Here is a 144179-nt window from a genome sequence, read left to right on the forward strand (position 1 = left end):
TATCTCTTGCACACAACTGTAAAAGTAAATAAATAAAAAAACATTAAAAACATCATCAGCGATACTACTGACCCATGCTCATAAATTCACACTTCCAAAAGAACAATTCGCAGCAGAAGAATAACACGGAAACTAAATTCGCGGTAAAAAACTGTAAAAACAGAATTCGTGGAAGAATAAGCTCAAAAATGCTATTTCTGATCCTGGCTAATAATTTGAAATGCCATCAAAGAGAAAAGATGTGATGCTTATAAATTAGCGGTTATGAAATGCAACTTCTTAGCCATTTAATAACATGATCATATTTTGTGTAGCAAAGATCTTGCTATGTAATACCTATGTTAAGATTTACATCCTCAATTCAACAGCTGTGTGTACGACAACTTCTATACTTTGCCAAAACCATCTCGTCGAGATACAACCAACTAAGGTCATGGTCAATTTATTTGAACGACACTAATTTTCTTACCTATATACACTTGGTGTTAACCCTATTCCTGCTGGGCCTTTGAGGGGCTCCTCAATGCTGGGGGGTGGGGCTGATTCTACCCCCCCCCCCCCCCCTCCTGTGTAATTTCTACATTTGTTGTCCGTTGGACCTGAAACTTACCACAGGTGTTGTCCAGGTATTAATCAACAATTTGATGAAAAAAATTGATGACGTCAGCATTTTCGGTGATGAAGTCATCAAATTCGGTGACATTGAGAAAAAAAGCTCCAACTTTGAATTTTGTGAATTGTTGTATAATTGCGATGAATTTAGTAACAATAATAATAGAAACACAAAATAATAATAACAATATAAACTAAAAAGTGACATGTAGCTTTTAAAAACATGTAAAAAAAATTTTTACTAAAAATATTTTTTTCAAAATTTTACCCAACATAAAAAAAGTGTTGTCAAGGCAACACTTCGGTTTTCCCAAATCTTTTTTTAGGAAAATAAAGCTAAATAAAAGTTAGGAAAAGTCACAAAATTTGAAGGTGTCACTATGAACACATAAAAAGCTATGAAAAAAAGTTTTTTTTTTGGGGGGGGGGGGGGGCTGAATCAGCCCCCCCAGCACGAATAGGGTTTAATGGTGGATATGATAAATTCAAGTGAATTATTCTTATCAGATACTTGCAGTGTTTACTCTTGAATTTATCCCGATTCATGACATGTATTTAATAAAAATAAGAATTTATATGGCGTCAGCATCAAAATGAGAAAAATAAAAGAACAGTTTCCATAACAATTTATACGGACTCGTTTGCGTCCGTATAAATTGTCGATTGTTATCTGACAAAAATCTAAATCTAAATAATACGAAGGTAATGGTTTGAAAATTTATACGTTTTGGCATATGAAAAAGTAAAAGTGTCATAAACGAAGACAACTTAGTTAACTAGGTTAGAGTGCAAACAGGTGGGCACAAATAACACATTTCCGTTTTTAAAACTAATACGTTTCCGTTTGAATCCCAGTACTTTCTTTGAAATTCTCTTCAAAACCATAATATAGGATTGTTAACAACGTCAATCAAATATGACAAAAGCATGGAGAGACAACATCTGCCTACAATGCCACAGCTAAAATACATTGAACTACATTCCTAGGTAAAAACTGGTTCAAATAAAAGTAGTTATGGACAGTGTTAATATTTACCACGCGATAATAAAGTTGGAAAAGACCTAGTAATACTGGATTTATCTCAAAGTCTTGTTGGAGTTTATATTTTGCAAGTAATATTTTTATTTCACAGGTAGTAATTATTGTTCAAACATAATGTTATTCTCGCTTGTTGCTTTACTATTTATTTACATTTCCCCTTAAATGTTACACTTCCAGATGAGGACTTGTAAACGCAATAAAAATGTAAAGGATTTTTATCTTGATTATACAAGTAGCTAAAACAATAACGATAAGTGACTTCCCAAAGATCAACAATTCTTGGCCCCTCTTAAACGAGGACTTTTCAAAGCAATAAAGTTGTAAAGGTTTTATATTGATTAAGAAATGTCATAGCTATCTAAATAAAACAATAACGATATAGTGACTGCTCAAAGATCAACAATTCTTGGTCCCTCTTAAACGAGGATTTTTCAAAGCAATGAAGTTGTCAAATCTTGATTAAGAAATGTCGTAGCTATCTAACTAAAACAATAACGATAAGTGACTGCCCAAAGATCAACAATTCTTGGTCCTATAGAGGCAGACAATTTTGCAATAACGGACTGATTATGTCAACTTAAAACATTGCAAATGAGAGTATCATTGTTGTTTGTAATAATTAAGTAAAATGAGTGACGTATTATTTTCCAATTTTAAAAACAATTCGAAGTCCCCCCTCCCTAATCTTCTCTAATTGCTGTGGGCCTGTGGCAGTCATTGAAGTCAAGAATTAATATCCCGTTGGCCGGATACATGTGTTTTGGGCTGTATCTTTATTCTTTTTTCACTAATAAAAGAAACGTAAAAAACAATGGTAGTTAATTAAAATATATATTGTATTAAAAAATTTATAATAAATATTTTAAAACTTCATTGTCTTCTTCTAAATTCTTTCCTTTTGAACTTCTGGATGAATTGTGTTTCTTTACAAGACGAGAACGTCTTCCACGCATGTCTGAAAGAGAACAATGAACGTAAAGTAAAGAAAAACTTATAGCGGATATTGATTTCTCAATTTTTTGGACTTAGATATTGTCGATTAGAATCATTACAAGAAATTTAACCTTTAAAGTTTAAGTTTCAATACAGAAAGGTAATACTCTTACCCCTTCATCTTTTACAAACAACATGGCGGAAACTGGTTCAATATTCTTAACGGTCCATTTCACTTCAGGAAGGCCTGGATTGCTTGCTTGGAAGGCAACAATGATTCTTCCTCCTTCTTTAGGGTTTTCGCGTCCAGTTCTTTTCTCAAGAGTGATAATTGTTTCTAAAAGAGAAACCACGCTTAAATGAACTTTCTGAAGCAAGAGAAACTTTTAACTGAAAATGCAGCTCTGAGAAGTTTAAATGACGATATTTGAAAACCCTTGTCTGTCTTGTTGCTGGTAAAGACTTACTTGCTGTGTTGATATCAGCAAGTTGGCCATCATTATAAACTGCATATTCACTTCCTCTGGCCAATTCTAAGGGATGAGCGTATTGTAGTACGAGTTGCCAACATTTGTCGTCTGGAATAGTTCTGATAATATTGACTGTGATAGTGAATGAACCGCCACCACCGCCGCCAAAGACGTTTACAGTTTGAACAATATCGCTGCAATAGAAAATGTCAATATGTGAGAATAACAACACATTATTAAATTAACATTCCCTCTTGAATGCCAAATGTTTTAAAATTTGCAAAGGGTCATAAATACATCACACATGTGGTATTTTGGCTTCAGTTTTAAAAGATAAAGAATAACCGAGACAACATAGTTTAAATATGTTTTAAATTTCTCGAATTTCACAATTTTTTGCGAAATTAAAAGTCAGTGGAAAACCGTTGTTTACGAAATAAAATGCAAATCTTTTAAAAATGATTTTTTCGCAATAAATATGTTTTCTTTCCGAAATTTTCCTTTCCAATAGAAATCTTTTCGACTTTAGGACGATTCCTGAAGCGCAGTTAAGAAATCATAAATTCGGGGAACAATTGATTTGTAAAGATGTTTTCGCGACCACAACAAATTTGTAGACTGTATTTTGACCTGCTAGATTTAAAAGATATAGCATATAATCAAATATCATTAATTCCTTACCTTTGGAAAGCTCCAGCTCTTGGTGGTCTGGTTGGACACTGATTGCAGAAGGTACCACCACAATCTACACCTTCTTCATCACGATTTTGCTTGTCGTCAAAACATGTGGGTGCAGCAGAAGGAACAGTGTTGAAAACTCTGCAACCAGGTAGTCTAGGTGCAGTAGCACCACCCTAAAAAGTTAATAGGAAATTTAATGGAAGCTTATGTGGTTGATATCAGAAAACCAGATTCGAAAATTAAAAGATTTGATCTTAATGAAGATTTGATTATAAGGATCTTAAAGAATCAACAGCAATATGCAAAAAATTTTATGGCACTTATTTTAAAGAAAATCAAAATAGTAATATTCCCTGCAAAAGTGTGGTTTCGAAGTGCAGACTCAGTGAACATTGCTCTTCTGCACATATTGCTTCAAGGTTTCTTGCATGATTGATAAAGCTTCAAATTTTATTATGGATCTGTTAGCACAATATGTGTCATTTACAAGCAAGACCTTTTGCGATGGGAACAGAGGTTAGCAACTACTTACAATAATGTCTTTCATTGATGGAGCTTCTTCATTACATATGTCCTTGTTGATGGAATTATCACATGTTAACCTTGGATCACATTCTACATTAATAGGAACATCACGCAGATTATCATCAACTGTTCCAATACGGCCATCAAGATGGTAACAAAAGTCTCCTCGACTAGAACCTAAAGAGAATTAACTTAATTTATATTTCTGAACATTTGTTTCACAATTTTATAATGTGCTGCATTTGGTGAAGTTATCTGACAAACTTATACTCTGATCTACACGTGCATTCCTAACTTAGGATTGTATTGTTTTAGTTCTGTTAGCTCATAGACAAATGGATAGAAATTCAACTATTATGGAACTTAGTCATCTTAACACTGAGTTAAGTAAATAGAAATTGACATAGGAAAACTAGAAATACGAGAAAAAATAAAATAGATTCAATATTTCATTGTTAATTTTTCTAAAGACTTACCAACTTTTAGGAAATGCGTCTCTAATGCAGGTCCACCAGTTCTTAAACAAGAATATGTTATTGGATTTCTGTTTGAAACGCAGTTGAAACTAGGATTTCCTCCTGTGATGTACAGCTTTGCACAACTGAAATACGGTTCTCCTCCATTACCAACCAACATCGCAGTTTGCAGCACATAATATCCTTCGGGAAGATTTGTTGGGATACCAATTGTCGTATCAAATCTTTCAACGTCATATTGGTCTAAAAAGTATTGTGCTACCTTTTAGTAAAAACATAATATTAAATACTAAATGCCATGTATAAGTTAATCAAATTTTAATAATTAAGGAAAGAAGGTTTTGAATTTCATCTATCTCTTTTTCTTCTTCTGTATTTATCTTTTTTTGGCTGTTTTTTTAAGTCATTCAATAGAGGTTAGAACTAATTGGTCCACAGATAGTATGACCTTGTAATTGTTAAGTAGATCTTTGGATATTATTTAACACATAATCTAAACTACATATTTATTAGTGCTGGGTGTCGGCTCTGTTTCTAAATATCTAATGCGAATGTTCTTATTTTTATTAAGAGATAAAACGCAGGCACGTATTAGATAAAAAAAAGGTCAGATTACCTTAGATCCGGAAGTGCGTTACCTACCTGATTGAAATTCACATCCTGGTCTACCATCACAGGGGTGTACGCAGTCACCATTTAAGGTTTTATCAGGACGGGTATCATGCCCGTAACATGCAAATTTCATTACGTTTTGCTTAAAGGCTTCAGCATTTGCTTCTTGGGCAAGTGGAACGAGAGAAATCCTAACATAACCACCACCGTGATTATTTGAAGTCCACCCAACCTGTAGAATAAAACGCAATGTTACATCCTTGTTGCACTCGTCAATGCACTTTACAGTCAAAACTAAAGCAAGATGCTCTTTCTATTAACGGCAATAATTTCCTTTCATAGATAGAATAGCATGACTATTTAATACAATCAATTTAAATGTTGTGTTCGTAATGCGTTCTGACTACGTAATAAGTTTACCTTCAATCGATCTCCAGCATGGACTGTTGTTACAATAGCTGGAAAAACAAAGAGATTACACATTAGTTTAAAGTTATGTAACTGTACGTTTGAGACTTATAGGGTTTAACCATTACACAATTATACAGGCAGAGTTGTAACTTAGTTATAGCGAACGCGAAAGGCATGCTTGGATATCTTTTTTGTTCCTGCTTTTAATATAAATGGATGTCATGGTAAAATATTGTATTGATTGTACGTACGTCATCATATTCATAACCAGAGTTCAGCTAAAAGCAATGATTATATGCAGATTTCTTGCGACAGGGCGCAGCTATAACCCCTAGTTTATTTGAAGAGAATATTTTTCTTTTCTTGACAAAACTTGTATGTTTGAAAGATATCATAAAAAAAATTACCATTAGCAACACCGGTTTCACAATGTCTGTTTTGTACTCCACCACGTCCAGGCGTAGCAATAAATGAACTAAAGAGAGAAAATAATTTTTTATAATTTTCACTTAAGTTTTTGTTTGTGAGTTGTGGTTAACAAAGCTTGTGATAAGTACATACGGTGGACAACTCATCCAGGAATGACCAGAAACTAAGGGCAGTACGATCAACCAAATGCCAGTAAACCACATGTTGGAATATGTCTTTCTAAATGCTATAATAAACAATAGAAAAGATATCTATTTTACATTTCAAACATTACTTTTTTAACTTTGTAATCAATTTTTATTAATTTTAAATCCTACTTTCCATATTTTATTTAATTGCATTTAGTATATACTAAATTTTATTGTTTGTAAAAAATGCGGCAGTGTCCTATAATGACTTTTTCCTATTTTTCCTATTTTCTTGTAACTTTTTCCATGCACATTTTGTATTTAAAACAGGTTTTCCTAATTTTTATCAATGCATATGCTGCAAATTCTTCCTTATGAGTGTCTATGTGTTGATTCTTAGTTAATAAGGTTCTCCAGTGGCATCAATTGATGAGCAAAATAAAAACAAAAAAAATATTTTTTTTAGACAGTTTCGTTATCTTGTTTTCTAAGGAACAACAATGTATTACTCATCAGTAAGTTTCTTATCGAAAACTACTAATTGAGTTCTTCATTTAATTCTTCCTAATTAAGTTAATTAGCCTAATTAAATTACTGGTTTTGTTTTACGAAATCTAATTTAATAGACCGATTGTAATCTTCTAATTGCTATAAACAAGAAAATGTCCTCCCATTGTCTTACACTAATTTTGTTTACCCATTTACGATGTAGACAAATATTGTCATAGGGAAGTACCGCTTGACCCTAAAAACATGCACAGCTTAAATGCGGAAAAAGAAGAAAGAAAGATATTCAAAATAGAATATAAAAAGCATTGATCTTCCAACTCTTCAAAGGGTGGTTAATTAGAGCTTTTAAAAACATTTCCTTTCCGTCCTCTGGAAAATCCTTTCAATTGTCAGACGAGAGAATAGTTAATTACACGCAGTCAAAATGAAAATTTAGCTTTGTTTTTAATTTGAACTGAAAATTATATTTTCCGAATGCTTGAACTTTTCTATGTCTTTTTAGTTTTCTTTGTCTCTTCAGTTAGTTATAGCTACCAGGCTAAGTGTTTTAATCTGATAAAAATTGTATTAAAACGACTCCCATGGCAAATTTTCACAAGAAATATAATTGCGTTTGCAATAAAGAAGAAAATATTGATGTCGTCCAAACTTAATATAGATTTGTTTTCGCTCACAGCCTTGCTTTACTCCTTTAACCCTTTAGTGCCTTGGTGAGTACCCCCCACCCACCCACCCCCCCACCCCCCCCCCCCACCCCTGCCTCCATCCCAGTCTCTTACGTTTCTTAAGTAGATCCATTTAAAATTATCAAAACCTACTTTTTAATTTCAGTACCATCAAATAACAGCCTGAGACGACATAGTGATTTGAACACTAAAATTTACTTATTAATAGAGTTATACCTCACAGATCTTTTAAAATTATCTGAAAATCCCAGTTCTTAAACTTTCTGTACTTGTTGCTCTTAGATACGTAAAAACAGATTTTGTCAAATAATGAACTTCATTGACACAATCGTTATTGGTCTGTTTGTTTGATACTTACTTCAAAAATAAAAACTTACCTTTTCAATGTTCGCTATGAATCGCGTTCTTCAAAGTTAACTTTGGAAAATCAGATTGAGCTTTTATAAGGAGTTAACTATACTATTGCCGGGGGCATCGACACCTATAAATGTAAGCGAACAAACCAAAACCACACACTGTCCAACCCCCTGTTTTATTAGTCGGATAATTAAGTGGGAATCATTGTAGATACTTAATCAGGATGGACATGACATCCTTTCCTACGTATGTTCGTAGTCGCTTTCGTTTCCTTTTCCGATTGCGAACGACCTATTGTTAAAATTTGATTTGTAATTTAAAGCAGGGTATAATTATTTGGCAACAATAAACACGGCACGAATCATGCATTAAAACATTCCACGGTTTGTTACCGATTCACCGTTTTTGATATTTGTTTTAATGTGTCAAATGCACTACTCATGTTCTATTCAGGGTGCTTTATTCAGTTAATGTTATAAAGGGAATTAAAAGATAATTATATATATATCCTTTGGTTTTCATTTATCGGTCAATATAATCTGGCAATTTAATTAATTGATATTTGATTCGTAGCAGTGTGTGCTGCCTTACTTTTGCGTCAGAAATTCTAAATAAAGGGGTAGTAAATTTAAAAATGAGGTCATAGGGTAGAAAGGAATTTTAGTCATAAAACAGATATATTTATCAAAATAATAAGTGATATTGTTTTTTTGATAGAAGTAGTCTCTCTAATAATGTCGGTACTTTGTTCAAAATGATAGCCGAATAGCTACGTCGTGCTGAAGGTACGCGACATGACGAATATCGGAATATGTATAAGGGACGAAAATTCGATGACCGAAAAATGTACCACTAGTTTTCAATTAAAGTTGTATGCTAAAGCAGTCGACAACTATTTTTATCCGTACCATGTTTTAAAATGTTCTTTTCTATGAATTAAAAATACGCCAAAAAAGACCACAGAAATAGCTATGAGCAAAAAATAACGTGATTTTAGGCGCAAAATATTTTTTTAACGCAAGAGCTTCTACTACAACATTATAAAATATAATTTCACAGATTAAAAGTTTTAATAATTAGCATTTTTAATTCATTTTTGTAAATATATTAAAAGGGTGGGCTTTTTTTCTTTCTTTTTTTAAACGTATTTTTTAAGTCACAGAAGCATTATTTAAAAATAGATTACAGAAAGAACAAAAAAGCATTCCAAGTATTTTATTTGCGAAACAAACGTTATTAAACTTGATGAAGAAATAATGGCTCCGATAAACTGTAATTGAGATATAAACACAACAGAAGAAAAACACAATGTGATTTTGGTAGCAATAACATACAAAACATTTAAAATTGCAATGTTGTTTTTGTTTTTTTCTGCCAGCAATGACATAGCAAAATTTTAATTTAGCGGAAATTATTTTTTATTTTTTATCTTTTACGCGTCGTTACCGTGACGTGACGGTTTAGATTGGATGGCAAACGGAGAAGAAGTCGTTCACTATATTTGATTTCTCACTATTTCCTGACATCTATCCGATTTTTGATTCATACAGAAAACCCCAAATTTTAATGAGTTATACACCGGAAGAAAGGGAAGTAAATAATTACAATAAAAAGGCTATCAGGTTTGTGCCAGCCTTTCAATGACTATATTACTCAAAATCCATTTTCTCTTCTGATGACGAATTACCTTTAGGGTAATCAAGTAATTATAGGTAGACTACAGTTGATATAAATCATTCATAATATGATCGATTTAGGAAATTGTCAACCTACCTGATACAGTTAAGTTCTTGTAATTTAGAAATGTAGGAGAAGTAGGATTTTTAATTCTGGTATGTGGGTAATCAAATTGAATCGTATAAGCGTTTGACTTTGTAAGATGTTTTTCTGGGTGGCTTCTAATTCTATCAAATTTTTTTGTGAACGAATAAATTCTATTGGATACCCTCGATAAATTCTGATAAGGTTTATTAAGAATGTTTATTTTTGTTTATTTACAGTATTACAAAAACAAAAAACAGAAGACTTGTCAGTACTCCCACATCATAAAAAAAGAATTGTTCAAAATACTTATGTTTGTTTAAAGTCAATTTAACGTGGTTGTAGGTATAACAAATTTTAAAGTTCTGCATAAATTTAAGATGGCCTAAACAGCTCGAACGTTTAGTAAAATTTAAAAAATTAGAAAAATCGAATCAGCTACGTATCAATACTATGAATAATGGTTACTTTTTAATAAATCATCTCCATTTTTTATGAACAAGAAAACATCTGTTTTAGCTTATCTGCATGTATTTTCTTAATAATAAAAGACATTTAAGGCAACTTGTTGAGATGTTGCCATCCTTTAGCCTGTTGATATCAATGACGTTAGTCATCACAATTATTGGATAAAAATAATTGAAAATTCAAAAGGCAGATGTGAGTAGCACCTAATATCTAAGATTTTCGGAAGTCCAATAACTAGTTAACGGAAAACATGGAGTAAAGATCGTAGCTGTAGCTTTATATGCAAAAAAAAGAGGTTCTAAAAAGTTTGGGATATGAAGAAGTCCTGCACTTAGGAACAGTATGGTTAAAAAACTAACACAGGGATGGCTATTGTAGTAGATCAAAAGATATTTTTGAACTTGTCATAAAATGTCTTTGTAAAATATATCACTCTATCTTAACTCTTTTTCCGCTTTTTGATAATTTGATTATTAAAATGTCATCGCTTCAGAAAATATCCTCGACTTGAATTTTTTAGGCCACCTAAACATTTCATTGACTTTTATTTTAATACTGTATAAAACTTGGGACGTGCAGCCGGCAAATAATCCTAGCGATCTCAACGGACAGAATATTTTCTCCTGCATCACGGCTACAAACAATGTTGTTAAGAGGTTCAAGATATAACTGGTACTAATATAACGCTATTGGATAGACATGACATAACGTTCTGGCAAATTGTAAAAAAACATGGCATAGAAGTGTTTATGCGCGAGTTATTGTAAAATTTACGGAAAATTAAGTAGATTAATTGCCCACCATGTCATTAAACTCTTACTTGTTTTGCTGGTGTAGACGGACATTAAAAAATTGAAAATTCCTAGTCATGGATCTCAGTTTTCAGCTCGTCCCATCTCGGAGGAAGAAATAGCGTTTTCTTCCTTCAAGGTCCAATGCAGCTTACTACAAGGCAATGAATTAACTGACAAAAATGTTCATATTTCAAGGTTTTTCTCTGGATAATGATGGATTCTAAAGGTTTTTTTATTGTCAAATTCATACTTTGTGTGGGAAGTTGGATTTTCTTAACTTGGGCAATAGGCCAAATTCGGGGAAAAAGAATACTTAAGACCAAAAGTTAACAAGTTATAAAAGTTACTTTGCTTTTGTAATTTTTTAAAGCATTTGCAGATAATTTTTTCTTCTAGTGATTAGGATAATTTTGCGTCAGAATATTCGCTATAAGCTTCCGGTTGGAATATTCATCCATTTTTTGTTGTTTTTGCTTACTTTAGTGTGACGTTCGTCGGTCCTGTGTTATGAAGCGTGCAGTCATTTAAGACACTTCCCTTATTGGTCATATTATCTTCTTCCCTAAAGTAAGCTTTTCTAATCTAGCTTCTTTTTTAACTAAATTTATCAAGCGTTGTGATCTGTTGTTTAAATTTTGTGCTTGTGTAAGTATACTTAAATTGCACCTAAAAATCCATCATAAATTAATCCTGCTCGGAGTAGTTCTGATACAGTGATGCTGAAATGGCATGCTCTTTACTATGATAAATTTGAAATAAACTTTTGCCAACTAAAAAGCTATTTAAACTATTTTACAATTTTAACTACATTAAAATATATAGAATTTAGGCCATCTATGTTTAAAAGTTCACCCACTGCAAATGTGGTATTTAGGATTTCAATGGCATGTTTTACGTTGGTGTTTTATATGGTCATCTTCTTTGTCAGTAATATCTCGAAACAATGATCAATGCAAGGTGCAAATAAACAGAAGTTTGTTGCTTCTTTATTTCTAAGTATTAGGAACGAGGTTGATACAAAAATAGTATCATCTACTCACTGCTAACCGGCTTATATGGCAGGCAAGTAAGTTAAAAGAATGCTATACGTATCTCTGGCCGTGATGTAGCTTAATGTTGCCGGAGGGGTAAGAGTCAGCCATTAGGATAAAGTCCCCAAGATATTGAAACTTCCTGTTACCTTATTCCATGAAATTAACGAGTCATAAAATTAACGCGGTTTTTCAAAATTCGCGTTAATTTAATGACCGTTAATTAATAGCACTGTTAATTAAAAGACTGTCAATTTCATAACTCGTTAATTAAATTCCTTTTGGTAACTTTTTTATAATATAAAAGCCTAAAAAACCTAAAAATATTTTTTTTAAAAAAATTTTCTACTATTTCCTGTCCATCGGAGAGGAAATAGTAGAAAATAGTACAAATACTATGATCCAAAAATAGTAGAAATACTATGATCCAAGTGGGAAATTAACTAAAAGGCACTTTTTCTTTAAATTTTTAACATTGTCTTTCCAAACAACAAAAAGTTTTATTTCAAATAAAAAATTGCCTTATAATTGTAAAGACCGCTTTACAACCCTGGATTCGACAATTTTTACTTCGTGTGATATCACATATTCTTAATTCGCAATATTTTAATGCATTTTTCAAAACAACCTTGCTCAACCGCGTTAATGAAATGCTTTTCATGATCATGTTTTGGCTAATGTATAAGATTGTGTGTTTAAACAGACAGGATTTCTTGTTTATATATACTAGATGATTATTCGAAAGCATAGAGAAAAAAAATGAGAGGTTCAAGGAGATGTTCCAGCACTGCAACAACAGTGTATTGTATTTTATTTTTAAAAGTTTACAAATATATTGATTCACTACACGTGCAACACATGTTTGGGTAAAAGACATTCGTCGCGTTCTAAGGTGTGAACACACGTGAACGATGTTTTCAAAATGGTTTCTCTATTGCTTGGCAACAAATGATTGGTTCGAGGTATGTTAACACATGCATCCTATCAACACAGTCAGCGAAAATTTTGTTATGTGGCAAAGTATACTGGATGATTATTCGAAAGCATAGAGAAAGAAAATGAGAGGTTCAAGGAGATGTTCCAGCATTTTTACAATTCTTATTTTTATGTTGTTGGGAGGGAAACTGTTGAAAAACTTTTGTGAGTACATTTCTTTACTAGAATTAAAAATTGAGAATATTTCATGGACAGGAAACCTGTGCTGCCATCATTCCTGTCTCCATGTTTGCAATATATTTTTAAAAGCAAAAAATATAACTCTTTATTTAGGACAAATTTGTTTATAGGATATAGCCAAACCTCGAAGAAAGTGTATATAGATTTATTAATGTCAACCTTAAATAACAGTAACTCAAAGTTAATTTATTCCCAGATTTATCGACTTTGCTTTAACTAAATGTGTCTACTTTGCTTTAGTTAATGTACCGGACTGCACGAAACCTGTCTTTTCGTCTGCCTATGCCACCATCCACACACCTATAAGAGAATATTTTTCAACAAATATCACAATGGATAAAGGTATAGAAATATATTTTCTTTGTCTAATCAAATGTCAAAACCTTTTTAAATTTTACTATCTCTAAGCAACCCTCCTAAAGCATATATTTTTCATTACTCTGTTTATAACTTGATTTTGTTTATATTTTCAAAATAGTACATCTGCTAATATATAAGCAATTAACAAAATTTTATATTTTCCGTGTGCTTTTACTGTGTCCAAAATAACAGATGCGTAAAAACCAACCTTATAGCCCGAATCCCTTACTTTATATAACGGAAAAAGGCAAGGGGTCCTAAGAGCGAGGTTGGTAGAAAGAAAAACGTAAATTTAAATGATAATGCATCATAGTTAAATTAGTTTTTCGTTATTTAATTTTAGCTTATCTCTCTATTTGTATACTATGCAAGCCCGATGAATACTTCATCGACGACGTTCGTAATTCTTTATTGTCGGTAGTAAACCAAATCAAAGAGAATACTGTAAAAATCCCATCGTACGTCATAAACATCGGCATCTTAGCAGAAGAAGAAAATACAGTAAGACGAGTATTAGAGAAATTTCAAAGTTTTTCAGAATTCAGAGAATTACCACTAAAATTCATATCTATTTCAAAGAGTTTAGTTAAAGAACGTTTAAAACACGCTGACGTGACACCAAGTTACCGATTAAACCATAATTCTTACATCAAGCGCAGAACTATTTTACATATGGTTCTAGCTAAATTACTTTGGTATAGTTCACAACAAAGTCAATTCACTTTACTGACAGACTCCTCACTAACGTTGAAAGAAAATTCTCTAGAAAACCTCACAAGAAATTTCGACGAGATGAAAAGCGACCCGTTATATTTCTTTATAAACCTATCTCCAATTCCACACACAGGGAAGTTATACCAAAGTAGGCATTTGTTTCTGTATGCACAGTTTTTATTTCACGTAAGTCCATACGCATCTATGGAAACTTGCGTTCGATATTACGAGCATTTTAAGCCGTCTTTGAAACAAACAAAACAAAAGGAATTTTTATTCCATGTTGACAAAAACTCGATGTCCCAGTTGCGCAATCCAAATAATCCGCCAGCAATGATATCATCAAATTTTAAAGCATATCGAGAATATTTTCCGTCTAACCCTTATGAAAGAGGAGAGTTGTTCTGGACGTCAACTCCGAAAAACAATACCAGTTTAACAGTTAAATTTAATCATCCAATCAAAATCAAATCAATTGTTATAGAAACTGGTAAGGATATATATTTCACGGATGATTTCACAAATGCTGTATTAGAAGAAGCGCTCGTGTTGAACCAAAATAACGAATGTAAGGACTTCCGAATAATTTCGGATTTTCGTGCTGGACGGATCAATATCGGGCTGCCATCTTATAGATCAACAACTGCCTGTTTGAGAATTCGGTTAATCGCAGAAGAAAAACACTGGATTGCAATCCATTTATTCCGGGTCACGTCGTATTAATGTTTTCAGTATAATTTTTTAGAAAATTATGCTAACGGTGACAGCGACAAAAGATTTAATGTAGTAGCTAGGCTTTTTTAATGAAAAATTTATTCTTAGCAAGAGGCAGTATGATGAGTTCGTATGTTAGTTGAGTTTAAAGTTTCAAGAAAACTGTAAAAGTGCTAATAATACCAGGCGTCTGTGCGTTTGAAATGGCCGCACTCTATTTTTTTTTTGAAATACCAGAGAATATAGGCGACAGAACGAGTTGGTGTGGTGGAGCTCTTTAAAATTAAAACCTCGAAACCTACCTACTTTTGAGTTTATCTCAAAGAGCTCTGGGGTCGAGAATGCCCGGGGGCTACACTAGCTTCCTTCCTGTATATCTCTCTTTTCTTTATGAACATTAACAGATATTATACATTCATTTTTCTTTAATCAACCTCGTTCCCAGGGCATTTTACCTTGCCACTGCGCAGTAACGGCTCAGTGGGCACAAGACCCTGGGGACGAGGTTGTTTTTTAACAACTTTTTGGTGATTTTTGTAAATGCTTGTAAACACTTACCGTATTTTTTATAAATTTTTAAAGATTTCTACGAAGCGTTTATTAGAGAGGGGCGTTAATAAAGGAAAGGTCTTTCATTTACAAAAAATATTTATTTGATATTTGAGAAATACACCTTTCCCAAGACTTATTCTTTTGATGTGCCGCAACTTTTTCTGTTGACAACAGATTTGAATTCCTTATCAAAAATGTCATAAACAAAGAAAATTTCGAAACAATGCAGCAAGTAAACAACCTGCTATTCTAATTTAAAGATTTGTGGCATGTCCAACCTCTTTTTAAAAACGAGGCGGGACATGGTAACTTGAGCATTAAGAAGACTTTAACTGTGATATATATCTCCTCAAAATAGCACTTTCTGTTGGCGTATCAAGTTAAACTTTTACACATAAATTAAACAAACTATGCTGAATTCAAATATGGTATTCATATTTTACGAGTTTAAAAAAAGTATGACTCATGGTCTCGGGAAAGGTGTATTCTTTATATATCCCCAATAATTTTTACAAACATTCTCCTTCATTAAAGTCAATTAAATTTATTTTAATATATTAGTATCTCCAACGTCGGAAAAACGAGTTGGCTGAAAAAAAAGAAATGAGAATTATTAGCAACAAAGCTTTATTCTTAATAAAACTTTTATTTTAATACACGTCCCTTATTTTTGTATCACAATAGGGTGGTGAGGGGAAGGGGGTGGCGTTTGATAGAGAGGGGCGTATAAAAGAAAGGGGGTGTTTATTGGAGAAAATACGGTATGAATATTCTGCTACCTATGTGTTTATGTAAAATAAAACCTGCCACTTCTATTCATGTCATCTATTGGCTAAAACAATTATCTTTCTGTAAATGGTTATGCTTAATGCTGTTATGTTTATGCTGAAGGGTTATTCGTCTGAGCGACACAATCTCCAATGGAAAAAAGTGGTTTTAGTGGTGAAAAAATAATTTTAAAAATCGTTCGGGAAATGAGTTTACTCCCTGAGTACTTTCTTTTTTTCTCAAAATGGCGGCGATTCACGTAAAGTCACTGGCCAAAATCGTAAAATACGTTATTATACACTTAGGCGCTTTTAAGTAAATTTGTTTACTAGGTTTGAAAAAGTCAAAACATGTCAAACAGGAAACCTCTGCTGTCGCTGCCTTCATGTTTCCAATATATCCTGGAAAAGCAAAAACAATTTGAAGCTTTTCGATTTTTTATTCATTTCACCCTACTTGGTTAAATGCGCAAAAAAGTACCCTGTGTATTCCAAACATATTATGACCATAACTTTTAACAGGCTTGTCCGAATAGAAAACTTGGCGCACTTACAGTACGTCAAAAAAGGAACAAAAAGAAAGCAATAATGTGCTTATGTCAGCACTTTTTCTGTGTCGTCATCGGAAGCTTGAAATTTGTGTAATGTACCACTACCTGCTTAAAATTCAACTACTAACGTTTTAGAGCGAACTCCTACATTCTGTTTAAATTTTCTGATACAAAAATTAAACTTAGTTAACATATTTTACGGTTTTTATATAGTTCGCATGATAAAGGTCAAAAAAGGCCCAAAATTGCCTGAAAATTAAACGATTTCCCAGTAAAATCCAAAAGAATCGAGTAATCGGATTAATCACGTGATCAAATTTCTCAAAAAGTTTTCTCTTGACAAAATCAAGTTGTTTTGTCAGTTTCAAATACACCCTAACGAAATTTATTATAATTTCTAGATTATAAGGATTTCATAGAAATGTTTTGGAGTGGTTTAGAGTAATAGCCAATATGTAAACCTCAATGAGCCATGGGACGTAATAGATAACTATAGATAAATGCAACAACTTAGTAAGTCTCATAACTATGCAGCATAGCAAGAAAGAAGGGTTAATATAAACTCATGTTTATCTGCAAGAAATTAAGTTATGAAGAGAGCTTTTTTATTGGCAACCATAAGATATTTCAAAGTAAGAAAAAATGTTATAGTTTCATGAATGTAGAAAGCCTGATCAGATTTGCTTCAACCTTTCGCACGTGCGCGTAAAAGTGATATATTGTGTCTTTGTTCTTTTTGCTAGACAACTGAGAGTGTGAATTAAAAAGTAACAGGAGAAATAAAACTAAACATTAAAAACCAATACATTTTTTACAGTAATATTTTTTTTTACAAGCAAACATATAAGCGAACGTGCTAACTACTTGCCTAGCAACCCAACCAGATACAAACGAGATAGCTTACTGTCACACCAAGCATTATATAGATCATTATACAGAAAAAATCTGTTTTTGATGATAGCATATCTGGCATTGCAATTTGAAACCATTTCTTTATAAAATTTAAAATGGTTCAAGAAAATGCCAGGTGGTAGATTTTTCTTATATTTTGAAATTGCAGTTGTGTATGTCGGAAATCAGGTCATGAAAAAATTGTGTAAGTAAAGTCTCCACCTTTATTCTTTCATTGTCTGTTCTCTTCACCAATTATGGCATTTGCGTTGAGCGTTGAGAGACATTATCAACCTTCTATTAAGGCCTTATATAGACGAATTGTCGATTAAATTTAAATTTTTGGACATCACGGAAGGTCCAATCAAGGTGAATCATCACCAGTAGAGAATAAGAATACGGATATGCCAGGATAAAGCTTATTCAACATGTTAAGTATTAAAACAGAAGATTTTTTAACAGATCAATGTATCTCCAATTATTATCTCTAAAATTATTCGCATACATAATCATTTACGTCCATTGTGGGCTCAAAGCCATTGAAAAATTGACCAACAGAGGTAGTTTAAAATAAATCTCTTTTTCTTTTCAACTTCAGATGTCTCGCACACAATACGACAGATTCCACCCTTATTGATACATCTATCATTTGAGGAGTTGTTTCCCTTACAAAGCAAGGCGAAAAAAGGTTTGTATACTTTTTCGCGAAAGCATCGCAACATTAACAAACTGATAAGTCAACATTGGGAATGTTTTATTGGTGTCACGTAAATCCGAACAAAATGAATTAGTTTGACTTAGAAATAAAAGCCAGGCGAAGTAACAAAAAGTATTGACTTTAAGACATTTTCAGCGTTTTATTATGCCTGTGTTGCAAGGTATATTCATTTATGAAATGGAATCTAATTCAATGATTCTTTAGATGTAGCAATTTTAGCAACAGGCGCAACAGAGATGGTGTAATGCTAGCGCATTCTATTTGTAAGCATAAGGTTTCGGGATTGAGTCCCACTGTGGCGCCTTTTAAATGCTGTATTGCCAGCTCATTTGAGGTGTGGCCGGCAAGCAAATATAATTAGGTTATACATATCTCTGGAGATAATGTAGCTTAGTAGCCAACCTCTTCACCAGGGTCTTGTGGTCCCTGAACATATGACGGAGTGGTCAAACAAGGTCAAAATGCCCTGGGAACAAGGTTGTTTGTAGCGACCTGCGCAAGGAAAAGACAACCACCAAGATGGAACTTTCCGTCATTACGTACATTAAGTATTGTGTAATTTTCTTTCTTTATGTCTTTGTATGTCATTTTAAAAAAACTCTATTTTTAAGTTTATTTAGCTATTGGCATTCTGTGCTTACCCGATGAATACTATATTCGCAACGTAGAATAATCTCTCATGACGCTCATCAGCCAAGTTGAACAACACACTGAAATAATACTATCCTACGCTGTATATATCGGCGTGGTGTCAAAAAAGGAAACGGATGTTAATCATGTGAGAGAACAGATGTCCGATAAAATAAGAAATTCGAATGTCAAGTTCTTCTCCCTACAAGGTGCTGTGAAGAGTAGTCTGGAATTGTCTGATATTCAAAGACGGTATTTTAAGGAACACAAACCATATCTAAGGAAAAGAACGACTTTCAACATGGCCGCTTCATCTTTACTTTGGTATTGTTCGCATAACAGTAAATATACATTAATAACCGATTTATCGTTACAAGCAAAAGATAAATTCTCTACATTCCTCAATCCAATCTTACAACAAATTCATAAAGAGCCTCGATTTATATTAGTAAAGACATAGGCCGTTTTGCAAAGTCGCTATTTTACCTGAGCCCATATATGACCCTTAAAGGTTTTATTTTCGATTACCCCCGTCAATACACATGAAAATCCACCAGCAAAAGTTTCTACTAACGTGAACATTGTGAGAAATTATAGCCTTGTACAGTTATATAATAACGCTGGATCAATCTATTAAAGTTAAGCAAGTGTTAATTGAGACAGAACTCGACATTTATATGACGGATGTTATAACAAGCGCTGTGTTAGAAGAACCCTTTACCTATAAAAAGGGTAACTGTGTAAAATTTGAATTGTTGTCAGATTTTCACGCCGGAAATTTCGATTTGAGTTTACACCGTAAGCGTTATAGTACCACTTGTTTAAAGATTCGATTGCTACAATATACAAAGACTTGGAACGCAATCCATTTGATCACTAACTCACTAAAAAGTTAAAAAAAGGGAGAAAAAATAATTAACATGGGAGACAATTGTCCAAAAAAACCCAAAACAGACCGTTCTCGATGTGGAAATATTTTGTAATGAAATGCAACTTTCTAAAGTATTTTTATAAATTTATGTGTAATTAGTTTATTCAGTGAGATACGCAACAATTTCGTAGTAATACACCTTTCCCGAATTTCATAAATTATAATAATTATGACGTCATCCAAAATTTTATAATGGTTCTGTGCTCTTCAAATAAGGATATTGAGATAGAATATTAAATTATCATGGCAGAATTGAAGTTTTTAGAGCAATATAATATTCTGGTTAGATTTTATTTAGATTTGAAGAAAATAATTATTTGAAAACGAGGCTATTCTTAGTAAGCTCCGCTATATGAAGGGTTTGACCGTAACTTTCAACTCGCAATTGTGGCACTTAACGAACAGACAAATTTACGAAATTAGGTAATTTGTTCTACCTTTTGCTAAGGAACATAGGGATAAGAATCATTTTTAGTATCGACTTTTTTAATTGAGTTTGGCATAATTAGGAAATTCGGGTAAGGTCTATTCGAACTGCTTTAGGACCAAAACAATTGCTCGAATTAGAGAGAGAGCTTGAGTTATAAAGAAAGTTGTCGTTTTCTTTATTGTTCCCAGTTAGTATTCACATGTCTATACATTTAGTTTTTATTTATGGCCAAGAGGTACAGTAATCGTCTAAATTCAGCTATCAAAGAAGTTTGTCTTTCATTGCCGGTTTTAAAACGTTTTAAAAAAATATTTAGCAGTAAACAAACATAAAGAGAAGGAAAGCATTTGTATGCATACAAGAAGAAGGCTTAATCTTCTTTAAATTCCCTCAGTGTCATTCAGTTGGTCGCATGGCTTTATAACAACCTTATCTTGTCGCTGCATGTATTCATAGTATATTACTGATTGTATTTAAAACTGGCCATGATGCGTTATATAAATAATAACTAGACGGCTGAGGCTTTATGCCAGTCTATGTCTTTTAACCATGCTCGATCTTTATTTTTTCTTGTTTTTGAACCTCTTCACGTCATTATTGATGTTCGGCCCCAGACCATCGGTATAAAACACGTTCCGTAAGAACGATAATTCTTTGACCCAAACGGAAAGTTGACGAGGCCCACTTGACGTTTTACCTTGCGATGATGCTGGACATTTTTTTGCGTGGACTTAACACGTAGGGACCTTGTTTAAAACAGAAGAAATGAACAAGATGAGATTTTCTGGTAATGACACAAATCTTAATTTGAAAACAACGTGGGGAAATTCAATAAAAAATCAGTTTTCAAATTAGTCTAGTGAGTTCTTCCTCACTACTAGCCTCATTTCCATTACCTGACACAAAATATCGTGTGAAAAAACAAACCCGTAACACTGGAGTCTTTAAAATACTTTTTTTGTGTTATTTCATTGTGAAGACAACGTGGAGAAAATCGAAGATGGTTAGGGTATCGTGCGTATTTTTTTTTTTGATTTCTCTAGCGATCTTTTGCCAAGATGGATTTCCATATTGATGTTTGATATTATTGAAGATATTATTTCGGTTTGTCTGTTCAGTATTCATATTACTGTCGAAAGTTTATCATTTCTTGAACATGATAGTTTAGTAGGCGACGTTTCGGGAGATCCTTCATCCATCATCTGGAGAAGGATTGTAAGTCTTTCCAACAGACAACTTACGACAGAAGAAACAAACCTTCTATCAAAAGGAATGAATTTCTGTACGACACCAGCTTCAATCTAAAAGAAAGAAATAGTTGCGAAAGTGGAAGAGCCAAATAAAGATCTACCAAAAGAAGAGGCACACACAGTGAGAGCTAAAGTAAGCCTCACGCTACAAAAAAGCAAAACACCAAAGGACAATTTACAAAAATCTGAAACACTATCATTGAAGAATCTAAAGAAGGACAAAGATATCATAATCCTACCGGCAGACAAGGGAAGAACAACGGTTATCATGAATACACCTGACTACATCAACAAGTGCAACGAACACATCAAAAACGGGTCTAACAAACTTTTCAAGAAAGATCCTACAGAAGTCGTCAAATGAGAAGCGAGGAAAATCTTAATGGAGTTGAAGAGAATACATCAACGATAAGCAGAATTACCGACTGAAACCTTGTGACGGACCACTACCGCGATTATACGGACTACCAAAAATTCATAAACAGGGAAATCCAATTCCACCAATAGTCTCTTGCACTGGAACACCGTTATACAACCTATCAAAATTTGTTGCTTCTATCCTCAGCAAATTTACAGCAAGTGACCACAGCAAAAACTCAAAAGAATTTTTGGAATACATCAAAGAGATAAAGATAGCAGACGACGAATGCATGGTATCATTTGATGTCACATTACTGTACACAAATGTCCCCATAAAAGACACTTTAAACATCATTAAAGACCTTATCGAAAGCGATGCTGCGTTCGGTGAAAAGACGAAGATTCCAGTACCGGATTTTCTGTGTTTGGTCGAACTTGTTTTAACCAAAACATGGTATCTGTTTAATAAGAACTTCTACACTCAAACAAATGGAGTTGCCATGGGAGGCCCTGCATCATCAGTAGTCGCAGAAATATACTTGCAAGACCACGAGACAACAGCATTAGTCACATCAGACAGACGTCCAAAAGTTTGGAAAAGATTTATTGACGACGTATACGCCATAATCAAAAGATCTAATCTAGAAGAGTTCTATGAACACATCAACGGCCTACATCGACATATCAATTTCACTTTTGAGCTTGAACACGATGGAAGTATCGCTTTCCTGGACAGTTTGGTCAAACGCAAGAATGGTTCCATTTCAGTTTCAGTGTATCGTAAACCATCAGAACTCTTGCAAAAAAAGTGTCATATTTTCATTACTGAATCGTGCCAACAGCGTAGTCAGTGACGAGAGGAAAGAAAAAATTCGACGCGTGAGAAATGCATTAATCGCAAATGGATACAGTCATAAAGTCGTCACGCAAGTAGAAAATAAAATGAAGATAACATGCAACGGAGACAGCAAGCAAACATCAGAGGAATTTATCGCATCAGCATTCCTACCCTTCTTACCAGGTACAAGCGAGATCCTTCGATCGAGTTTTAAGGCAACACAAGATCAAATGCATTCTTAACTCTAAAGACACCCTAAGAAGCACTTTGTCTAAACCAAAAAACAAAATAAACCAGGAAGAACAAAGCAGTGTTATTTACGAAAACCCGTGTAAAGATTGTGATGCAGTGTGCAAAACAAAAAGAAAGTTTAAGCAACGAGTACAAGAACATATGTGCGTAGTGAGAAACGGAGATGCGAAGAAAAACGAAATTGCGGACCACAGCTGGTCAAAACGCGTTTACCGAATTTTTAATTTGTGCGCTGGATATACGGAATGTGAGCATTTTAACCGGTTCGTAGCCCCTTTACACATGTGTGTTCGTAGCCCCTTTAACAAATTCTCTTTCGTCTTTTTTACAGGCCGTGCATTTAAAATCTCTTAACAGCATTAAACTCAAACTTTTACACACGCATTTAGATCCCGCTGATATATCTGAGTAAGGAATATACGTTCTTGCTCATTTTAGCAGTGAAGAGCTTTCAACAGAAGGATATACATTAAAACCAGTCGTTTTGACAGAGAGTTCCGGTAGATGTGGAAACTTGTGTTAACAGTACTAAATTCAATGAAATAACACTTGACTGACTGCGAATAAAAGGAGAATCAATAAATTCATGTTACTTTTTCCTCGCATTAACCCAAATCACTTCTGTAATTTAACTGCTGCAGCTAAAATAGTCAACAATTTTTATTTTGTAGAATAATCTCTTGCAAAAGTATCAAAATTAATTCGGCAAGATGCCGTTTCGTATCACCTGGAGAGTAAAACATTTGAATTCTTGTAAGAAAAAATAAAGGAAAATTATCCATGCGCGCTTTTCGGTTTGTCACTGTCGTTCCTATAAATCAAGTTTTCGCGAACACTTATCAGTCAAGTAGTTAACATCAAATAACAAGATAGGCATGATGAGGCATGCCGAGTCGAATTTGTGAATATTAAGTGTGAAATAACTTGGGTAGAAAAAGGGTTGTTAACTTAAAAATTGTTGTGGGGTGCTTTTGCACCAACGGAATAAAATTTAAAGAAAAATATATTGTAATAGCAATACTTGAAGTTTCAGAATTTTGAGGGCGATAAGACTTTGTGCGCAATATAATAAAGTTGGCTAAATAATGAGCAAAAGGTATTTTTTCTTTGAAAAAATGTAAGAGAATTAAAAACCAAATGTCATAAATCTCAATCGCACATTTTCATATTCCATCTCCAAAGTATGAATCGGGTGAAGTCCCTGCATAATACCTGCATAATAAGTCACAGTGCAGTCGAAATTTTTATTTATAATTTACTTACACCCGTGGGTGAGAGTGTTTAACATGCAACGAGAGTTACACGGTGGTAAGAACAAATTTAATTAGGGCGCCGTATCGATCAATATTCGATGTAACCGTCTATACGGATTTTTGGATGGTTACTTACTTTTTTTTTTCAAGAAATATATTTATCTGTTGCCTTAGTGTGAGTGTTAAAACCGTTTCGGTTTCTTGTTTACCATAAAATCACAACGACAGTTCTCTTGTGCCATGTCGTCATGTCGTTATATATCTCTCCTGGGAATTGTCAAATAGCCTCCAGAGTCCCTTCAAAAACCATTAGGTAATAGATTTCTCTTCTGCTAAATATGTATTCCAAAACAAGTGAATTTAAAAAAGTTTATGAAGGAATGAAATTATAAAATGCTCGCGATCCTATTATTTTGGATTGGTAAGTTCTGCACGTTAATATTTTTTAGTTCCCTCAAGTTATATTTTTTGTTTACCCTGAATGACGAAAATCTTTGCCTGAAAAAAAGTTCATTATGAAAATTTAGGAACGATTTCATACAAATGTAATCTAAATACAGAGGGAGACCCAAAACTCAAACAAAAACCGTTTCTCCCCAATGTTCGGACAGGGGATTTAGGCTTTTACTAACGAAGATACGTGGTTTTCACATATTTAACTTGAGGGTAACGTTCGATTTGATATCAATGACGTAGTGCAGTAGTCACTAAAGACTTTAAAACCAGGTGCGTAACGACGGAAACCTTGTTATCTTGAATAGGTTTCGTTGTTCTTAGTTAGCTTGAGTAGTCAAACAATTTGGTATGACGTCACGTTGTCATCGTGACGGTAAAGGTAGTCGAGAAAAAGTTTACGTTTGGCCTGTTTGCGGGTTCTGAAATATACGATACATTTTTCTTTTGTTATTCTAATTGTCCTCCAATGTGCTAACAAACAGTGGTGTCAAAATTTTTTGGCAATACGATATTTTTTTCATTACATTTGGAGAAGGGTCCCACCCTCCTCCCCGGCTTTTCAAAGCCTCCAAAAAGCCCCGCCTGAAGAGGGTTAAACGTAGATCTAGTGACCGTTGCTTCTGGTGTAACGCGATTTTTGTCTTTACTTGATTAGCATAAAGCTAGTGTTTTTGAGTTTAAAAAAGGGAGTGCAAATTTTATCGTTAAAAAAACACCTGTTTCCCAGGACTTTCATGCTTGGTAACTAGAGTGACAAAGGCGTAAACAACTGACGTAATCACAATGTTTATATTTACCATGTAATAGGATAAGATGCAAAATAATTTTATTTACTTAAGGTCATTATTTGAAATCACAAACACAACGTTTCTTTGATGGGAAAACAAAAAGAGATCATAAAATTCTTAGTAAAATATCTTAATAGAGAAAGTCATGGGGTGTGCATGAAAACAGGAACCTTAGACTTTGGACTTGTGTTTTTGTGAAATATTTTGCTTACTTAGCATTTTAATAACAATTTTTGTATTTTCTTACATAATACAAAACCATTGAAAGATTTTTATGCATGTTGACAAAACTCATCTGATTTAATTCATTATCATGGAACGTCACAACCTCTTTCCCACAAGGCCTTCTTTGATCCTAAATTATCAGACAAGGATAATAAACCCAGGGTACAAAGTTAAAAAACGTTGTCCATAGTGGCTTGTCCTTCATTGAATGAAGAAATTTATTTTCCTGAATAACAACAAAGAAAGGATGATATAGGAAAAAACTTCCGCTTCGTAATCGTGCAGCATTTCACAGTTCATGAGATTAATTTCAACTTACCTGTAATTTATGCTAGCTTACAGTGTACTTTCATCAGCATTGTGCAGTCCAACTCACAACCCTGTTCCCGGGGATTTTTGTCTTGTATCGGCGCTGCGTTTATTGGTCTTTCGATACGCATACGATCCTGGTATCGAGGTTGGTCCAACTTCATGTTCTGTTTTTACCTGAACACGTCTCTTTTCATATTGACAAATCAACTAAAACAAAAGTGAAATTCTACATTATCCAGAACATAATGGCTACTATGACGACGTCATATTTTTTAATTTTTTTTTGACATTAATTAAATGGTTTTGAAAGGTTTCTGAAAGAGGTAGCAACAATAAAAGTCTTAAAGAACAATCCAAAGTGGTGGCCATGTAATTACACCTCAAGTACCCCGCATTGAACGTGAAAAACCCAAAACGTTTAACTCATGCTTCCAATCTAACAGTTTATAATATAAAAATTTATCAAAATGTACGGATGGGACTCAATGATGAAAGTATTCTTCTTATTTCAGTAACGCTGACAACCGCTGACATAACAATGTATGGGTTTGGTAACACAAACAGTGATGATTGTGAAAACGCGACCACGGCGGAAATAAAGTCGTCATCAATAAAAAAAGCGACGGCAAAAACAGTGACGGTAAATATTACAATGGAACGCAGCACTGCGACCAAAACACCTACAATTTCAATTAGCACGACAATATTAGAAATTACGATCTCTGAAACGATACCAATCGCCAGAAGTAAGAAGAAGAAAGGCAAGTTTTTCTTTCACGAACCACGGTGTCTCTAAAATACTTTTTTTCTTCACAGAGCAGCGCATCACAACAGTATTCTCGAGCCATTATTTTACTAATTCGTCTCTATAATAATAGTCGTCGTCTGTCTGTTCGTCTGTTTGTTACGGAAACACAAAATGTGATATATAAAGAACTGGCGACCCCCCCGTGGATTTTTTCACGGGTTAACGACTAGTTACCAATATTCCTGGTAAATCAAGTAAGTGTTATTTTATAGTGTCCAAGGCCGTATTCCCCACCATGTCTGATTTACCCAGTTCCACTGTCATTAAACCAATAATCACAACAACGCACAAAACTTCAACCGCTGTACGTGATAGCAATCCCGTCGCTGTTAGTCGCAACTCAGACGTGGGGTTGTATAAAATACATGATGACAGTAATAACATTTGCTTTTGGTTTGAAGCAGCGGTTACCTTAATCATAAAGTACCAAGATAAAGACCAAAATTTTGTGAGTATATACTTTTTAAAAAATACAGTAGATATTCGTCAATCGAAAATGCAACGAATGAGATAGTATGTTCCGAAAATAAACGAATCGTTTTAATTAAGCAGGTGTTAAACCAAAAATTATTATAAAGCAATGGGCAAAAGATTTTGTCTGAAATACCAGATGTTTATAAACAGCATTCGAATTTGCGATTGTGTACTGTAGCCATACTTTATCTTTAGATGTTTGGTCAATTTTTTTTTACAACTGTTGACTTATTTTATTTTAAACAGCAAACACAAAATGAAACAAGTGTTCACCAAAATATATTTTTGGAATTATTTCCAATTTTTGGAATTTTCTTCTGTACAAACATTCTAAACCTGCAGCGCCTTTACTCTTCAAAGAAACAAGGAAATAAGTACATTTTAGTGTTGTTATCAAAACATTTCGATAACAACACAAGCCTTAGTCTTTGTAAAAAATCACTAAGGAGCAATAGCTAGCACACGAAGGAGTAGTCAAAGTGATTGTCACTTCTTCCATGAACATCAACGCTCATGAGTTACAGGTTAGTGGTCATTAATGCTTTTCAGTGCCAGGTGAGAGCCAAGCCTAATGGTGTATACCAAATTATAATGACTTTTACTGCACTTTTGTAAATTTTACTTTGAAAAAAAGGACCATTAAAACCTCATTGTCATTACTACACATTATTGGTAAATTAAAAGTCGATATAAAGTTTTTAATACACCTAGTCCCCAGGGGTTCTTGCTTTCTTGCCATCGAGGCCAGCGGCGATAATGTCAACCGGCAATTAAGCGTTGGAGGCTTTGATAACAGGTAACAAACGTGAGTTAGAGATCAGTGTTAGTCAGAAACGCAGAAACCAAATCGTATGTTCAGAAACGTGTAAATTGGATAAATATTAATTAACACAAACATTATTTGTTATATACTTGTCTCCAGGGTATTGTGGCCCCCGAGTCATTTTAGGCAAAATGTTATGGAAAAATGTATTTGCTTTGAAATATATTTGTTGCTCTACGCAGCCAACGATGTTTAAATCTAATCTTTTTTTTGTTTATTTAAGTTATTTTCTATTGTTATTTGTAAGTCAGACCTGAATAATAGCCTGGTTGCATTCCATCTTTTTTACTTTAGCATGAAGCGATGTTTAATCTTCCGGCAGCCGGTGCTGATATAAATGGCACGTGCTTTTATGACAAACAAAAAGAAGCAACTATAATCATTAACTGGAACAGTCTTTATAAAATCGAATTTGGAGTGAGACAGGATTTGAAAGATTGGTATATTGAGTATATTTCTGTAAAAATTAAAACAAAAGACAAATCAGTTTTTCGTAATCCAAAAAAAGGTAACTGTTGCACTGCACCATTTTTTTCGACTATTACAAATCAGGGAGGAAATAACAAAGTAAAAGAGTTATTTTTAGAACTACATTGTTTATACACTGTTTTTGTATATAATTCCATATTAACAATTCTCGTTTTTATAATTGTGTTGCAGACACACGAACTACGAACTAAGTCCGCAGGAAATTTTTGCCTTTTCTATATACTCACATCAAAAAGAAAAAAATCCTTAAAAACGAGGATGTAAATGCATTATACAAAGGGCTATCGACTAGTCTTCTATAATAAAACCCGTTTTTTGTTCAAACTGTTAGCAGAATCGCTACTTTGTGCCGGGTGTGCACGAAATACGACGTGAACGACGAGTGATAATGTAAGGACCGGAATTTACGACGGACCAACTCATGGAATTTTCAAGGGCTAACGAGTAGTCTCAAAAAGAATGTCTGTGTCTTATTAACCACGGTAGCTGGTCTGCTGTTTTGTGCATGCATAAAATAACAATGCTTTTCATATGTATAACAGCTGAAAATCTGAGGACCGAAATATGTAGGACAGGCAGATTATCCAAGTGCTAACGACTAGTCTCGATTTTGATAATAACCTTTGTCTGTCTGTAAGTAAAATATCGTACTTGTGAGTAGCGACCACAAGTTTTCTTGGTTTTTATGGCCGGTGAATACTAAGTTTTTCCACTGAACCAAAATTAATTAAATCTTTAATTAAATTAGAAGGGAACTTAATCGAATGCGCGGATTAAAATTTATTTTTTCCACTATTTCTTCACTAGTTTCTCTGTCTTAGGTGAACTTCAGGCCACAGCACGTAATGCATGGTTACTTCGCACGCCATTAAATCACTCCTATCTTTGCGAGGAAGAAATGGCAGTAAATATTGGTGACATAAAAATCGTCATACAAGGTGTCAAAATGCAACCATTTCATGTCAAAGATAGCAAGCTTGAAGCAGGTATGTACATCCTATAAAATCGACGGATGTTTTTAGAAGGAGAACTATTATGCTGCACTGCATTTTGTGCTTATTAAAAAATAAAATTTCGGAACATGATTACAAAGTAGTACTCAGTTGCCACGCTGGTAAAACTAGTTAGTCTTTTCTAAATTTTTGTAACCGTTAAGAGATTGCAACTGCAAAATTGTGCATGACTGGCTCAGCCTTTCCCCAGGGTTTTAAAAAAAGAATTAAAGAAAGAGCACTGGTATCGAGTTTATGATCGGATATAAACGATAACGTTGAAGGTTAAGGTTACATTAAAGCTACTTTTCCCTTAAACCTAAGTCCAACCGCTTTCTAAACTCATCGCAGCAGGTGGATTGAACAGACAATCACAGAGGCTAGAAAGCTTCTTATCCTTTTGTAACAAACTACGGTTACTTAATTGAAACACGGACTTGCCCACCCAAATTAGATCCCAATGCGCACCTTGAAATATTGGACTACGTAAGGTAAATAAAATTCGTTTAGCTATTTTTATTTTTAGCACACGTTTGTTCCTCCACAAAAAACAATCGTTCATCCGTGATGCTCTCCGCCATTGTTTGTATTAGTTCAGGTTTCGTTCTTGCGACGTTCCTTACCATCGCTACATTATGTTATTTCGTCAAGCGGAAAAGGACACACAGAGTGTACAAAATGATCACGTGACTTTGTGGTAACGTTGAAAGGTGCACCGGAATTGAGCGAAAATCGGAAAGGTTGTTTATTTGTACTCCATTATAAGTTTTTGTATGTACTGTACACAAGAATATAAATTATGGAAACATACGGTCTGATTCCATTTGTTTTTTTAACTGTTATTAAAAAAAAACTTCTTCTTCTTTAGTTCTTCTTGTTTTAGGGATTGGTAAACGTCAAATGGTAAACCTGAAGGCGTCGAGACTGAGGTTTATTTATAGATAGTCGTATTTCAAATTTTTCTGTAACAATGTTTTAATTAAAAGACAATGAAAACACTAAAGCTTTTTTTCCCTGAAGAAAATTAATGCTTTGTCTGTATCGAAAAGATTTCATAGAAAGGCTTGAAATGTTTGCAATATCGTTCTTGATTCTCTACTTCCAGTTATATTGCATTTAGGGTATTGATTATCGGGTATCAGTTCCATGCTTTTACTTAGGTTATGGAGTCTCGCTTTTCTTTTACGCTCTAATAAAAAAATTTAGTAAACAGCGTTACATTTTATTTTCATTCCTCTTTAAAACTCTGCTCTGGCGTATTTTACCTTATGAACCGTCAATTTAGAGCACAACACGTGCAAAGAGTTGTTAACATTAAGGAGATACAAAAAGTTGCAAAAAAGTTACAGAAAGTTGCAATGAGTTACAAAAAGTTGCAATGAGTTACAAAAAGTTGCAGATAGTCACAAAAAGGTACTGAAAGTTGGAAAAAGTTACAGAAAGTTACAAAAAGTTCCTTAATTTTGTAAAAAGTTGCAGAAAGATGCAGAAAGATGCAGAAAGTTGCAGAGTGTTACAAAAAGTTACTGAAAGATGCAGAAAGTTGCTGAATGTTGCGGAAAGATGCAGAAAGTAGCAGAAAGTTATAGAAGATTACAGAAAGTCCCATAAAGTAACAAGTTATATTTAAAATTGCAGACATGCAGACAGGTTTAGGGTAGATAATTTCCCCCACAGAATGACAACGGAAATTAAAATCTTTGTCATAGCAAACAGATCATCGGCTTGAAAGATCGAACATTGATATAGCTTATAATGCTTATAATTTTGTTTCGTTTTTAGACGTAGAAATATTTATATGCTGTTCTTTAAAGGGTAGATGGCAATGAAACCTATTCTCATCGTATCCTAAAATGTATAAATGAACCGCATTCGGGCTTGAGTGACCTAACGTAAGCGGATAGTTCAATTTGTTCCGCATTTTCTGAGCGTGTACTTTCACATATCTTTTACTTTTTGTACATTATTCTATCACTTTACTATTAACAAACAAAATGCAGATACTTCGATTGACTATTTTCGTCTTCTCATGTTAGATGCATCATCGAGCCACAATGGCGACGCTATATAATGGTAAAATATGGGCGTAATCATGACTTTGTATTAATTCGGTTAATTATTTGTTGTTGCATTTTTGCCCGCCTGGACTGCATATTACTCTCTTAACTAAGCCACAAAATTGTAAACATTTTTTTCTGAATCCGATAACTGGCGGAAAAGATGTGAAAAATGCGAATGACTAAGGGAACAAGAAATGCGAACAAAAAAGTATGCAAGATTTCAAGCGTTTAACACGGGGTGGACAAACGGTAATTTACAAAATCAAAGCAAAAGCAAAGTTTCCGGGGCTATTTACAGGAGGGTGATAGTAAACCTACAGAACAAAGGTCTAGATAGAACCGGGGCTTTTAAATTCAAGCGATTTAATGCTTTAATATTTTTAGGTGCTTTTAATTTTTTATGTATTGAATTGATTTTTGTCAAATTTTAAATCGATTTCTATAGGCAAGTGAAATAACATCTGGGTGGACAAAAAGTGTTACTGTTAGTTAACTAAGTACACATCAACGGCTTCTGTTTTTACATGCTCAATTAGACTTAAAGATACTAGTCGTTAGCCCGTGGGAAAATCCACCGGTTCGCCCTTCCTTTTTATACCGCATTGCGTGCATCTCGCTACTTGCGCAGCTAAGCTACCATTTTGCGTGACGAACAGACGTATACGGGTATTTTAATATATATTTAAGTCGTTAGCCCGTGGAAAAATCCACGGGTTCGCCCGTACTTTAAATTTACCCGTCGCAACAAAGTGGATAAAAATATATCGCATTATGTATTTGTGCGCATTTTAAAAAAATTCGTGATTCTGTTACGCATTTGGTATTTGTGCGCATTTTAAAAAATTTCGTGATTCTGTTACGGGACGCAGCTTTCGCGGACACACAGACAAAATTCGGCTATTATTAAAGAGACTAGTCGTTAACCCGTGGAAAAATCCATGGGGTCGCCGTCCTTTATGTACCGCATTTCGTATGTCTCGCTACTTAAGGTGCCATCTTGCGCAGAGAGACAGACAGACGACGGCTATTATTATAGAGATAGTAGTTGCCCGTGGAAAAATCCACGGGTTCGCCCGTCCTTTATATTTACCCGTCGCAACAAAGCGGATAAAAATATATCGCATTAGATATTCGTGTTTCCGTAACATCTTTTTATACGTACAACTACAGTGTAAAATATGGTCTTAAAACGAACTTTTTCTACTTAGCACGCTTAAAGTTTTCTGCAAAATGTGATGTCATTGTTTACATATATTGGGCCCAGTCCAAAATGAAGAAATAACGCCTGTTTGTCTTTTTTGAGAGAAAAAAATTGAAGTTGCGGAGTATAGTACAACAATTAGCGAGGGGAAACATTTGTGTACAAGAGGCGTATAATGAATTTTAACTCAATAAAAGGCATTCTTGTCCCCAGATCTCTTTGAGATAAACTTCAAAAATTTATCTAAAAAAAGCACTGGGATCGAGGATGATCGAGGCCACAAAATCGGCCTGCTACAGAAAATAACGTACTGCTACACATCGCTACGAAAAATTACGCTTTACTAATTGTACTACAAGATGAGCCTCCATTGATGAGCCTCACTACAATGTGCTTTATGGAGAATAGCACATCATTATCTCCACAAGGCTTGGGAACGTACATAGGTCTAACGCATGGGGTTGAATGCTATATCTCCTTCATATTCAGGAAGTAATACGTGGACGACTTACCCAATGTCTGTTGTCGAGTGTAGCTTGGGAACGTACTTAGGTCTAACGCATGGGGTTGAATACTATATCTCCTTCATATTCAGGAAGTAATACGTGGACGACTTACCTGTTTTTCGGTTTCGTCCGGTTTCGGAGGACCTTTGCATTGTGTAGGAGAGTGTTATTAACTAAATCACATGTTTCATAATATTGCATCATCCCGAGCCAATCAAATTGCATATGTCGCAATTATTCATTAGGGTCATGTGATTGTTTTTTCTGGAACTTAGGGCCAGCATTGCGATAGCGAAGACACACTGGAACATTGAGGGAAAACTACCTAATCTTGACTTCATTTGATTATATTTTTACTAAAACACAACACTGGTACTTTGAATAAATCAGAATGAAGATATACTTTTTACTCATTTTAAATGTTGTTGGGGGTAAGTTTATATTCTAACATCTTTGACTGCTAGCTAGCTGTAGGGATGAAGGAAAAGTGAAACGATTTTCGGATCCGGGTTAACAACATAATTATATTTGTGAAGAAAAACTTTATAAGATAGGAAAATTGGAAGACCATATGATTTTTTAAACAGGTTTTATTATAATTTAAAGTTCTTCAATTTTTTAAGAGTTAGGCCGTAGCTAAATGTTTAACTGCAATGAAACATTTTCGCTGCAGTTAATTTGTGTGGTCATGTCTTCACAGAACCAGAGATGCCAACCCCACCGATATGCTTGATATGCGGGTGTAACGCTTAGAATTGAGAAAAATTACGAATTTGAGACTTCTAGATTTGCGGAAAATACCTTTCCCCAGGCGTATTTCTCAAAATCTTGCAGTCACACATTTCGTGAATTTGGTAAGTCTTCCATCCATTGATGTAAGGTCAATACAGATGAAGCAAAGTCAGTTTGACAATCTGCGCAAGAAGAGGGGTGAGAACGGAAACACTAACACCCTCACAAGTTTTTTAGGACCAGCTTTTTTGCGTGTTGAAAAGCTAAGGCTGACCTAATACAATTTTTCTTTTTTATTATAATAAATTAGTAGGAAAATCTTGACTAAGGGGATAGAATAAACAAATGTTGAACCGGAAACTCAATATGAAACCGTATATACATGAAATATTATTTCCAAGTATAGAAATATAAACATTGTTCATCTACTTTTTGATGGATGTTGCAACTTGTATTGATATGCAGCACTTTTTGCAGCTGTGAGAACATCGTTAGGAATCTCATTTCTTTTATATATATTTAATGATAATAGAAACCATGCTATCTCGAGTAGCGAAAAAGACCAAACAAATTACCTTTGTTTTAAACAAAGTTCAATAAATGTTAATTTCTTCATTGTTCTTTATCACTAATAGCCACCATTGAAATATTTCGTAATCTGTTTTCAATTTTGTGGGCGCAATGAAATTATTCTTCTATTCGAAACAGTTTGAAACTTCCTCAAGTTGCAAAGCAACTAAGCAATGAAATATATTTCTGCGTTATAAATGACTTTAAACTTTCTAATCGTAACTTTAAACATATATTATTCTGAATGCATGTGAAATTGCTGGATGCGGGTGATTCTATCCATAATTTTTCAGTCAGGTGGAGGATACTGTGATTTCGGGTGTCACCCACTTGATGCGGGTAAGTTCACATATCGGCAAAACATCAAACGTTTGGCTTCTAGTAAAAGAAGTTGTACCTAGTGTATAAACTTAAAAATAGCATGTTTCCATATATACGCAATTTTCATATGTCAGCATTGTATTTCAAGCCTTGCGAATTACAACACAACATGAGGTCTGAGGGTGTAAGATTTAATACTGGTGCTTAAATGTAAACAAAGATGTGCCAAGATACAAGGGTGCTGATAAGCTGCATACGCCGTGAAAAGTGTGGGCATTTTCAGGCGAGTTCAGCGTTTTAAAAAAATCAAATGTTTTTCTGAAAAAACCTGCATAGACCCAAACAATGCCCGAAAAAGAAAAGAAAAACAGACACTAATGATTCAAAAAACTATAAAAATTAAAATAAACTTACTATGTGGTAGCGAAGTTCTTAAAAGAACTGTTTTTGATAGTTTATATTAAGATTTACTTGATAAATAACTTTATATAAACTTAACTAACTCATTTATCTTTAAGCGCCTTCTTCCAACTATCGTCCGCATGGTATGTTACAAGGATTTGCATTTCGGGAATGTTCTGGGCAAGTTCGGGAGAGTGCGGGTGGTTTCGGATGACAACTGCCAATTTAATTCGTAAAGTCGCCCAAACTCGCCCTTACAAATGGGGGACGTTTGTGGCTTATCGGCACTCTCTTGCCAAGATAAGCAATAAATCTCTCAAAAGAGCCTCTTCTTTTTAGTACTTCTTCCTGAGAACGGAGGGTCCAAAGTCCAACTTGCACCACTTGCAAGTTAAATATGACTGTGTTAATTCTGAAAAGGTATACTTTATTCTATGAAATTAACAGCTCAAGAAATTAACACAAACTAATTAACGGTCAAGAAATTAACGCGTTTAAAAAACCCATTTAATTAACGCGGTTGAGCAAAGTTGATTTCAAAAATGCATTTATATAATTAACACGAATTTGGGAGTATGCAATATCACATGAAGTACAAACTACTGTAAGAGTCAAATCCACAGTAGTAAAGCGGTCTTCTTTATTACAAGGTAATTTGGAAATGGAAATAAAAGTTTTCGTTGTTTGGAAAGACAATAGCAAAAATTTCAGAATTTAAAGAATCTGAGAAGAGCTAGCTAACTGTCATCAAGAGCTATTTAGATTGCTATGCAGCACAAAAAACTCTGAAAAAAACAAGGGGAGAAAGACCTCCCTCCCAAAAAAAACAAATGTCTGCATATATTAGGGTGAGTGTTGGTAACGTTTTTCAGTTGACTTTTTTAACGTATAGCTACTGTCATTATTGCACTTTTATCCAAACTACTTGAAGCAATCATAAGCGATAAAGGTGTGCATACATTTGACAAGTTCTTTGGCCTGTTAGAAGATCGCATATGTCAGCTTTGTAACATGTATCTTAAATTGCGAAACATATGAATCACCCTCTTTGAGCCAGTTTGGATGCTTGGTATTTGTAAGACACCTACATTTCCAGGCGAGTGTCGATCACTTAACTGGTAAAATCCTTACGACCAGGACAGTGTCTAGCATAAAACTGCTAATTCACATAACATTTATGTAAAATTTGTTAATTTGTTGCGTATCTGACCAACACTACTTTCTTTGACTGCCGTTAAGTTTTAGCTGTTTCATAAATATCCGAACTTATCTGAACCTAGACATGCTTGATTTTACTGAACCAATCCTAAATTGCTCCTAATACACATTCCTGAATACACAATTTCAGTGTGTCAGTGTTCTTGTTGCATAATTTTAATTGACGAAATCTCTCTGTCATGAGCCAGTTTTGGGATAAACGCACATTTTTATAATGATTCACTGACTTAACAACTAGTAGCTATCTGAGATTCTCTTAATATGCCTTTAAACATTATGACATATTTTCTTGTATAAGCAGCACAACAGGTTTTTTTTCAAGCCAGAATAGCAACAACTTCTCAATACACGTGCATGAAAAAAACGCTCTGTGGACCCAGCACTGTACAGTAGTCATTTGTTATTACCCTCACCTCCCACCTACCATAGGCATTGAAATAAAATGGCACACTCATTGGTTACAGTCAAACCTGCTTTCCTGTTCACCTTGATAGGACAGTCACCTATTTACCACAGCCACTATTTATTCCTCTGTATTTTTATTAAAATGGTTCTGTGGTCAGCAGTCAATCATAAAAGATTAGGAACTACATTCAGGAAAAAGTAAATAACCTTAAATTTATGTTCATTAAAATTTTTAATATAATTAACAAAAAAATAGATTAGCTATATCACTTGCTGTATATTAACGAAAATGGCAAGGCTACTAGTCTGTACAATATTTTTAAAATTTTCTTGGTTTGTAGCAGCCATAATTTTCTCCCAGTCCAGCAAGGTAACATCAGATAGTGGGATCTTTATTACTTTTGTATTTAAATGCATTTGGCGGTCACCTTGTAATAAGATTTATATTTGTTTTTTAAAATGACAATTTTTAGATTAATTATGTGTAATTAAATTACTAGTTCTTAAATCAAAATCTTAAAAGAAAAATTTGACTTTAGTTCCCATGCGCTGTAATGGTGGTTAATTGTTTCAGCAAAGCATTTGCCATAAAAAATTGGTGGAAATCAATCTTCCAAATTCTACTGCGGAAGTAGCCAATCATTCAGCAAGACTTGATTTATTCTTTAATTATTATGTTACTCAATATTGTAGAATTGAGTTTCAATGGCCTTAAAATGCATTATGACAGTTTTCAAACTATTGTTAGGTACAGTACTTGTGAAAACAGTCAGATTTGTTTACTTCTGAGTATATTGCAATCAATTAGGAATCTTAGGTGCATTTGGACATGGTAATTGGTAAATATTTTGCAAGGATGTCTTGGATAAAAAAAAATTTCCCTATTAAGTTATTGTATTGAAAGCATATGGGACAGCAAATTACCACAATTTCCAACATAAAAATTTAGTGTATTATATATGTACAAATGCTCTTAAATGTAACTACAGTCAATTGATTGGGGAAGGCAATTTGGTCATGGTTTTAAGCATGTTTTCTCTTTTATTTGCACATGTTTTTTAAAGATTTTGCGCTTATTGTTTATTTTCTTTTTTTCAGCTCTTGCAGGTAACAAAAACAGTACTACTTCAATGCCGACTCCAACACCCACTTCATCAACTGTGCATCCAACACCCACTTCATCAAACCCGACACCCACTTCAGGGCCAAATTCAACAACACATACTAGCAAAATTTTCCATTCAACTTCTTTAATAACTTCACCATCAACATTAACAATGCCGTCATCAGTTTCCATTCATGCAAGCTCACATTATACCTCAGCTTTGCCAACTTCAAGTGCTGCTCCAACCCACCAACCTACTACAACTCCTAAACCAGACTCGCATGTGAATTTAACTCTTGCTGATAATGGCACTGATTGCTTAAAAGTTGAAGGTGATATTTGGATCGTTGTTGAGTATATGGAAGTGAAGACTAAGGTATGAATTTTTCATATGTTTCAGATGTCTTAAAAGTTTGACAGTTAAATGTTTCAATTTTTAGTTAAATGTTTTCATACCATTCTTTAGGTGTCACAGAAGTTCAATTTAAATAATGTTAACGTACCAAAGATTACCGGAAAGTGCTCTAAAAATTTATTCAATGAAACCCAATCTGCATTTATTAACGCAGTCTGGAAAGGCAACCTTGGTGCTGGAAATGCCTCACATCCATCAATGACATTGATGCTTAAATTTTCCGGTGGCAGCTCTTGGCATATGAGCCAGGTGGAAGTGACCATCAATAATCCAAATAAAACGTATTTAAACACTAGTATAAGTAAGTAATATTTAGTTTTAGTTTTTCCTTTTTTTGGGGCTCCTTTTTGTCATGGGGTGTAGTAAGCACTTCCTTTAAAAATTTTACGTTAGATACCGAACTTTAGAAAGGTTACATTTTAAATCAAAAGCTTTTCTAAAATTAACTGTTGTTTAACATAAAAATAAAATTTTCACGATACTGGGTGCTGCATGTTAACATGTTCCTTCATTTTTGGCAGGCTTTTCGTATAAAATTGTTGTATTTCATATTCTGTCGTCAACCATTTTTGCAAATTTCAATGAAGGGCTACATCCTTTACTATCTTACTTTATGCCTTATAATATATTTCCAGTATTCTCGTATTTGTGTTCAGCATTTGTTTAGAAGTTTCTTTGTTTTGTTGACATTGCAGCGATTATTCCTTTCCCTTCCTACAGTGGCTCTATGACACAATGGTACTTAAACTGATAGATTAGCTATAAACTCTTACAAAAAATCTCTATAAAGCGAAGAGTCGTAGAGTGACCATTGAATAGGACAGACAATTTGTTTTGCACGAAATAAAATTTCTCACTATTAACGCACCCTAAGGCGGACATAAAATAGAATGGGAACAAAAAAAATATTCAATATTTTTTTTTACATTTTTCTATTTCAGACAATTTACAACGTATAATCAATTACTTTTTTATATTATTGAAAATCTTGACCTGGAAATACGAAAACAGTCGTCAATCAAAAAAATTCTTCGTAAATCTTTTATAGTTTGTTTTCTGTTATAAAAATGCTAAATGTCCAAATAGTCTCTAATTTACAATCCTTGTAAAGTGAAGCTTTGTCCAATAATATTCTGCCTAAAGTTATGTTTGACAAAATCTTTACAAGTGCACGTCTTTATTTAGCGGACAATTTCTTTTGCATTGATAGTGCCCACTGTAATACTAATGTTTGTGGCGACGAGGTTCGGGGAAGCCCTATTTTTGTCTTTTATATGATGTATCAAAATTAAGTTTTACTCTAAAAAAACCCCAAAGGAGGATTAGTTAAATCTTGGTAATTATGCCCAAAACTTATTTTAGCGATTTAGTGGTAAAAAAATATGTTTTTTTGTGAGATTTACTTTTATCAATTTGATATCACGCTAACATTTTTTTTATCTTTCTTGTAATTCAAAATTTTGTTTTTCGGCATTATTGTTGCGAATCGGGTTCCTAAAACATTTTTTGCAGGACTTCTCTTTACAAATAGATTTTCCTAAATTCAGCAAACAATAAGTCCTGCAAAAATTATCCCATAAGATTCAATCTAGTATTAATCCTGTTATGTCAATGTAGAAACATTCTACTGTGCACGTATTGTATGCAAAACATGTTTTGTTATAGATTCCCTCAAAGGATCTGTAAATCTTAACTTGAACAAAAACGATCCGTATTTTCAAGCTGAGAAAGATAAAGCGTACTCTTGTTCAACCGACAAAATGATTAAATTAAACGGGACACACTCATACAACATTACTGTTGATTTCAAGAAGGTGACGATTCAACCATTCCCTGGAAACGTATCAAGTACGTGGTTTAACTGCTTTTTCTTTAGAAGAAAATATTACCTTAACGCCATTTGAATTCAATTTGTTCAATAAACGTGAAAAAATGCCTGTAAGTTAACACGTCGGTATTCGCTTTGACTAAAATGAATTAGAAAGCCTTATCGCAAAATATTTCTTCAGGAAACACTTGTAAAACTTTTTTCAGACGAAAATTCACTCGGACAGTATGAGATTGCATTTTTTTTTTTTTTTTTTTTTAAATTATCCTTTTTTTGTCGGTGGGTTATTAATTACTATTTGTATTTCTGCGTCAGTAAATGATTTTTTATGACTTTTTAACAAAAATTAAGGACAAAATTCATTCTCGCGAAGTTTGATATCAACGACGCTTTTAAATTTGAAATTATGTAGTTGTGCTTGCCATTTATATTTAAATTATGCGAACACTGATTGGACATTTTACGTACTTGAAGGGGATTAATTCTCGCGGATTTCGCGAGCTTCTGTCAATTCTTGCGAAATAGTAGGCTTTAAATATCATGCATTTTTTACGATTTTATGTGAGCGAAACTAATTGTAGTAACATGAAGAGATTGTAATAGTTGTAACAATATATATGTAAACAAACCATTCCGTTTTTGCGAAGAACAATATTGTTGGGCAATAGCCTTGAAGATTGAGTTCTTACCACCTAAGAAAAATTGATTTTTGCGAGTAATTTTATCGGAAAAGAAATTGAAAGAAGAATTGCGAAGGAAGCCAGTACTAATGCTTTTCGAAAACTAAACTTTGCGAAAAGGTTTGCCTCAATTTTATACCGAAAGTGACTAACTCCTGAAAATGTATTAAAAAAGGTCTAAACGAAATATTGTTTAGGTACATTGTTATTTATTTATTAATATTTTACAGCTCAAGTGTGCTCTGCTAAAACAAAAGAACCGGAACCGAACAGTATTGTCCCCATTGCTGTTGGATGCGCGTTGGCTGGTCTCATTGTCATCGTGTTAATTGCGTATTTGATTGGTCGAAGAAAAGGTAGCAATCGTGGATACCAGCAAGTGTAAAAACTTACTACTACAGGAAACTCTTTGAAGTGTTACGTAAACTGGCTTATCAAGGGGAAAAAAGGACCAAAAATATATGAGCCCTTTTTGTATAAAAAAAATAACCATGGGAAATATTTTTATTATCGATAAGTTTTTGACACTGACGAGGTCTTTTGGCAAATTCTTTTTCAAAAATTCTTGGAAAACGCTTTTTTGGTAATTTGACGATTCTTTCCAGGTAATTATAAGCCATTTATGTTTTGTTGTTTTGTATCATAAAGTTAATTTTTTTTTCTTTTTTTTAATGTAATTTTATAGAATTCTAGAGTTGTTCAGACGAATATGTAAGTTTCTGTGTTGTGACCACACTAAAAAACTGTTTGATATAAACTGGTGTAACCATCGACTGACTGAGACCTTACGGTTTCGTTTAAGCTTGTTGTCGGTACGAAAATCTTGTACGTAAATAAAGGGTTTGCTCTCTATCTTTTTGTTGTGCCAGTTTATATAAACAGCTACTTAATATTAATCGTCACTGTTTTTTCACGTGATAAAAAAATATTTGAAAAATTACCACCTTTTTATGTATTTGTACCGCTTCTCGCGTTACTAACATCGTAATAATAGCGCTGACCTTACTGTTATCCAGCATCCTAGATACACGCATTGTATCTCCTTTGGGCAGCTGATGAAAGACCACCGCAAAGCGTACACAAACCAATGTATTCTTGGGATCCAGTTCATTATATTTTCACATTACCAAAAAAATATGGGTGGCAATATTTTTTGTCCCATGGGACCAAATTAGATGACGTCAACACTTTTACAGTCGGCAAAAAAATAATTTCACATTTGTGTCATGTTATGTGGTTGGAAAGAGAAGATCGAAAGATATTACTTAACCTGCTCAATAGCGAAGTTTTTTTGTTGAATTTTAGTATGGTATTGGGTCACCCTAATGTCTTTCTGTTTGATCAAAATTTATTGTTCAAATCACTAAAATTGATAATTTACAGACCAGTAATTTACAGACCTAAGCACGTTTTCAGTTGTTTACTTTGGTTTTGAAAAGCAAGTAGCGGATTTCACTTAAACATTTTGTATGTATTAGTATCAGTATGATAACAAGTTTTGTTTTATAATTGTTTGATTTCATAGACATAGAATTCGAATGTTCTATTTCTAGAAAACATTATTGTTCAATTTCATACATAGACTGATTAATTTCGAAGTGTTACTGAAGTGTAATGTGAAGTTTATAGTATAGACAAACTTGCACAATAATTAAATGAATATGTTCTGCCCAATCTTGGAACGCGCCCCGTCTTAAGACTGGCCAGGCCAATTTTCCGACAGTGACAAATGGGTGGCCAGTCTTAAGACTGGACTGCCCAATCTATGGACGTACATGCCCAATCTTAGAACAATTGTGGAAGACAAACAGAACAATAAAATTTTTAGAATTTGCCTCTTAATAGGAACTTTAAATTGAAACTTTTCTGGGAAAATCAAAAGCCAAAAATTTATATATACCATGTATTTTATGTATAAAAAATTGAAACTACTCAACCATTTTAGCATAGTCTATAAAGTTTTTCTTCTATAGACTATGATATTACATCTAGCTAACTAATAATATGGTTGAATACGATTTTTCTGATACTTCATATATATAAACATTTTATTTTTAAAATTTAGCCACTACTACAAGCTGTATATAAATGCTAAATGTATAACACATGCTCTACCAGCTACCTAGCTACGATTTTCACTCTACTGTGTCCAAAAACAGGCCGGGTCAATTCAACAGTACCCAAAATATGATGTTTCAATGTGCCTAAGAATGTTTGTTGGGAGTCGCAAAAAACAGAGCTCGTGTGGTGCATCCCTACCTTAAAATCTAAACGGCGCCAAAGATGGGCCTAACATGGTCTTTTGCCCAATCTTGTGACGCCCTGCCCAGTCTTAAGACTGGGCAATTTTATGTCCAAAGATTGGGCAGCGTCCTAAGACTGGGCAGAACAAATAGACCGAATTAAAATGGATGTTAACTGCGTAAAAACAATAAATGTGCTGGATTTTGGGAAATGTATAGTGTGCCAGAAAGATACATCAAAAAGGTACCGCCTTACTTAAACATTTTTCCCATTCCTGTTCTGAGAGTTTTGAGAGAAAGATTTTTGTTTGATATTTTGACCAAGATGTGTAATTTTATGTGTGATGTTCGAGTTGCAAGGGAAGAATTCTTAAACAGAATGTTCTGACAAAGTTGAATGCAAGGAGCAACAAAAAACAGTTTATTGAACTTTGTGAAATAATTGGGATTTTTGAAAAGTTTTCTCAATTAGACAAGGCTATTGATCATCAATCTCTGTTTTTGCGAAATTTCATGAAAATGTATGAATCACTTTTAATGCTTGTTCGTGTTATGCGACAAGGACTTTGGGAATTACATCTTGTCGCTTTGAGTGGTTTAGTGAAATATTTTTTCGCCCACAATCAAGTTAATTACGCACGATTAACACCTTTGCATCTGGCAGACATGAAGAACTTAGAAAAAACGGACATGAAGACCTGGTCCTACTTGAAAGAGAATTTCGCAATTGCCAAAACCAATATACCATTCATTGCCATTGGGTCCGATCACGAAATGGAGCAGGAGAATAAAGTAATAAAGGTCACTGGAGGCATTAAAGGACTGTTACAACAACCATCTACATTGAACAGATTTTGCTTGTTTCTCCTATACTTGCATCATTATCGAAAGAGTTTTGTGATTTACAAAATGTCAATGTTGATCAAAAAAAGCAACACTACGAATTGAGTAGCTCAACATGTAGCAGGGTAGCTTCTAACGTCAATGAATTGCTTTGTACCATGGATGACTTCGATGTCAACTTCCGACAATCCGATTGTGTATTTAATGTTGTTTCAAAAGCTGTTCTTCACAATTCACAAATACTTCAACCTGCTGATATTGGCTCAAAATGTTATGAAGAATTTGTCACGGAGAGGATAAAAGAAAAAAATCGATATGGGTACCGTGAAAATTGTAACTTTCAAAGATCTTGTAAATCTATGAAAAAGAAAAAAGGGGATAAAGTTATACAACTCAAAGAGGAAAAAACGCAACTATTAAGATTTTTAATTACTGCACGGAAACGTCCGAGTTGGATTTGGAGCACTGTGTTGGCAACTTTGAGTTTTCTGTTGTACCAAAGGCCTTGTTCAGTGCTGATGGAATTCCATTGGCTTATTTAGACAAATCAAAATTGCTTCACAGCATAGAGAAATCAGCCAGCAATGGACAAACGACCAATTCTTTATCTGGAGAAGTCGAAGCAAACAAAGTAATCGCTATAGTTGAAATGGCTGTTGTGAACCAAACCAGGGTGTGATTAAACTGGGCGTTTCAACAAAAAATCGAATTTTGCTTGGCTGACGATTTTTATACAGGCAGATAATGAGGTGGTTCTGGCATTATCAACACTTCCTAATCTGAAAATACTAGAAAGCTTACGTTTCGTGGTTTCAATGTAAAGGGGAATACATGTCCTGCAGACGTGGTTTCGCTATCTCAATTGCGTTGGCATTTAGTCTCCAAATTCCAGTGTGATGCTGACATGTTGCCACCAACATTAGCTGCATTGAAGTAAAAAATATTCTGGTGTCACTTCATATCAATGATTTTACGAAGATCGCATATCCTCATTCAACAACTTCCGAATGCAGTCAATTATGGTTGGGAAACAGATGAGTTCGGTAACTTATCCCCCATAATCCCTGATGAGCTTCCTGCACCGTTGGCATTCACCGAATTCAGTTCTTGTAACTGCAAAACAAGTTACATATCCAAACGATGTAAATGCCGTAAAAATGGTTTTTCGTGACTGACATGTGTAAATGTACGACGTGTCAAAACAGCGGTGGTGCAAGCAATGAATCCGAGTCAGACGAATATAGTACTAGTGACGATGAGTGACTGAAACATTGTACAAGCAGTCGTTTTTGACATTATTTATAGCAATTTTTTTAACTTTGAAATTGCCTGAAAGAAAAAAGTAAACAACTAAAAACGTGCTTTGGTCTGTAAATTACTAGTCTGTAGATTATCCCTTGAAGTGATTTGAAAAATAAATTTCAATCAAAGAGAAAGACATTAGGGTGATCCAATACCATACTAAAATTCAACAAAAAAACTTTGCTATTGAGCAGGTTAGCCATTTTTGTGCTGGGTCAGTAAATTACTGGTCTGTAATTTGTACAAAGTTTGCCTTTTTCCCAACCATATATAATATGAAATTTAAATGTGAAATTATTTTTTTGATGACTGTGAAAGTGATGATGTCATCTAATTTAGTCCCATGGGAAAAAAATTTTTGTCACTTGTTTTTTTTTTTTTTTTTTGGTAATTTGGGACCTAAGGAACAACTTTAAATCAAAAAATCACTTTTACACACATGTGCACACAAAATTACATGTTGGCCCTTTTGTGACGTTTTCGAAACAAACACGAAATTTGTCATAGCGTGGTTTTGTGAACTGCATATTATATGCCCTGTAATTTTCTACACATGCGCAATAGCTGTTACATGCGTAATAACTTCAGTACAGATATAATCGTTAATGAAGTTATATTTGGGTAAATTTGACCGAAATAAGTAAAACTGGAGATCAAAATGAAATCATCATTTAGCCCCCGAAGTTTCTCATGTCAAGTTCAATACATAAAAGCACATAATAAACATTCGAAGATATCTGGGGTTTTCGAAAAGTATATTCACGTTATATATAACTAAAAACTGTTAACTTTTATTCAGAATTTTTTGTCACATCTTCATACAATGAACTAACCAAATCGTCTGTAGTAACCTTACTTCCAAGCATATCTTCGACCATCTCTAGTGGAGGTTTTCCGCCGCCATGTCGTAACATCGCGTTACGGTACCGCTCTCCGGTAGTACGCGATAAAGGATCTGTCTCGAAACAGCTATACCACACACGGGACGCGACAGCTTTTGACCATACATATGCGTAATACTTGGCAGCGTAACTGTGGAAATGACTGAAGCGAAGATGCCAAGAAGTACCTGTACATATAAACACAGTATATAATGAACGAAATGAATTATAAAAAACATTCTTTTTATTCAAATACTTAGCTTAAGATCAATGTTACTCAAGTTCCTTATTTTACAGGCTCAATTGTTGTTTACTTGTTGCTTACCGTAAATCTCCAAATAAACGCTCGGAGCGTTTATTTAATTTTCCGAGTTTTGAGGGGGGGGGGGGGCGTTTATTAGAGGGAGGCGTTTAAAAGAGGGAGGCGTTTATTTAATTTCAGTTATAATAATAGCCGTCGTCTGTCTATCTGTGTGTCCGCGAAAGCCGTGTCCCGTAGCGGAAACACGAAATATTTAAAATGCGCATCAATACCAAATGCGATATATTTCTGCCCACTTTGTTGCAACGGGTTAATTTAAAGGACGAGCGACCCCGTGGATTTTTCTACGGGTTAACGACTAGTTTCAGTTATAATTCTTTTACACAACAGTTAAAAAATCATTTTCTTCTTCATCACCTTCATCTAGAAGATTACCAGGATCATTCGCATCTTCGATGTCAGAATCAGTAGGTTCGAATGGGTTAATTTCATTAGCATCGGTATTATTTACCACCTAAGTTTTGTCTTCCAAAACTGATGCGCCGGCAGAACAAGGTTGGGTACTTTTGAAGCAATGAATCTTGTTGTCTTCACTCCCGTCGTTTTTTAGATTTAGGGCACAACCTTTAATAAATGAATCAATGATGAGATCTTTTTTATCATTTCCCAAGAACGTAAAATTCATTCTACAACTGTGCATCGCGGGGGTTGTTTCATGTTTCCTCCTACCGCATATTGGTGGACACCATTAGCCAACCGCTGGGTCTTTTTGGGGCATTGTTGTTCGCCGTCTGTAAAAGAAGGTATGTAAAAGTTGATACAAAAAAAAACAAGCTTAAAATTTTTTGGGTAAGGGACATATTAACAGTATAACGTGAAAAACACTGTATTTTTACATGAGTACAAAGGTATTAGTGAGCAGCAAACCCGTTCTAAATTAACGATTTGGTTCAAAGTAGAGCTCACCTGCATGAGAGATGATTTCTTTTCATAAATTTCTGCAACCACCCGCGACTTGCAATAGATGAATCTTTTAATTCGTTATTTTCTCAACATGTCTCGTCAAACATAGACTTTGCTTTAAACATGATGAGTTTACGAGAAACACAAAGCATATTACCACGCCGTTCTAGTATCCAATTTAGAATATCATCCTCCGGTTGTTGGTCAGTTAACTTTCTACCACCACCCTCGAGCCTCTGACGTTTGTCTTTCATAACTACAATTTTTTCCTTCTTTTGACGCCATTCTCGTACTCTTTTTACCTCAATCTTGAATTTACAATGCAGCACTTCTGTTTGAATTTATTCTGCAAACGTTCCATAGAATATGTATTACGTTTCTGTCCCTTCTGAGATGTTCCTTGTGAAGCCATCTTTGAGAAAGAAAGTTTCGAATGTTTAACGGGTTTAATGTTTACAACATTCGAATGTTTTGAAAATAAATCATTGAACTTTTTATTTACCAGTAAACGTGAAGACTTTGATTTTAACATGGCTAGAGTAGAGTCTTGGTAAATATCAGCTTCTTCACAGGGTAAAATACAGAAGTTTAATACGTGGGCATCATGTTTACAAAGCCAACTGGACTCCCGTTTTAAATGAGAAACTGATTGCTAAATCGGACAGTAGAGATGAAGCCTTGGAAAATGATAAGTTTGCAATAGTAATTTTTAAAGAAAAGAATGGGGAAACAGAACCGGTTGGGCATGCCCCAATAGAATTATCAAGTCTCCTTCATGATTTTTTGAACGCTGACCCAAACAGCTTTATAAATGTGACAGTGGTGAGTAAACGTAAGCGCGAAATTGGTTTGGTCGTTCCTGGTAAATTTGATTGTTTCACCAATTTCAAACGGATTTCATGTGTATTGGACGAGCAGCTACATCAACGAAAGGACACTTAAAAAACCTTGGAACTTATTCACCAAAAAAAGTCTTTATACCGGAAGTTTCCTGTACTTTCTTTAAAAAAAAATTTATCACTAATTGGTTTCTCTTCCTTCTCTTGTATCATCTATAAGCTATAAGCATAATAGGGGTTGACCCGTTTGCCAGTAGGGATTTATTAATGGGTTTATTAAAAGTGCTTCTATTAAACACCCCTCTCGAGGGGGGCGTTTAATAGAGAGGGCGTTTATAAAATATTTTGGATTTTAAGGGGGGCGTTTAATAGAGGAAGGCGTTTAAAAGATGGGGGCGTTTATTTGGAGATTTACGGTATTGACTATCTACTTGGAAAAAACAAATTTACATTAGGAACGAAAATTTTCTAATCTTTTTGTCCGAAAATTTTTCCGTCCGAAATTTGTGTCTGCCGAAAGTTTTATTGTCCGAAAATTTTGTGTTTTTTATTTTTTTTTTCAAAAGTGGCAGTGCATAGAAATTATATATAGGGTCATCAGAAAATCAATAAAAAATGCAGTTTTTAAACTTATTATTTTCGTTATTTTCACATATGGCTGAGGGTCATTTATAAGTTTGATCCTTAGGACCCTTTTTTAGATCTTGATTGAATATATGTAAACTATGAATGCTTCTAGCCTTTTTTGTATCATTTCCCGTAATCATTACTTTGAAATATTGTTAACATTTGTTCAAAATACTTACCTATACATTTTTGGACTTATAAATCTTGTCCGAAAATTTTTCCGCTGAAATAAAAAATGGTGTCCGAAAGTTTTTCAGCCGAAACATTTTCCGCAGAAAATTTTAGTTCTTAATGTACGTGTTGACTTTCTAAGTCAGTCTAGTACACTAATCACACTGTACCTTCTTTAACCACGCTTGTGCATCTTATAAGATGACTAACAGATTTATCCTTGTTGTTTCGCCTAAATGTTACTGCGTTTTTTAAAGGATTTCAGCCCGATAAAGATGTTACTTATAAAAGGAAAAACGTGTAATAAATATAAAAAAACTAGGGAAAATTTTAGGATTTAATAGTTGTTGACGAAATTCTTTAGCGTCCTAGTTAATGTTTTAAAATTGTGAGAGTACGAGAAAAACCATTTTTTGTGAAGTCTTTTTAAAACATACGTACGCAGTAGCTGGAGATTCTGAACAATTATTACAAAGTCATCGTATACTTCTAACAACACATATGACAATCCACACATATGTTTCTATAAAACCGTCTTATATGACGCTCGGAAGCTAATAATCTTAATATGGCGGCAAAACAAATTTAAAAATTGCAGTACTAACCTGGAACATGTGTTATCGGTGAGTATTGTTGATGAAGATCATTCAAAACTTCAGTTGTAGATTTACCCAGTGGATGAACGCCATGAAACCTTTGATCAACAATAGAATAGAACGTTTGTACTTGTAGGTCTATAGCTGAAAACTGTTTCTTCGAAGATATCAAACCTATGAGAAATAGGATTAAGTAAATTACAAATTTACAGACAAAAGCAACGTTTAACTTGACAATTTTTATGTCCTCGATGTTTTAGTCATTGCACGGTATTAGGGAAATTGTTATTTTATAAAAGACTTCTATGAACAGGCTAATGTTTCAGGTATAACTTAATCTCGTTTTTTCACTTTTTAAGTACACCCAAAACAACTAATTTTTTAACTTACTGTACTATATTTATTAAAGCAAGTTGCTTAAAATGTTAAAAAATGAGTTACCACTCTTATTTTGAGCCTAAACTGACAAACACGTTAAAAACATGAATTAATATTTCGATTTCGCGAGAACTTACTTTCGCGAAAAATGATGAAAATCCTTAAAAACAAAAGATTTTAAGGATTGTCATAGCATTCTTAACATTTTGAGCATTTCACAATTGTAGCAGAAATTTGGCAGAAATTAATTTTCGCAAAAATCTATTCCCTGAAAATAGGCATGATTATTTCTAACTGGAAAAAGAAATCACCGTTCATGAGATCTTCCGGCAATGACTGTCCAGTTTTGTAGTGTTTAGCATATAAGCGAATAATCCTAGGATCCATCGCAAAATATTCCATTAGGATAGATGGTACCTCGGCAAAATCAGTAGGGCAACGTGTTCCCGTTACATGCTGATATCTAAATAAATCAAAACAAATTGTTGATCACTTGGCGATAGTCTATTGGCTGGTTAAGCAACAGGGTGTCTCGCAGAGATAATATTATTGCCAAACGTATTCGCATGAAAAACATCTGAAAAAAATGCGTCGTTCGTTTGGTTCAAAGCAGGTTAGTAGGGAAATACCATCTGCTTATAAAGGATACTATTGATAAGGCATGTTATTTAATGTTTTCACCAGTGTATTATCGTTTATGGTAAAATCAATTTTCAATGGAAATTATACTGACAATGTGATACCAGAGCGGGTTCCTTAAGCATCCATCTTCCTCTTAAGCAGCCGAATTAGTGTACTTTGCGCATTGGAGCTTTGTTGGCTTTGGAGTAGCGTCCTACAGCTTGTCGGTTCTGGATTTTGTCGATCTTTACATGAACCCGGTAGGAAATTTATCAGAAATAAGAACATAGTTTCGTTTCACACCCGAAATGAAAATTCATGCAGAGACTGCCTTAGTGAATGCAAAAACTGCAGCATATTGTATGTTACCTAACATCATCTAGCTGTTACTTTTTTGTGCCTGTGTTTAGTTATCCCATGCTTTGTTTTTATCTTTAAAAATCCACGCCAGTTGATTGGTTAAAAACCTCATTCCATTCACGCGGCGAACAAGGTGAGACACAACAAACAAAAAGTTTATGTTTTCGACAAAAGTTTTCGTGAATTATTTTTACCTATGCTTTTAGTAATAGAATCACACCTTCAGGCAATCAATTATTTGGGTAACTTAAAATGTTTACACGCTAAAACGACCTTCACAAGAAGGCAAACAACATAGCTGCATCAATGTTGACATTTTGTCGCACAAATATTTTTCACACGAACTTTCATTCATCTTGACGTTTTTGTTGTTGCTCGAGGACATTATTTTGACATAGTTAATTTTAAATGTATGAGCATTTGAATGTTGTCAATGTTTGTTATTTTTACAAAACTTGTTTAGCGCACAGTTGATTGCTCGGTTAAAACATCATGAATCAATGAACCAGTCCAGGTTTCAATGCAGTAAAGTGTGGAACTTAGGCATGGCTTCTGAATATATAGTAACAGATAGAGAGAAAGACATTTATTGTTTCGTTTCTTCCTAATACTGAATCGCCTCTTTTAATCTGAAAATACTCTTTTTGGCTGATTTACACTTACAAGAGAGTACTAAGATTAAAAAACACGGTTAGAGAAATCTTAACAAGCAAATCCGATTGCCATATTAAACATGAGCTCTTGACAAACATTAAATGATTACTAAAGTCATTACGTCTACGTGCAAAAAGCAAAGATTTGCTATACAGCACTTATATCGGTGGTATGAGTTTAAATGATTACATACTGATTTTAGTGGTATGACTTTAAAGATTTATTACTGATATCAGTGGTATGACTTTTAAGATTTGATGCTGAATCAGTGGTAGGAGTTTTAAGATTTGATGCTGATATCAGTGGTATGAGTTTAAAGATTTGATGCTGATATCAGTGGTATGAGTTTAAAGATTTGATGCTGATATCAGTGGTATGACTTTTAAGATTTGATGCTGATATCAGTGGTATGAGTTTAAAGATTTGATGCTGATATCAGTGGTATGAGTTTTAAGATTTGATGCTGATATCAGTGGTATGAGTTTTGAGGTTTGATGCTGATATCAGTGGTACGAGTTTTAAAATTTGATGCTGATATCAGTGGTATGACTTTTAAGATTTGATGCTGATATCAGTGGTATGAGTTTAAAGATTTGATGCTGATATCAGTGGTATGACTTTTAAGATTTGATGCTGATATCAGTGGTATGAGTTTTGAGGTTTGATGCTGATATCAGTGGTACGAGTTTTAAAATTTGATGCTGATATCAGTGGTATGACTTTAAAGATTTGATGCTGATATCAGTGATGTGATTTTAATGATGTGATGCTGATATCAGTGGTATGAGTTTAAAAATTTGATGCTGATATCAGTGGTATGAGTTTTGAGGTTTGATGCTAATATCAGTGGTATGAGTTTTAAGATTTGATGCTGATATCAGTGGTATGACTTTAAAGATTTGATGCTGATATCAGTGATGTGATTTTAATGATGTGATGCTGATATCAGTGGTATGAGTTTAAAAATTTGATGCTGATATCAGTGGTATGAGTTTTGAGGTTTGATGCTGATATCAGTGGTATGAGTTTAATGATTTGATGCTGATATCAGTGGTATGAGTTTAAAAATTTGATGCTGATATCAGTGATGTGATTTTAATGATTTAATGCTGATATCAGTGGTATGACTTTAAAGATTTATTACTGATATCAGTGGTATGACTTTTAAGATTTATTACTGATATCAGTGGTATGACTTTTAAGATTTGATGCTGAATCAGTGGTAGGAGTTTTAAGATTTGATGCTAATATCAGTGGTATGACTTTAAAGATTTGATGCTGATATCAGTGGTATGAGTTTAAAAATTTGATGCTGATATCAGTGGTATGAGTTTTGAGGTTTGATGCTGATATCAGTGGTACGAGTTTTAAAATTTGATGCTGATATCAGTGGTATGACTTTAAAGATTTGATGCTGATATCAGTGATGTGATTTTAATGATGTGATGCTGATATCAGTGGTATGAGTTTAAAAATTTGATGCTGATATCAGTGGTATGAGTTTTGAGGTTTGATGCTAATATCAGTGGTATGAGTTTTAAGATTTGATGCTGATATCAGTGGTATGACTTTAAAGATTTGATGCTGATATCAGTGATGTGATTTTAATGATGTGATGCTGATATCAGTGGTATGAGTTTAAAAATTTGATGCTGATATCAGTGGTATGAGTTTTGAGGTTTGATGCTGATATCAGTGGTATGAGTTTAATGATTTGATGCTGATATCAGTGGTATGAGTTTAAAAATTTGATGCTGATATCAGTGGTATGAGTTTTGAGGTTTGATGCTGATATCAGTGGTATGAGTTTAAAGATTTGATGCTGATATCAGTGGTATGAGTTTTAAGATTTGATGCTGATATCAGTGGTACGAGTTTAAAAATTTGATGCTGATATCAGTGGTATGAGTTTTGAGAGTTGATGCTGATATCAGTGGTATGAGTTTTAAGAGTTGATGCTAATATCAGTGGTATGAGTTTAAAGATTTGATGCTGATATCAGTGGTATGACTTTAAAGAGTTGATGCTGATATCAGTGGTATGACTTTTAAGATTTGATGCTGATATCAGTGATGTGAGTTTTAAGAGTTGATGCTGATATCAGTGGTAGGAGTTTTAAGATTTAATGCTGATATCAGTGGTATGAGTTTAATGATTTGATTCTGATATCAGTGGTACGAGTTTTAAGATTTGATGCTGATATCAGTGGTACGAGTTTTAAGATTTGATGCTGATATCAGTGGTATGAGTTTAATGATTTGATGCTGATATCAGTGGTATGAGTTTTAAGAGTTGATGCTAATATCAGTGGTATGAATTTTAAGAGTTGATGCTAATATCAGTGGTATGAGTTTTAAGAGTTGATGCTAATATCAGTGGTATGAGTTTAAAGATTTGATGCTGATATCAGTGGTATGAGTTTTAAGAGTTGATGCTAATATCAGTGGTATGAGTTTAAAGATTTGATGCTGATATCAGTGGTATGAGTTTTGAGGTTTGATGCTGATATCAGTGGTATGAGTTTAAAAATTTGATGCTGATATCAGTGGTATGAGTTTTGAGAGTTGATGCTGATATCAGTGGTATGAGTTTTAAGAGTTGATGCTAATATCAGTGGTATGAGTTTAAAGATTTGATGCTGATATCAGTGGTATGAGTTTAATGATTTGATTCTGATATCAGTGGTACGAGTTTTAAGATTTGATGCTGAAATCAGTGGTATGAGTTTTAGGAGTTGATGCTGATATCAGTGGTATGAGTTTAATGATTTGATGCTGATATCAGTGGTATGACTTTAAAGATTTAATGCTGATATCAGTGGTATGAGTTTAATGATTTGATTCTGATATCAGTGGTACGAGTTTTAAGATTTGATGCTGATATTAGTGGTATGAGTTTAATGATTTGATGCTGATATCAGTGGTATGAGTTTTAAGAGTTGATGCTAATATCAGTGGTATGAATTTTAAGAGTTGATGCTAATATCAGTGGTATGAGTTTTAAGAGTTGATGCTAATATCAGTGGTATGAGTTTAAAGATTTGATGCTGATATCAGTGGTATGACTTTAAAGATTTGATGCTGATATCAGTGGTATGAGTTTAATGATTTGATGCTGATATCAGTGGTATGAGTTTTAAGAGTTGATGCTGATATCAGTGATGTGAGTTTTAAGAGTTGATGCTGATATCAGTGGTATGACTTTAAAGATTTAATGCTGATATCAGTGGTATGAGTTTAAAAATTTAATGCTGATATCAGTGGTATGAGTTTAAAGATTTGATGCTGATATCAGTGGTGCTAGTTTAATGATTTGATGCTGATATCAGTGGTATGAGTTTTAAGATTTAATGCTGATATCAGTGGTACGAGTTTTAAGATTTGATGCTGATATCAGTGGTATGAGTTTAAAGATTTAATGCCGATATCAGTGGTGCGAGTTTTAAGATTTAATGCTGATATCAATGATGTGATTTTAATGATTTAATGCTGATATCAGTGGTATGACTTTAAAGATTTAATGCTGATATCAGTGGTATGAGTTTAAAGATTTGATGCTGATATCAGTGGTATGACTTTAGATTTAATGCTGATATCAGTGGTATGAGTTTAAAAATTTAATGCTGATATCAGTGGTATGAGTTTAATGATTTGATGCTGATATCAGTGGTACGAGTTTAATGATTTGATGCTGATATCAGTGGTATGAGTTTAAAAATTTGATGCTGATATCAGTGGTATGAGTTTTGAGAGTTGATGATAATATTAGTGGTATGAGTTTTGAGAGTTGATGCTAATATCAGTGGTATAAGTTTAAAAATTTGATGCTGATATCAGTGGTATGAATTTTAAGATTTGATGCTGATATCAGTGGTATGAGTTTTGAGAGTTGATGCTGATATCAGTGGTATGAGTTTAAAGATTTGATGCTGATATCAGTGGTATGAGTTTAAAAATTTCATGCTGATATCAGTGATGTGAGTTTTAAGATTTGATGCTGATATCAGTGGTATGAGTTTTAAGATTTGATGCTGATATCAGTGGTATGAGTTTTAAGATTTGATGCTGATATCAGTGGTATGAGTTTTAAGATTTGATGCTAATATCAGTGGTATGAGTTTTAAGAGTTGATGCTAATATCAGTGGTATGAGTTTAATGATTTGATGCTGATATCAGTGGTATGAGTTTTGAGAGTTGATGCTGATATCAGTGGTATGAGTTTAAAGATTCGATGCTGATATCAGTGGTACGAGTTTTAAGATTTAATGCTGATATCAGTGGTATCAATACATTATCAGAAATTTGAGCGAATTTCGCAAATTGATATTTCATTCTTGAAATTTTTCATTGGCTCATTTGCGAAATTAATTCTGCTGAAAAAACCCATCTTAAGCTTGATGTCAGATATTTACTAATTTCCCAAAGTTTATTTAAATTTATCTTATTTGTTTTCGTTTTTAGAGTTTTAACTTTGCGTTTGTTACGGAAAGGCGTTTGAGCAAAACTAAATTTCAACGAAAAATCTAACCTCGATTGATCCACAAAAGTAAAACCCCACAAATTACTTAAGGTTTCTCGAATGCCGTAATTCGCAGAAACATTCTGGCATTAAGGAGATTTAAAGAGTGGATGCTGATATCGTTAGCACAATATTAACGATTTAGGCCTGGTATCAGTGGATAACGTTTTAAGATTTGACGCTAATTTGTGGAAGGACTCTTTAAATCCACTCCAACAAAACTACAGACAATTTAATCTAGACATAGCATTTTCTGTTTCATTGCAAAGTAAAACTACGTTATAAATACCTTGCTCTACCAAGCATTGAATGCATGGCATGTCCCATTTCGTGGAATAAATTTTCAACCATTCCTTGAGACAGCAATGACGGAGTATCGAAAGCAGGTGGTGAAAAGTTACACATCAAACTCACAACAGGTAACTGGTAAGAGCCATCTGGTAGTAATTTACCTCCTGAAAATACAATTTTAATTGTTCCCTTACATACATTTTATATGATGCATAAATACAAGCTCAAGGGTAACCAATTTGTACAGAACTGTTTACAATTTCTTTTGACTTTTTCATTGCCAAAACAGCTACTAAGAGTGGTGCATTTATATCTCCAATTGCATTCAACTGCGCGAACTGTCTAATACAACAACATTTTTGTACTGGCACTATCAGAAAGGATAGCGCACAAAAATATTTAGGCAGGGAAAAAACCCTGTAATCTTCTGTCTGAAGGCTTAAAGGTAAAAAAATCAATGAAAATAAGTTACTTTAGCGTGTTTCTGCACACAACAATGCTACATAAACATATCATAAATAACAATAAAAGATAGTTAAAACATACCACGAATTGTAAAGTGGCAATCTTGAGGCAATTTTCCAGGGCGTTGAAAAAAATCACAGTAGATATATCCCAAAACACCTTCATTTTCATGTTTAACCTCAAGCTTTTGTACATCTGGTGACCAAACCTCTCCAGCGCTAGCTTCAACAGCATTTAAAGTAACTCCATATAAAGAATTAAAAATGATATTTAGTCCTTCCATACACGCACCAACAGAAAAATATTCACTAATTTTCTTAGAATTTATATTGTATGTATGTGAAGTTATTAAGCCAGTGTACAGTTTTAAGTCCCACGGATTTACATTCCTTTCATCCAGAGAATGATAGGTCTTTTTGTAATGCCTTATAACGTCCAGTTCCTTTTGTAAAGGTCTTTCCAGCATTTCTAAAGTACTTTCTAAAAACGTGTTAACATTTTCTGGACATGAAGCCATGGTCCCCTTTAGAGTTCGATGAGCAAAGGAGTTAAATCCAAGTATAGATGCTAACCGGTGTCGTATATGTAATAAGTTCTCGAATAAGTTTAATTGCTCATTACAAGGAGACATGTAGGCTGTGTAACAAAATTCACGAAGACTTGCTTCATTTGAATCACTATACATACCGTCAACAATAATAGAATTGTTCTGAATAGCATAAGGAATCTTTAGGTCACGTGGCCATTCACTGATCGGAAACATTCTTGGAAGAGTCGTATTTTGAGTAAACTGTGCACCGATTATTAAAATGGCTTCATGCAACTCAACTGCCATTTTGCGTTTTTGCTCATCCAGATGAATTCCACTCTGTTCAAAATCAAACAAAAACAAATCTGCAACAATTTTGGAAACTGAATCCATACTGTTAGCATTGTGCAAAGACGCATTTTTCAATGCTTTATATAACTCGTAATGAGTATTTAGTTTCTCTACGAACCCCCCAATTTCAAAGGATGCACTTTCTGCTGCTTTCGCAAAATCTTCATCCGGGTGTGCTAACCGCACAAATTCAGCTAAATCGGCAACTTTGCATAATTCATTCGATAAAGTATCAAATACTGTCACAGTATCTGCGGAGGGTGAAATCTGTATAGCTTCCGTCACTAAGTCATTAGCAGAGACTAAAACTTTCTCCTTCAAGTTATAAAAACCTTCACTAGTTTTCAATTCAGGTATACCAAACAATCCAGTATTATTTTTTTGACTTGTAGCATTTAAAGTCACAGGACTATCAAATGCTCCAGCTAATGGCGAAAGTGTATTGACGCTAACATTAATAGTTTTACATATACTACTTGTCACTGGTTTAAAATGCTTTGATTGACGTAACACATTAGTCAACAATTTACTCATATCTAAAGAATATTCAACATTTTAACATTGTTTAAACTTATCGCATAGCTATGGAAACCAACAATAACCTATAACGCAACTAAAAATAACCTCATTTAAAGTGTGTCATTTTAACAAAAAAAAGGATAATTTAATAAATGTATGCACCTAGTTCTAAAAAAGGAGAACCTCTTTGTACAAGTTGTTTGAAGACCTTTCACGAGTACGGAAATAGCTTCTTAAAATATTTAAAAAGACTTGATAACCAAATTTTTAAGCTCTATAACTTAAGTCCAATATCAATTTATACCTTAGGTCCCCTTTTAACACTTTTCTAGTGTGCACAAAACTATCCTGCAACTAAAACAGATTTCACTCGCTTATCCAGAATGATTGGACCATTAGTATTTACAGTATTTACCCAACAAGAGCTTTCCTTGAAAACATATTTTCAAAAAATGGGAGTTCATTCGATAAAAAATAATAATACAGACAAAGTTTATAGGATTATTTTTAATTTGTAAATAGTAAGAATCTTTTTTAGAGAAAATTATATCAAAGCGCCTATATATTCTCTTTTTTTCTTCTTAAACTTGCATAAAAGTGTGTTTAAGTTAAACTTGTCTGTGGTTACTGCGAATAAAAGAATTAATGAGAGCCTGGCTTGAAATAGAACCCAACCGCAAACTCCCTCTACTAAATAACCACCCCAGATTCCCATTTCAGTAAATACAACATCACAGTATGATATAAACAACTCTACTCTCTTTAAATACAATAACACAGTAGCGTATTGTAGAAAAATCATTTTAAAATTAAATGAAACGGAAATTAAATTTCTAATTTATCGATTTTTTAGATACAAAAAACACTCACTAGAGATTCTCACCAAAATCAAAATGCAAAATAAAATAAGCAAATTTATAACAGTAATATTAATTATATACATATACAAGTTATGTATCAAAAGCTATATTCAAATACTAAAAGGCGAATTTTTACTTGCATATTTTTTGTTCGGAAGTCGACAGGATTGAAACAAAAATTTAATGTATCAAGTAATGTATCAAAAGCTATATTCAAATACTAAAAGGCGAATTTTTACTTGCATATTTTTTGTTCGGAAATCGACAGGATTGAAACAAAAATTTCTCTGAATATGCGACAAGACAATTTCTAACTACGTGACTCAGAAATTTTTCCAAACATGTTTGATTCATTCTGAGTGAAAGATGAATTAAATTTAACTTTTCCTAATGATTTAAGAAGCAAATCAGAAAAAAAAAACCATCAAGTTCTTTCAAAATCGCATTTTAATATATCTGTTCCAAGGGAATAGTGGAAATTGAAATTAATACTTTTCATTCCGTTCCAATCCATTCTGCGGCAAAAAAATATGCAAGTGGAAATTCGGCTTAACGATAAATTCTTATAGGAAAATTTTCAGTTACTAAATGGTCGTCTTTGAACACAATAACAACATTGACCTCGAACTCTACAAGAAAAAGGAGAAAAAGTTAAACCTTAATATGCATTCAATGCACAAATTAAATTTTGTTATCACACACTCTTTTTTATAAGCAACCCTATGTTTTGGGCCAAGCCTCAAGTGGTCTTGCCTCTCAACTTGCTTAGCTGTATTCTTAATACTTATTTTCTTTTTTTGACACAGTCCAACTGGTAAGGTTAATAAAAAAAAGTTACTTAATTTTTTGCTCAATTTGACATATTTTCCTTAGCGACTGAGTTGCTATTAAAAAAATGTATTTAAAGTATATTGATATTCAGGTAAGTTTTACAAGTTATTATTCTTTCAAATGTGGTTTTTATAAGGGAACTTCATCGTATTTCATGGTTAAAAAAATAAAGGTACAAAATTTGGAAAAATGATGGTAATTGATATGAATGCCGAAATCAAGAATACTTGAAAAATTGAATCCTTAATATCTTTTAATAAAAAAAGGTATTTTATGCTACAACAATGATAAAAACATGTATAGGTTGAAACCTTTTCCTTTATTTCTTACTGATGTTTCGTATTGTTGTGTTGTTAAGGGAATTGTGAAGCGTATCCCAAGGTAAGAAATTATTTTGAGTTGAGGATAAAAACTAAAAAAATATGCGGGATGATTAAATTTAGCTATATCTTAAGTAAATCGAGAGGACATACATTTTTGTAGATAAATGGTCCGAAAATTTGGAAGATATTTTTCCACATGACCACATTTTTTTCCAGATAATGAACGTCTCAAATTTTTGTGAATTTATTTTTCAGAAATTTGTCTTCATTTCGGTAGTAATTCTCGCAAATAGATGATAAATTCTTCGCAGAAATCAATTTCCGCAAATGAGAAAAAAATAACTTCTTACGAAATCACAGGAATTACGGAATTAATTATATTTGACCTTGTTTCATACTTAAAATTTGTGAATGGTTGACTTCAGTATATTTCATGAGAAGAAATTTCTGCTAATCGGGTCGAACAATCAAATATTTCATGGATTTGCAAAAAAATTTTCCTTTAACTATATTTTATCCTTTAAAGAATATCTTGTGGAAGGACTGTTGATTATTAGTCCTATTTTTGCAGGCTTGTGGAAAACTTTCCAGGCCTTATGACATTTGGCCGAAAAATGCTATTTTAAAAATGTAGAAAATCATCTCCAAAATTTTAAAAATGAATGTATCATATAGATCTCCCTAAATACAATAAAACCAAATAATACCAGATATAAGTAATTACACAAGTAAAAAGGTCCAAAATATCAATTATAATAATGCAAGCATTTGCACATTGTAACATTCTGTGCACCTTATTTTGGACTGGCCACTAGTGAGAGCTCAAACACGACGTTAATGCAAGATTATTACACAATCTGGGATTTTCCAGGCTATTCTTTTTCTTGTGACATTGGCCTTAATCAATATTTGGAGGAAGTTTAGAATATTTTAGTAAGGTTTACATACTCAAAAAACAAATATTGCACATAAGGGTAACTTATAACATACATAACTTGTAAGAACAACAAACCTATTTTAAAATTTGGCGTTTCCAATGTTGGACATGTAAATAGCCGTGGAAAAATCATATACAATGGAATTGTCATCCTTCTGCATACATCACCATCAGCAATCTAAATCACGATTTTATGGATTACTGGATTTTAAGTTAAAAATTACCAACTGTTTGTAATGCAAATATGGAAATATTTGATACACTTAAAACTTCAAATTTGATGAAATTTGGTACAGAAGTTAGATTTAAGGACACCATGATGTGTACCAACTTATAACTCCCCCTGTTACAAAGATACAGAAACTAGTCCCTTTTACAAGATAATTTTTCAGCTAAGCACCATTTTATGTGGTTGGGTACAAACTCATAATGGGTACAAACTCATAATACAGCTGTAAGTGCCAGGTACTGTTCTTGCATATGACTTTCTTTTAAAGACTTCAGGTGGCTTCGAGTTTTCACAAGTAGTAAATAAAGATGTTACTCCTCAAATTCTATTTTAGCAAAATTCAACATTGCTCTTAGTTTAAAATTTGGTTGTTTGTTAGTGTCTGCCTTTGGCAACTTCAATTATTCATTCAACACCATCACATGGAAATTTATCATGACTTCTGATTCCAAAATCCTCAAAGTTGTGACAAAAGTTAAGAAAGTTATTTTAATTTTTTTCCTGTGTGAAACAACTGTCTGTAAAAAAATAAATACAAGGTTTGCAATTAAAAAACTATTTACAAAATGAGTGATTTTTTTATTACATTGTACATAAACTCAACGTCTTGGACTTGGACTGGAATGTAGCACAAAGTATGGTATTTTTTGAGTTTTGTTTATATTAAAGAACAATTGAAAAGTGTTCCAGTTGAATCCTTGAAGCTCGTCTTGTTCAATAAAAACCCATAATTTTCTGCCAAGTCACGTAAAATAATTACTTTATCATTTCTTAAATCAAGTTTTAGTTGCTTTTAGTAATGGACTTGTGACTTTGAAATATATTGATATACAGTTTGTCAATTTGTTCAAAAAAAATTCAATAAAATAATTTTTTTTCTTTTTAAAAAAAGTTAGACTGATCACCCTCAAAATTAGTAAACTACCAAATTTCATTTAGGTTGGATAAATATCTTTAACTATTGAAAGAAAAAGAAGTGTCTTTACCTGTGGCGCTGAAAAAAAATTTGTATAAGGAACTGGACCTAGCGTCATTTCTTCAAAATCATGAGGAATTGAGCTAAGCTTCTGTACCAATTTTTTTTAAAATTTGAAGATAGTGGTTTTCAGACCACATATGGAATGACCCATATATCTTTTATGCAGAAAATATACACACACCTGTAAATTTTGAATTTCAGTAGCTAAAAAGAAGAAATACATTATTGTAATATAGGATGCAAGCAACAAGTAAAAAGTTCAGAATAAAAATAACCAAAATAAGTACCTACCATCTTTCGCATAGCCCTCTGCACAACCTACAAGAATTAAAAATCAATGAAATCAGTAAAAAGGCGCAGCAACACATATAGCAAAAATCAAACATTGTCCTTACAGCTTAGTTCTCACTATGGGTGAACATGGGTTAATTTCTGAGTATAATTCAATATACTCAAAATATAATGTATATAGATCAACTCAAGTAAGAATGCAAAACTAAAACAGATCTCACAAAGTTATCTCAGACTAATTTACATTAACCTAATTTAATCTATCGATTCTAAGCTCATGGTTTAACAGAACTTTGGAGAAACATCCAAGAGCAACAACACTCACTTGATGTATATCCTATCATGAAAATGTAATGAAGATTGTTACTATTTAAGCAAAAAACGAGTTAGTTAGGTTTCGTAATTTTGGTTAGCCCACTATAACAAAGCACAAACCTTAGCAGACATTTTTTACAATATGAATTAATAATAAATCGAATTTGATATACACACAATCCTTCATCAAGTGTGACAACTGTGCAAAGACTATAAAACAAAACATTCTCTGCACTAAACCCATAAAATGTGGTATGTATCTTGAACTAAAAAGTAGTCCATCCCAAATCATGGTCAATATTCTAAATCAAGACAACAAATATAGAAACACTCACCGCATGTTTCTACCCGTACCAACTGCATTTCAATTGATTTGATAGGCACATCAGAATGGTCAACCACAAGTTCACCAGTAATTGGTTTTGCTATATTACAAACTGCCGTATCTAGATGCCCCTTGACCAGAAAACGGGGGACATGTGTGCTTTTTTTTGTTGAACTGATTGAGTCTGGTGATATTTTAAAAGGGATTTGCTTTTCTGATTCCACTTCATTTTGTTGCTAAAATAACATCAATACAAGCAAATTGTAAAAAGATAAAGAAAGAAGTCTTGAGCTTAAATTGTGTTCCTTATAGTTTGAATGTAAACGTGGAACTCAAAGGGGTACCAGGATTGCCTACATGACATTGTTGGTGAGAATGTTCTGTTTGGTAAATTACTAACTTGTGATGAATTATGGTGGCTTTTGTTCCAGATTAGTAGCAACCATAATTTGACATCTTTAGGGATGCACATAAAAAAAGTCAAAAATGTTATGCCATGTCATTGTTGTGAAATATAACAATGTTTTTTTTTAAAAAAAGTGTTTTTTTATTAGTTTTCCTTTAAGGGCATTAAAATACAAGAACTTAAATGCTGTTGGTGACATAAAAAAATTCAGTTTGGTTTATAAAAGTGTCTTTAGGAAAACCAAGAAATCAATGAATAATGTCTCAGCCCGTGGATGCTAATTTTGTAGTCAAGAAAAGAAGTCTAAACAGTTTCATAAAGCTGCCAAAAAATTGAATTAAGAATTAGTCACCGATTTCTAAATCCTTGATTTCTCCATAATAACAAAGTTTATTTGCATTTTGCTAAGAAAGCTTGTATTAAAAAACCTGGTCGGTTTAATATTTTTGCAAAACAAAACTAACTTGTTTGAATAATAATCAAAAGGTGAATGCTTTTCTAATGGATCACAAATCATTGATAGTTCATGTGGATAGCTTATGCACAACAAAAAAAAACTATACACAATATGTTTAGACTGAAGTTGTTTTTCTCAAATAATAAAAAACTATAGGCTTGCTAAAAAGTAAAAATGCTTAAGTAAAGAAAGCAACACACTAAAAAGGTTTAAGCTGTGTGTGGAGGCCCACAAGAGCAATTACATATCCTAAAACGAGAACTCAGTTTGTCTATTTTTAAAAATATTTTATATATACTATAAAGGCTCCACAAGATGAAAAACTATAATTTCATATTTTTTCTACTTTGGTGGGTTACGTATAGTAGTTCTCCAATATCCTTTCCTGTTGAAATTATTTGAAGGCTCACATTTTATGCATTATCATCTTATATAATAAGACAAAGTGTGTGTGACAGTCATAGTTGGATGTGTTCATTTTCCTTTGATTTTGTCGAAATATTCGATAAAGTCGCGGAAAAAGTATGTCTTATTTGTTAACTGCCTAGGCGTTACCGTATGATGTCAATGCATTTAAACTGACATCATCAAAAAACCTTTAAACCTTAATATCTCTGTTGTTTATCAAACTGTTTGTAAAAATACATAGGTATGCAAATTTTCAGAAAAAAAATGGCTATCTCCTTAACCACTAATCAAAGCAACCCTATACATAATTTTGATCAGTGTTTTAAGTTTCACATAATACATGTAACAGCAAAAATAATTTTGTAAAAATAATCGCATCAACGTGACATTACTAATTTTATCAAAATTCAAATGACAGATCTTTGTTATCTCATTTTTGCCTAAGTGCATTTTTCTACAGGCCTTATCGACTACCTTATGTTATAACACAAAACAGGACACACTTACTGGATTTTCAATGATAAATTCGCAAGATTTTTGCAGATCTTTATTCAACAATGATCTTTTCATTTCACATTTTAGCAAATACTAAAAAATCATAAAAATAACTAAAATAATGGAACTTGACAAAGATAATAAATAAATGAATTTCTGAAAGATAAAAATAATCTAACAAATTTGTGAGTATGAAACATACCTGAATATTAATAAAAACTCCATGATAACTTTCAAACAATTTCTTATTTTTCAAACACTTCAGTGTTAATTCAAATGGAATTTCTGTGCGACCACTGCAAGAAAAATTTCACCATAGTTATTTAGGTCAGGAAAAAAAACCCTCATTGCAGTAATCTAACCTCAGTAGTGTTACTTGAAAAGCAAGTAACACTAAAAAAAGGTTTTCTTTCTACCATTCAGTGGATCCAGGTCAATTTGGAGATTGCTATATTGATTTTGGGGATAATTAATTCTTGGGTCCAAAATGGACATAGATCTAAAATGTTTAAAAAATGCTCATTTTTTTTAGGATATTTTCAGGCTTCTAGCTATATAAAGAGTATACATTTATAAAGAAACATTACATATAATAAAACATGGATAAAATTATGCATATTTTAATTCATGTACCCTGCATTTTTTTTAATCATCCCCATTATATTACTGTTAAAAAAACATTCTAGAAAGTTCATTTACTATAAAAAATATTTCTACCATTTTGTGTTCACATAAAAGCAAAAGAATGAAAAACATTGTTCCCTAATATCGCAATGTAACAAAACTAAGACAAAACTCATAAAAGGCCTATCAAATCTATAATATATTATAAATTTATTCCAACAGAAAAAAATACATACCTTGGAAGCTTTCCAGGCTTGGCAACTTCAAGTGAACTACTTAGCAGTGTTATCGGCTTTACTGAATTGTAAAAAGCTTCAAACAAACCAACACTTTTAGCACTAAGTTGCATGTTTACAGTCCCTTCAATTATTAGCGTAATGCCATTATGTACAACTTCTCCTCTTCCATCAACCACTATTGTTCCAGATATTTTTTCCTGTTAAAACAGAAAAGCGTATTAAGCTTGCAAAACACTTTAGTAGGTGTCCAAACAAGCTTCAAAAAAAAATTTGCCTTAAGACATATGGAAATGATATGGACTCCTAAATTGCTAAGTCCACATAAATTTCCAGTTAAAAACGTATATAATAAACAAGAAAAAATGGCTTTTGCTTATAATAACACTAATAATAACATGATTTTCCATAAGCTTTCGATTGTAGTAATAATTAACTTTGGGTAATTATTTTGAAAGGATTGCAAATTTTTTGGTTAATTTAACAATAAGCTTCTTTCAACAAAATATCCTGTTTTAACAATTCCTTTTTAAACTTTTTCAGTGCTACAGCTTGTAAAATTATGCAGAAAGAAATGACGTAATAATTAAAGAGTTAATAGCAACAAAAATGGCACATAAATTTTACAACAATCTTTATAGTACAGCACTGTGCGAGCTTTAACTTCTGATAACATAGTACTGCACTGTGCGAGCTTTAACTTCTGATAGCATTTTCCTTTTTCTTTAAAAATTTTAGACATGTTTTAAAAATCATGCAGCTGTGATATGGTATATTTTTACTTTAAATATTTTAATCCAACAGCGTTTTATGCAGCAGAGGATGTTTCCCAATGATCTTTTAAAATATACAAAAGCCTATTGTTTGAAAAATATGAATAGACAAAAAATCCCAATTCTTGCAATATTACATTTTAATTAGCATATTTTTGTCAACAACAAGCAGAAGAACATAAATAACCATAATGAAGGAGGGTGTTACAACATTAATAATCTTTCTTGTTCTTCACTTGTATGTAACACTTTAGCGAAAAATAATCTCACCCTTAATTTTTGTTTATAAATCACATATAAAAATCATTTTGCAGGAACGATATTGAAATTTATGTGTGCAATTAAGACCTGAAAACTGCATGCCTGATTCGGTTTTAAGCGTGTAAGTGTGATCGCACCCGCTGGAATGACAAGGCTGACACAATATATAATATATAAAAACATACATTTTCGTGATAGATTTTGTTGACTTTCTTCAGTCTAATGTCGATTGATGCCATTTATCTAAAAAAAAATTTAAATATATTTAACAAAGATTTTTATTATAATTCCAATCTCAGGCAAATTCCAATCTCAGGCAAAAAACAGGATCAGTCGATTATATTTCACCAACCACATGGTCAGAGGTTAAAATATCTATACCACGTTTCTCTATATATACTTTGTGTGTGTCAAAATTGTTGTTTTTACAGTGCAATTCATTACTTTATGCTAATAGGCCCACATACAGTACTGTGAAAAGGTTTGTTCAATCGTGTTTGTGTAAGCGTGGCGTACACAAGTCATGATAAAATCGTGGTCTTAAGTATAACACACCACGCTAACATTATTATCTCCACAAAGGATCATGTGCCATATTTCTCTGACATCCATTTCATTTGATATCTCCATTTTCTGACAATTATTTCTCCATCCATTCTCAGTAGCCTATAGACAATGCTAAAATGGAGAGGCGCTTTTAACAGGCGTTTTAGGCGCTTTTTACAGTTTACCTTGAGATGGTTTTCCTTACTTTTTATATATCAGCTTTGCATGTTAAGCCTCCTAAACCTTGTTTTGTAGCCAAATTATATAATGTTCCAAAACATTCCAAATCCAAGGTGTACTGAAAATTCTTGAATTACAACACGACACAAGGTCAGGGGTTTAGGATTCAATACTGGTACCCAAATGTAAACAAAAGACATGCCAAGATAGGCGGTAAATCTCTTAAAGGGGCTCTTCTTTTTGGTATACTTCTTGTATGCTTTGTTACCAAGAACAGCTGCGTTAATTCTGAAATAGCGTATTATTTAATTTTAGTTTTTAGAACTTTAATATCTATACTCCTTCATCAAACACATCTTGTTGTTTTGCCAATTTTTTTCCAACAAAAGAAATATGTTTAAGGAAACGTTTAACCAAAAATAATAAAAAATGCGCTAATTTTGTAATCACAAAAATAGTTACGCGGTTAAGCAAAAGTTGAAAGTTTTATGTAATTTATAACAAAAATTGGGTAATTTCGCTAAAATAGTTGTATGTAATACAAGTAAAAAACAAGACATATTATTATATTTGTTATGATTATTATATATGTTTAAAATTACACTCGCTAAAATATAATAATGCAAGACTTTTAGTTGATACGATTTAGGAAAAATAATAAAAACAAGGTAGAATACCCTTGTCGTAACACCCTTCTCTGTTATGAATTTTAAATAATCTTAATGCCGCAAAAGACTTTAGATTTTGTCAACTAAACTATAGTCGGTAAAAATATTTTTCACTTCTTTTTATCAAAATAACTTTTTTTCTGTTTTTGTTTATTATCGTAAGTGGGAGAAGAATAACTAGCTGTATATATTTCGAAACACGGCAAGCATAACTTGCTGTATAAATTTCACAATAACACAAGAATAATTCTTGCTGTATAACTTTTAAAACAACACAAGAATAGTTCTAGCGGTATAACTTTTAAAACAGCACAAGAATAATTCTTGCTGTATAACTTTCAAAACAACACAAGAATAATTCTTGCTGTATAACTTTCAAAACAAGTTTTGGAGCTTTCAAATATTTTTATCTTTTCACCCTGACAGCCAGTTACATTTTTTTTAGTTAGACAAATATTTTTCCTTTGCAACAAAAATATATTAACTGCATGCGTGATGCTAAAATACATCAAATATATGCTTGTCTTAAAACCCTTCTCCGTTCTTATTCTTTTCTTCATTTTTCTTGTTGTTCTGACCATACATTCTCAATAAAATAATTTTTATTTTGCCAACTGACCAACCATATAAGCTATTATCGATTACGCCCGTAGAACAACAAATTACGTTGGATTCACCTAATACCTTTTTGATGCTGCTTGATTTAAAAAGGATTAAAATCTATTATGTAGCTAGTTTTATGACAACTAATTAAAACAACAAATGTTAATTTTTTTTTTGCCACCAGTTCTTAATTTAATTGATAAACTAATCCAGTCTGTTCTACAATAAAAGTGATTTATTGTGGATGCCACGATGTAATTCTTGTTTGTGTATTTTTGTTTGTGTAGTCCACGAAACATGATCAAGTCAAAGATTTAATTTACAATTGAACACGAGAAGAACAGTACACTTCGTTTCTTAGAAGCACTAGTGTCTCACAATGGTGGTAACTTATCAGTATCAGTATACCGCAAACCAATTCATACTGATCAATATCTCAACTACACATCTAATCACCAAATGTCTTGCAAAGAAAGTGTAGTGTCCTCATTACTGGACAGAGCAGTCAATGTAGTCAGTGGAGAGAATGACCGAAAGAAAGAGTTATCTCATATAAACAACGCCTTACTTGCAAATGGGTACTCGAGACAGACCATTAAAAAGGTTGAGAGGAAAATCAGGAACAGGACTGATAAGAGCAGTGACGGAGAAGATGCGGAAAATGAACCAGTAGCCACTGTGTGTATGCCATATATACCAGGGACAAGTAATATACTTCGTCGGGTAATGAAAGATCATAAAATAAAGCCAGTGTTTCAATCTAAAAACACACTACGTAGTATACTGTCACATCCGAAAAACAAAATATGTCTAGAGAGTCAATGTAATATTGTCTATGAAATCCCGTGTAAGGATTGTGATGCTGTTTGTGTCGGTGAAACAAAACGAATGTTTGAACTATGTGTGGAAGAGCACAAAAGAGCTGTACGCAACGCAGATACAGATACAGACATAGCTGGAAGAATGATATAGACTGGGACAATAAAAAGATCATAGACTGAGAGTCTGGTTGGACAGCAAGAAAAGTAAAAGAAACCATAAATAGTATAGACAGAAATACTTATATCAATAGTATTTCCTATCAACTTCCAGAAATATGGTTACCCGCACTTCAGAAAGTGAACATTTAGGAAAAAGTGCAAAAAATGGTTCGGAACAAACGTAACAAAAAGCGAACTTTTACAAAAAGGAAAAATTTTAATCAATTTATTGCTTCCATCTGGGTCCGTGAAAAAGTTAATTACCTTAATTGCTGTGATTTGATTGGCTTTTTTTTCGATTGATTGGTTTTTTAGACAGTGGTTCGATTCCCCTTGGCGGCGATTCAACATGAGCAAGTGAATGTTACCATAGCCCTGGGTATAGTAAAGCGCCGATCCTAATTGATTCTGCGCTAATTCAAAATGAGCATTAAATACTCCAGGACTCCTCATCTCAGCCATGGCCCCTCCTGGATATAATAGACAGGGTACAACTTTCGATATTGTGAGGCTAGCCATGTAACTATATATATATCTAGAAACAATAGATAAAGATATATATAATTGGAACGTTCTTATTTGTCATCCTTGACACAATTTTGTGGAAACAAACCTATGTAAGGCTTTGTCAAGCATCAAAAAATAGAAGACAGAATTTTAGTCAAAAGACATTCGAGACAAAACTTCCTGTATATTTCTTCTCACAGAAACATCGTGGTAGATTTTATGTAGATTTCTTCTCACAGAAACATCAGGGTAAATAAAGCTTTTAAACGACAGAAATAATTACATTAATTCGAACATATGACTTCACAATAAAAATAAGTACGAGAAGTTTGATTGATGATGACATTGTTTTTATTTTATTTTAACCGATATTTCGTCTTATTACTACAAGACATTATCAACGTAAATTGTTACGAATATATGTTATAGGTGTCTTCATTAGACACAGTGTCGGCTATTTGAATGTTGACATTTTGCCGTGTGTTATTAATTACATTGGATACAACTGCTTCTGGATAACCATTGATTTTTATAAACACATTTTTAATTGATTTAGTTCGTATTTCAGATCTTGTGATGAAGAGAATATATTAAATGCTCTCAACACCAACGATATAACTGTTCCAACTTTCCATGGGCGTGGTGCAAACGAATACCAGTGCATGTATATGTCAGTGTTCGTGCCTTTTCGATAAATGGATGTGTTAAATGAACCATCATTCATACGTTTCACTTTCACATGAAGAAAGGCTATGTAATTGTCGTTTTCAACTTCATATGTAAACTGGACATTCGAATGGTAACTATTAAGTGTCACCAGCACATTGATTATCTGGTTTTCCTTAACAAAACATATAGTGTCATCTACATATCGCTTCCAAACTTTTACTGAATTTTCTAGTTTTGGGACTATTTCATTCTCCCACTCAACCATGAAGATATTTTCTAGGACTAGTCCTAGAGGCGAGCCCATTGCTACACCATCAACCTGAATATACAGTTGGTTGTTAAAACTGAAATGTACATGTTTTGTCGCTTAATTTTTGCTTCTATAACTTTTTCAACATATATCTTTTTCAATATTATGTCTATCGTTTGTTCCAAAGGGACGTTGATGAATAAACTAGTGACGTCAAAAGATACTAGTTTGTAGTTATGAGGTATCTTCTCTCCTTTCAATGATGATATGAAATCTAAAGAGCTTTCAGTAGTATATGTTGACTTTGTCAGTGGTGTTAACAATTTCGCAAGGTACTTTGATGTGTTATAAGTAGCGGAATGATAGATCACTAAAAGCGCGATAAGAACTCTCACATCCTAAAACATTTAGTCACTGAGAATCACCCACTTGCTGAACAAAAGAACTTCAGTATTTTAATAGATAATGTTCACCACTTTAAAAGAAAAAAATAGCTGAGGCCATGTATATTCTTGATAACAGTCCCACGCTTAATGTACAGGAATTGTCTGTTCCATTAAAATTGTTTTAAGATAAATATTATTTATAGTCAACAAGGGGATGAGTGCATTTGTGCTCCGCGCAGTGGACGTTACCCTTACCAACGGTATATAATTTAAATACCCTTGTGTTCGCCGTTATGTGTTATATGTTTTGTTAAGTATTGTTTTATACATCCTCTGTGTATTATGTAGTTGTTGAAAATTATATTTAAAAAACTTGTAAGATAATTGTAATATTTTACGTTGATAATGTCTTGTAGAAATAATTATATTTTAACAAAGTTGAAATTATAATTTTGATAGAAAAAAATTTAGGTAACGTTTTAAAGAGCGTTGACAAAAGAACCTTTTTTAGATCGCGTTAAAAACAGAGAATGGCGATAGAACAGGTTTGTTTAGATCGCTTTTTAAAAGTTTAAAAACGAAAAGTGGCGATAGAAATACTTTTTTTGATCATGTTTTAAAAATTTAAGAACAAAGAACGGCGATAGAAAAGCTTCGTTAGATCGCATAGCTAAAAGCGACGATAGAAATGCTTTTTAGATCGCATCGCAAAAACAAAATGTTGTCACAAAATTAAAATGTCAAGTTAGATTTTTAGATTTTTTTTTGTATATATTGAAATTTTATTTGTATTTGAAATCTTGTCGTGAAGGAAAAAGTCCCGAACGTAGAATTTTTTCGTTTACATTGTTTTTTATAAGAAGAATTTTTGAAAGTTTTGGATGTTAAAAAATATGTTTCCATGATAAAGAAATATTAGTAAAAAAGTTTTAAAAAGTAGCAGCATTAATTTTTTTAAAATATTTAGACCATTGGATTTGTTGTTTTCAAAAAAAAGCTTGTGTTTTTAAATTATATCAAGATTAAAATAGTGTTACTTTAATTTAGTTTTGTTATTAAAAAAAAAATCAATGTCCTTCGCGTCTAATTTATTGTGTTGTTGAATCTATTAATTTTGCAAGTTGAGCGTATGCGTACCCTTACATCTGGTCTGTACTGTATATAAACTATTATTGAATGTAGGTTGATGCCTTCTGATTTATTCGAATAATTCGAATTCTGATTTATTCGAATTCGTTTAAAGTCCTAAGAATGCCTTTATTTCATTCTTGCGGTCAGGTTTGGGTCATAATACTGGTTGAACCAATCACAGGCCAGTATTTAGATTAAGCAGCCATTATGAAATGATAGACAAATGCCGTAATCATAATGTTTTTGGGGTGAAACCTTCATAAATACAATACTGGATTTTTCGTGGAATACACCTTTACGATAATTCAGGAAAACTAACACTCCATCGCAGCTTATTTAGCGATCGGAGGAGGTAAACATCACACTTTTATAAGAGTTTATTAATGAGATAACTTTTCTTGCCATGCTTTGTTTTAAATGATAGGTACACATGAATTGTATCTTATTATTATTAACGTTTCCTGAAAATTTGAAAGAATTGATACGACAGAAGTTAACAAATTAGAGAAAACACGCTTTCGTCTCTAACAAACTCTCATAAAAACACAATTTTTACCTCCTTTTTTTCCGATATTGTAAAACGATGAAGAGCAGTAGAAACGCATGTACAATTGGATTATCGTAAAGATGTATTCTTATTTTTTTTAGTCAAATTATTAATGTTATAGATATTGCTTAATCTTTGCCATTTTGCAACATTTTACCGTTGTTTTGCTTGTAAATTCTGTTTAAGGTTACTGTAAAGGAAACAATTTTTTTTCTAGGTTTTTTGCAAAAAATTCATGACATATAGAAAAAAAAATTCTCTTTCCAATGACATATTTTATAGTCTATAAAAATATTTGGAACATCCCTTTTTTCTGGAAAAAGCCTTTTTAGAGCTGTTATATTCTTCACACCTTTGAAAAAATATGTGCAAAATGAGTTGAGCATATTTTTTGTAAACATTATGCATAATATGGAACTCCCGTATAAAAATATGCATAATAATATTTTTTAGATAGTTTACTTTCACTATCGAATTAAAAAAATCAAAGTTAAGGAATATGCATATGAGCTCTCTCTTGTAAACCTGACTTCTGTCTATTAATAATTCTCAACTACGAAAATCTTTAAAAACAAATATCTCGTTAGTAAATTTTCGCATACATGCCTTTAAGTTTGTGGTCTCTTTTTTCAAAAGCTTCCTATTGGCTCATTGAAATTTTTGGTAATGAAAAGCTGAAAAAATTATGCACAAAAGGTTCCCGGATTTTTTTGTATAAATTACTGATTAGCGAATTATGACGACAGAAAGAAAAAAATATGCATTTTTTGAATGATTATATATAATTACAAATAATTTCATAACGATGTTATTAGAAGAAAAAAATCCGGGAACCTTTTTGAATTTAATTTATGCTGAATATAATGGTGCGAAAACGAGAAGTCTGCGACCACGCGTTCGGAAAAAGAAGCCATTTGAAAACGTATGGTGAAAAAAAATTGGTGTGTGTTTATTTCATTATACTTTCTTTTTGGAAAATTACCATCTCACGAAAATAGCACCATCAAAAAAGTCTTTCATCAAGCATTCAGAAACAAAAAAACATAAAAAAAAATATAAAAGTATTGATAATTTATATAAGGGTTTTTCTAGACTACTCATCAAGTGAGTTTTTTCCTTTACAGTAACCTTAATTAAATTCTACTGTGAAGGTTTGAATGTGAAAATTCCACTTGTACCCTCATTGGAGAGCAACAAAGGAGAACATTCCAACCACAAGAATGTGAAGAAATGGACTAGCACCCCTATTTTTTTTACCTTCCATGCAGATGCTAAAGCCAGAAATACATAAATGAATGTGGTATTCAGAAAGTTATAGCTAGCTAGAGCTACCAGGTACTACCTGATTAACTTAGCTAGCTAGCTAGCTAGCTAGCTACCTAGCTATTTTCGTGAATTTCACATTAAAAAAATCAGCTACATTCTTACTTCTAAAAACCAATAATTAAAAATAAAACTGATGGTACATACTTTAATTAGAATTGATTCAGTTTCGGATTTCTCGTTGACCTAAATCGCCAGATTTACCTTGGTAGATTTAACGGATGACCTAAAGTAAACATTTGGCTAGGAAGACATATTGCTATGACGTAATTGCCAAAGCTTCGCTCGCCTTGCCGCGCTCCGTGTGTAGAAACGGCAAAAAATACGATGAGCGATTTTGGCTGAATGGCCAGATTATGCAAATACGTTAATTTTTGCGACCAACAATGGCGGAACTTTAGCAGCCAAATTTTTTATGTTCCAGCAATGGGTTCCAGCAGCAGAAAACGTACCCACCATAGTCACAAGATTTGGGATGGAACTGAAGTGCTTCTCTTTCATCAAGCCAAGTATATTATGTAAAGTTACGGGTCATAAATTAATTAGATCAGATTAGCTTATAATATAGACCAAAAGCTTTTATGATTGGTATAATTGTTCAGATCTTGCTTCAAGGATATTCTGGGATCTTGAAATTTGTGATAACTTTTTTAGAAAAAAAGATTTTGTTTACAAAAAGGTTTCAGATAGTTTACAAGAACTTACGAACAATCTGTTTTGTAAAAGAGCAGATTTGTTAAAGAATACTTTAGGGAAATCAATTTTCACGAGAATAAATTTTTTGCAGACTTAGAAAGTTTAAAATACCTTAATTTGGATACATTAACAAGGATGGTTATATGTACTAAAAGGGATATAAGCTAAATGTGATCAGCAAAGTGGACTGTAAAAAGTACTTCTCTTTCAAAACCATAAATAATTGCTATGGTTGTAAAGCAAAAACAAAAATAACAACATGATATGTATAGAAGTATATTTCGTTTGTTTCATGTTAACTACACCTTAAGTTTGAGGGAAGGGGAAGGATGTCAGGCTTAGTATCAGGCCCAAACCAGCCCCAAACCAGATGTTTCAAACCTTACCCTTAAGACTTATCTCGTGGAAACGCGTGCGTCTCTCATTGAACGCTAACCCAACCTGGGTGTCTCTCGTAGAAACGCAACCCTCTCAGCGAATCTTGTGGAAACGCCAACATTTCGATGAGTCTCGTGGAATTATCTACATGTCAGCAAATCTCGTGGAAATGCTTAAATCCTAGCGAATCTCGTGAAGTGACCTACATCTCAGCAAATCTCGCGGAAAGGTCTACAAACTGCTATTGCGCAACTCAGTCGTTAGGGAAACACAAACGCATCTTCATCCCATTTAACTCACAAAGGAAGCCCGATATACCACAATTTATCCCAAACTTGATTTTAAAAAGAGACAATTTCCATAGTCATTCACTCACATATGATAATGCACAACTAACACAAATAGTAACTACAGTCATATAATAAAACATCAATTAATATGGATTTACTTTTAAGAACTATTAACCACTTATCGAATGTTTCTTCTTTTCGACAAAGCAATGGGCTGGAAATGGCACTCTCATGTCATTAAACTATAACTATGCAAATTATATTTTGTATGGGCTGGTGTCTCACGACTCTTGGCACATCATGTTAAAACACCAGTGTTAGCAGAATTTTTGAAAGAAGAATATATCTCCAGTAACAATTGCTAGTCCAATTTACTTACTCCTAATAATGGTGAAGTCTGGAATACTCCAAAACACTGATGCGGATGTCCTGTAAATTTTGTAGCTATGTCTATATTAAAATGGAGACCACTTTTGATACTTATTTTACAAACTCGGAAAATAATCTTTCTATTCACCTTTAAAAAGAACAAAAAAGGGCCAAATTAACTGCCTCCGCATGTAAGGTGTTGTGGAAATGCATTGATAGCTTTGAGATTCCACTGAAGTTCTTATTTTGCTTCTCCAATAACTTATATATTCCTGATTTTTAACGTCACTTTCGTAGCTTGACATTGTGGATGAGAGTATTATCAATACTCAACTTCACTCCAACTAAAAGACAGTGTGACATCTATGCACAAAAAGGTTGATTCTCTCCTTAACCTTATTGGAGACAAAATCTATAGTCATTTGAAAAGTGAGTTCAAAAGAGAACTTAGAAAACTAGCCTTATTCTTGGGGCTGCCAATGGATAAGAGAAGAGTGAACCAAGATCAATCTTGTTCCCAGTCCTTGATGTCTCTTTTTTATATCAGGAAGGCGAGTCACGTCCCGAAAAGAAGCAAGATGCCCTGGAGACGAGGTTGTTCCAGGATATAATTTAACAAGATATAAAAAGGGGAATGACAAATCGTTGGAAATGCAAAAATGTTGCAGCTCACAACCTTGAGTCCAGCGCTTTTTTTTCTCTTTTTGGTGTAAGAGACAGCAAGAAATATTTCTTTCTCGCTTTTCCTTAAATCAAGAAGAAAAAAGCCCTGGGATCGAGGTTGGCCGCTCATTAAACTTGCAGATCGCAAGAATAGATTCCTTGAAACTTTCTTCACAGTTAAACTAGTTAACTAAGCTATCTTCGAGGTTAATAAAATGAGTTTCTTTTCCGATTTTCCGGTGGTAAAAAATTATGTTGAGTGTCCTTGCTACTGCACAGTGGGTGTATATTAGCCCTCAAACCCGAAAAAGAAAAAAAAGGGACAAATACGAGCAAAAAACTAGGAAACAGGATTACCACCTTCAAAAACAATTTTTTATTAAATTTTCATACCCCAACAAACTGCATTTGTTTGACTTTTAAATGGTTTTTTTTTATTTCATAAAAATAAAGATTTCTCAGAGAATTTCGCGATTACAACGATCATACTCAAAGATCTTACAGTGTCCTTAATACCACAAAAAAAAAAAAAAAAATTAGAAAAAAATTAGAAAAAATCAGCCAACTTTTTATTCACCGACATCTGGAACCACCCAATTTGTCGCTCCGAAATATTTTGGGATTAATATATCACAAAGATTGTATTTTTTTCCATTTAAGGAAATCAGCTGAAAGTAAGAACATGCTAACCTAATTCGATTGCATTTGGTAGTTTGTTATTAAACAGTTGATATCAACAAAATCCCAGTATGTACCTGTTCAGGATAAAATTACACAGTGAAAAAAAGATTTAAGCTTTGTTTTCATTTCATAAAAATCTACAAAATCCTAAAAAACAACAACTCTGAACTAAATACGCCTTAAAAATGTTAAAGTTATATATGCATTTACACGTAGTTTTAAATTAAAACCTGGTTTCTTATTTTGACAGACTTTTTCTTTTAAAACTATTAGAGTTTGAATCCTATTGAAAATTCTTTTCAGCGAGAGCATTTACAATTTATAAATTTACTTTTTTAAATTTTTTCAACATTTCAGGAGTATAGAAAATAAAAGCATTCACACAATCTCAGCCTAAGATTTATTAAAACTAGATCACGCATAAGGCATGTATTACACTTTCTTAAAATTATTTTAAACTCATAAGCAGTGTGGTCAGTAATTTTTATTTCGTATTATTCTAACAATAAAACAACATATCTATTGCTTACCTTGAGGACAAAAATAGTTGCTGACAAAATTTAGTACGAAATATCTGATTTTGCGATATTCATTTTATTATTTTTTTTCAACATTTTTCGACTTGTTTTTCTCAATAACATTTGCACTTTTGTATGAAATTTCTTATTTTTTGAAGTTTCTTATTCTGCTTAACTAAAATGAACTACAGTAAACATTGAAATTTGCTCATAAATTGTGACACATCTTGTGACATTAATTATTGCATTTTGCCATGTTTTCAATTATTTTGCAATAGTTTACATAAAGGTAAATTGCATTTGGCAACAAAAAATTATTGCTTTTTTGAGAAAAAAAACGCAATAATTTATGTCCATAATAATTTATGCCACAACAATTTATGACTGCAATAATGTCCTTAAGGTACATTCTGAAATCTGACACTGATATCTATAATACAATCCTTACCATATGTTTTCTGAGCTAAACATGTTAGTTGCAAGAAGCAACAACCTACAACTAGTTTTTATAAATATAATCCAATAAAAATTGTGTATGTGAATATTTGGATAAATAAAAAATTTATATATAATTTTAATGTCGTTTTTCCTCAGCCCACTTACTCTGAACTAAATCCTGAATAATTTGCTTGCAACGTTTTGGCCAAATTGGATGCAATTCAAGACTTTTTCTTTCTGCAATTTCTGTTGCAGCGTTTACTGGGGTAATTCCTTTTTCTTGTACATTCTTTAAAACATCTTGTGTTGTATTCCAAATCGAATCTTTCCAGTCTTTACTAAAATGTTGAAACATTGCAGGGTCGTGTTTTAATCGACCATAACCTTCATTAGCACAATTAACAATACCCATTCGGTTGCATAAAAAATCTACTATATATGTAATACCGCGGTCAGCTAATAACTCATTATCACTGGTTTTACCCAGCTGATTATTTGCTGCACCACAAATAATGTTAGACTTGATCAATGGAATTGTTTTTTCATTTAGTACATTTCCAAGTGCATTCGGTGATAAAATATCACATGGAATTTCAAGTGTGACTGTCTCACCCTTTGGAACATGCTCTAAATGCAAGCGACCTAAATTTTTTTCTGCAAACATTTTTTCTGTTAACTCAAGTTGTTGCTCATTGCAATCACTAGCATGAATGTGATCAACATTTTTATCTAAAAGTGAGTCAATGATCACACGGGCCACATTTCCACTTCCTTGTGAAACTATGCGTCTCCCCTCAATATTGCCATGTCCAAAGAAATCTAAAGTTGCCTCCATTGCACAAACAATCCCTTTTCCAGTTGCAATAGATGGATTACCAGAGCCACCTTTACATTCAGAGATACAGGTTATAAAACGGGTGCGCTCATTTACAGCATCAAGATCAGATACAGCCACACCAGCATCTTCAGCACCTATATAACAACCATTTAAAGAAGACAGGAAATCTCCATAATCAAGAAACATGTTTTTACGAAAAGCTGGATTAGAAACTTTTTCATGACCGGGTGAGGCAATAATACCTTTGCCGCCACCTGCCCAAAGACCAGCCAATGCAGATTTTACACCCATTCCATATGAAAGACGAAGTCCATCCCTGATGTAATCTTCCATTGTTTCATATTCCCAAAGACGAATTCCACCACATGCCTGGCCTCGATTTGTTCTCCACACAAATGCTCCTAACAGGGCACTACTTCGTTTTCCAATCTCCAAAAACAAACCCTCATGATTTCGATAATCATGTTTGTCGTTTAAACAAAATTCAGTGAGCTCGTTGAAGGTTGTTTCATCATTTGAGCTGATGGGTTGCATAGAGGTCTCATCATGAACAATAAAGCATCTGTGGAGTTTATTTCGCTTCATATACTTTACAAAGTCACACGGCTTCATAGACATTATTGATAAAGAACGATACTGCATACCTGATACCCTATGTCGTCCAATGAATTTAGTTAATCGAAAGACAGAGGTCATTTTCTCCTTCAGGATTCTCACGTTTGCACAGGTCCAAATAATTTGTTTGTCTGACTGAATGTTCGGTGCCTTTGCGTCTTTCCCACCATAACAAACGGCCTGGGAATTACCCCTTACAGGTCGTGATTTTGTAAATACAAAAACAAGACGAAACGATGGCCCCCATTGCTCACTTCTCTTTTAATTTAAGGAAACTTCTTTTCTCTGATTAAAACAATTCTGTACTGTATTTTAAAAATTCTCTTCAGTGTTTTGACACTTGTCTTCTGCACTTAGCACTTCTCTGCATGTAGACAGAAACTTCACAATTAAATTAAAAACTCTGGTCCGCACTTTTGCTCCCATAAGTGTGCTCATTTTTCTTCCATACCTCTTGTGGAGATAGTTGTGTAGAATGTGTGTGGAGTAAATTATTTATACATCCTCGTCCCCAGGGTTTTTTGTCTTTTTGATATGACAATGCTCGTTTTCATATAACCATATGAGAAGAGTCTTTACATCCTTGCATCGGGGGTATAGAGTATACCCCCGACGCAAGGAACTCCTGGAGGGTTGCGAACAACTATCAATATTTAATTTAAATTTCTCATTTCCTTTCTCACTTTCCTAAAAAAGAAAATCGCTTAAGCCTGGTTCACATCTATGACTATACTGTAAGCAAGTGCAGAAGCAAGTGAAGTAAGCATATGCGGATTAGGTCTGAAATGGAGTGTTAAGCAAAACGTTTAGCGAGCCGTGCGCGTAAAAGTAAGATTTTAAAAAAGAAAGAAGAACAAAGAAAGGACGAAAATTATTTCTTGAGGAATAAAATATTTTGTTTTCCCGTGAATATCCCGAAAAATTTTTATTATGTTATAAATCGTTCTTCACAAGTTATATACCATATATTATTAAATGTCCAAAAATCCTGCAGCTATTAAAACCATCTCTATATAGAAAGTCTAAATCAGCTCACCAGGCTGGACCCTAAACTCTATGAAGCATGTTGATTTTGAACTGAATTTTCAATACAATCTTTAAACCTCGAGGCTTTTTTCTATCAGAGTGTTTATAGTTACAGCTCCCAACTTTTTATATTCGATACACATCATGCTGAATTTACAGTTAATTAACCTTTTCTAACTTTTTATTTAGAAATACTTGTTACTTGACTCAAATTCCAAAGCTGTCAGAATAAAGGTGTCGCAGCAAAAAAAAAGTTTAACGTGCATGCCCATATACTTAACGTAGGCAGCTGGAACCAAGAACGACCTAATGGGAAGCAACTTAAAACACTCCAGTGCTGATTCCTTTATCTTATTATTAATCTTAATAAGCAACGTATCTTGCACGTTTTTCAGTTAATGCTACAGGCGCTGACACAGTCTCGGAACTTTTAGCCGGTGTATTTGTGAACCATCTCTTTGCTTCATTATATAAACTAAATAGCAGCAGTCGTTATTTAAATCCTTCTCTTTACCCAAACTCGTGTCAAACATTTAGCTAATCCGTCCATCCCTTTGGACATGTTAGCCTTCCGCTCGCATGTGTTTCCTATTCTTAAAATTTAGTCTTGTTATTGTACTGCTCTTATATTCATTATTTTTTCTACATCTTTTTCTATATAAGGTATCTTATAATCAAATTTCTACCATCCACGATTTCTTTAGTTAATTCCTGCTGTAAACTTTGCCTGTATGTACTTCATAAGCATAACGATATCACACTCGATATGCTCTTTCACAACTATCGCCTTATCCCAATTTAATGTATGTCGAATTCTAGCTGAACAAACTGGAATATGTGTCCAAAGGAAAAACAAAGCACAACGTTGTGCACTCACTTAAACTTTTGAGACTTTCTGTGCACATTATAATAAAAGTGCTAACATAAAACTTTCTTAAGTTACATTAGAGAAGGAGGCTTTGCAAGGACTGCAAGAAAGAAAACAAATGTAAGTCCTAACGATGGGGTAAATAATCTTAGTTACCTTTTTCCAAGAGCTTTTTATCATGACAAGGACTAGAATTGCGTTAGCATCGGAATAGTTATTGATAACGCTACTTGTTGTAATAAAATTACTTTGAGATTTATTTTGCACACAATCAAATACACCTTTCCCGAATTAGTTTTTTTTGATGTACCGCTGCTATTTTTTAACTTTTTCAAAGAAAATGAATGTGATTTCTGACATCCTCACATGAAACTTGATAAAATGTGAAATCTTCAGATTCGTACAGTAAAAAACAACCTGTTAAAACAGTTTTTTTTAATTTTGTACTAATTAAACTTACAATTTAAAGATTAAGAAGACTTTAACCGTAACATTAATACCACCAAAACAGCATTTTCACTAAGTTACAAATTTAAACACACACTAATTTAATGATGCTGAATGTGATCTTAAAGTCAAAACATAAAAATTCTTAAGTTATTTAAAACATGCAATTCGGGAAAGGTGTATTTGCATAAGTTTTTTCCTTTCCATCTGAAACACATAAAATTATAGAAAATAACTATTATGTATTCCTATTTTTAAACATGACAAAAATGTTTTCTTTTTTGGCTATCACCCTTTTCTTCTCTTTTGTTTCAGGTAGTACAAACAGCAACGTAACACATACCATTCCTAATACTCCAAATGCAATAAATGGCAATCGATGGTTAACTGGTTTTAAGCCTTTTAACACCCAAGGTGATGCAGCGGCGCCAAACCTTTGCAGTACTTGTAAATAACCCATTCCTTTTCCTCGGACAGCAGTATCAAATATTTCCACCGACCAAGTATAACAAGATACATAACTAATCATGATAAACAGCTTTCCAAAAAAGCCGCACGCCACTTTTGCAGTTCTTGTAGAACTTATACCTGTATCTTCTACAAAGGCAATACCAAAGCAAGCTATACAAGATACTAGCATTGCCAAAATAACAGTTTTTTTTCTTCCAAAAGTATTGCAGCTGTATATTGAAATTATAGTGCCTGGTAGATCCGCTGCTACTAGTATCACAAAATTCACATAAACAGATCCACCTAAGTCGTCCGCCGCAAAGGAAATGCCATAAAAAATCAAACCGTTGACGAACCAAGCATAACCTTGAATGACAGAATTCAGTGCCAACTTCGGACTGCTAAAAAGATTTTTATAGCTAGATTTTAATTCGTCTGCTTCACTGTTCATTACAATAAATGTATTATTAGGAATTCTGGTTCTGTTCCATTTTGCAACATTTTGAAATGATTTCTTTATTTCTTCCTTTTTTCCATTAAGTTTAAGCCAACGAAGAGATTCGGGAATGAATTTAAAGAAAATAAAAGTAAATACATATGGAGCAGTGCATACAATGAATAAAGTCCTCCAATTCCTTGTAAAGTTTGCTTTTATTGCAAGCGCTGCGAGGGAAATTGAATAAAAAACCCAAATGATAGTACCAGCAAAGGCACGGTATTTATCACCGACGAATTCAGAGAGAAGAATAAATTCTTGCAATGTAGTACCTGTGCCAAAAAATCCAACAATAAACCTTGCTAGAATTATCAAATAAACGTTTGGAAGAAAGGCTGTTATTAACCCAACGATAAGTATGATCGCCACAGACGGTAAAAGAACCTTTCGTCGTCCGAATTTATCAGTTACCCATCCTAACACAACAGCACCAAATGCCCAACTTATAAAGGATATTGAAGACGCTAAATGAATTTGCCATTCGCTGTTGCAATAATTATCAAATTCAGTAACGATTGAAAATTGATTGTTCTCGGTGTATGTCCATGAATCTCGTGGCATAGGGCATCGTGATTTATCTTCATACGTCATAACATCGTTTGAGGTACAAATCGTATTGTTAGCTACACACTTCCAACTGGGGATTAATGTTCCAAAATACATAATCAACTCTTGATATGATTGGGGTATCACCATAATACAAAATATCACATCCAGTAGCCGTTGGTACTTTCCAAATTCGCCAACATGTTTTAACATTTCTCGCTCAGTGATATATTTTGTCGACATTTTTCTTTATACCTTCGTCCGCACTAGAAATAATATGCTCCAACAGAACAATAGGGCTATAGCTATACAGAATCTTACGAAGGCCTTTTTAAAATGCCACAACTTTTTTTATATCAATATTTACAATTCATTTTAGCTGGGTCATAATACATCTGACCATGTTGAATTCATAATAGCTATTATTTGAAAACACACATAAGCTCACAAGCTAGCAACATAAAAATAACCTATCAATAAAAACAGGCAAAATATTTTAAATGTATAAAAAGAGACAAGTCGTTTTAAATTATTCTTTTATTTATTACAGCTATAAATGCTAATTAAGTGCAGGATAATTACGATCAAGAACACCCAGAGTAAGAATGTGCAAGCAGCCAGCTTTTATTCAATAGTCGGATGGAGGTATAACTTTTATACCTCCGTATTAGCAGTTATCATTCCTTTTTAAACTTTACTAGGTTATCCCTAATTTCTGATCAACACGAGTTAAATGTTTGATGTATGCTTGTGATTTACCCACCGACCGCTATACTCATTAGTACTCAATTACTTGTGAATATTTCCCCAATACCAGATAAGGGCGCTTTAAAAATACGCCCGTTTACACTTGTACAATTGATTGCCTTTCGTTACCTTAATGTAAATCTCTTAATAAAAGTATTCGACTGTAAAATGTTGAGAAATATAGCACTATGGATACACAAAACAAACTAGACTCTACACACACAAGCAAAAAAAGGGTAGAAAATTAGTCTCCATAGCTGTGTTATTGACACTCCTGTATCTCAGCAGTGGCAGTATTGCCTAGCTTTTAGTCTTAATTGCTCCTTGGAGGGGTTCCTTGTCCATCTAATTGCTCTTATTCGTTCTACGTTTATATTTATACTTCCTATTGTTACTTTAATACTTTCTCACGTAAGAAAATGTGTTACGTACACAATAAAACAGTGCTGTAGTTATGTTTCATAAAAAGTTTTCGCTCCATTAAATATTTCCAACACATTGAAAATGATTATTAAGCCATTGAAGTATTGAAGCACTAAAAAGGATTATTTAATGGGAAACATATCTGCTAAACTATTTAATATTTAAACGTTTAATGAATTTTATGTGTTTTCCTTTTAAATTCTTTCGTGCTGGTTGCAATACACAATAGAAACACATAATAAAGAAGAATATGCGATGCATTTCGTGCAAAAATGCGACAGGAGACTGACCTGTTACGTTATATTATTTTACACATTTTCGTAATATCTTTTCAGATGGCGCATGGCTTTGATGGTTTTTGATTTGAATCATTTTTGCATAGTCACCTCACGTTGGGCGAAAGCCCTCTATAGCCAAACTGGAGCGCCTTAATGAGATATTTTTTCGAAAAGAATAACGTGAAGGAAAGATTAACAATTGCAGCTCATAAAATAAAAATAAAAAAATATTTAGATAAAAACAATAAAGCTTCTCATGCTGCTGCTTGCTTAATGATGTCAGAACGATGACCATTCTATATACTTTATCAAAGATAATGTAAAAATAAAAAGACAATAACGTTGACGTTGTGTTGCAGGCCCCGACATTTAATCGACATTTTTCGTCCTAAAACTAAAAGGAAATTGTTATTGCTCCCAATTCCTTGCTTTTTTGGCTTGTCTACCGTGATATCAGTCGCACTTTGGCGCAGCTAAAGTATGGAATTTGGACCCTTTTAAAACAAAAAATAATTAATGACGCGCAGATAAATCTCACCGAAGTTGTCTAGATTTACAGAAGCAGAAAAACAGACATTAGAGGACGACTTTGTGGGAAAAAAGCTTCTTCTATTGTTATTATTTTGTGCTGGCCGTACTATTTGATAGGTTCGCTAAACGTCAACGAACATATCAAACGCGGTCGTCAATTTTGTTTTCTTTCCGATTCAATATGTCTACGAAAATCGGAATTGTTTTGTGCGTCTTTCTAACGGTATATGTGAAATTAAAACTCTATAGTATGAAAAATGGAAGTTCTTTTGTTCGAAATATACGATTAAAGAATAAAAAAAAAGTTACTGACTACTGAAGAACATTCATTCTCTTCCTGTGTCACCTATAAGTGCAGTTTTTAAAATAAAACTTTTTATTTTTACTTCTGTTGATCTTAGGGAAAAAACAAATATTGCTTTGTATTGCTGTGTGGTCTTATATGGTGGTTAAATTAGCAAAGAAATGTCCAGATATTTACTGAAGATGTTAATGCTGAGAGATGTGGAAAATAGTTGTGGTTCTACCACCATGGTGAAAACGACTTTAGTATATATACCTATAGCAACCTTAGCCATCTGGACACAAAAGATAATGTATAATGCAGTTGACGATATCTTTTCCTGGAAGATTTTGTTTTATTAAAAGTTATTTAATCATTTATAGACATTATCGCAGGTGCATAGTATCAAGATTGATTTTTCATTTTAAAAGTTTGGTCTAAAAATCATATCTTAATAAGTTACGAAATGATTTTGCCAAAAAATAAAACCAGGTTGGTGCTGTTTAGTTAAGACGAATAGTACTAAATATTTTTGACTGATGGTATGTGATAAATCATGCTAGTTCTTGTAGCTTGTTGCGACTTTGTTTTTATTTGGCAATTATTGACTATAAAGTTAGTCAATCCGGCTATTATTTTCAACTAATAACTTCCAACTAACTAGCCTATAAATGTGTTAAGACCCTACTTGGGTTTTAAAGTTTTCAAGGTTTAATTGCGCATGTCCAGCTGATGAACGCTGGGAGCTGCGAGTAGAAACGTTTTTATGGAAAGCGAACCTAATATTCTCTATACCCAGTACAGATTTTTACCCATTGTCAATACAAATGTTTAGTCAAGTAAGAAGGTTTGTGGAGAAAGTATATCTTGCATGTAACGATTGCAAAATACAAATGCCTTGCTGTTAATTCAATTATTTTTCATTTCCCTAACACGTAATTCTGTGTCGTTGTCTGACTGAAAATTAATGACTTCATTTTTGGAAGACCAACTAACAAGTGTTATGTTTGTAGATTCAGTAATGACAACCTTCCGGCTAAAAAATTGTTTCTAGTAACAAAATTCCATTACAAATGAAAGAGTGCACCTACACAGCTAAAGACGTTATTGGCGATTTGGACGATAGGGAGGGTATGGAGATTATACGAATCTATAATGTATATGATATGTTACACTACGAAGTAATTCACGTCGAGAACCGCGAAGGCCCCGTAATTCGTGAAAAAAAAGCCAAGCTAACGTCAACAACTCTTAGCACATTTCAAAAGTCTGCACTCTACCAAATTACCAAAGAGCCTAAGTTCACTTCTGAACATTGACAAGTGAACTTTGACACGTTTAAAATGCATGAATACGTCATGGTGTAGATACATGAGTTAATGCCTGGTCTGCTCGTACCGCTAAGCGCAGTGTTAAAGCAGGTTTAGATTTCATTGGTCTCATTGTGTAGTTTTGTTTTACGCCTTAGTTTGAACTGTTTAAATAAAGAAAATGCAAACATCTATTCGCTGTAAATGGACTTTAATACGATTTACGACAAAGAGTGAGTGTAAACAGTTGGGACTGTTGCTAACCTACAACTTCGGACGGTAGAAAGAAGGACGAAATTTTCAAGTTCGTAATAAGAAGCAATTTGGAAAGTCGTCTCTGTGTCAAAAAACGATAATAAGTTTTGCTGACATCAGCACGACCTTGTTTTCTAGTTAGAATCTTTCAAGCCGTGGGGGAGCGGATTGCTGTAGTACTAATAGACGTCGTAAAGTAGTACTGTTCTGCCCAGATTGCGAAAACGGCCTGTTTACAACCGGGACAGGCGGATTATGTACGCATGGTTCAATTATGTCTTCTTTGCACTGGTTATGCCGTGGACCGGATTATGAACGCTTATATAAATGGCTGACCAGGCAGGCTGTGATTGGCACTTTCTTCGAACTTTTGTGAATTAAACATTCTCCAGAAGGTAGAACACCCCTTAAAACTAAACATGGCGAAAGAAAAAAGTCTAGACGTAATTTTTAGAGTATAAAGTGCTCTTGTAGTAAATACATTGAAGTAAATAAATTTTACGGAACCTAAATTATTGTTTTTGTGGTAGTTAAGTTTGATGAAAAGTTATTAAACTTGCGAATCCCAAAATTTAGTATTTGCCACGAAATTTCGTTTTATTTGAGAACAACAACAACTTTGCCACCCTGCTTGTCAAAAGTGATGACGAATGATATAAAAGCAGGCGGCCCCGATTATACTTGTTCTATAAGTCTCGAACAATATTTGACTGTCATACATAAGCTGGCCTTCCCCGATTATGTGCGTTCTATATAATAAGTGAGAAATAATATTAGACTGTCGTATATAAACTGGTCTGCCCTGATTATGTTCCAAATAATATTTTTTGAGTAATAAGCAGGCCCATCCTAAATATGTTGCCCTGATTATGTATTTTCTCCCCTGTTCTTAACCGGGGCAAGCTGCCGTACTTAATCAGGGCAGCGTTTATTATCCGGGCAGAACAGTACAGTTAGGCCGTACACATTGGGACGAAACATTAAAAAAGCCACTTTGACCCACAGCAAATATATGTCATGACTTAAGGCCGCAAACGCATTTTCAAAATGGCAGAATAGTTTTTAGCGGCGGGAGTTTCGGGAGTTAACGTGGAGGTAGCTATCATACCTTCTCACATTTTTTGTTTTTTGTTATGTAATTATTGCATATACAGTGGACTCTCTCTATCTCGGCTACTCTCTATCTCGAATTTCTTTCTATCTCGAACAAAAGTCTCAATCATTTGGACATTTCTCTAGCTAGCTAGACCCTCCAACTCGTGAGATAGATAACATGGTTAGATAACATGGTTAGCCTCACTAATGTCGAGGGATAAACCCTGACTATTTTTTCCAGGAGGGGCCATGGCTTAGATGGAGAATCCCAGAGTATTTAATGCTCATTTTGAGCTATGCAGACCCAATTGTATTAGGGCCCGTGCTTTATACTAGACAACTCCCAGCAACATCCAACAGCCCAGCAACATCCAACGGCCCACACAGTGTGCCATCTCCCCAACTTCCCTCACATGGGTTGGATTAACCAGGGGCTATTGTAACATTTACTCACCCGTGTTGGCCGTCAAGAGGAATCGAACCCCAGTCTCCCGCACAGAGTACGACAGCTATAACCACTAATTTATGGTGCCACAATTTTGTAAAATGAAAATTCGAATGCACCTAAAACATTTGAAATTTGGACTCCAAACAAGGAAAACAGAAGGCTTTGTTTTGCTCAATTGTTAAAGTTTTAACTATCAAAAGGACACTTGAAAACAAAAGGGGGTGCCGATAAGCCACAAACGCCCGCATATATTCGGGCGACTTTTCAAATAAAATTGGCGGTTGTCCCTTGAAACCACCCGGACTTTCCCGAACATTCAAGAAATGCAATTCCTTGTAACAAACCATGCGGATGATAATTGGGAAGAAGGCGCTTGAAGAGAAAGGAATAAAATTTATATAGAAGTTATTTATAAAGTAAACTTTATCAAAAACCATCAAAAACAGTTCTTTTAAGAACTTCGCTACCACATAGTAAGTTTATCTTAATTTTTATAGTGTGTTTGAATTATATTAGTGTCTTTTTTTTATTTCGGGCATTGTTTGGGCCTAGGCGGTTTTTTTCGGGCGAATACTTGAATTTTTTTCAAAACACTGAACTCGCCCGGAAACGCCCGCACTTTTTACGGCGTAACTGGCTCAAAAGTGCAACATATTAATTTCTAAAAATTAAAACATAGCTAAGCATGTCTTGTCCCACACGAAGTCGCTCCTTATACAAAGTCGTGCAAAAATATTTGTCTTGCTTTAGACGCCAACTTTGAAAGTTTTTGCCCTATGTGGTGCATGCATGAAAAATCACAGTACTGATTGAAAAAAGGAGAGGATTCTTTAAGTGTTTTATTGGCAAAAAATAAAGAAATTGTTTAGGACAAAATAAAGTGAAACTTTTTACCATAAGTATAAGAAAACCACTGTAATGCAAAAAATGCCTTTTGGTCAGCTTTGTGCTATTAAACCTAATTAGGCCCAGTCACGAAGTCGTCTATATTAAAATGCCCTTCTTTGGGTGGTTGCTATTCCTGCCCGAAGTTGGTCAAGAATCGTCAATATTACAATGCTACTCTATTCTGGGCATGCTTTTGCTGAAATAGGTGTAGATTAAACGTTTAAATTTTGGTTAAATATGTGTTCATAAGAGCGAATTTTCGTTAAATTAAGGCATAAAAATAGTAAAGTAGTTTAATAAAGTTATTTTAAGACGCAAGGAAAGCAGTTTTAACTGATAAAAGAATGTGTTTTACGTTGCATAGTTTTGCCCACTTTGCATAGTTTTGCCCTACTTGGGTTATGATTTGAAAACGCTGGATTTGAACAGCCTGACACAAGAAGAAAGCATAAAGATATGCTTTAAAAAAATAATTATGAATTGAAAAAGAAAAAAAACATTTTTTTGCTTTGTCAACAAAAATTTCAATTTTTATGAGAATTTTATTTTTTGGTCTGTTGTGATTTAAGATCGCTAGCTAGAGAGACTCCACTTGTGTAGCTATAGCTAGCTAACTTGTTTTTTTTTTACATATTCAAACTATGCATGTTTGAACTTTAATTTAACTTTAGCTTTGTTATCAATGTCACCCATATAATGATTTGAGAAAAAACACAGATATTTCAGAACCAAACTGTCACAGAAGAAGCTTCAATTAAACAAGTATATATATATACTACAAGTGCATGAATTAAAGTATATAAAGCTAAATTAGCAAAAATAAACTAAGTTAAAAACAAAGATTTGGTGAAAATTTTCAAATCCTTTAAGAAGAGTTGATTAAGGAATGGAGTGTTTTTCTCAAATCATAATGACTATCTTTAATCATAGAAACATTTGCTATGACATTTGCTGTCCAGAATAAATCCGATTGTGATTTTCAAAAAATATATACAAATTCTTGACAAGTTTTTAAGCTCCTTTATATAAAATCAGCTTGTTTTAAAGTGTCAGGTAAACCTTAAAGAACTGTTTTTTAGCATATAAGTACTGACTAAATTTTATGGGGTACATTAGTGTTTAAAATGCTAATTTTGGCACTGTATCAAATACATATATGTTGTGTATTTATTTTTTACTCAGGAAAATAATTCAAAGCACATTCCACTGAAGAGAACACCATCCACCAAAGAAAACACAGCAATGACTCGGTAAGCCCCAGTTTTGTTTTACCTCCCTCAATCCTAAATAATATACCGACCTTATTATAGGAAATTAACGAGGCACAAAATTGAGAAGACACAAAATTGACAACCACGAAAATAACTTTAAGGAATTTAACACGAATGCCTATGGCAAAATGTATTGTAAATATTCAGCTGACCCACTTGTTATTGAACCAAACTTTCTCTCTCAGTGGTGGCAGAACAGAACTTGGAGCAGTCACACCACACAACATCAAACAGCTGAAGAAGTTGAATTCAGTAGTTTTTCCAGTTTCGTATAATGACAAGGTATGGAATATGCACACTGTAGCATATTGTTTTCTGAGATTCCAGTTTTGCAATAGTTTTTTATACTGATACTTCTGATAAAAATTATAGTAAAAGAATTCTCGTGTATATTGTGTAATTTAAACTTAATGAATTTATACAGCGCACTTAGTTGGACAGGTAGAATGAGTTACGCAGTCAAGTACGATTAACTTAACATGTTTGTTATTATAACTTCACCATGTTCCTAGTTTAAATATCTTACAATAAAAAACAAATAACCATGTTGTAAAAAAATTATCTTTAAGTAATAAATTTTGCACTGGTGAATAATTTATTATTAAGTCGATCTACTGCTGAATTGTCAGATTATTTGTGTTATTTAAACTTATTTCTAATGAAGCCAATATTTTTCTTTTAGTTTTATAAGGATATATTAGATGTTGGAGAGCTGGCCAAATTAGGTAAGTTATAAGTACTTTGCAGATAATTTTTATGACTGGAAAGGCGGAGGTTGCCCTTACCGATGTTCATTGTTTTTTTCTAAAATGGTATGTCATGGTTTAATACGTGCATTATAACAGCTTATTTAATGTACACTACTACCTACCACATTTTGTTTTGTTTTCAGAATTTACTTTTTTAATCATTGCCTTTAGCATAGTTTTTGGCATGCAGGAAATTTGGAGGCTGGGATCGAAGGGCCGTTAGAGCAGGAACCCAGGCTAAATTTTTTTTATATAATAGTTGATGGAGAACAAGACTGTGCTATGTCCATTTTTGTGAAAATTAAGATTTTAGTGGGAAAATTTCTCTGCATTGAAAACTGTACTCTGAACAATGCTATGTCCACAATAGGCTATTAAACATTGCTAAATGCCTTTATAACTGGTCTTACTTACTATAACTACATATAACTGTATGGTAAATTTCTGGATACCAAAACAGTCCTAGGTCCAAGTAGTTGGACATAGACAGTTTACTAGCTCAGACTAGAGTCAATACTTCCGGCAAACAAAAAAATCCTAATAATAAACATGGCTTTATATTGTTAAAATTATGAGGAAGTTGACAAACACCTGAAAACACAATAAAAGTGATAACTGGAGTCAGTGAAATTGCTATATTGAAGTTACCTAACAAATAGAAACTATTTCTGTGGCTAAACAAAATATTCAATGTGATTTTTCTCAGTTTTGTATTTGCGGACATAGCATAGTCTTGTTCTCCAGTGACGATATAACGAAGACCAGAATTCTGCAAACATTAACATGGCAAAGAGATAAACATGCAAGGCTCCTGAAAATTAGTACTCATTTCCTTCTGTACTTTTGTGTAGACAACAAGTGCTGACTTTTTTTTGCCTGTTAAACATGACCATGAGCGAGAATAAGAAAAAGATCCGCTTGAATTTTCTCTATCCAGGAATAATAAAATGGAGTATCCTTTTGATTTTCCAGTGGTAAGAAAAGTTTTGCTGGATCTCCCACTAGAAAAACGCTGCTCGAACCATTTAAGGTTTGAACCAAAGTTGCCACATAAATATTAAATACATTTTAAAAAAGCCTGGGTGATTTATTCATATCCATATATCTGTATATACGAAATACACGAGCTACTATACGAACTTATTATCCGTACAGGCAATACATAGTCCAATTGGAACACCTGCTTTTACCTTTCCCAAGTTTAACCTGCTTCTCAGGTCCCGGTTCCCACCCTCTAGTGGCTTCCACAATACTTATAAATTTTTTCAGCATTTTCTTTAATCCTCCTAATCCTAGTTTCCAACAAAATGAAAGGTTGCACAAAGCAGGCACAAAGTTCTATGTTTGTCTACGTTGCCATTAAGAACACACACAGGTTCATAGGGAGAAAATAATTGGAGAGGTGGAGAATAAGGTGGATATCATTTTATATTAAGGTGTAAATTGCCGATGCACCTAGTGATTTGATTAAATTTGATGTTATCAGCTATTTTGCTAAAAGTTTCTCCTGCGTACCTGATTTACTTCATTGGAGTTTATTTCACAATTCTGAAACACCTGTGCATATCTTTTGTGCCTTTACTAAGCTTTTTAAGTGTACCAGTCATGAAAATTTATTCCTTGATTTCGCCATACACCAATTAAAAGATTTTTCTCAACACACGTAAATCTAATAAATTCATTTGCGTGGTAAGTATGGTGTAAACCTCACCGAAGGAGTATGTATGTCTTGATTTGTATGATTTATGAGTAAATTCTACACTCCCTGTAGCACAATTACTCATATTTTTGCTTTTGTGTAGCTCAGCTGGTGTTTGAAATTACCCTTTTTTGTTACAGCGTTCTACAATGACATAGTTGTTGGAGCAGTTTGCTGTCGTGTGGACAAATCTGACAACTCACGGAGGTTGTATATTATGACATTGGGTTGTCTGGCACCTTACAGAAGGTTAGGTATAGGTGAGTAGTTTGTCTTGTTGCTAAAGATGGTTAGAGAGTGAAACTGGTACATTATCGTCATAGAAGCAGGTACAGTTGAATGATGATAATGAAACTTTTTATCAGAATTTTCTCACAACCGATTTAAACTAAAATAAAACTTGAGAATTAAAATAAAAATATGGCTGTTGAAATGTGAACTTTTTCCGTTATATTTTTCCTCTATTGAAAGTTGGATATAATCGTGATATTTGAAGGTCGAGCATTTTCGAACTTAATCTATCCCAATTTTTTTTTCACTCTGTTTTTCTTTAAACTCGAACCTCCTTTTATTGTTATGTACATAGTTGTTTAGTCATCAGAATCATGGAAACAGGGATTATCATATATTAAAAAAGAAATAGAAATCAGGGCAAATTTAGATTCGTTTCTTTTTTTATTGTGTTTTTGCGGTTGGCCAGTCTGTTTACGTACCCTCTCCCTCCTAAAAACGTTTTTATGGAAGAACCTTTTTTTTAAAATCAACTTAATTCTTAATTTCAGCGTTAGCGTAAAATTTTATTACCGTAAAATTTCGATTTCAGCCGCAAAGTTGCAAGACATATTTAAATTTTACTACATTTCAGCTTTTCAATTCCTTTTTTTGCGACTTTAATGCTATACCTTATAAAAAACGACTGTATTTGTTGAAGAACTGTTTTCCAGGTTGTTTGTTACGTTACATAGATTTACATCCAGATTGCTGAACTTTTCCCAGTTTGGTTGCTGAAAAAATTGTGTTGTCTTAGTAACGTCATGACAATGCATTAAGGGTTAATATTATGTGAGCAAGTTTCCCTTAACTGCTCAGATTTCGCTGAAACTATTTCGGCAAACTCAAAAGGATTAGTCGTGTAAAAGCTGATGCACCCGCATTTAAGAAAAATTGACAAAAATCTGCTGAGAATGTTATATGTAGCCCGGTGCTCCGGCCTTTTTTGTTCTTATATCATACGTCAGCAAATAACAGCCGACGTAAAAAACCTGCTTCGTTAAAGCGTTACGATTTGTGTATATGTAGAGTGAAGACGTAAATCGACTGTCACTACTGAAGTCATTTTTGCTGCATTGTGTTCATACGTTGTTTAGGTACAATAATGTTAGAACATGTTTTAAAGATATGCGAAGATGATGGGAAATTTGATAGCGTTTATTTGTAAGTAGCCATGTTTACTTTAATGACCAGTTGATCAAAATTTAAAATTGTAGCAGACTCTGAATGAAATTTAAATTTAAATTTAAAAAAAAAAACCCTGAAAAGTTTGTAATGTCTATTTTGCCAAAACTATTGAAATGGACTATTTGTACTTGCACTTTTAGGCTGCGCAAACATTCATTTGTCAATCAAACAAAAGCCTTAAAAGTCACATATTACTTAGTAAATGACCCCAACTTTGATCCAATAAACTTTAGTCTGTAGAAAGCAGACTGATATAATGGCAAATGTTATAAGCATAATGAGCCACTGCAGTCTCAAAGTCTGAAGTTTAAATAAAACCAATTTATGTAACTGTAGATTTCCTGAACTATTTTGTACAGGTCCGGTGTTGCTCAGATATGCAATTCAACCCCTCTGACCACTGAACTGTTAACCATAAGAATATGCACCCGTTTTAGAAAAAACACTCTAGCCAAAAAATAATTTCTTTTCAACATTTTATTTGCACTTGATGGCCAAGGTAAAGACCTAGATAGTCCGTGTTTTGGTACAGTTCGGGTAGCCCAATTCATCCTCTTTCTTAAACATCGGCAGCACTTTTAATAACGACCCAGTCTTTTGTGATTTCTAGTGCTCTAACTGTGGTTTTTTTGCTTAGTTTTTAAACGTAGACCCACGTGGTCCGTTATCTAATGGTTTAACATCCTGCCAACTTTTTTGAGTCCGATTAAAAACCCAAGCTGTTTGTCTACTATTAGAACAGTTAACTGTAACGTTTAATTATTCTATAGACATGTGCAAGTAAGCAACGAAGGTGCAATTGGCTTCTATAGAAACTTTGGATTTGAAATAATCGAGACAAAAACACAATATTATAAAAGAATCGAACCGGCTGATGCATACGTGTTACAAAAGACTCTTCGTCCCAGTTCTAAGAAGTAATTCCGACATTTTAGTAATTCGTTAACGACATTCGTTATCGCATAATCAAACTCGATATATTAATGAAAGCCGTAAATCCTCGTAATCTTTTTGCCTGAATGCGTAGTTGAAGACCACAACACAGAAACGTGTATATGTGAAGATGTTGATTATGCAAAAAATATTGTTTTTTTAAGAATGCTAGATGCAATGTTGTTTTCTTTCTGTTTAATTTCACCATAGTCTTCTATAGAGTCGAGAGTTTTCAATTCCACATGTCTGATATTTTGTCGTTTGATTTGTAGTTAAGCTCATTCCAGCAGCTGATCCTTTTCTTGGTGTTGTTTGCGTGTTTTGAATCATAGAAAAAACACAGTTGTAATTTTGATGAAATAGAAAAAATATTTTGTAAATCGTTTTGATGTTATGGTTGTCACATGCTTATGAGAAACTTTTTAGCGCCTGCGCATTAACGCAGTGATCTTATTTCTGCAGAGACCTAGGGTCTTATACGCCCAGTGGAGTTCTTACGTCCTTAAATGTTGGTCTAACTTAAAAATGTCATATAAATTTCGAGGAAGCATTTTTGCTAGGGAGAAAGTGGCTGTTATATAGAAAAGTTATGACGATAACGTCTGACGGATTATGCCTGTTGACAACCTCGTTTTCAGGTCTATGTGTTTCTTTGAAGCACTGCTCTTTCTGACATCGTGTAAACTGCTGGCGTGGAGGGCGAAATTTTGTTTTTTATTTGTTATTGGGATAGTTGTTGAATATTTACCAGGTTTAGCTGTACTGTAAACAAAGAGGCCTAGAAACAGGTTAGGTGTTGATAGCTAGTTACAAATCCAGCTTCTTTATTCATTACGTTTTCATTTTATTTTGAACTTCTTAATTTTTATAATGACTAAACGGTAGTTTTAATTTCATCACCATCGCTAAAGTGCATAAAGATCACGAGATTTTTTGTTAGCGGCCGTGTCCTTGGACAAAATCTCGACTTTTGTCCAAGTGCGTACCCCGTAACAAGAAACCTGTGAGCTGCTACCGTTGAAATGGAAATGAGCCTTAAGGTTTATCTTAGCTATACTCGTACAATGAGGTTGACTATAGTTTTCATTAAATTTCAAGAAATAGATAGCATTGTTTCAAAATTTTTGTTTAAGGTGGTAAAATTAAAGCAGTAAAACAAACGTGGCAACCTCGTTCCTAGGACACTCTTTTTCAAAGAAACAATGAAATTGTTGGGTTTTTTTTGCATGTTTATTTCTTTTGATTGTATGCTTAAATGTTCTAAATCGCAAACAGGAAATGTAGCACAAAAGAAATGGCAGTGACCTTTCTTGACCCCACAGCCAGTCTAATGTCTCTATCGCGGCGACATGTTCCGCCTCAACGACGGCGACCTTTAGATAACTGTATTTATAAATGCCGTGTGAAGTCCTATTGCCATGTTATCTTATCATCTTAGGTTTCCATTAGGTAGAGATTTGAACAAATGCAGTATATCTTTAGATTAGACAGAGAATAGATCCCGGACAATCTGATTTTCAGTCTCTAATCTGAATTAAGCCAACTCATTAAACAGAGGGAATTATAAATTTTTAACACCTAAAAGAGAGCAAAGCTTTTAGATAGTCGAATGTGACCATAAAAGGTAATATCACTTAAAAATCACATGTTTTCTTCTCAAGGTTATCTATAGTATATAGATCTCCACCGATATCTGATTTTTCTTTTAAGATAACACCTTATCTATCCGAAAAGACCTCCTCTTGTTTATAGGAAAATAATTGTAATAATCATGGTCTTAAAATCTGATATTACTAGTCGTTAGACCGTGGAAAATCCACGGGTTCGCCCGTCCTTTTTATACCGCATTGCGTGCTTCTCGCTATTGCGCAGCTAAGCTACCATTTTGCGTGACAGACAGACAGACGTATACGGGCATTATAATATAGATAATTCTTTATTTTTTTACATATTACTTTGTTCTTGCTGTTTTTGTTGATGTTGATGTTGTTGTGCTGTTGTTGTTGTTGCCTGGACGTGTTTGTTATTGTTATTGTTACTTTTCTAGAGGTAGTTGTGGTAGCGAAGGTGGGCTGTTCCATTACGGAGCTTAAACATTGCGGTCAGGATGCAAAAAGTGAGAAGTATCAAGTGATACCCGATATCTTTTAGGTACATCTGCAAACTTCAATTCCTCGTTTGAACAAAATAAGTCCTTGGCGTATACTTATGATTAAAAGAGAGGGAAAAGGAATCAAGAATTCCATCACCTAAGGAATGTTTATCTAAATAATGGGTACTTTTTACATAAAGGTGGTTTATTGACAGAAGTCTCTAATTAACATATAATTACACAATTACAGCGGAAATTGTAGTATTTCAATCTCTAATTCCTTGTTTTTTTTATGAAAATTTTTTTTTATCTAAAATGAAATTTTGTGGTAAAGGACAACAATAGAAAAGTGTCTGGGAAAATCCAACGTCGGTTGACAGTTTTAAGTGGACTCGGATACAATTAGTAAAAAGGTAGCATATTTATTTAACCAACTAAAAATTAGTGTTTCCTGCTAATTTACAAAAAAAAGAGACTAATTGTTGCCTAGCGTCGTGATTGGATCGAGCCGTCCCTAATAAGCAATACAAAATGTATTAATGGCCGTTATAAATTAAATGACGTTACGGAATGATTTGTTTAAAATTGATTAGTTACGATGGAGCTGCATGTGTGAATAGCGAAATGTTTTGCTAGGATGGAGTAATATATGTCTACCTTGATTTACTTATTTATCTAACTATTTTCATGTGTATTTGTCAACCTTGTCTCCAGGACATCTTTTATCTTTTCTGATGTGTTCGTATAATACAAGATGCTCTGGAGAAAAGGTTGGTATATTTGTGATAATGTTAGATTTCAAACAAAATTTGTTGGTCTAGTACGCAGGAGAGAGGGGTGAAAATACGGAATTGGTGAGATTAGGACTGTGCATTGGTTGAATATTAAAAGATAGATAAAAAATAGATCACTTTCAGTTTAAATTAGATACGCCATCTTTAAAATATAAGAACGAAGAAAAAACATATGGGCCGACATATATACAAGAAAGCGTGATGGCTTTAAGAAATGTGTCAACATTTAACAGAATTCGAGTACTATAAAACTACCTTTTTGGTTGTTTCAAGAGCTAAAGGAAAAAACAGCGTGATGTTAACCTCGTCCCCAGGCCTTTTTTGCTTTTTAACCGGGTAACAGGTATCCATGCCTATGAAGTAAGAATAAAAAATGTGAGGATTTGGGTATCGTACTATATTTTTTTTTTGACTCACTTTAAAATTAAGATAGAAAGTCTACCAGACCACATCCTTATTTTCAGGTTCTTTTGCCTTCTTGATAAGAGATGACGGAGTAAAAACGCAAAAAAACCTGGGGACGGGGGTGTACTAGACACTTTCCATGTGGAAATATAAACAACAGACCCCAGAAGTCAAATAAATACACTAAAAAACGAATTATCCGCTTGGTAAAACCATTTTTCTTAAAAAAAGGAATATAACTCCAAAATTTAATTCCTATGCCTTTAGGATCTTGTGCTACAAAAAAATCTGTATGAATTTCAATAAAAGTCATTTTACACAAATATAGTCCTGTTTTACCTACAAGAATGCGCACATGTTTAAAAAAATCCGCGGACTTTTATAAACATTGACAATTGCATGCGATTCTTATTTTATATATATTTTTCGCGTTATAATATTTTGTTTTCTGAAATATTTAAAAATTGACGTTTTATTTTCTTTCATTTCCTAATTCTACTAGTAGCTAATATTCTCTGAACTATTAATGTTATAATAAAGCTTAAATTCGACGGAGTTTTCTGCTATACGTGGGACTTAAAGAGTGAATCATATTTTGCGATGTTAAAACAGTAGCTTTAGGTGAATATTGTCATAAACAAAACAGATCAAGCACCAGAAATATGGAGTTTATAACATATACATTTTGTTAGTATTTTTGTTAGATCATTTCAGTGAATTAACAAAAATCTGACAAAAACAAACAAACACTTGAATGCGTACAAAGTTGATTTTTGTCTGATTAAATTTTCAGCAAGAGTAATTTGCACGCTTGTTAAAACAGTTTCTAAGAGTGTTTTACCCAGGGATTTATTTGTTTTGTAGACAGGTTGACTTAATATCAAAAGATTCATTCTCGTCTCCAGAACTCTTTAAGACAAACCTTAAGGTTTATCTCAAAGATTTCTGGGAACGATAATGCAAAAGATAGAAAAAAACAACCTTTTTCACAGAAGACAAACAGTGTCAAAAAACGATTATGGAAAAATAAACAGTTCGATACCAACGCCCAAATCAGCCTTAATCCAACAAAAGTTAAAGAAAGATCTGGTAACAAAACTTATACGTTAATACATGTGAAGTAACATATATTTAAAAAAATGAAATAGACAAAATAAATAAATAAATAAATCGATTAAAAAAGATCAATATAAGGATTATGTGAATGGACAAAAAAAGTTGCGAGGATGACACATTTGTTTATCGAACCTAGACTCCTTTTGCACAGTATTTTTACTAGATATTTTAATCATAAGAAAGAAGTTATATTAAAGCTTATAATCCATAACAACAAGTGGAAAAAGCTATCATTTGTGTACACTGGAGAAACATATGTTCCCACAAATTTCCGAAGAATGTTTGATAGCCATAAACGACTATTTTGCGGTAACCATAGTGGCCATTAAAATCATTGCATGCTTCAACGTAACGTATTGTTAACCGCAAGCGTCGGTGGATAAATCTAACGTTCTACAATAAATGTGTCATTCCATATTCATTGACGTCATTCAAGTGGTTTGTCACCACAGCCTTCTTCTAGCTTTGCTTTTTTTCTAAGGCGATAGAAGAACAATGCAAGAGGTGTTTAGATATATTGTAAAAGAAACAAGATTTTGCCTCGATGACTTTTTTGCCTCGATAGCCTTTTTTTACCCGTTCTTTAATTATTTATTTCGACCCGTGCACTAATTAAGACTAAGAATAATTACTATCCAATTTAAAACTTGGAACAAACAAAACTGTGTGCTGCATCATTAAATAAAAACGAGTTTTTTTTAATTACACTTCGCAAAGCCAAAAATTAATTAATTGCTAACCTGTTTCATACTGGCGGTAAAATAAAGTTCATTGACTTACACATAATTCAGACAAAACTGTCCAAATTTTTGTTGCACCCTTTTTTTTACAAGAATGTGCTTTATAAGAATATCATGCAGGTGAAAAACAATAGGTCTATTGTTTAGAAGTTTAGAGAAATAAGGATAATGACCAATCTAGATAGAATTTTAATATTCCTAAAAGAAAAAGCGTGTATCGTTATTTACAACCGAGAATAAAACTGCACCTACTCGCAAGACAAATACAAATAGATATAGTGGAGCTTTCGTGGTTCTGCAATCCTGCAACTGGGGGAAACAGGCAACTGAAATCTATTTTTAAAATGTTTCTGTGATCCAATTATTGTTGAACCTTTTGTCGAACAATTTAAATTTCTTTCTCCTGTGCAAATTGAAGTTATAACGGTATATTATTAGCTTCCTAATTTGGAAGACCAACGTTCTAGTTACCTATCAGGTATTTAAGAATACGTTAAATTTCTGTCCAGTGGAGATATAATTATCAATATCTTTGCGTAAAATAGTTTTTTTTTACAGAACCCTTTTTTAAAAAAATTATCACAATAATGTAGTTATAAAAAAGAGCGCGAAAAGATATATTTTATACGATTTTTGTCTGGTCCTATTATTTTGTCGTAGCTACCTCAACTCTGACAAATAAATATTGAGATAGGAAGGTTTAGAAAACACAAAACTTTGCACTGTAGATCAAACAGAAATAATCTTATAACTTAGACAAACAAGTTTGTTGTTTATTTAACGCTTTTTCCACTTCTGAACTTGTCAGAGAGATAAGCTTCTAGTTTTCCCACAATATTTCAAAATATCACATGAGTTGGTCAATAACAACTTTCGATCTAATCTATTAACCATAAACACAACAATAACTTTTCTTTTTCTTGAAAAAAACTGGAACTTAAGTGTTTAAAAAACATCCCTTCATGCTAAGATTTTTTTTGTTTGTTTTTTCGTTTTTTTCAATTTGGAAACAAGTGAAATGCATTTTAGATATGATGTTATCGAGACACAGCCGTAAAGTTGTGGCCTCAATATGTCATGTCTCAGAAATACTAAATTATGAAATTGTTTGAATGTTTCTTAGAGGAAATGTATTTTATAGAAATCCGGTATCAGGGTAAAGTTAATAAAGGGTATTCTGAGGATAAGTCTTCTTTTAATTTTTGTCCCAGTAGGAGGTAAAATTTATACATAAAGGTTTTTTTGTATACAATGTTCAATGGTTTATTAAAGTATGTGGCGCAACGAAGTGTAACATTTATTAAAAGTCATCTTTGGAATTGGTGTTTTAAAGTTATTGCTCAGCACCTTTTTCCCCTAAGTAATACCTAAACGAGTGGTTGAATTATTTTTGCAACTTTTTGTTGTTTTGGCGCCTCTTAGAGACAAATTATTTGCTAAAAAACATTTCTGCTGTGTCATGAAAAAACAACAGATCAAATTTCTAATTTAGCAAGTTTTGACAAAACTTGTTATAATTAAGTTCGCGCGAATTTACGTCTGAAAGCGTTCTTGCTGTTTTCATTTCACCCCGTTATATTGTACTTCAGTCGCGTTTACTTGCTAACTCGATATGCTACCTCAAATATCTAATGAGTAAAATCTATGTTTATCAATAGCTTGTGATGTTAAAGAACAAACCGTGTTGACCTTTATAATAAATATAACCTGTACTCAGTCTCCCTGAGTATAAGATAATAAAGCATGCACGGGGGTGTTGCGATAATTTTTAGTGTGTTCGCTGCTCAACTTTTTGCATATTTAATCGGAAAATATTTATTTAATCATATATTAATTTTTTTTTCATGTAAGAAGAACTATCACTAAGAATGAAAGCGTATTTATTATTAAATTTTTTACCTTACTAAAGATAAATAATTTATTTTAATATTCAACGTACAAACCCCCTGAAATGCATAAACTAGACAGTTAGCAAATATGTCAATTTCTTTTATTATGGAGGGTTTTTATTGTATTGTTATGTTTTGTTAATATCAACATAAGTTGAAAACACACCCGATCAAGAAACCGTTATTAAAATCAACCAACACTAATATTGAACATCAGTTCAAAAAATAATCTCGTCGGAAGAACACACGTTCTACACGGATTCCGATTCAACTTCGAATCATTATCGGAACTTCGAGAGAAACAGTTCACAAGCAAAGATAGAAAGACTAAAGCCATCATCACAAGGGCAGCGAGGGCAAAACCAAAGGTGTTTTTATAAAAACCAGGGACAAAATCCTTGGCCGTACGAAATAAAACAGAGGACTTCTTAAATGCAAGGATAGGTCGAAAATTACCAGCTTGGAATATAGTGCAGCAAGCTAAAATTTTTGGTAAGTTTTTTGTTGTTCAATATTTAGTTATTTATTTCTATTTTTTTTCAACTCTTAATTTTGCTTATTTGTGTGAATGCAGTTGTGTTTTAAATTTCTTATATTTACTTTATTTACTTTTTACGTTTCTCTATTTTTTTATTTCTTCATTCTTTCTTTCTTTCTTTCTTTCTTTCTTATTTTTATCTATCTTTAAGTCAGTGCCTTAGAAGGAACCAAAAACCCTTCTTAGTTGTGTTGATTTTGCATAATATTTTTCAATTTAAACTTTCCTTTATCAGGATTTTTATTTATTTTTTTCTTATTTATTTGAATTTTTTTTATTGTTGCTGATTTATTTATTTATATATTTATTTATTTACATCATTTTTTGCCTTCCTTGACAATCAAAGATAAAATTGCTGACAAATAAGAATTGTTATTGACATTTTTTACATAATGGCACCACAATAAAAAATGTTTTTAACTTAAGCAAAAAAAAAAAAAAATAGTTTGATTTAATTAGAAAAAGGTCTGTTCTCGGGTTTATTGTCAATGACTAATGAACAGTGAACGAACAATGAATGCCGGAAAGTCCCCTGCTGTGATATTTCTTTCTCGACGATTAAAAAATTAACAAGCAACAATCAGAAAAAAAAAAAGAAATGGACCAGGAATTTAACTCGATTATTTTCAAATTTAAAAGAGCAAGAGCATGTCTAAAAAAATACGGTTACGTCAACTTGCCTTGTTTATTCATTATACTCTTCATATGTAACGGTGCTTGACTTGTTTATTCAACTCTTCAAATAACATTTAAAACGTCATTACTCCAACTTATACAATTAAATTTGGTTTTCCCACTCGAGTTGTGTTTCGTAATAAAAATAAATATTAACCGCTGGCTAAAGCAGTTTTAAAGGAAAGTTTGGGAATCTTATAAAGAGGCTGTTTTTGTGTGGTGGGCTTATTTTTTCATGAAAATACTTGAAATTGACACTTCTTTTATCCGCTGACCGCAAGGTATTGAATCAATGAAAGTACCATGTCATGTTATGGCTATTTTTAAATGTTTTTTCCTCTCACAACTTAGAGTTTGTTATTCTTTTGAAAATAATCCATTTAATTCCTCACTATCGTAAAAACAAAGTCAATTTCGCCGTTTGGATAAAAATAGCAATTACCTAAGTAAAATATTTTTTAGACAAACAAAAAAAATATAGGCAATAAATAGTGTTTGTTTTCTTTATTTAGATTCAACAAAATAGACTGCAAAACAAGAAAGTAACCAAAATGGCATTTAGCAGACAATTGATGGACGACTTTCCAGCATTATCGCACATCCCAAAACTCCCAAATTTTCCATTCTATGACAAACTCTCATCTTCAGCATACGTACCACCACCACCACACGTTCCTTTACCCGGCATGTCGGTATTTTCAAACAAACGTCGTCACAGCGAAGTCGACTTGTCCATGCCGCCGGTAAAATTTCAGAAAATATCGCCACCAATTTCACCCATTGCGCCATTACCTTCATCTCATGATTGTTCGGTGGATTGTCGTTACTGCTCAAGCCTGACTAATTTGGATATCGCGGCTTTCTATTGGTCCATGTTAGCAATGCGTGATTATCCACAAATCAAAGCGCACTCTGAAGGTCGAATGGATTTAAAAATCCCTACTCCTCCTTCACCTACAGCTAGCATCGACTTTTCTAAGCCACCCAGTCCGTCCGGGAGTTTGTCTAGCATGGATTCTGAGCCACTGTCACCCACTTCCTCGGTGACAAGTGAAGGCTCAAGCAATAATTTGGGTACAAGATACAAATGTCAAGTATGCCAGAAGTCGTATTCTCACCCACGACTCTTAAATCGTCACTTGCAGTCTCACACGCCATATAAAAAACACCATTGCCCTCGCTGCCGAAAAGGATTTAACGACGCTTTTGACTTAAAGCGTCACATTAGAACACACACCGGCATCAAACCATTTCAATGCCACTTGTGCGACAAATCGTTCACGCAGGTAGGAAGTTACTTACTTTCTTTATAAAATTTTTTGTACTCAAAAAAATGTTGAAGTGATTCACAAAGTATAAATAAACACTGTTTGTACGGAAAATACGATTCAGAAACTCCACTAATAATATCTTTTAATACCGTTGCATAAATATTTACATCCGGAAAAATAAAATTTATTTTTACTATGAGTCACGGGAAAAATGGATTGTTTTTTTTTTGACAAACACTACATTAGCTTATAACCTTTTTTAAAAAAATTTCCTTCGTTTTCTATTTCAGAGATGCTCTCTAGAAGCTCACTTAACTCGCGTACACAACGTTTCGCATAAGTTCGGCTTCCGTGAACGTCGACCAAAGCTTTTCGTCTGCGAAGACTGTGGTGTCACTTTCCCTGACAATAATACATTCCGTCAGCACGAGAAGGATTTAAAGTGCGTCAAAAAGTAAAATACTACGGTATCGAACATAAGTGTTAAATGTCTTATATGTTTGTGTTAAATCCGGTTACTTAGCTACATAGCCTGAAAAGAAGGGTACCGGATGCGTTTGTGTGGGTATTTTCCAACGTGTTCGTGTTTCGTGATTGTCACTGTATGTCTGTGATAAATTGGAAAATACTGTGATTGTAGATCCCATACTCCCAATGTAAATATACCCTTATACCTTTACTAGTTTATAGTTAAAAGTTTATATACATATGACAAATGTGGAACAAGCACCTAGGTTGAGTACTGTATTTTATGACTTATATTAAGTCTTGTAATAGTAACTCAACTAATTTGCCTTTTCGGGCAAGCTCTATTGTAATTTGGTAGTTTTTAAGAATACTTTGTTTTGCCAGCCAACACGGATATTGCTTCATTAAATTGTTGAGACCTTAAAACAATATCCAAGCTGGCAATCATGACAAAATATTTTTTCATTACATATATACTAAAGTAGTATTTTGATTGGTATTTTAAAATTTTAGTGTTATTGGGTTATTTCGGTATGGAATGATTCTCACCGTTAGTTCGGCCTGTTTAGGAGGTAACTCATTAAATTGGTATAAAAGTCACAAAATGACGTTGTCAAGATATTGACTGTGCAATAAATCGTCACTATCTTCTGATCTTGACAGTGGATCAGGGAAAAAACATCAATAGCATTGTAAACAACGCCTTAACTCTCCTTCGTAGAATTTCAGTAATTAATTTAACACATTACACACTGTTTAATTAATTGGAAAAATTCGTACGATGGAGAGCAATGCTTATTAATAATAGGGTAGCCTTGAGTAACTTTCAAATTCCCCGCAGTCATTTTTAGTTAAATCGGTTTGTGGACAGGGTTTTATCTTTTTAATTTTCACAAAACAACGGTTTCTCTGTCAATCTTTCCATCTGAAGGATTAAAATGGTACCATTTAATTTCGTTGACAAAAATTTATCTCCATAACAACGCAAACAAGGCGATCTAACGGTGGTTACACGAATAATCTTATCTAACCGTATTGTTCTTTTAATAATATTTTCTATTTTCCAAAGTCATTAAATCTTTTGTACAAACATTTTAATTCTGTTTAAAGCCTATTTGCGATTCGCTTTAACCCATGAGCAAAACTTCCAACGGTTCTCTTTAATCAGAAAAGCAAATTATTGACTTAATGAGGCAAAATAAGACAAATCTTTTGATCAACAGATGTATGATTATACTTAAAGGATTAACATCCCCATACATGCTTATAGTATGTCTTTTCTTGTTAACACCAGAAAGAAAGAACGCACCTTTGAGTCACCAGACATGAAAGAAACGCGCTTGCTTTTGTGACGTAGTGTTGTTGTTTTTTCACTTCAAGCTCATTGATTCTTTATATCGTTGATTTTTTTGTCGTTTATATATAAATTAAAAAGTATTTTAACAAAATGTGGAAACATTCTTTATAGCAGTTCATTTTTATACTCTATGTTAGAGGACAGTTTGGACTTTGTAGTTTTGTAATTTTTTATATAAAATATGTAATTATATATATGAAAGGTGTACACACAGAGAAGTTGCTACAACTTTGCAAACACAGGAACACTTTTGGCAATGACGAACATGACTCGTACTGACATAGCTGTAAATACCGTCAGAATAAATAAATAAGTAAATTAAAAAATAAAAACAAATTCGTGACAATTTTACACACGGTACACGTCACAGATAGTCACGCCTTAGCTTTTGTTTTTAACAATGTCCAGTTCAATGTCCAGCCTTGTTTTTTCAATTTGACGCAGACTATTTCCAAAATACAAACAATTCTATTTACTTTTAACAACTAACTCACTGAACAAATAACAAAAAAAACGACGACGACAACAACAATGACGATGACACGTCGGCGACGACAGCAATGACATTGACGACGGCAACGACAATGTCATTAACGACAACTATTTTACTACCGTTTGCAACATCTCTCTGTGTGTTTATTTTAATGGTGATTTTAATATCATTTTTATGGTAAAGTTTAGCAGGTTAGTTTATCAGTAACATATATGAACGGGTTTATATAAATATAAAAAAAAAATACCAAAAAAATGATAAATTTTTAAAAAAAATGTTTGAAAAAAAAAGTTTGTAGTAATTAATAACATTTTTGTAACTTTTTATATCGTAAAACATGTATACTCTGTAAAACTGGTGTTTTATTTCGTTTTCCTGTAAGAACATGGACGTATCTCCTAGCGACCACGTCAGCAATTTTCATGACATTAAGATGGTAGTGTTATCAGAATTTTAATGATTAATAAAAAAAATTGTCAGTCACGAAAAAAGAAGCCAGTTTGTTCAGAACTAACAGCTAAACATGTTTTTTCTTTTTCTTATATTTTTGTTAGCTTTTTGGTTCTTTAGATTTCTTTGTAGATTAATGATTATTCTAGAAAATTAAGTATTTTATGCCTAAGCAAAAACAACTGGGTTTGAAAATTATTTTGTTGCCTGCCTTCTTATCTTTGACAACGTCAGCAATGTCCGTAATGGTAGCGTTTTCGGAATCCTTATTGGTTGTTAAAGAGTTGTCTGTTTGCAATTCTTCGAGTTTGACTCGTCCAAGAATCCAAAGCTGCCAAAATATAAATATTACGACCAGAAAAAAATATAATACGCCTCTACATTACTGTAAGCTGCGGTTAAGAACGTCTTATTGAAAAGACGCCTTTATTGCTTCAAAACCTATTGAAGACATCTCTGCTTTTTTCAGAAGTGGTAAAAATTGAACAATATCTTCAACAATGAATTACTACTTGATGCTTCATAAAGCTATGAATTACAAAATTTTAACGCTCATATTCACTCTATATAAGCTGTTTAATTAAGTGAGTATGCGTAAATATGCTTTCAGCTTCTTCGAGGATTCTGTCTATATAAAGAAGCATTTCAACCCTTCTCCTTAACGATAGTGGCAAGTTTTTGTCTTAGTTCATATTCTGTAGTTGTAAGTTGTTCTAAAATCTCCCTGAAAAATTCGTTGATAGTCGAACTGGTCGCTGATAAGAAGCCAGGCAAAGAAAATGTCAAACCCAGTTGTTTTTAGCTCACTAGTATATTTTTCTATTCTAGAATGATCATTCAACTACGAAGAAAATCTTAAGAATTATATTGCTAACAAAAGTTGAAGATAAAGAAAAAAATGTTAAGTTTCTGGGTCTGGAAAAAGTGATTTCTTAATTGTGTAACTAAAATTTCTTATGCAACAGGGAACACGAAGTAACTTTTTTTAGGCGATTGTAACAAAATTACGTTAATTACTATAGCTTAAAATCGTAAACCTGTGTCGCCAATGTTAGCTTTTGTTAATTTTGTTGGCAGTAACAAGATCAAAAATTAAATCCAATTGATTTTGTATCTTGTTATTGGTAACAAAAAAATGTTACTTCTTGAAAAAAAGAATTAGTTATAAAAAATATATACGTGGCGCCATCCTCAACAAAAACTCTGAGTCAACATTTTTGCATTCCACCAATCAGAATAAAATAATTATGACGCATGGTTTTTCCTTATTGTGATGGGAATGTTACTTATTGCACAGATTCGTGGCGACATAATAAATTTACAGGCGATTCTAACAATTCGGATTTGCTATAATCGCTTAAAAATATTGACTCATACCCCAGTGGCTTTATAAACTTCATCAGAAATTGAGCAAAATTTTTTATTCAAACAAAGGTGGCTTTGGCCAACCCGAAAATTAGATCATATGTTGTTTATTTAAGTTGGTCCTAACAACTGAATCCTGAGAAAAATTGGTTATTGTCTCTTATTTCACAGACAAAGAAAAGAGGCAATATGTCTCCGACTTGCTTTATAGGACTTGGTTAATTAACTTGGTTAATTCAATATTACATGCATCAATATGATGCAAAAAATGTCATAACTTGATAGCATCAATGGCTGTCTCCTGTAAAGCCAAAATGTCAGAACAACATAATTACATTTAATTCTGCAATAAATCATCAATTACCGAAATTTTTGAAAGATAAATAATCTATGGTTGGTACTATTAAAAACAGGCATGGCAACATATGTGAAATTGTTTAGCAAGAAAACCAAAATTCTTGACTCCCTAGCTAAACGCTAAGCGTAGTTAAGATAATGAGCCGACGAAACTATGTAAGAAAAACATATCCTGTTTGGTTGAATCAACTTCCTGTTCTTGAAAAACATTACAAGCCTTTACTAATACACGTTTGAGGAAACAGTGTCATTGATAGTAATATCAACATCAATACCTTTGTCAGTCAAAAAATTCCCTAGTCTTGATTTCATGTTGTAAATATTTGCTCAGAATTACTCAAACATTAAAAACAAAGCACTATTGTTATAAATAAAACAATATCATAATCTGTGGATTGATCCGAAGCAGTAGGAGGCAATGATTAGATCCTTTATGGGTATTGTTTCCCATGGCAGTAGCTAAAATAATGGGTAGATACACAACAAAAGAGTTCTGTCAGATAACATGAAGTCGTGACATACGTGCTTTATTAAGCATTGAGAAACAAAAAAGAGATAAAACATGTGATACCATTAAGTTTATTGTAGCTGAAATGCAAACAGGGGGTCTAGCAGGTCTTGAAAACGTTGAAAACTTCTGAATTTAAACAAGCGCCTTTAAATACCTGGAAGTATATAATTTTAAAAAACCCTGACATCCTTTGTAATGCAATATAAAGTTAAAATAATTAAGTCATGATACTATGGTTTTTTTTGCTAAGACTTTTTAAGGAGTAAAAATTCTAATTCAAACAAGAAACATAAAAGTCACGATATTACTCTATAAATAATATTTCAATAAATTTTCTGTTACAAAAAATCTAATTGGATATGTATCATGATATCCAGCAACTGAAAATATGTATTGTAGTTAAATATCTTCCAACCGAGAGCATTGCTGAGAAATAAACTAAAAAGTTCGTTTCGTGAGTTTCACAGGATATTTGTTTTGTTGGAATTTGTTGGTGTATTTTAAACTCATGTCTTATTTGCTTGTAATTCTTTTGTTGCCATGACAAATTAAAAACACACTGCTAAAGCATTTACAAACAGTCGGAACACCACAAAATCGCCGCCACGTGCAATAAGAATGCCATTTCCAGCTAGACATGGCTGGTTTAGACATAACATTTTAATACCATTTTAATTGTGTCTGTTACGTTTTCGTTTTATTGAAATTGGTTTTAATAACTGGTATAATTAGTTTGAAATTGGTCTCGAATTGGTGTATTAAAGATTAAGGTTCCAGGGAGGTCTACACAAGAACACTTAAGTAAAACAACCAAAACAACCAAAGCGAGCACATGTAAGGAAAATATAATATGAAAAGATTAGCTATAAAAATAGCTTAAAATATTACAAGCAAAATTGCTTAAGTTCGGTGGAAGTTAATGACACGACAAAAAAAAACAGTAAACTTTTTACACAACGCATTAGTTAAATATTTTCTCTTTCATCCCGTCCCGCTTTCCTGATTGAACTCAAAATATACATATTAATAGACCACTTGACTCTGATCCCTTTAAGCTGTTTTGAAGGAAGTCTTCAACTTAACACACTTTAAAATGTTCAGGTACTTCTGAAAACTTATTTATTATGCCTGAAGTGGTCTTTACAAAAATATTTTTTATGACACCCGTGAAAAGAGATTATTTACATTTTCCCATCTTTATTAAACAAATCCGTATCACAAACCCGTTTTTCCTAAGGGCAAGAGGCAGGGAGGGGCATAGGGACGGGCATTGTAAGGGGTATTTGGAGCAACATTGGGAGGGGCATGGGGGATCTATTCCGTATTAGCAAATAATTGGAGGTGTGGTGTCTCCTAATCCTCTAGCCCCTAGGTTTGTACTGCCCTGGTAACAAATAAAAACAAAGTAATAATGATGTTAAAACGAATTGTATGCAGGGAGAAAAAAATATTGATTCTCCCCAAGAATGATATCAGATGATAGAAAGAGTAATAATTGCGCTTGTATAAATGGGTATCATTTACGCGGATGAATTTTTGACGAATGGTACCAACGTGACTTCTCTACACTTTTAAGAATTAGTACACACCACACACACACACACACACACAACAAAAGCAGTTATGTAACCGTCGACCACAAATTTCTGTCTGCGTGTTGTGCTTGCCGCAGATTATCGTAAGTGTCTTTCAGTTATTTTAGGAAAATGATTTTACTTTCTGATCGGAGACAGATTACTGAGCAAAATAGTGGAAAGTCCTTATAATTTTTAGTTTTAACAAACTTTTAAATACGTTTTTAAGTGGTATAAGAATTCTTTAAAGGCACAATACTAGAAAAAATAAGAATAAAAACCAGCCTGGTTAGAAATTTGATATTCTTATATAAAAAAAATTAAATCGTTTTTTGCCATAATTTATTTATGGTTCTTAAGTTTCTGTATGGAATATAAATTTTTTTTCACAATTTTAGCCTTGACAAGAGCTTTAAGGAAAACAGTTATTATTAAGGTGATCAAACTATCCCGTTAGACATGTTCGAAATAATGAAACAGTTTATAAAGAACATGTGTAGCAGTTTTTAGCAACGTATTTGCAGATAGTAAAACAAAAAAATAGCATAGGTGAATATTTATCATAGCACATCCGTATTTCATTCTTAACAGAGAATGCTTCACACCGATCATACCTCTGATCATGACGGGCGAGTAAAATGCGTGTAAGTCATATTGTAGAAGAACTGCTTTGTTCATCACTAACATACTGCCTGCCAGTTAGCAAGATTCGATCCGCAGTCCCCAGAACTGGGAGCCGCAGAAAAGTTAGCATTGGCCACAACATCATGGCTACTTTGCGTTTAAATCTTAGAATATATTTCTTCTTTAATATTTTTGACTAAGTACTGCGCCATTTTTTATGAAGAATTTATAGAATTAAAGAAGTATGTAATCGTTTCTTGTTAAGGTTTTGTAAGAACCAACAGCATTACACTTAAGCAGATTAACTAAGAATTACAATGATCTATTGTGATGAGGTGAGATTTTTCCATGCTCATTGTGCCCACTTAACCGTAATGGATAGTTGTTGACATATTTTGCATACTCGACGTCAATATTTTGTAAAATGCTCCGTAATGATCCAACCTAACGGTTCTTGTGAAGAATTTTTTTAACTATTAAATATCGTTCCAGCTAATTCATTTTTTCTTTTTTGCTGTCATTTGATTTGTGACTTCCTCTGTTGTAATATTATTTGTTGACATAAGATGTACCTGGGAAAATAGAATGTACGTACCGTTTCTTTTTCAGTAGTTCAGCTGCCCACAAAGCCGTTAAGGCTTTTCATCTTAGATTTAAATACCTTATTTTTTTGGCTAAAATGCTTATTCTAGGATAATTATTTACTTACAAAAGAATCTGAAGAACAATAAAAAATAAAAACGAAAAAAAATGTTGGTCTATTTAATTTGTAACCAAATCTACTTTAAAGTTTAAAGAATGGTAGTTAAGGTGCATGTTGAACCTCAAAAGAAGGTCCTGTAGCATCCCTACATGCGAATGAAACGCATGTAGAGAAGAGGAAAAAAAAGATTTAACGGCCGTTTATTGAGAACAACATTCAGATAAATCTACTGATTTTTTTAAATGGCAAATTTTTGGCGATATGCTGAGCATTTATTTATCGGTTAAGAAATAGTCTTTACTTGATTGCTTAAGACCAAGACGTGTTCGTGTTTATTGCCACCTACTTTTGCTACCGCAAAATGATTTCCAACTAATGAAGTCCTCTACCCTCCTACCCTCCTACACGGATTCATCGAATAATATAATAAGCATGCTTCCTTTGTCGTTGTTATTTTTGTACAAACACAACTGGCCGATTTTGTGTTAAAAATGCACGAAATATTTTCGGCTAAAACAGTAAATGCGATATATTATTCTCTAGAGTAATGGTCACATGTTGTCCCTACAGAGCAAATTCAATACCTAATGCTAACAGTGACGACAACCGAATTCCGGTGAATTTTGAACGGGCTAACGGCTAGTCCATTATGTTTTTCACCAAAATAATGTTGTTTGTGTGTCGTAATGAGAAAACGTATAAATTACGTGTTGCTGTCATGATAATCATATTGACTTTGCAGACATTGTGACATCAATCAGAGTCAAAATGAGACAGCAGTAAAGTGTTTAATCTGTTTCCTGTATGCGCAGCATTAATTGAAAAAACATTTTGAAATACAGTATTTTCCCTTATCAACGGACACTCCAAAATGGCGGACATCTTTGGTTAACGGAAATACTTCATTGCAACCGTTAAATTCTGGTTAAACTTCGGTTCAAAGTCTCTAGAACACTTTTTAAAAAAGCGGACAAGGAATGCCATTTTTGTTGACGTTAGATTAATTGCAAAGACGGTGGTTGACATATTGAGTTTGCACAGATGGCTTAACCTTTCTTTGACTTCCTTTAATATTATGTTGTTTACTCGAAACATCCGCTGACCGAGTCTTGATTTTTTGAAAACAATTCTTTACATATTTCAGTTGAGTAATGCCACTTTTTGTGGCAAGAGTAGTAGTAGGGAGTGATTATAGGTACATTTCTTTCCTCATACACCTTTTAATCACAAAATCCCCGCTTCCACCACCACCTCATCCCAAAAGAGAATAAAACGAAATCATATACTGATATCAACACATAGTAATAATAATAATATGCCAATAACCAACACATACTCATATTAATGCAAATAATCATATATAATATGACATCATCAACGCATGCGCAATAGCATACAGAATATGAGTAAGGGAAATTCCCTAATTATTCAATCCTTGACCAAATTAAAAAAAAAAATGCTGGTTAGAATGCAATCAGTAAAATATATAATACCGTGTCGGCACCAGTAGCGGCAACTCGCGAAGCTCTCACTAAACAACTAAGGAGTGTGCGGGATATCGTTAGTTACTACTACAACAAGGCCAGGGATCATTTTTCAGGATCACCAACTCTCCACGATGAGGTTCAACGTGTCACCATAGATGAGGAATATCAGGGAATTGCCGATCTTAAACATATGTTCGGGAAAGAATCGAAACAAGCCCCGAATCCTGATGTAATCGAGGACATTCAGAACATTTTTGATGATGACGCGGAAATGTTTGAAGAGGGAAACCGCATCAAGACATGGCGGTTTAATAATAACATTAACCAGCCATTGACGGACGCTATCATGCGAAAAATCACCCCGCATGTATACATGCGCGTGAAGGTGATATACTCATTTGGCTGCGATATTTACCGAGGCGGTGGAGATGTTGCGAATTATCACAAAACCAAGAGCTCCAGGTCACTCTCAAGCATGGCTGAAATGCTTTCATCGATGAATGTGAGATGAAACGCCTTGATCTGGAAGATTCCGAATTTTGGGTCAAGGCCTATTTACCACCAGACAGAACTATTGAAACACCAGGAGCATATGAAGGTAAAATAATATTCAAGCACGTGCAGATCAAGATAATCTCTACGAGGGAACCCCTACTTGGGATGTAAACCTTTACCAGATGTGTTGCGGGTCAAGAGATGCATTTATAGTTTTGACAAGATAGATGAAATAACGGACAGCCTATGTTTCTGGAGATGCTTGGCCGTTAATTACCGCGAGGATCGAAAGCAACGCAAAAAAACATATTACGCAAAAGGCCCTCAAATTAGCTCGTCAATACTACGAGGAACCCAAGTTAAAGAGGGAAGAGGTACGTGCCACGAGGCTCGTGGACTTAGAGGGCATTGCCAAAAAATTCAAAATTAACATCAGGGTATTTGAGCCGAAGACAAACACCGATAAGGCCCCATGGCGACTCGTATATGGACGAAGACAGTAAAAAAAGGGGCTAGACATGATTAATATTGGTATGCTGGAAGGTCATTGTTTTTATGTCAAGAAGATGGAGGTCCTAACGCAGCATTGGGAATGCGAGGTTTGTACACAAAGATTCAACAGATCGGAGAACCTCACACGACACAAACAAAATGAATGTGAAGGTATTAAGACCAAGATCATTTGCAGAGGTGAAAAGATCGAGCGGATGCAGAGTAGCTCCGAGAGGGTATTCTATCACGATAACGGTTTCAGTTACGCAGCATGCCAATGGATTGAAGCCATGTCAGAGCAAACAGGCCGACATATACATCATGCTCTTTGTGGGCATGGGGGAGAGCGTGTGATACGCGACGGTATTAAAGAGGTCTATAAAGTAGATGGGTATGATACTCATACAAAGACAGTATACAAATATCACGGCTGTAAATGGCATGGATGCCCATGCCAACCACAGCGAACCAACGCCGATAAAAATAATTTCAATGGTACCAAATTTAAAGAAGACCACATCTAAAAAGTGGGGTACAATCTTGTCACTGCATGGGAGTGTGAAAATCCTCCCAAGGCTAAGAGGCCTTTTAAGAAAGAATTTAAAGCATATCCCCACTTCATTGTATTTGATTTCGAGGCCCTCCTGGCACCATTGCATCAGCAGCAAACGTCTGGCTTAACATATATTTCGGAGCATATCCACGTCAGCGTAGCAATACACGATAGCCTACAAGAACATCCCACGTTCATCATGAACGAAGACCCACATGTGTTGGTGCGGAAATTCGTTGAGCAATTGGAACAGAGACAGATCAGAATTGTCCAAGAAGTTGCAAATATGTATCCCAAGCCAGATGATTTCGATATGTTTCGGAGCAAACTCAAAAGGCTTGGCACGAATGGATAAATCAAGTGACGGTGATCGGTTTCAACAGCAGTAAATATGACATCAACCTCATAAAGCGGTATTTTGTCGAACGAATTGCGGACGATGATGATGATCAAAGTTTAAATTCATAGACAGTAAAAATTTTCTAGCACCAGGCCTGAGTTATGAAAAATTTTAAAAAATTAGTGTTCCCATACGAGTGGCTATCGAGTTGTGAAAAGTTGAACCATGTAGGCCCAGTCGATCATGATGCATTTTATAGCACCCTCAGTGATCAAAACACACTCTCACCAGAGGGTTACCAAACTTTCAGGGATGAATTTTATAAGAGAGGCTGTACCACGATGCTGGATTGGCTAGCCGAATATAATATGGCCGATGTAATACCATTTGTCGAGGCCGTCGACAAGACCCGCAACACTTACCACGAGGATGATATTGACATTCTCAAGGATGCCGTGAGCATTCCGGGTGCATCTATGCGATATGTACTTAACATATCCTTGCGGGTGAACCTAGAGATAGAGCTTTATGTACCGGGTGAGCCCTGTAAGCATAAATGTGAGGCTCTTTGTACCAAGGCCTTATGCAAAGCATGCAAGCAGGTTCAAAAAGATTGTACAATATGTACGAAGAACGAGGCATATGAGCTCCTCCAAACGGGCATGGTAGGTGGCCCCGCGATAGTATTTTGCAGATATCATGAGAAGGATGTAACAGGTATCAGATCGCACATTTATACCGAGCCAAATAAGTGCAAGACTATACTCGAGTATGACGCCAATATGCTCTACCCGAGCACCCTACTCCAAGATTTCCCTTGTGGGAAAGAGAAGCTGATAAAGATGTCAGACCCTGCTGGAGGATTAGATGTTCTGGTGCAGAGCCTTCTAGATGGATCAATATTTGGTTTTTGCCAGGTTGATATAGAAGTCCCTACTGAGCTGTACGACAAGTTCAGGGAAATGTCATCACTATTTGTTGTTAAAGAGATCCCTGACAATCAAATCCCCCAACATATGCACGATTATATGACCAAGACCGGGCGAAAACGTATCCCGGGTACCAGGAAGCTGTTGGCAGTGATGAGAGCTTCTAAGATTTTGCTTTGTACGGACCTGCTTAAATGGTACCTGGAGCATGGATTAAAAATTACGGCTTGTTATCAAATGCTTAAATACTCACGGGGTAAACCATTCGCATGGTTCCCGGAAGAGATCGCGGATGCGCGGCGCCAAGCAGATAAAGACCCTGACAAACGCACTGCGGGCGATACGGCCAAACTTAAAGGTAACAGCTTCTACGGAAGAATGATCGAGGATATGGCGAGGCATGCTAATACCACATTTACGAAGGATGAGAAGGCAATAGATGCTGCAATGAGGAGCCCTTACTTGGAGGATTTGGAAGAAATCGGAGATGCGTATGAATTAAGGAGGAGTAAACAGAGGGTTTCGATAAATAGGGCATATCAATGTGGAATCCTAGTGTATCAATTGGCAAAATTGCGGATGCTTGAATTCTATTATGATTTTCACGACAAGTACGTAGATCGACGAAATTTTGAATATATTTACATGGATACGGACTCCGCGTATTTCGCGATCTCTGGAAGTAACCTACGTGATGTTGTTCGCTCTGAACTACTCGAGCAGTACGATGAGGATGTGGGTCATTGGCTAGTCACCGATAAATATTCAAGTAGAACCGGAGGGTTATTTAAAGGTTCGAGAATGATTGCTTTAACAGCCAAGTGTTATTTTGTCGAAGGTAAAAATGGCACTAAGTTCTCGTGTTAGGGCATGTCGAAAAGGCAAAATGAATTGACATGGTGTAGGTATATGGGAGTATTTAGGGGAGAGCTGGACACTGCTAAAAATGTAGGCTTCTGGGTATATAACTAGGGGATTGTGACATACCAGCAAAACAAGCTGGGGCTATCGGCGTTTTACGATAAAAAGGTAGTGCTCGAGGATCGTATACATACAAAGCCTTTAGAGTAGGTCGCATATATAATAGGTCGAATATATAATAGCGATTCGGTTTGACGGTGATGATGAGTGCGTGATTACGTTATGTCAGTACGTGGATTGGAGCGGCAGTCAGCTACTGTCCTCCATCAGATTTGTATGTATTGCGGCGGGGAAGTGATTTTATAAGCCCTGTGGCTTATAAAGAAATGAGTGAGGAACAATCAAAAGAAGAAAGGGTAATAAAAGAACCAGTGAAGCATCCGAGTAGAGTATCCCAAGGTCACAAGTTGGCCGCACTGATGAAGAAGAGCAAGGAAGACATGAAACAACAACAGGGTGTTGTTGTTACTCCAGTCAAAACCTCTTCCGGGGTGAGTTCTGCACAGTCAGGCAGTGGATATATATATCCCGCGGGGGTATTATTACCCTCGCCTGTATTGGAGGTGCCATATATTTTTTTCTGTAGGGGACCCGTCGGTACCCAGCAGCCTGCTGCAGTGGCTCAGCAAAAATCTCAAACACAGCCAGATATTTTTCGTATGAAATAGTATAATATAAATGAGCAGCAAAGAATATCAGAAGGAAGTTGTTGATAGTCTTTGGGAGTCCGTGAGATTAGTATCATATACCATCGTAATAGTCATCCTTCCAAAGCGAGGATCTCACCAAGTACGCCGTGTTCCATCGATTTGTTGGGCATAGGATCACGATATTATGAAAGTGGCCCCTGTACTCGCTCTCGAGAAGGTCGAGCACACGCTTGGTTTTTCCACAGCTTGTGGGGCCTGTAAATATAGCTGTATGGGGTTCTATAACTATCATGTTTGTTGTATACCTATGGGCATACAGCAAAACCTTTAAAAGAGGAGACAGAAAAAGCAGTTGTTCATGTGGTACCCGCACGAAAGGAGTGACATGAAATTGGTGGATGAAGAAACCAACATAATTAACGACTGGGAGCCTATAAAGAATCAGTTGAAAAAATCCAAACATGCCTGTTTGTATATTAGGCTGGACCATCCCAGAGCCTGGAGTATATTAGAATAAATAAATATGTCATGCATACATCAATTAGAAAAGCAACTGGATGCCTGCCACCAAGAAATGGATAGGATACCACATTTGGAGCGGAGCCTAGAGGCCCTCCAGGAGGAGCTTTGTGATGTCCTGGAGAGAGAAAGAATCCATAGAAACACCATGTACTTTTTCGGATTCATGTCTGTCCTAATGATCACCTTGGTTGGGGTAATGTAAATCAAATAAAATGTCACTTACCTTATTTAACATATTGCCTACCATTGAGATATTGGTAAACAATCAGGGCCAACCAATGTTTAAACGTGCTGATCTGGGAAGATTTCTGGGTCTTGTTGATATAAAGGCGACATACAGAGACGTAAAAACCACACCTCGTCATGAGATAACAGTGGGTGCGTTAAACGCACCGTCCAAGGAAGTAACCGGAGACGATGCTTTCGTGACCCTGGATGGTGCATTAGAGATTGTACATAGATCTCGAAAACCAAGGGCTATTGAGGTCATGAAATGGCTAACAAAAAGAGGTGTGGAAAAATTACAAAATGAAATCGAAGAACATCGTCAAGCCATGGCAATGCTCACTGATGACCTGAAGAAGCGAGAACACCAGCTCTATCTAAGGATATTAGAAATTGTAGGAATCCGTCAGAGATATGTACCACATGCCTATGATGTGGGCAGGGATAATGTAATTATGATTTTTCGCAAACATACTAACCCCGAGGATGATAAATACCACTATCTTACTTATTATTGCGCCCGTGTTCAAAGACGTGGTATTTTAAAGAAAGGGAGATGGCTCAGGCTTTAATCTGAACAGGCTTTAGTCTGAACCGATCGTTGTTAATGACAACGCAAATAGTATGCATGCTTTTAATCAATTTAAAGAGGAAGGACATATGCAGCGCTATATGTGCCACTTCCGGCTTATTGACCTTACCCGAGACGGCTCATACGACCTGGGTGATCCAGCATTAGAAAATTAGAGACACGTGGTTTTGTGTGTTAATATTAACACACAAAAATCGAGAAATTTACCATTGTTTTACATGCTCGGGAGGTACCTCTACATCCTCGAGTATAAGCATGAGCTCCTCTGACACGAAACTACGCGAGGGCCCATCTACCAAATAGTATAATAACCTCGTACCAGCTACGATACGGTCGAGTCTGTACGTCTTTTTGCTCCAAAAGGCATCCGCTGCGCGTCTTCGAGCATTACCGTGCCCTTCTCTCGGCTCCAGGAGGTAGAGGTAAAGGCCATCGTCGGGTAGAGGCTTTTCCTCAGGATATTCCTCGCTTTTCGCAAGCGGTACTTCATCGAGTTTAATGGCCTTTGAAGGTTTTATATCTATCATAGCCGTCTTACTATTGTTCATGCTTTTCACGATATTGTACAAGTGCTTGACCCATGTGGTACTAATGGTATCAGATGCAAGCTACTGGCATCTTGGGGTTTAAAGAGTCTCTCGGCGAGTACCTTGTTGTAGCTTTCAACAAAAGCCGTGAAAGTATGGTGATACTTAGTAGTAGCACGCTTGATCTCAACACCTTTGCTTTCCAACAACTTTGTCACGTCCGATTTAAACTCACTACCATTATCACATTGGAAGATAATCGGATATCGGAGAGGGTTGGCTTTGTAAATATCGCGGAGCATGTCGGCAACTTCACTAGCCTTTTTCGTTCTCAGGGGTCTTGTCTCCTTGTACCTCGAGGCAACGTCAATACCCGTGGGGATATATTTGTACGTACTGCCATACAATTTATCATGCGGCATGTACAAGAGATTGAACTGATGCATTTCGTTTGGTTTCGTTATGGTGAAATGTGGGTAATTGATCTTTTTCGGACCTCGAATATGCCTGAGCCACAGGAGTTGACGAGATAGCCAATGTATGACTTTCTTTTTGGAAAGACCAGATGTTTCAGCGAGTAATTTGATGGCTTTTCGTCCAATCCAGAGATGTTCTGGTTGGTAATATATATGACTTAGCTTTTCAGTCTCATCGGTTGTAACAATATGCTTCATGTTTATTATACATATCAAAAACGTTAATCATTACATGTATTTGTAAGCAGCAAAACCAAAAAGTGTCAATGAACCGAGAATAAATGTGAGCTCACCGTCTTGTTGTCTTTTGCTCGGAGTGTAAAAATCGGATAATTTTGGAGCTCTTTCAACTGTTGCGATGAAATAATTTCTCATACCTTCGTCCAATTCCTTCAGGCTCTGCCCTGCAGCACGCTGTTCATCACGCCTCCTGTTGTATTCTTCAATTTTTGCTTGACGATCCCTTACCCATTGCGCTTGGGCAGCTTGAAGCTTTTTAATCGCTACATCATGATGTTTTCTTTCCTCTTCCCCGTGCCCACTGAGTTTGCTGAACAAAACATTTGACCCACTGAAAGCCAGAGCACTGATCAGTGCACCTCCAGCAAGAACTGCTATAGTTGCCATTTATTTTGTAGACCCAAGGCTTACAAAAACAAATTTTGCTGCACTAATATTCGACACTATGGAATCGACCCTCGAGGATATTCAATTGCGTGTCTTGGATAAGAAAGACGTAGCACCTAATATCTCCATTGCCATCCGCTTTTTTCGTCATATGCAGGGTTGTACCGTCCGATTATATCTGCAGGGGGCGCCCACTACCATGTAGGTCTCGATCAGGTGTTGCCCTGAAATCAATGAATAGCGCATAGCGCTCGGTGAAAAATTGACCTATGGTCACTTCACTATTATGGAACCCAAATAATTCAACGATCTGCTGCAAATGATCCCGAGGGAGCATAGCATGTGAATAAGCTCATTGGGCTCACCTTCCACCGTGATAGAGATCCTCTTGATCTTCTGGTTGTAAAAGCGCTCATTGACACCCGCATAAGCCTTGGATACTCCAGGATCGACGAATAATAGTAATATACCCACCAAGGATTCAGCAGGTGTATCGACTTGGAGATTATAGGATGTATCACATCTTCTTCATTCTTCATAGTCACAAACTTCGACCTTTCGTATGGTAGGGCGAGGCGGCTATATCGCGACATCATAGCGCTCGCCAAATCCTCATTTACTAATTTTTCAAACTCGAGCGAAATGTTAGAGATTTTGTAAGAAGAATCTGCAGCATTGGCTGCTGTGGATCCAGACGCTGGTGTACCGGCATCCTTGATGACCTGATCATATGGTGCAAAATGCAAGACAAATGTCAATCTATCGTGGAGTCCATGTTGATAAAAAGGGAGATCCCTCGTCAATTCGAACATTTTCCCGAGGGCGATACAAAAGGTGTTTCCATAGGCTGCCGCTATAGCCTTCTCTTCCTCGGTTCCAACATGGTCGGACGCTTTTACCTACAACGCACGGATTGTTCCATCATTTGGATTTATGCCCTCCAGGATCAGGTTATTTTCCCGATTGAATTTTGATATCCATAGATCACGATAGACACTGAATACATTATAATCCGCAATATGCTGCACCTCATTCCCATTCAAAGTAATACGTAGGTCACGCACCAGGGCCTTCCCAATATTACTAACGATTGTACGCTTGGTGTTAGTGCCGATCAATTCGATATCAAACAGGAGCCTGATACTCCCAGGAAATATAACATCATCCCGACCCATGTTTGGGATCTCCACATAGAGATCCTCATTCTGACCAATCGTGGACGGTACGTAGCTCACTTTAACCCGCTGCCTCCTGCCTTTGACAGCGAGCATAGTCTTGACTTCCTGATGGGGGTTTAGTCTTCCGAAAGTACTCATTCATTTAGGTGGGCTGGTGGTTGAAATAAATGCCAATTAATCCAACATTCGAGGGGATGACTTTACAGAGGAGGAAGAAATAATTACAGAAGATGATGATGAATTTACCGAGGAGCATAATCTGGGTATTCCAAAAGAGCAGCAGCCAGGTAGGGTTCCGGGTGATGCCATAGAAGCTCATCGGGAAGAAATCAAAAAATCAAAAGTCGACGATCTGTACATACTATTAAGCGAGGAGCTGGGTCAGCCTAATGCGAGGCATTATGACAAATTTGAAGTGGAAGGGAACCGGCTTCTTTATGCTGAAATAAAATTAACGAAGGGAGATGGTGAGTTAAGGGCACCAGAAGCGATAAAAAGAGCCTTGGGTGCTGGTAGATTGCGAGCTATGGTTTCGATGAATACACCACGCCAAACAAGGGTAGTAGGAAGATGGCGCAGGAACTCCTGAATAATATTGATACCATCGAGGACAACCCCGGTGACATCGAGATGCTGTCATTGCTGGAGAATGTTCTCGATGATACAAAGCGCCTGCTGGAGGATACTTCCTTTACCGAAGCCTTCGAAGAACGTGAAAGAAGGGGGCTTAATCGTGAGCTTCAGACTTTACGTGGTAACCTGAAGAATTTAAAGGGAAAAATGATCTTTTATGACTCTCAAATCTCTGAGAGAGAAGCGAAGGTGAAGAGGCTCGAGGCGAAGAAAGGTATACTTGGAGTATCTGAAAAAAATTTGGGACAGGGATCTTGTGAATGCTAAGGATGACCTGGAGAGACTACGCGATCAGAGGGATATTGCCAAGGAAGCCCATGGTTTACTATCTTCCAAGATCCACAACCAACTAAAAAATATCAAGATACTTTGATGAAGATCGGTGGTTATGATACATCCCTACGGGAGAAACTGAACATTTTATTTAGGGAACAAGGTATAACGATTGCTAGTATCGTATCGGCTGTGGGCCATCCATCGTGGTTGCTGTTACAGGTGGTGGTGCACCAGGAGGAAGTGCTGGAGGAGGTGGTGGTAGCAAAGGGTTTGTTCAAAAGCAGCTGGAGAGACTAGGACGGTTCCTCAAATATTTGACAGCCAAAGTAGGTGCCGCTCTTCCCGGAATCATCGGTAGTATCGTATCATTCTTTTTTAGGGTCACTGCAAGAGTCGTGGAGGTTATAGCCAGACACCTTTATTTGGCCATCGCAGGTGCTTTAGGTATCGTTGTGGCCTATGTAGGTAACAGGAAGAATAAGAATCGATGAAAGCGGTGAACGTTATGATAAACCAGGTGGATTACCAGACAACTATGACATCTATTTCTTCAGCCATATAATGGCAATTATCAATGCTACCCCCGCAGTTATAACGATAGCCTTTGTTTTCTCATTAGCAGCAGCCTCCGAGGAGGCTGGTGGGGGATGATGCCCTGATCGTTCAACCTGACGTTGATGCTTCCTTGTGACAGCCGCATGCGGAGCATTAATCTGCGGGTTAACACCGATATTGAAGTATTCTTGACTGATCAGAATTTTTATGTTGAAATTGGCGACATTTCCTATCCTCAAGTTCATATCTGAGGGAATCATGTAGACTCCGTGAGCTACCAAGAAATAGACCTTGGACCTCGCGTATCTGAGTACATTCTCAAACTCCGCAATCTCTCGACCTGTATTTGTAGGTCTAATTACCAGCTGCTCAAAGGTCGTCAAGTAGAGTCGTTGGGCATCGATAGAACTGCCTTGATTACCAATAATTCCTGATCGCGCATTGGCTTGGCTCTCCAGAATCAAATACGCGTAATATCGTACACTTTGGGAAAGTTTCTCTATGCCTATACGGGTAAGTCCTTGAGATGTTTCAATTACCCACCTACTCCATGACCCTTCATCAGAATAACTAGGGCCGCTGCCGGGGAAGTCTTTGCGAGTAGCCTGCCAGCACTAAAGATTGTCTCGTTGCTCCATTCATGCTCGCTACTACTAACCCCGAATTCACGAGCCAGCTGCTGGAATTTTTCCATGTTAAAAGGATTGTTGATGGAATTAAAGCGGGAGGAGCCGGGTAGGGAGATTTCAAGCTCCTCTAAAAATTTTCGAATTTGAAAATACACATGGAATCGATAGACAGCACGCACAAGGGGCAAGAGGGAGTTTAGATGTTGCATGCTGATACCACATGCCGATGTCGAGCAAAAAACAGCGAAATTCAGCTGCGTTGAAGGGGTGATTGTTCCATCTATCAACAGGAAGGTTACTATGGAACACGTAGTCAACAAAGATATCATGAAATTTTAATTTAAATGAGGACCCCGTGGCATCAACAACGATGTAGCATGAGATCCGAGCCCCTAAGCTGCTCCTGATACCTACCATGGCTAGGGTCATATTTTGCCCTTGGGTTGAATGAGTAAATATCCATTGTTTCTTTTAAAGAAACAATGAGGCAACTGTACGTTACAAATATAAGTAAGCCTACGATATTCAACGAATATTTAGAAGATGGTACAATGATCGCGCTCAAATTGATTAGTATTCGACCTACATGGCTTAATCTCTATAGCAACAACGATTTTACAATCCGTAAAGTAGGAACCATTCAGGAAGAGCTTATCAGGATAGAAATCATGAACGGTTTGTATAAAAATGAGGATATAGCGGCCATCGTCAATACCCAGGCACAGGGCAAAGTACAGCTTTTTGTATTAAAAAATGGCATATGCAGGATCTGTGTTCATGAGGAGTATACATTAGTTTTTGGTGAGGTATTACACAAATTATTAGGGTTCACATTTGACCCGCGTAAAAAATATTATCAGAAGGGTGATTACGACGCAGCCTATAAAACAGACGTGTATCAGCGCCTAAGATTAACCTGTCATCAACTAGATGAACGCTATGCTCTGCTCGATGGTAAGAAGTCGAAAACTCTCGCGGTGCTTCAAACAAAAGAAAATACCTGGGGAGATATGCTTACGTGGAATTTTGACACACCCGTGTACCTACTTTTGTGTGGTTCGACGGATAAATTATAGTTCATGCTAACGGATGAGCACAACTATCACAAAAACGTATCATTCGTAGGAATTACTATGCATCTACTTCTACAATAAATGAGTGATATAGCAAAGCTCTATCCAACCTTATCGCCGAGTGCTCCTGATCAAGAAAATGAGGGGCATATTTATAGATTGAAAAAGATAGAGGAAATAGAACAGTTTCTGCGAAGCGAGGTCAAACAACGTGAAAAGCTGTCGAAAAAATTTAGAATGCATGGTACCTGAATCCATTATATGGACCACGGATTACTCGCCATAAGCGTGATCACGAGCGTTGTTGTCATTGGGAGTATGTTATCGTAATCGGAGTTCCCCTAGCAGTGGCAATGGGGGGAATCGCTATAGCTGTTGGATTGGGACAGACTGCCTTAAAGCAAGGGGGTAAAAAGTTGAATTACAAACGCAAAAAGCATGATAGTATAAGATTATTAGCGGAAACGAAGCTGAATAGTATTGTTGATTTGATTAGTAGGGCGATTGAGAATGGAGTGATAAGTGATTATGAATTTTCCCTTATCCTGCAAGAAAAACAAGAATACCTTTTATTGAAAGAACAAATAAGACAACGCACTAAGAAAATTGTGGCGACGATTAACGAGCAAGAAAGGCAGCAGCTTATCGCACAAGGTCGCGACAAGGCGAGGGCTGAGTCTCACCGGTACTGGCGTTAACCATAAAATCACCGTCATATATAATAGTTCGCTTTTGTTTTGCCTACCTCTGATATATTCATCCAGGATTTTCATGGCCGAGATATCTGAGCATGACTTGCAATAAGGCCCAAGAGTTTGTGTTCCAATATTTCTATATTGTACCTTATTAATCACAGCGATAAGATCAGATCTCTTGAGAGTGGAGTAGCCACGAATACCCAGCTCTCTCGCTTCTCTTTTTAAATCGTTCATTGTTTGTTTTGTATACAACATTGCATACAAAAATCTATCGAGTTTTACTATACTACAACGAATGGTTCCTCTTCGTCATCATCAATAATATGCTTAGTTCTTGAATGTTCCACAGGTTTATACTTACATTCCTCGAGCATAACCTGCAAGTAGTGCTTTGATACCTGCTTGTAAATGCTGGATAGTTTTATAGTTATAGTACATTCACAAGCTTGCTTCAACGGTACTGGAGCATCATGAAAATTGGTCGTCACCTCCCCATCCCATTCCTTGACTTTGGTACTTACATAGCGACCATTTTTAACTGGTGGAGCAGTGAAATCATTGCCGTACAGTTTCTCTATCCTAGCCAAGATGCTCTGATATTTCTCCAGCAATTCAGGTGCTTGGTACAAATCAAGTGACATAGTAAGAGATGAACTCTCATCGTAGCGAGAGGCACGGTGCTGTATAGACCCCCAGGTGTTCTGATTAGCAGGGCAGATATCTTATTGTCATTCTTATAGCCTATTACGAATCGTTCAAATTTAAATCTATTGGTGGGGATTACATCACTAAGCACGATGTTTTCGATCTTTACATCCTCGATGTTTAATGCAGTTAGGTTGCTATAAAAATCCCTTGTTTCAATATTATTGCCGTAGAATTTGAACATATCTTTTATAATATCCAAGGCTTAAGGATTTTGACATGGACATGCCCCTCCATTATATATTATATACATCGTGTAATGATGCCAGCATAGCATTCTTCCCTTTATGATTAACCTCCTCCCACACTTACATTTATCGTAGTCATTCAGAGTAATCTCGCATTCGTCGCATTGCTCAATTGTCATACTTTATTTGATAATATTTGCGTCACTGCGTGCCTATACCTATCCGGTACGTAATCAAACAGACCCGGATTGTGCTGGACTACCCCTATACACATATTCAAGGTCTTAAAATAATAGGGAACATACACGAATACCATTGGATCCCTTTCAACCGCTGATTTGCACATATCACGAGTCTTGAAATAGTCTGGTACATACTGGAGCATCCATGGGTTGAAATTCACGTTCCTATTACAGAGTTCCTGATAATGATTCATTATTTATTTTGGATATATTCAAGTACTTGACTCGAAGAACATTTGAATAATGGGGAATTACCATTATTTAAATTCTATCCATCCCGCCATGTATTCCCGCATTTCACACACGTGTTAAATACCGAAGTTCCCTCATTGCATGACCTGACCTGCTTAACCACTGATGAAATATTTTGGCCACCACACCTGTAGCATGTGTATAGGGTTTGCTCCGATGGTTCCTGCACATACTCAGACATTGCCTGGGGTGCAGTAGCCACCCTCGTCCTCGCTTTGTCAAACACAGCATTTGAAAATTTATCAGGCATTCTAATGGGTTTTGTATATGTATATACTCAGGCATAGTCTTAGTCAATATATTTGAATAATTGGGGAATTTCCCTTGATAAGCGTGTGCTAGGGCCCTAGCTACTACGGATATATCGATCTGGCACGTACTCGAGGAGCAGTAGATTGTCACGTACTGCCTCATCACACATTTCCTGTGTCTTAAAATGATCGGGTACGAACATTAGTGTCCATGAATCAGCACGAACTATTCGATCAGGCGTTATGAGATGATCATTAATAGACATCTTATTATTATGCACTAAGATCCATCAGTAAAATTTTTGGCGCGATCGTAATTTTGAATAAGGGGATTTCCCTTACTCATATTCTGTATGCTTTTGCGCATGCGTTGATGACGTCATATTATATATTATTATGTGTTGGTATTTAATGCATATATCATTTCATATTATTATGTGTTGGTTATTGGCATATTATTATTATTATTATTATTATGTGTTGATATCAGTATATGATTTCGTTTTATTCTATTTTGGGATGAGGTGGTGGTGGAAGCGGGGTTTTTGTGATTAAAAGGTGTATGAGGAAAGAAAAGTACCTGTAATCACTCCCTACTACTACTGCAAGAAATGATCATTTATTCATAAAGCTTCTTGTCTCGTGACGCTCGTGCATATTACTTGCGTATACTAAGTTGGCGGCGGGTTGGTGGTTGATTCAGCGTTCCTATCTCTAATTTTTACGGGTTTTGTTGACTATACATTAACCTTACCATACCAATAACGTTATAAAATCCGCAGAAATATGAAAAAATACCTTGAAGTTAAGATTCGTAAAATATTTGTATTAATAAGTCACACTAATAATACAAGCAAAAAATAAATATGCTATAAAGTCCCCTAACGCTTGAAAAACATTTTGAATAATTTTTTCAGAAAATAAACCATTCCCAATTTTACTGAATAATTTTCAAAATTAATACACGTTTCCCGAATTACATTTTTTTTAAAATTTAAGAATTTTGATGTTTTGATTTTAGGATCATATTCAACATCATTCAATTGGTGTGTGTATAAACTTTTAACTTAATTCGACAGGTGAAAGTGCTGTTTTATTGGTATTAATGTTACGGTCAAAATCTTCTTAATTTTGTTTGTTGCTTGTTTGCTGTATGAATTTAAAGATTTCACATTCTATCAAGTTTTGGTTTAGGATTTCAAAAATCACATTTATTTTGTTTGAAAAAGTTTAGAAAAAGCAGTGGTATATCAAAGAAAACTAGTGCGGGAAAGGTTTTATTTTCAGAAAAATTAAAGCTAAGCAAAAGTTACGAAAAGTAATGTACAATTTCTTAAGAGTGTGGTTTAAGTTTGATTTCCAATAACCTAAATTTTGTTGTACAACAGCTGCACAACAGGTGCATAACAGTCACCGTTACAGCTATTTTTGAAACACATGTTTTTGTACAACAGAAACGAAACAAGAGATACTGCACAGCAAATGTTGTAGAGATAGATTTTTTTCTATCTCTGCGACAGTTGCACAACAATTATAGATTTTATTGGAAATCAAGCTTTAGTGAGGATATAAGCAGCTGTTTAAACGTGAAAAGTTGGTCCGGGACACTCCCTTTTCCACAATTAAATGCGAATCCCGAACATTTTTTCAAGTAAAAAGCAAAGTACTGGCAAAGAGGATCTGTAAATGACTGAAGACTTGGTATATCATTTGTTTTTAAATCAGTTTAATAAATTACGGAATAGAGAAAGAGATTCACCTGGATAAATAAGCGAACTTTTCTTTCAATATTATGATTGTTCCTGAATTTACCTAGTTTTTGAGACGTCCATAAACCGTCATTCTAACAATGTGACAAAGGCTCAACTCATGAGTGTTTTAAGTTTAGGACTCGTTAGCTACGAGCATCTAATGTCCCTTAGACTACACCTACCTGGAAGCCCAAGTAAAGCAGGGTTCAGGATTTTTGCTTTTTGTTTTTTGTTTCTTTGGGGGAGTTCAAGCGTGCTAAGCCGACCGTTAGTTTCAGTTAACAATGGGAAAATTCGCGAACATAAACTTTCGCGAATGTGGCCAAAATTTTAAAGCTTTTTTTCTTCGAAGAAAATTCATCTATCAAAACAAAATAACTTACGAAAGAGACGTCATAGCCAGAAGATGAAAAATTGGAAAACAAAACATAAGGGTGGAAAAAACGATCATCTCAATATCTAATACGAATATTGTTAACTAGCTGTAATTAATATATTTCAACTTTGAAAAGAAACACATCTATATCCCTCTGTGATTTTGAAGAAAAATTATATGATATATTTCAAAAACCTATCGTTTTCATAGCTTTTTAAATTATAACTAGTTAATTCAAATATAAGAAAAAAGCCAAATTTTCTAGCAAAAAAACATTTTATTAAAAAATTAAATTTTTACGAAATTAAGTAAGTGGATCTGTACGATGGAAGTTTATGATCCTGCAAACGGCATGATGGAAGGAGGTGAGAATCTGACTATTGCAAATAACCAAAAAAATCAACCAGGTGAGTCTATACAGTGAAACGAACAAAATAAAAAGAGCTGGTAGCCCGCGGATAAATTCATGGCTTCGCCCGTCCTTTATCGCATGTTGTATTTCGGTCGCACATTTTTTTTCGCGGACAGACAAGTAAGCAAAGTAAATCTGCGTACGCGTTTCAAAAAAACCTTAATGCGCACGGCCATTTTTAGAACACAAAATACCGCCATTAGTTTATTAAAAAGCGACAAAAATTTAACCAACGACATTTTTATCAGACAAAAAATATCGCGAGATTATAAAATAAGCAAGGTCCCCACGAAAAAATACACAAATAAATATGTGCATGGTGGAGAAAACTTAATGAAATCAGACACCGCCGTAAAAGACATTTAATTTTCTTACATGTGTGCGAGTCAACATTTCGATCAAACCTAAGTGGTCACGAGTTATGGATAATAAAGAGATAAGATGTAAATAGTTCGACTTCCCTGTGATGCAATGTTTGAAAAAGTTTTCGTCTTATGTCATACTGTCTTTTTCTGTCTCCAGCATTATTCTAACCCGAATACTTACTATACTAAACAGTACTTTTTAATACTTAAACCATCACATTTATTCCGGCGCTTATATTGTATTGAAAGGCATAAAATTCAATTTACTATAAAATCAAAGCTTGTTTAAGTAGCTACACAAAAAAACTTTGTCTGATAACTTATACAATGATCAGATTAGGTGACATTACCAATGCGACCACAAGGCTCCTTTACGCCTATGTCATGGTTGCTGATCAGCCATGACTAAGGTTCAGAAAGACTTTGAAGTGGAGGTAGTATCGGTGCTGTTACAAACACATAAGTTATGGTAGTTTTTTATATCTTCCAATCAGTAAAAAAGCATGACCATTTGAATAATTAAAAATAACTCCTGAGATTTTTTCTAGATCTTCAATTGCTTAAGAGAAAAAAAATTGAAGAAGAAGAGGCCATTGCATGGCATGAGTTTAGACTCTCAAGAAAGCTGTACGTTGAACATAAAATCGACGAATATGTTAATTCTTTCACAGTCCATGGATTAAAAAAGATATTCACTGGTACAAAGATAGAGAAAATGTTCTGGCTCTCAATGCTGACTGGTGGGCTGTTTCTCTCCATCTTCATAGTATACGGATTAATCATCAAATTTTTAAAATATGACGTATACACTGAAATTCGTGCGCAGGTTACCGATCAGAACTTTTTCCCTAGCTTCACCATATGCGAGGACAGACTGCTAAAGAATTCTTATTTTTCTTACTGCGGAGTAGCTCAAAGGTTTAGTCACAAAAATTACAGTAAAATATGCCAGCACAAGAAAGTTAAGCACCCTGATCAAATTTCGATGAAAGAACACAAATACTGGAACAATGGTTTGTTTAACGTCACAAAATGCCTAACATGGGGTGGTAAAGGGTGTATTACCAGTAAATATTTAAAATCATTGACACACTTCAATCATTCGTGTTTTACCTGGAATTATATGGGGAATATGTACGACATTTACAGCCATGTCGATATCGAGTTTAATTTTGTTGGTCCTTCGTACATTTCGAATGTACCAATAATTATAGCTCTCCCCCATGATCATGAAATTCATGAGATTGATGCTACAAAAAAAATTGACCTAGAACCGGAAAAACATTACGAAATCAAACTGGATAAAACCATAATTAAACCATAATTGCCTTTCTGAGTTTGGAAATAGCGAGGTAATGAAAGCAGCTGATTGTGCCTTTCCTTGCGAAGAATTAGATTTAGATAGCATATCCACGTTTCATGAAAGATACCCTGCGTTATCAGAAACTGTTGAAACTTACCACGTAAGCATACAATATCAGCGCGTGGACACGTATAAAATCATGGAAGAGAAGAAAATATATTCGTGGGATCAAATGGCATGTGAAATTGGAGGACTAATAGGCCTTGTTATAGGCGCATCCGTGATATCGTTCGTTGAAATTATGGCTTATTGCCTTCTCGTTTTGTATAACAAATTTATTTGACTGAAGTCAACAGAGATAACACTGGCACAGCAGACTTTACAAATTTGTTTATCAAGTGGTTGAACCTTTTCTGGGTTGATCATTTTAATGATATCCCAGCTATGAACTTTTCGCAACTCTCCTTGAAAGCTTTCGAGTGTTGCAAATCCATACGAAAGAGAAAATTTGAAAATGATTATATTGTAAAACGAGGGTGTCAAATGAATATGTTGTTGTTGATTTTGTTGTTGTTTCTTGAGTTTAGTTTTTCAGACTTCCTGCTTTACCAATGAACTGAATTTGAATTCGTTGTGACCTTTGATCAAATAATAAAAATATTGAAACACATGACTCATATATTAAAACATATGTTAAAGAATTAATTTAATAATTTAATTATTGGAGTATATTATGTATATTTTATGTAAAAATAAGTTAACTACTGTTTCCCCTTTTCTTCCATGTTGTGCCTTTAGAAAGCGCAACCTTTTTTTGTTTATAAAGCTTTGGCAAATTAAAACTCAATACTTTAAAAATTTTAATCATGGGATGGGCTTGTAATAAAGAAAATATGATTGTATTTCTTCTTAGATGCAAAAAGTATGTGAAAGATTTGGCGGGATTGATTTAAGCGTGACTTAAAATAACGACAATTTGAGACCATGAAAAATAGTGAGCCAGGAATTGGTGGTGAGTAGTTGACTGCATGAGTAGCTATATTCCTATCTTTGATTCATTCTTAGGTTGCTTCCCAATAGAGCGTTTATTGGTGCAGTTTCCAGAGTGTTCTACGCCCGGTATTGCCATAAAAGATGGCAGCATTTCTTAAATTTTTATTAGTTGCCACAAAGCCTTTGTTGCGAGGGAAACATCCCAGTGCGCATGTCCAGATTGACGTTGAAAGCTGTGCCCAAGAAAATCTTAACAGAAAGTAGTTTTTATGGGTTAAAGCTAGCTTTTCTCTTCAAAACCATGTAACGCACACACAAAGCGAAAATACTGGCTATAGCTAAAAAACTGGCTTTCTGTTAATTATTTAATATTTGTAAATAATTGTTTCCTTTTCTAAAGAAAAAGTTGAAATAATATCAGTTTTTTCTGCGTACCCTAATATAATTTTATATTGGCCAACTACATTTCAGAAATCACCGTTTTCCTCTGTTTTATTATTGAAGTGCAAATTTAGCTTTAAAACAGTGACGAAAGATTTAGGTGGTATTTAATTGGATCTTTTAAGAAAAAGTCTATTCTGGGTCTTTCATTCCCCAGTTTTAATGTGGCTACTTGTCAACTAGCCATAGGATACCATGCAGCATTAAAATAAAGAAAAGGGGGTGTGAGCAAGAAAAAACACCTAACACGCAAAAAACTCCGAATTGATTAATATACAAATATACATTTTTGATTTCTAGTTTACAAACAATGGATTCACAACCATACGTTTTTCTCACGGCAACCGAGCTTCCAAAAAAAACAAATAAGATACGTAAAAAGCGTAAGGGGAACCACGGAATAAATAAAACGGAGTTTTTTTAATTTGTTGATATTTAGGCATACCTAGCGAGCTAGCGATTTTTCATTGTTAACTTCTTTAAAATAAATCTTAAAAAAAAAATTTTAAGGAGAGAATTTTTTTAGGTTCCTATCATAACAATGTTTGTTTAAAGTTTTCTTTTAATGATAGCTAATCAGAAGTACGTCTTCTTCAATATCTTAGGCTTAGTTAACTGAAAAAGCAAAAGAAATAACGACGCGCTAAAAATATGGAAAAAATAGTACCTTATGTTGTTGGTCAAATATGACAAAAAAGTATAAGATTATATTTGGATAGCTATATTAATCCAATCTTTTTTCTGCATCTATAGCCGGTAAGGGATAAGAAAAACATTTAACAAAACAAGGTCTTTTTCTCACTAGCGATTTCCCTCATCATGGTCTTGGTAATATTTCAAAAAAGTATTTTCCCTGCGTCCCGGGTCCCACCCTCCAGCCTTCCTTGATTTCGCGCAGAAATCAAAAGGTAGAAATCCAAATTGACCGTGCTTTAAGCGCTTTAGTTAGAACGCCATATAACTCTTTCCGCAAAATTACAACGCGTTTCTAGTTGAAAAATGTGTGCTACTTAAATTTCTCTATTTGCTGCTTCTCGCTATGGATTTTATCAAGTTTGATCAATGAGGTTCCTCCTTGGTTTTGATCAATGTGATTGTAACAGTGATGGCATTTCACCACTTTATTTTTTCAGAACAAGATGTAGTTAGTCACAATTACAAATCCCCTGTGAAGTTCATAGTATATCCAAAAACATAGAAATGAAATTCTAAACGCCGCTAATAACACTGTAGTGTTTTTGCTGTATTGATATAGGGGGTTTTAGATTATCAATTGGGCCACGTTTAATTGAATAGAACCATTTTTTGGATAGCCAGCAATTTGGGATTTGGCATCAGTCGGTTCCAACTCACTTATTACACTGCACTTAACTCTGTTTACTCTATACCCTCGACGGAGTCATGCCAGACATAATACAAGTGTGAATCGATCCTTTCTGCTTAACGTTCAGCATGAGAATAGGATTGACATCTTTGACCGTCGTCTGGTTGAGCGAATGATGTGCTCGTACGACTTTTGTAGCTCAAATGAGAGCTTTAAATGCACTAGGAAACCCATTCGTAGGTTCGAGACATAGATTATAAAAATGAGAATTGATCCTTTCTGCTTAACGTTCAGCATGAGAATAGGATTGATATTAGGCGGTTGTATAGTTGAGCGGCAGTTGTGCTTGCACGCCTTTCCTAGCTTAAATGGACGCTTTAAATGCACTAGTAACCCCTTCGCAGGACCCTCATTGATAACAGTTCTATGAGAATTGCAGAGGCTATCCTGGGTAAAAAATTAATGGTAATAATATAGTAAGAAAATATAAGCCCTTGCCCGGTCAAAGCAGTACTGTTCTGATAAAGTTCACAGCGATTTTTGCGTGTTTTTTTACGTTTACTTTAAATTATAAAATATTTCGTTTTATTTTTGCATACGATAAAAAAACACGCGATACTAAGAATGGCAACAAAACTATGTGGCAAATCTTGATTTGATCTAAAACGAAGTATTTTATGATTTAATGTAAACAAAAAGAATATAAATGTCCTGCGGGGACGTTCTGCACAAAAGCAAACTTCGTTTTTAGGGTGAATAACCAATACCTGCCGCAACGCAGAACATCTTTTATAGTGTCAATTTAGCTCCCTAATAAAGTTCACATAAAATAAACTTTGCGCATAGAGATTGAAGAGTATTTTTTTTTACCTTAGGGGCATCAACTGCAAATTTAGTATACAGTTCAGAGGACGACGAAGAAGAAATTAATTTATGGCACGAACACCAATTGGAAAGGAAAGAATATGTTACACAAAAAATAAACGAATACATAGATACTTTCACAGTTCATGGTTTAACAAAAATGTTCACAGGATCAAAAATTGAAAAGGTCTTTTGGTGTATAATGTTATCATTTGGCATTGGTGCATCTGCGCATATTATTTACGGCTTGGTTGTCAAATATTTAAAACATGACGTTTACACAGATATTAGAGAAGTAATCACCTACAAAAATGTCTTTCCAAGCTTAACCTTCTGTGAGAATACGCTCATAATGCAGGCGTATTTTTCTTACTGCGGTGTACCACAAGGGGTTCCACGGAATGATTTAAACGCAGTGTGCAGACGGAATTTCCGTGTTCCTCGTCGCAAACCTAAGTTAGAAACAAATAAATTATGGAGTAATCAGCTATTCTCGGTGTCACAATGCAAAACATGGGAAGGCAAATCATGTCTAAACAACAACCACCTAAAATCTCTAACTCATTTTAGGGACGCTTGTTTTGTTTGGAACTATAAAGGCCAGCTTTATGATCAATACAGTCATGTGGATTTGGAATTTCAATTTTTTAAACCGAAACATTTGAAAGCAATTCCTATTATCATTGCTTTGCCGCACCATCATGATTTCCATGAAATTGACATCACCAATAAAATCGATCTCGTGCCAAAAAAGTTCTACCAAATAAGGCTTGAGAAAACAATAGTGAAACGACTACCATCTCCTTTTCCATCAAACTGCACCAATGAAAAAACGGGAGATATATTTCCCGGCATATATAATCGACGGTCATGCATTGAATCACAAAATTTTATCGAAATGTTCAAAAAATGTGGCGATATTTTTGATTATATCAGGAATTTTATCCCGAACGACGTTATAGTGAAGTATGGAAGGAACCAACCTATTCGTGAAGTTTTAAAATGTTTGACAGGCTATGGTCTTAGTGAAGCAAAGAAATCACTTAAATGCACTTTCCCATGCTACGAGTTGAGTCTAAAAACGTATTCATCGTATCGTGAGAAATACAACCATCGAGATGTTAACGATACCTTTCATGTTAATATTGTGCATGAGAAAGTAGATTCTTACAAAATAATGGAAGAAAAAGAATTGTATCCGTGGGATCAGATGGCAGCTGGAATGGGTGGACTGGTCAGCCTCATCATTGGCACATCTGTGATGTCAATTGTGGAGATTTTGGCCTACATTGCACTCTCAGTATACAAGTGGACAATATAAAGAATCCATTAAATGCCGGAAAATGGACAAGAATGGAAATTTACATTTTAGCCTTTCAGTTAACGAAATAAATCCAAATTATTAGAACTAACCGTTATTTTTGCATTTCACCTTTCAACAATGGAAAATTCAATCAAAGTTATGTAATTTTTTTACGCATAATTTTACGCATATTATAACGATAAGTGTAACCTTTAAAAGTACCATCCCTAAAATCCCTGAAATCTCTAAAATATGATATCATTTCAACTAGGATTTACGAATTTGAGACGGAGGTGATGTTAGAAATGTCTTTTGATGAAAACTTGAAAAATAATAAGAAATCTTTATATCAAATAGCCATACTTTAAAAATTAGATATTTTTTCTGGTGTCTAAATGCACACCGGCTCTTCTAGATCATCGACAGATATGTTTATATCTGTCAATGATATAGATATGTCTGTATTAGGACATTATGTAAAATAGAAATTACCCCCGCAACTAGCATGATTTACTGTTAACTTCCAAAGTACTTTTAGATTTTCTAATAGAGGCTATACGATAGCCAAGAGACCTAGCATATGTTTTTGCAACCGGGAAATTTGAATAATTAAGGTACACTAGGTCGCAAACAAATTTTCTGAGGCCAGACTGAGTGTGCTTTTTTATTGCTCACTTCTATTGTTATCTACACACTTGTTTATTACTGAAAGCCTGCTTTGCGCGCGAATGACCTCACCCACTCGAACAAGTATAATTAATTCTCACACGGTTTAATAGGGTATGATGTGGCTAACTGGCTTCGTACTCATAAGGTGATCTTAATTTGAGGTTTGCTCTGAGAAATTATTTTGTAGTAACTGGTGGATTTGAATAAGGGATTTGCTCTGAGAAATTCGTTTGTGTTGAAGCTTTTGTATTAAAAAAACTATGACCACAACAATACAATTATTCGATATAGAGTGTTTATGGGAAATAGCTGAAATTTTAAGTTTAAACAAGTAGTTACTTTCGTATCATTTAAAAATTTATTTCCATAAACTTATTTCCATATCATATCGAAATATGCATACTAAAATACCAAATAACATGAAGAATAGATTAGTTATAAGCAAGTTTTTATTTTACAGCGAAGTAGTGCAGATACTTCTGGTTTACTTGCAAAAAATTTGCAAAATTAATTTCTCATACAGATTGTTATTAACATTTGGAGATAATATTGGATAATAGAATGTTTCTGCCAAACATTTGGGCCGTTCTAATGGTTTATTTATTATTTCTGGTGTTAAATGAGCTAGGTATTAGCTAGCTTTGAATATGGTGATAAAAGTAGATAGCTGGCAGGTTGACTTGTTCTACAAAATTGGTGATGTTGCTGGCATATATCCTGCGTCTCCAGTCATTGAGTGTACCTTCTTTTTTAAGCAGCATCTGTAAAAATAAATTTAGACACCTTGTAGATGCCTTAACCTGTGCCTGCCCCTCAACCTTATGCCTTTTTTTCTAATTAAGGGTAGTTTTGGAAGTATTTGTAACTCGCATTTTACACATTGTGATTTCAGAATTAGGATATTCATTTGACTTGGTGGGGCTAGTTAGGTTTTCTTGCAATGCTCTTGCTTATTTTTGTCGCATATTAAGCCTCTATCGTAGATTTTATTTAGTAAAAATTAATTAAAATTCCAAAATATAAGGTTGACAAAAGGCATGATACCCTAATTCATAAATTTTGTATTCAGAGAGTTACCATCTTGGTATATTTTCAAGCAAATAAAATTTTGCAATGATTTTGCTTGGCTAAAACAATTTTTTGCTTATAAGGATCATTTCACAAAGCAATTTAAAAATTGTTTCTTGAAAAAAACACTAAGTGGTTACTGGAACGGTTCTGACAGTATTAAGGTTAACTATCGCAATGCTTGGTAAAAATATACGATTAATGACAGTCGGCAAGAGGTAAGAAAGAGAGAGAGAGAGAAAGAGAGAGTAATGACATAGGGAGTGTGATATTTACATAATTACAACAGCCAATAGTAAAAATAATAGTAATAATCTTAAATATCAACACACGCAACAAATATTGAAAATGTTTTTGTTGATTACTCATAATCTAAGCTATAGTTACAACCCTGGCAAAAGTACTTGTGAGAATGTGATAAGAAAAACCAGCCTTTTCATTCTTCTTGCTGTTAAAATCTCTTTACTGTTTCCTTTCCTGTTCCACACAGTCAATGTTACTTATCTTTAGTATTCCCTGTTTCTGGAGTAATGCTGTTAGCATCAGTCAAGCATCATATTCAATATTTAACATATTGATTTTGGGAAAGGAGAGATCAAAATGAAATTCACAGTAGGTTTTTCCAGGGTTGTATCCTAGCTGGCTACTTGCTGTTTTCCTGGTATTTGTGCTGGCTGTCTACCAACTGTCTACCGTTTTTGCAGATACCGCTGGCCTAAAAAGCCGATTCGTAAAAGATAAACTGAAAAACAACAATTCAAATTTCATGTTTTTTCAGGCTTTTTTTCGACAATATCAGTCTAATAAATCAATAACATCGGCGGGTTTAGATTTTTTCTGCGCAACCGCTTTGAACATATCACGAATATCATGATTTGGTCGATTCTTGTTATTCTTTGGAGCTTGCTGCTTCTTTGCTTTATTTGTTTGTACAAGTTCCAGAAGCACTTAACTGATGAAAGATCCAAGTATCTTCTCTTCCTTTAGGTTCTGTATAACGATCCTTAACCAGAAGGTAGCGTTCTGCAAGCTGTGCATTTTTAAAGTGTAGAGGACATTTTAAAATATACAATACAAAGAAATTTAATGCCATCTTGAACCAATGGTGATCGTCGGTAATGGCGTTAAGACAGTTTAAAATCCGTGGATTGGTATTCCAAACAAGTCTCAGATCAACTCAGCGCGGGCAAAACGTTGGAGAGCGTGCAAGTTCCTCTGAAGCTTTTTATCATAAAACCCATACATGCTGGATGGCTTGTCGAATTTTATAACTTTATATAATCGGATGAAGGGAAGAAATATATCGAGAGTGGATGGAGAGCGTCAGGCATCGCAGATGCCATTAGGATGGGTAAAGCGAATCTTCCATCTATAGATCCATTCAATGATCTTGACCCTTTGCTGCCTTCGACCGAGGAATCGGGAGAAAGTTTTACATTGATTGCAATATCAGCCGAGCAAAATGGAGAAAGCAAAAGTGAAAACGACTCAAATGATGAGGATTCCGAATAGGAGTATGATGAGCGCAGCGCTTTCGATGTATTTTCTAATTAAATTATTTTCTGATTTGAAAGACAAACTTATGTATGATGTAAACAATTCTCTTTTTTATTTGTCAAATTCAAATATTTAGAGACAAAACTGCACAAAAAACAAAAATCGCGAAAGTTATCTTACACGAAATAGATTTAATCACTCATTCGCAAAAATAAGTCCCAAAAATTTTGCTTTTTTTTCCTCGCGTTTCCTCGCGAAACTTTCTTCCCGCAAAACTTTCTCCCCGTTAAGTAGTTAACTAACATAAACTAGGAGAATACATCTTAAAACCAGCAATATTTTTTATTTATTTGTCAAAACTACCACTACCAATACCCTCTTTATAACTCTGTTAACTTAGATTTTGTGAAACTGCCAGTTAAAAGCTGTAAAATTTAACATTTTGTTGATATATTCTTCAAACTTGCATGTAATCAACTCGCATCCCGTTATTTGCTCAAAACTAATCTCACTTTTATGTTATATTGCAATTATGCATGCATATTTCGCAGAACTAAATAGATATGGGAATAAATCTATTGAAAACAAAGAGGCGAACTGGGCTGCGCTGCCAGTTTTGATTTTGACTTACTGACTATCAATCATTTTTACATGTGACAGCTATCTTGACAATAAAAAGGTCCTGAAAAAAGACTAAGAATGTTTTGACATTTGTAGAATAATAAAAGCTTAATGTTTTTTTTACATAAAAAACGGTAAATTTTCAGAAGGACAACACGCTACACCAAAAATAAACTAGTTTTGCTTAAATCTTTGGAAGTGCTGAATTATTTATATAATTGACTATTTTCACAAATTTCCCCAACAGGAGGCTTAACTCCGAAACAATAGAATATCTTTCTTTAAAGTGTGGTGACGGATTAATACACACTGAAATAGTACATCAATGTTACTTTCCATCCTCGCATTTTAAATAACGTTGCCTAATAACATACCACTCGAAAGGTGAAGGTATAAGAAACTGTACTCATTTTATGACAACAATGAGACAATCTGTGATTTTGTACTTTTTATGGTATTTTTTAAAAATAAATAAGACTAGTTGTTACCCGTGGAAAATTCCACGAGGTTGCTGTCTTTAAATTACATGCTATTTCGTGTGCCCGTTACACGACACTTTTCTTGTGGAAAGACTGACAAAATACGGCTTATAGAGACTAGTCGTTAGCCCGTGGAAAAATCCATGGGTTCGCCCGTCCTCTAAATTTTCCCATCACAACAAAGTGGACAAAAATATATCGCATTTGATATTCGTGTTTCCGTAGCGCGTCTTTCTAACTCAGCGGGGGGTCCGCGCAGAGATAGATCGACAACAGCTATTATTAGAGAGACTAGTCGGTGGCCCGTGGATAAATCCACGCGTTCGCCCGTTCTTTATTTACCGCATTTTGTGTGTCTCGCTACTGCGGTTAGCATTACGCGACAGACAGATAGATGCCCAAATGCCCAAAAAGATATTTTCCTCAATTTTCAGGTGGTATGAGTTTCAGGTGATAAGGATAATCCTAACAAAAGTTAACATGTTCTTTTATTTATAAGAATTTCATAGACATTTATGAGATAGTTTCAAGGAATGGTCAATATCTAAGGTCCTAAGAGGTATGGGACCTAATACTTTCAGCAAGTGTCTAATAGATAGATATGAAAACTCAGTAATTCCCCCCTACTTCGCCTACCCCTGGACTAAGCAGGGTTAAAATCATTGTTGTTCCTTCAACTGGTTTATATGCAATAATTCAGTATGTTTCTGTGCAGGTCTGCGCAGACCAAAAAAAAATCTGGCTAAGTTCCTAGCTAAATTAAAAAAATTTGTTTTTTTAACAGAAAACTTGTTCTAAAAGCAAGGCAATGCAAAATTTACACTGAAAAAAGATATGCAGCGCGGCTCCTTTCGACCATGTACATGGAAGCCGCAAAATGACGTATGGTTTAATTTTTATTTTGAAATCATTGTTAAACCGAAGTATTTTATAATTAAATGTGAACAAAAAACGCAAATGTCATCGTAGCAACGTGCAGCAGGCAAAGAACTACGTCTCCCGTGTTAATTT

At 34.3% G+C, this 144179-nt stretch overlaps 11 protein-coding genes across 15 annotated transcripts; 6 read left to right on the top strand and 5 right to left on the bottom strand.

Annotated features, from left to right (window-relative positions):
* Positions 1 to 2451: 2451 nt before the first annotated feature.
* Positions 2452 to 8041, bottom strand: LOC130636415 (uncharacterized). Its single transcript, XM_057446130.1, has 11 exons — positions 7893 to 8041; positions 6324 to 6417; positions 6170 to 6237; positions 5772 to 5809; positions 5382 to 5583; positions 4740 to 4982; positions 4271 to 4440; positions 3739 to 3911; positions 3055 to 3251; positions 2761 to 2924; positions 2452 to 2609 (listed from the first exon to the last, which is right to left on the bottom strand). Exons 2-11 carry the CDS (start codon positions 6392 to 6394, stop codon positions 2580 to 2582), a joined length of 1356 nt encoding a protein of 451 aa, XP_057302113.1. The 5' UTR covers positions 6395 to 6417; positions 7893 to 8041; the 3' UTR covers positions 2452 to 2579.
* A 4795-nt stretch (positions 8042 to 12836) lies between these two features.
* On the top strand, positions 12837 to 15007 carry LOC130636416 (alpha-1,3-mannosyl-glycoprotein 4-beta-N-acetylglucosaminyltransferase A-like). The gene is made up of 3 exons (XM_057446132.1): positions 12837 to 13066; positions 13343 to 13444; positions 13806 to 15007. Exons 1-3 carry the CDS (start codon positions 12985 to 12987, stop codon positions 14897 to 14899), a joined length of 1278 nt encoding a protein of 425 aa, XP_057302115.1. The 5' UTR covers positions 12837 to 12984; the 3' UTR covers positions 14900 to 15007.
* A 9619-nt stretch (positions 15008 to 24626) lies between these two features.
* LOC130636417 (uncharacterized) lies at positions 24627 to 30699 on the top strand. 5 transcript variants are annotated; one of them, XM_057446136.1, is made up of 7 exons: positions 24627 to 24734; positions 26607 to 26855; positions 27115 to 27350; positions 28494 to 28707; positions 29510 to 29674; positions 30207 to 30420; positions 30564 to 30699. In XM_057446136.1, exons 1-6 carry the CDS (start codon positions 24707 to 24709, stop codon positions 30368 to 30370), a joined length of 1056 nt encoding a protein of 351 aa, XP_057302119.1. In that variant the 5' UTR covers positions 24627 to 24706; the 3' UTR covers positions 30371 to 30420; positions 30564 to 30699. The 5 variants fall into 5 exon arrangements, with proteins under 5 accessions (XP_057302119.1, XP_057302116.1, XP_057302118.1 ...); XM_057446133.1 differs by lacking the exon at positions 24627 to 24734 and having other exon boundaries at positions 26371 to 26855; XM_057446135.1 differs by lacking the exon at positions 24627 to 24734 and having other exon boundaries at positions 26371 to 26855; positions 30549 to 30698.
* Positions 30700 to 33703: 3004 nt separating this feature from the next.
* LOC130636419 (lysosome-associated membrane glycoprotein 2-like) lies at positions 33704 to 42063 on the top strand. The gene is made up of 5 exons (XM_057446139.1): positions 33704 to 33878; positions 38194 to 38576; positions 38667 to 38916; positions 40281 to 40463; positions 41354 to 42063. The coding sequence occupies exons 1-5, from the start codon at positions 33839 to 33841 to the stop codon at positions 41506 to 41508; spliced, it is 1011 nt and encodes a 336-aa protein (XP_057302122.1). The 5' UTR covers positions 33704 to 33838; the 3' UTR covers positions 41509 to 42063.
* A 4101-nt stretch (positions 42064 to 46164) lies between these two features.
* On the bottom strand, positions 46165 to 59123 carry LOC130636418 (mitochondrial intermediate peptidase-like). The gene is made up of 5 exons (XM_057446138.1): positions 57220 to 59123; positions 56672 to 56837; positions 50540 to 50691; positions 49860 to 50024; positions 46165 to 46580 (listed from the first exon to the last, which is right to left on the bottom strand). Exons 1-5 carry the CDS (start codon positions 58550 to 58552, stop codon positions 46303 to 46305), a joined length of 2094 nt encoding a protein of 697 aa, XP_057302121.1. The 5' UTR covers positions 58553 to 59123; the 3' UTR covers positions 46165 to 46302.
* A 151-nt stretch (positions 59124 to 59274) lies between these two features.
* Positions 59275 to 80610, bottom strand: LOC130636420 (vacuolar protein sorting-associated protein 26C-like). The gene is made up of 11 exons (XM_057446142.1): positions 80593 to 80610; positions 75225 to 75303; positions 67473 to 67530; positions 66254 to 66453; positions 65596 to 65689; positions 65406 to 65486; positions 63638 to 63863; positions 62988 to 63014; positions 62878 to 62900; positions 61564 to 61666; positions 59275 to 60026 (listed from the first exon to the last, which is right to left on the bottom strand). Exons 3-11 carry the CDS (start codon positions 67524 to 67526, stop codon positions 59947 to 59949), a joined length of 888 nt encoding a protein of 295 aa, XP_057302125.1. The 5' UTR covers positions 67527 to 67530; positions 75225 to 75303; positions 80593 to 80610; the 3' UTR covers positions 59275 to 59946.
* On the bottom strand, positions 78256 to 82971 carry LOC130636983 (uncharacterized). The gene is made up of 9 exons (XM_057446838.1): positions 82958 to 82971; positions 82614 to 82645; positions 82327 to 82417; positions 82104 to 82182; positions 81785 to 81951; positions 81283 to 81343; positions 81123 to 81188; positions 80191 to 80821; positions 78256 to 80082 (listed from the first exon to the last, which is right to left on the bottom strand). The coding sequence occupies exons 1-9, from the start codon at positions 82969 to 82971 to the stop codon at positions 79247 to 79249; spliced, it is 1977 nt and encodes a 658-aa protein (XP_057302821.1). The 3' UTR covers positions 78256 to 79246.
* On the bottom strand, positions 82366 to 86405 carry LOC130636421 (organic cation transporter protein-like). Its single transcript, XM_057446143.1, has one exon. It carries the CDS (start codon positions 84637 to 84639, stop codon positions 83143 to 83145), a length of 1497 nt encoding a protein of 498 aa, XP_057302126.1. The 5' UTR covers positions 84640 to 86405; the 3' UTR covers positions 82366 to 83142.
* A 2830-nt stretch (positions 86406 to 89235) lies between these two features.
* LOC130636422 (N-alpha-acetyltransferase 50-like) lies at positions 89236 to 96937 on the top strand. Its single transcript, XM_057446144.1, has 7 exons — positions 89236 to 89318; positions 91837 to 91904; positions 92111 to 92207; positions 92608 to 92650; positions 94514 to 94633; positions 95741 to 95807; positions 96602 to 96937. Exons 2-7 carry the CDS (start codon positions 91897 to 91899, stop codon positions 96750 to 96752), a joined length of 486 nt encoding a protein of 161 aa, XP_057302127.1. The 5' UTR covers positions 89236 to 89318; positions 91837 to 91896; the 3' UTR covers positions 96753 to 96937.
* Positions 96938 to 103947: 7010 nt separating this feature from the next.
* LOC130636423 (transcription factor Ovo-like 2) lies at positions 103948 to 108956 on the top strand. Its single transcript, XM_057446145.1, has 3 exons — positions 103948 to 104292; positions 105526 to 106299; positions 106575 to 108956. The coding sequence occupies exons 2-3, from the start codon at positions 105565 to 105567 to the stop codon at positions 106740 to 106742; spliced, it is 903 nt and encodes a 300-aa protein (XP_057302128.1). The 5' UTR covers positions 103948 to 104292; positions 105526 to 105564; the 3' UTR covers positions 106743 to 108956.
* A 23105-nt stretch (positions 108957 to 132061) lies between these two features.
* LOC130636424 (uncharacterized) lies at positions 132062 to 138939 on the top strand. Its single transcript, XM_057446146.1, has 3 exons — positions 132062 to 132236; positions 133155 to 134921; positions 137543 to 138939. Exons 2-3 carry the CDS (start codon positions 134894 to 134896, stop codon positions 138850 to 138852), a joined length of 1338 nt encoding a protein of 445 aa, XP_057302129.1. The 5' UTR covers positions 132062 to 132236; positions 133155 to 134893; the 3' UTR covers positions 138853 to 138939.
* The last annotated feature ends 5240 nt before the right edge of the window (positions 138940 to 144179 follow it).

Source organism: Hydractinia symbiolongicarpus, chromosome 3 (assembly GCF_029227915.1).
Source record: "Hydractinia symbiolongicarpus strain clone_291-10 chromosome 3, HSymV2.1, whole genome shotgun sequence".
Lineage (NCBI taxonomy): Eukaryota > Metazoa > Cnidaria > Hydrozoa > Anthoathecata > Hydractiniidae > Hydractinia > Hydractinia symbiolongicarpus.

Excerpts from the sequence above, each read along its gene's own strand:
- LOC130636415 (XM_057446130.1), bottom strand. The coding sequence starts at position 6,394 with ATGTGGTTTACTGGCATTTGGTTGATCGTACTGCCCTTAGTTTCTGGT. Across the intron at positions 4,441-4,739 it reads GACGCATTTCCTAAAAGTTG|GTTCTAGTCGAGGAGACTTT; the intron begins GTAAGTCTTTAG and ends AATTCTCTTTAG. Across the intron at positions 2,610-2,760 it reads TGTTTGTAAAAGATGAAGGG|ACATGCGTGGAAGACGTTCT; the intron begins GTAAGAGTATTA and ends GTTCTCTTTCAG.
- LOC130636418 (XM_057446138.1), bottom strand. The coding sequence starts at position 58,552 with ATGAGTAAATTGTTGACTAATGTGTTACGTCAATCAAAGCATTTTAAA. Across the intron at positions 56,838-57,219 it reads TTGCCACTTTACAATTCGTG|GAGGTAAATTACTACCAGAT; the intron begins GTATGTTTTAAC and ends TTGTATTTTCAG. Across the intron at positions 46,581-49,859 it reads ACCGATAACACATGTTCCAG|GTACTTCTTGGCATCTTCGC; the intron begins GTTAGTACTGCA and ends TTATATGTACAG.
- LOC130636983 (XM_057446838.1), bottom strand. Across the intron at positions 81,344-81,784 it reads GAATTTGAGTCAAGTAACAA|ACCTAATCCGCATATGCTTA; the intron begins GTATTTCTAAAT and ends ACTCCATTTCAG. Across the intron at positions 81,189-81,282 it reads CTTACAGTATAGTCATAGAT|GAGTTCCTTGCGTCGGGGGT; the intron begins GTGAACCAGGCT and ends GCAACCCTCCAG.
- LOC130636417 (XM_057446133.1), top strand. The coding sequence starts at position 26,570 with ATGGGACTCAATGATGAAAGTATTCTTCTTATTTCAGTAACGCTGACA. Across the intron at positions 26,856-27,114 it reads CAGAAGTAAGAAGAAGAAAG|TGTCCAAGGCCGTATTCCCC; the intron begins GCAAGTTTTTCT and ends GTTATTTTATAG. Across the intron at positions 28,708-29,509 it reads TTTTCGTAATCCAAAAAAAG|GTGAACTTCAGGCCACAGCA; the intron begins GTAACTGTTGCA and ends TCTCTGTCTTAG.
- LOC130636422 (XM_057446144.1), top strand. Across the intron at positions 92,651-94,513 it reads TGGAGAGCTGGCCAAATTAG|CGTTCTACAATGACATAGTT; the intron begins GTAAGTTATAAG and ends TTTTTGTTACAG. Across the intron at positions 95,808-96,601 it reads AAATTTGATAGCGTTTATTT|ACATGTGCAAGTAAGCAACG; the intron begins GTAAGTAGCCAT and ends ATTATTCTATAG.
- LOC130636420 (XM_057446142.1), bottom strand. The coding sequence starts at position 67,526 with ATGGCATCAATCGACATTAGACTGAAGAAAGTCAACAAAATCTATCAC. Across the intron at positions 66,454-67,472 it reads ACAAAATCTATCACGAAAAT|GAAAAAATATCTGGAACAAT; the intron begins GTATGTTTTTAT and ends CTGTTTTAACAG. Across the intron at positions 65,487-65,595 it reads GAGTTTTTATTAATATTCAG|TATTTGCTAAAATGTGAAAT; the intron begins GTATGTTTCATA and ends ATGATTTTTTAG.
- LOC130636424 (XM_057446146.1), top strand. The coding sequence starts at position 134,894 with ATGAAAAATAGTGAGCCAGGAATTGGTG. Across the intron at positions 134,922-137,542 it reads TAGTGAGCCAGGAATTGGTG|GGGCATCAACTGCAAATTTA; the intron begins GTGAGTAGTTGA and ends TTTTTACCTTAG.
- LOC130636423 (XM_057446145.1), top strand. The coding sequence starts at position 105,565 with ATGGCATTTAGCAGACAATTGATGGACGACTTTCCAGCATTATCGCAC. Across the intron at positions 106,300-106,574 it reads GCGACAAATCGTTCACGCAG|AGATGCTCTCTAGAAGCTCA; the intron begins GTAGGAAGTTAC and ends TTTCTATTTCAG.
- LOC130636419 (XM_057446139.1), top strand. The coding sequence starts at position 33,839 with ATGAAGATATACTTTTTACTCATTTTAAATGTTGTTGGGG. Across the intron at positions 38,577-38,666 it reads ATATGGAAGTGAAGACTAAG|GTGTCACAGAAGTTCAATTT; the intron begins GTATGAATTTTT and ends ACCATTCTTTAG. Across the intron at positions 38,917-40,280 it reads GTATTTAAACACTAGTATAA|ATTCCCTCAAAGGATCTGTA; the intron begins GTAAGTAATATT and ends GTTTTGTTATAG.
- LOC130636421 (XM_057446143.1), bottom strand. The coding sequence starts at position 84,639 with ATGTCGACAAAATATATCACTGAGCGAGAAATGTTAAAACATGTTGGC.
- LOC130636416 (XM_057446132.1), top strand. The coding sequence starts at position 12,985 with ATGAGAGGTTCAAGGAGATGTTCCAGCATTTTTACAATTCTTATTTTT. Across the intron at positions 13,067-13,342 it reads GAAACTGTTGAAAAACTTTT|TTAATGTACCGGACTGCACG; the intron begins GTGAGTACATTT and ends ACTTTGCTTTAG. Across the intron at positions 13,445-13,805 it reads AAATATCACAATGGATAAAG|CTTATCTCTCTATTTGTATA; the intron begins GTATAGAAATAT and ends ATTTAATTTTAG.